Below are 144,179 nucleotides of genomic sequence, written 5' to 3'. Positions count from 1 at the left end.
CTCGATCTGGTCAAATATCGACTTCCGGGCGCCCCGGTACGGGCCGGGCGCCACGGGCGGGAAAGTCAACCTCGTTGACTTTTTTCAGCCCGGGTCTTTTGCTCCGGCTCCGTTCGCCTCAGGTCAAGTCTTCCGCTTGCTTGGGTGATCTCTGCCATCCGGAATAGGGCTCACCCAAACCCAACTTCCGGTCTTCTCGAGTAGGCTTCCTCTTCGGCTTCTCGTCCCTTGGAATCGCCGTGTGGTTCCTTCTCGTCCGCCAGCGTACTCATCCGCAGTCTTCGTCCCTCAGTCGCACCCCATGCCGACCTTCTCGCTAGCTGCGTCTCTTGCTCCTCGATCAGTCTTCCGCTCCGGCTTCTCGTCCCTCGGAACCACCGCACGCTTACTTCTCGTCCGCCGGTATACTCTTTCACAATGTACTCTTCTGCAGCGCCTCGTCCCTCGGACACACCGCGTGTCGTCCTTCTCGCTAGCTGCGTCTTCCGCTCGACTACCTGTGCTCCTAAGCTCCTGCACACTTAGACACAAGGTTAGAAATACACAGGACCTAGCTTAACTTGTTGATCACACCAAAATAACCTTAGGGTTCCAACATAAAGCTTGTCTTGTTGCCAAGGGATTCACTCGAAAAGAAGACATTGATTACTAGGAGACTTTTTCACCTGTGTCGAAGAAAGACTCCCTTAAGATAATCATGGCACTTGTTGCTCTTTATGATTTGGAGCTATATCAAATGAATGTAAAGACTGCATTCCTCAATAGAGACATAGAGAAGTCTATATATATGGTACAACCAGAGAACTTTGAGTCTAAGGACTCAAAGCACCTAGTATATAGATTAAAGAAGTCCATTTATTGTTTAAAACAGGTGTCCTGTCAATGGTATCAAAAATTTAATCAAGTGGTTATCTCATTTGGATTTAAGGAGAACCTCATTGATCAGTGCATATATGTTAAGTTCAGTGGGAGCAAGTTTGGTATACTTATTTTATATGTGGATGATATATTACTTGCAAGCAATAATAAGGGTCTGCTACATATGCTGCATGAAACTAAGTCATTTCTATCTAGTAGTTTTGAAATGAATGATCATAGTGAAGCATCATTTGTTTTAGGCATACAGATCTGTCATGATTGTTCAAGAGGGATTCTTGGACTTTCACAACAGACCTATATTAAAAAGATGCTTATAAGATATAGTATGCAGAACTACAGTTGGTGACACACCTGTGTTAAGAGGTGATAAGTTCAGTATGTAGCAGTGTCCACGACTTAAACTTGAAATAAATGAGATAGAACAATTCCCATATGCATCAGTAGTAGGAAGTATCATGTATGCACACGTTTTTACTCGACCAGATATAATATTTATAACCCAGGACCGTCACACTGAAAAGCAATTAAGATAGTGATGCGGTATTTACAAAGAATTAAAGGACATATCCTCACATATCGAAGATTAGATCATCTGAAAGTGATTGGATATTCAAACTCTAATTTTACTGGATTCTTGGATAGCAGGAGGTCCACTTCAGGCTATATTTTCATGTTGGCTAGAGTAATTATATCTTGGAACATCAAGTAGACGCTAATAGCTACTTCTATTATGGAGACAGAGTTGATAGCATGCTATGAAGCATCCAATCATGGAATTTATCTACGAAACTTCATCATAGCATTGCAGATCATTAATGACATTGGTTGGCTACTGAGAATCTACTATGATAATAAAGTCACAGAACTTTATGCCAAGAACAACAGTAGTCCATCGAAGTTCAAGCACATTGACATCAAACTTCTAGCAATTAATGAAAGAGTTCAAAGTTGTCATATCATAGTAGAGCACATCAGCACAGATTCCATGTTGGCTGATCCACTCAAGAAAAACTTGGTGCCTAAGGTGTTTCATGCGCATATTGTGGATATGAGAGTTCTTCTTATAGAAGAAGAACTTATCTAGTGACAGTATATATTTATTGCTCTATATTTGATAATAAAGACAGACATTTTGTTTTGATTATTATACGTACTTAAAATTTAAAATATTCATGGGATTTTATTTGTTTGTTGGACACTCTGGAATACAATATCATGATTTATTGCCACTTGATATTTATAAATATGATATAAATTCTATTTAGGAATCATAAGATTTAGATCATCATTTACTATTACAGTTTAGCATACAACATTTGCATATATGATCATATCATTTTGAGTCACTTAGGACCAATTAGAAATTGACATGTGTTATGACATTTCACGTAATTTTCATCTACACATCCACATCTTGATATATGTTATTAATAAAGTATTGTAATTATTGTTAGGGATTGTTATAATCATATACAGTAGTTATGATCTCTTAGTTCTATATCATATACTGTACCCATAAAGTTTGATATTAACTAAAGTTTACTCGTATATCTTATGTAAATCATAAATAGCCCAAGTGGGAGATTCTTGGATTTTATCTCTATTATGTGGGTTTAATTATAATTTGTGTATGCTAATACGAACTAAACCCATTTAAGTGATTTAACTTAAAATTATTGGGTTTCCAGGTTATTGGATGTGAATCTCATATGTGTAGAACTCATTATCTACATCCATTATCATCTATAATGAATGTGCACTATATAATGGGTTAGTCCCCAGATGATTAAGGCATCTTTTGAAACGTCTCTTTGTTTCCCATTGACGAAGAGGATTCCGCGTCGTCAACCCTAACTCCCCCGGAAGACCAACCTTCTTTTCCTTCTTCTTCTTTCGGAGGATTATCGGATCGACGAACTCTACACGAAGAACAATGACAATTCCGTTACATTAAGGTTATTCATAATTACAGTATTTCACATTTAATTATTATATCAAATTTACGGATGAAACTAGATCCTTATTCTAAATGTCTTCTCTGTTTGCCATTTTTGAAATTCATATGGTTAAGAGAAAATACTAATTTCTATCATACGATACATCCTTGGTATATGTTTGCCATGGCACAACCATTTTATCCGACGACCTCAACCCTACCCAATTGCCACCCTCTAGTAAAACTTCACCAGATCCTAGATACAGCAAACGATAAAAACAATCACATTACAGCATATGCTGCTTGTGTTCGTCCTGAAGGATAAAGATAAGCAACACAGGAAAGAACCAGGCATTGCGATTTTATTCCTCCACTACAATAAAACTAGAAGACTCAGAGGGTGGTTGGTGAAGTGGCAAGTGCATTACTCAACCTTGGCAACAGAAGAGCTGATGAATATGTACATTTGTAATAGGTTGAGATGGAAAAAGTCCAGAAGGTAATACACTTTTATAGTAAGCAGTCTGTCCTCCAATGAAAGAAGTAAATTAAATGGCTAAAGGATGAGTAAAGTTTAAGAATTATATCTAATCATATATAATGATTGATTCGATGCTATAAAATTTTTTATAATAAATAGTCTATTCTTTGAAATTTTTTATAATAAATAGTCTATTCTTTGAAAGAAGTAAATTAAATAGCTAAAGGATGAGTAGAGTTTGAGATCAGATATTTATAATAAATAGTCTATTCTTTGAAAGAAGTAAATTAAATAGCTAAAGGATGAGTAGAGTTTGACATCTATATCTGAGATAACCTTTGAAAGAAGTAAATTAAATAGCTAAAGGATGAATAGAGTTTGAGATCTATATTTGAGATAACCAATCCGACTTTATAAAAATTTTCTATCGATCATCGAGATAAATCAAAAAATACGCACAACGATCAACCTAAAAACTTAACATTCTTTAATTACACCCTCCCATTTGAAAAAAAAAATCTTATAAATACATCATAAGTGAAAAATCAAACCACGGATACTTAGATGATAATCTGAATGTCTTACTACACCATAACCCCGAGATCGAGTTTGAGAAGGTAATACACAATATGCAAGATGTATACCCGAGCAGCTATCATATAATAGCAATAACATTACATTCAACACCAAAGTTTAATAAGTAGGGGCATGCAAATTACAAATTGGTTCATTATTATTTCATACAAACAAGAGGGTCTTGGCATTCAGTTTTAGGGTGCCTTGGCATTCAGTTTTAGGGTGCAACTTCAATCGCGTGATCCTTCTTGGCTTGAGCTTGCGATTACTCTTTTGCATCAATTTTCTCTCCAAATCTTTCACTCTTTCATTGAGATTTGCAATGGCTCCCATCTGTATATTTCCGGCTTCAAGCAACCTCTCTAACATTTCTCGCAGCTTTTCATTCTCTTCTACTAGCCTTTTTTCTTCCATGCTTGAATTGATACCAGGAGCAAGAACAGCCAGTTTTCCATCTACGACAGAATAAAGAGGCTCAGTACATTCTTCTTCACCGCAGATTTCAAAGTTTGGTTTGCCAATTGATTCATCAACATTGATAATTGGGGGAATAGCTTCACCATTTATTGGTCCAACTTTCCCATATTCTGTGGAGGTACCATCTCCAACAGGTCCATCAAGACTGATTATTGGATGCACATGCTCACCAGCTACTAATCTATCATCGTTGTTAGTGACGTTAACCTCAGATGCTGCATCGGTGTCCATCGCGTCAAGAATTTCATTACCTTTGCTCATCAGCTCAAAGGCCTCCGACTGTGCTCCCTTCATTGGCAGACCCGAATGACCTATGGCTGCACCCAGAGGAGACATATATTCACTGACAACTAAACCATTTTCACCTTTTCCCAGGGGAATTCCTTCAGCTTTATCAACATTTGGCTCATTTGCTTGCTTCAAAGATTGAACTTCATCTTCCATAATATTTCTGTCACTATAGATCGGTAATGAACCCATTTCACTCTTTTTCCCATGACCATCACCGGAAGGGCATTCATCCATGTACACTGAATCTTCAAGGGTTGCTGTTGTGTTATCAGTAGCCATGTCCTTCTTGCATAGCTCCTCCACAGTGCATTGGATGTTGTCGTTGCCAATATCATGATAATCATGAATTGTATCTGATATCTTCTCGTAAATGTCAGGTGCTTGAGACTCCTCTCCCAAGGTATCTATTTCATCACCTGAGAATATAGTCTTGTTAGTATCAGAATCATTTGACGTGAATGTTGGAATTTCTGCCATTTCAGATTTTAGTATCTTAGTTGCAATTTCTGTTGTTTCTCCATCCACTTCAACTGGTTTTAGTATCTTAGTTGCAATATTAATCCATCCTTAGCATCATTTCCAAGCATAGGATGAGAAAACTCAATTCCCACTCCCACTTGTTCTTCAGATGTGTCAATTGCTTCGTCTACAATTCCCTTCTCGAGCTTATCTTCGTTTTCAGTGGTAAAGGATATCACAAAATCTTCTGGAGAAGCAGATGCTGAAGGCTTTATCACCTCTTGTGTCACTTGATCTTTCTCCACTGAGTGAGAAACCCCTGGACAATAAAGCTGCCCATTTGGAAGATCTATTTGGGTCTTGGTGGGAGGATTGAGATTTCTTTCAACATTCAAGGGATCCAAATTATCCAGACTAATTGCAGAAAATAGGGACTCAGATGGCAGTACCACTACGCCACTGTGTTGTGGAACAATGGAGGCTTTGTCATCCAAATAAGTAAACTCTGATGAATTAGTCACTTCATCTAGATTGGAAGACACAGGTTTTGGCTCCAAATTGATTCTTCCAGATGAGATATCGGAAGAGATGGATTCAGCACCAGTACCCATGTCAGAGGTACTACAACATCCAGTCATTTTACCATGCTCCGTGGTGGCTGTAGGGCCTAAAAAATCAAGTTTCTCTTGTAAATCAACGAGTTCTCTGGCAAGAGATTTCCTCATGTCTCTAGAACTTTGATGCAATCCCTATTGATTAATAACAAATCAAAACATGTTAGTGTATTTCAAAATTCAAATATGGAAAGATAGGCATTCCAACAGTTTCAACTTCCTAAGTAACATCAATAACTTAAAACATGATGTCTAGTCTAAACGATGAGAAATAGCTGCTGATTAAACTGATCAGCAATGTATAGCATCAATGTATAAAAATCTAATATTCTATTCTTCAACCAAAAAAAAGTCCAATAATTCATTAAGCAGAAAACGACAATGTGCAGGAGACAAGATTACCTGAATGGTATCCAGCTGCAATAAGAGATTCATTATGGTCTCACATAAAATAGCCTTCTGTTTTGAATCCTGATCTTCCGAGGAAGCTTCAAACTCCTGGATTTGATTCTTGACAACCTCAGCCTTTTGTCGAATTTGAACTATTCTCCTTAATTTCTCAAGTGGTTGCCATCTTCTCACCTCAAATCCTCTATAAGCTGATTGGATGAGAGTCGCTGCCTCTGACAATGACAAAATTTTCCTTTTCTTCTCTTGTTTACCTGTTATTCTTTCTGTATTATCTACATGCCTCTTATCAGAATCACATAGGGTTTTCTCAATTGCTTCTTTACTATATTCTTTCTCATGTTTCAATACCTCAGTTTTGACTTCCTCGGTATCAAGCCTTGTTCCTTTATCGGGAAGTTGATTGCCCACAACCATACTAGCTTCATCCTTTGAACTAGTTGATTGCATATCCTGGCTTTTCTCCTTGCATGCCTCTACCTTAACTATAAATTTATCATTAACATAGGGTACTTCGATCTGATTGGTAGGCATTTTGTCTGGATCTCTTTTTGTCAAGTGTTGTTTCTCTATTTTGTCCTCGTAAACTTTTCCCCCGTCATTGTGGCTGGGTGTACTGAGAGATCTTGAAGTACCATTTGGTTTCTTCTTTGGAAGTGGATCCACCCTCAGACATACAGGAGGTAACTTTGATATCTTAGCATGTGATGATTGCTTCAGATCTGATGCCTTCTTAGCGACATTGTCCTTTCCTTCAGATGCGTTGAGCAATTTCTCCTCTTTATCTCTAAGCTTTCCTTCAGTGTTCAGTTTCTTGTCATTGATTTCTTCTGCATGCCTCACAGGGATGATCTTCGTTCGGGTTTCCTTCTCAGCCACTGTTTCAGGATGTGAAAGTGTTTTATCTTTATCATGGGAATCACCTAGTTTCTCGCCGAGGTTCTCATCTTCAAGAAACTTCAGTGGAATAATCTTAAACTTTGAGGATTGTTTTTCCTCGGGTTTAGGATTAGAAGTAATCTCTTGCACATCTTTTTCAGCATCTAATTTTTTATTACGAGGCATCCAGACTATTGGCCATGGTAATTGATTTTTTTGACCATTAACTTGTAGGCTTTTTTGTTCATCTCCATCCAGCTTCATGCCAATATGGTTGATCGCATCTTGATCACTAGGCATCCAAACAATTGGCCATGGGAATTGATTCCTCCTCTCAGTCTGTAAGCTGTTTTGCCCATCTCCACCCTGATCCATAGGAATCCATCCATTCCGAACAGGCAGATATGACTCAAAGCCTTTGTTAGTGCCTTTGTCCTTTGAGTAGCCAGGAGGAATCCATAATACTGGATAAGGAGGACAGTTTGGAATATGTATCAGACTAGAAGACTCATTATCCATGTCATTTTCAGACTTCTGCTCCTCAATCTTTACACTGCCATCTCGCCTGTTGCATGAATGATTAGGACACTCGCAACAATGAGCTTTCCCACTGCTACTATGGCCATGCGGAGTTTGATCAGCTGGATAATATGGATGAGTGACCATGTAGGGATAAGAATTTAAGTAACAGGAAAATGGTCCGTGGCAATGTAATTGAGAATGATGGGATGGAGGTGGAGTATGAGGAAATTAAGGCCTAAAACCATAGTAGCCAGCGGGGTAGCTATGGCTGCACCAAGGATGGTAATCAGCTGGACTTGGAGAATTGGCACTACCATCAACACTCCATGGTACAAAGTGAAGAGGCCCCTGTGATTCTACTTTTGTTGGAGCAGAAACAGGTTCCCACCCTGGATTGTGTTGGTAGTGATAAGGAATGTAAGCTCTATGATGAGGTAAGGTGTGAGAGAATCCACATGGTGAAAACATACTCCAAGATATAGTCAATTGGTTAAAACCCCAGGTGGTAAGATCCTGCACAAAATGTATAACTTTGTAAGAAAAAAAAGCAAAAAAGATTTAGCTTTCATGCAAACAAATCGGAATGGTTTATTTATTTATTTTTTTGAATTAATAAAACTAAAACAAGAGGCTAAATGTTCAATACAAAATGTAACCACAGAAAACTTTAAATCAAAGGATAGAATAAATGCTCAAGTCAAATTACTGAACCAATGGCAAATGCCCGCCTTAGCAGTGTTTGTAATACGGGAAGGTAACATATAGACTTAATTTAATGATATAGATCATGGAATACCATCATCAAAGAGGTGGGAGGTAGAGAAGGTTGAATCAATCTTGCAAGTGCAATATCAGTTTATTTCTCACTAAACAATTAAATGAGAAGTTTCTAACAACTTCAATGCAAGAGTTGAAATAACTATGGTATAAGTTGTCAACAAGAGAATTGTAGACCATTTATTAATTATTAGTATTATAGATTTAGATCAACAATGCGAGGTCAAGTGGAAAACCATCATCAAAGTGGGGGTAGAGAAGGTTGAATCCAATCTTACTAGTGCAATATCGATTTCACTCCCACTAAACAAATTAAATGAGGTTTCTGCCACCATCAATGCAAGAGCCTAACAGAATATGGAATTGCCCGCAACAGATTTTTTGACTATTTATTGGTTATTCATATACATTTCTGTTTTTCTTGAAGAAAAGGAATATGCTTGGTTGTAAAGAAGCACATACATAGTTTCAAATACATTTTGTTGGCACTGTTCCTGTTCTTTCTTTTACTGAGAGCAGATTTGTTTCAAGAAAAAAAGGGTAAAGAATGACATACTAGCCGATGCCATACTGCCTGTGTTTCTCAGATAGGAGGATATCCTAATGCATGCAATCAAAGTTCTGAATGGATATATTGTGCCATCCATTTCCATGATTTGATTAATGATTAAACTCCAAAATTAATTTATTTGGTGATCTGGCAAGCCAATTATTCGTACAAATAAAAGCTCTTAATGAGTAATTTCTTACATACTGCCTAATCAAAGTATTGTGTACTCTCTGACCCCCCAAAAGTATTGTTCTCATAATCTCATTCAAGTTTAAGTAATGCATCATTGGCAATGGCCCATCGCATCTACCTATATTTCTACATAAATATCATCATAATGACTTAACATCAGGCACCTCAGCTACCAACTTAACCTACTTTAAAAAATAACCTACTGAAACTGAATCCCCTACTACATCTATACCGAGCTTGTCTAGAAATGACTATGCAGAAGAGAACCATAGATTTAAAGAGATGTGATTTCACTATGAAATCTCTAGAGCTTTTCCTTCCTCTCCATGGATACTTAAGTTTTCACGCCCTTCATGAATTGTTGTGACGATTTCAAATAGACCAATGAATCATTACTGTTTTCCACTATGCAACCAGATATGAATTAAATGGATGTGAGAAGTTATTAGCATCATGTTAACATAATCCATGCTTTATGATTGACTCATCTGTCCACATGTTGACCCATACATCTAACCCACTATTTATAGACCCTGAGGCTCCCAATTTATTAAGGCCCTCCTACAGAGATAACTCATGGTGGAACACTAGCTCAGGATAACTAAATCAAAAGCACCTTCGGTCAATAAGAAGGTGAAGCACAATTGATTATCCTTTAGCTTGGAATCTCAAAATGACCTTATAAAATTCTTAACCACAAGTTAATAAAACACCTTCAGTCAATAAGAACGTGAAACACAATTGATTATCCTTTGTAGCTTGGAATCTTCAAATGACCTTATAAAATTCTTAACCACAAGTTAATAAATATATTCAAGTTCATAATCCATTTACCCACTCATGACTACTACACCAAAACACGTATTCACACTTGATAAAACAATTTAACAATTAGAAACTTCATTGTAGAGACACATTTGGTTCATAAGGGAAAATCTTAATAACTAAAAAAACCAATGTTTAGGTTAAAGGTTACAATCTCAAAATTTACTACTAAATTTAATATACATAAGGGATGTAAAACTATCTTGAATAATTTTAATTGAATAATACTACGAAGCAATTAAAATGGACTACATTAAATAAACAAGAAAGGTGATAACAAAGAATCAATATCCCAATTTCAGCAATTATCTAGCTGATAAAAGGATCCATTCTCAACTTAAATTGGGAGAACAAAAACAGCCTTCCAAATTGATACCCAAGGCAATCACTATTAAGCATTCAAAATTTGAATAAGATTCACATACTAGTCTAAATTGAAAAGAGATGAGGAATCTTTCTAATAAAAACTATATAACTATACCAATTTTAAATGCATTGTGAACGATGGATCAATAAGCTTTATAAGTTTAGATGAGTAAACTACTATTAATTTGAATTTAAGCATTTTGGGTGGATAGAGGTTTTTGACAAATTAATAGGTCAATTCTCTAATTGAAGTGGTTGCAAGAATGGGCAGTCGAGCAGACTTAATCCTAGGCAGGATAAATTTTTAGAAAGGATTGCCTGAATAATCATGTCGCCACTACTTTTAGCCACCATCAAACCTCAAATCCACTGATAAAGGATGAGCTAGGCTAAAAGCTGGAGTTCGAGGTTTGGTAGAGACATCAAGAAATTGTGACTATCCAATTTCTCACAAAAGCTTTCTAAACTTAGAATGAATGAGCTATTATTACTTGACCTTAAAACATTTGGACCAATAGGGAGAGTCATGCTTCACCCTTTTAGATATCAGTAATTTCTCAAACTGATACAAAAACAAAGGATAACCCGGTGCACAAAGCTCCCCGGGGTCGGATCCAACCCTGTTTTTTTGACAAGAGGCTGTTTCAAAAAAATTTCCAACAGTGCTTGTTATGTGCGAGTAACAACTCTAATAATACATGGAGTAAACCAAATGGAATTAAATATATGAAATTACGAAGTCCCCTGGTAGCAGCAATTCTCTCTCTTTCTGTCATCTAAGGTCAAGTTGTATGAAATTTCACAGGCAGACTAAAAACAAATAAAAAAAATAAAAATCTGAAATTCACGTTCACTTATTAGAAAACACAAAGCCACTTCTTCCCCATTTCCTAATTCCAAATTCCAGATCCAAATAAACACACAAAATTTAATTCGTAAAACCTATTTATCACGTGACCACATGCCACTGGAGACGAAAAATCCAGGAAAGAAAGGATAATTCACAACAACGCAAAGTGAGAAGAGGATCGAACCTTCCGAGCTATGCCACGATCCAGATGACTTAGTTATCGACGCAAAGCGGTCCGCAAACCCTGGATTACTGCCAACCTGTCAAAGTTTTTGAACGCCCGTAGAAAGCTGCACGATTTTCCTCTGGAGATGGAAGCGAGGCGGCACTTTGCCTTTTATATGAGCAGCGCGAGAAGAACGTACGCTCGGGAGGGTTCTCGACGAGGACCACGTGGATATTCGTGTAGATTCTCGACACTTCTCGCACGACCGTTGGTCTTCGAGACGGGTTCGGAGCCTTAAAAATAAAATAATAAATATTAAAAAATAAAAATAATAACTTAGATCATTTGTAAAATAATTATAGACTTTAACTTTATCTTTTGTAATTTATTATTCAATAAAATTTTAGTTAAACAAAACAGAAGGAAAGGGAGAGAGATTATGGACGACTATTTTCTCTTAATCAAATTGATCCTGACCGAAAATTGAAAAGACGAAAAGTTAAAGATGTGATATTTACATTAACCTCCTGCGGACTCCATGTAAACTTGTGACACAGATTACATCAGTACCGAGTCAAGGAAGTGGTCCTCGGCGTTGACCCTCCGACGCTCAAGTCAATCACCGGCGATGAAATGGAAAGCGGAGCAATAAGAAGACTATTGTAACGTAAACAGTGAATATCGCATACCTCTGTCGATGCTTGGACAACCCAAGACAACCTACTTTGTTCTTGCCTGGCCAGAACCTCACTGCTCCCCCATGTGTGTCTGCTCGACCAAAAGTCTACTTTGTTCTTGCCGAAGTTGATACCGAGCCGAGCGGGGTACCCGCTCGGCCGAAGTTGAATTCTGTACATTAGACTTCTATTGTTTGGCCGAGTAGATAGCCGCTTGGCTCGACTTTCTGCATATTGTTTGAACGTCGGTTGTTTCCTGTTGTCAGGCCAAGCGAGGTAGTCGCTCAGCCGCAGTTAAACTCTGCACCTCAAGCTCTGCTGTCTGGCCGAGTGGGGTAGCCGCTTGGCTCGGCTTCTGCACATCGTCTCCCTTGAACTTCAGTTGTTTGATTGCTCCCTGTGTTGAAGGCGAGGCGGGTCGGAGCCTTCTCCTCGGTCGAGGCATACTTCGCCCGATCGGCCGATGTCATCTATGCATTGACCGCCTTGACTTTGACCTCCACCGTGGTAGCGGGGTGGGGCCCTTCATCATTACCGCATCACAAGCCTCCCCCTCAAGTCTAGTCGAAGGAGGCTGTAAGTCCGACTGACTGGATGATTGTCTGAGCAGATTTCCTCCCGATCGGCCTTCGATACTTTGTGGTTTCTAATCGGGATGCGACTATTCATTGCCGATCGACCTGTTGAAGCTTGTCGCTCGGCCGTAGGTATGCTCCCTCAATCCGATCGGCGCGACGAAGGTTTGCACTTGTGCAATCTTTTCTTGGATTGTCCTAGGCTTTTCTTTGGGAAATCGTGCAAATCCTTGCGCATTAAGGTTGAACACGCTCTCACGCCTTCATTAAATGTCGACCCGTGGTGATGCGCCACGTGTCACGCCCGCTGCTGTTACATGCCTAAAGTGATAGGGTATTGATGTGATGTTTGGCGGTTTGAATTCAACGGTTCAATCTTTGCCTAAGTTTCTGTGACCTAGATGGGATGGCTATGATCAATCGGACCCCAGGCTTATAAGCCCGTGCATGTCACCGCTTTTGCGCATTTCGCCTTTATGCTCCTTGGTGATGCCTGCTTCATGCTCTGGCGACATTCTCTTACTGCTCCTTCGGCAACCTCCCCCTAGCAACCTTTCTCCGTTGACCTTTTGCTCGTAAGCTTCCTCCCTATCACACTGACCTCTGAGCTTTTTCGTCTTCCCGCGTTGTTCTTCCCCCGTTCTCGAGTTTTTCGTTGTCTCAGTGTTCGGCGACCATTCTGCCACTTCATTCCTTCTCCTTTTTTTTTTGTTTTGCAATGGCAAGTTCATTGCAGCCTCTCGCCGTCATCCCGAGGCTCTGGTACACTTCTACCAAGTCCCGGTTCGACGCCGCCGATGCTGAGAGTCTGAAAGCCGCTTTTGAACTTCATTCCGAATATGAAGTCATCCTTCCTTCTCCTTCCGATCGGCCGAATTCTTCGCCGCCCGGTTGTATCACCTTCTTTCGAGATCATTTTACTGTCGGTCTGCGATTTCTCATCCACCCCTTCTTTTCTGATGTGTATAAATATTTCCGAATCTCCCTCCATCATTTAGTACCGAACTCCTTTCGGTTGTTGTAGGGGGTGGTTGTTCTTTTTCGTCTGCACGACATCCCACTCACTCCTCGGCTCTTCCATTACTTTTACTATCTCAAGTCATCCGAGCCGGGGGCTTTTCTCTTCCAAGCCCGAGTGGACTTGGTTTTCTTTGATAAAATGTCGACCTCTAACAAACACTGGAAAGAGTACTTCTTTTTCGTGCGTTTTCTCGAGCGGCCGGATTTTCCCACCTCTTGGCAGCTCGACATGGCGGTGTTAGAGTGTATACTAAAAGTCTAGCTTTTGTAAACATTTATTTTTCAAATAAAAGAATCACATTGGTCAATATCTATATTTATTTGTTAAATGTAATTGTTCAATTAATTTATATAGTAGACAACATGGTGTGTGGTGTCACACACAGAAGATCATGTTGTCGGTTCTTTATAAATTATAAACAGTTGCTCACGACTAAGATGGAAAGGAACAAATCATCGGAATAGTCGTTGTGTAATTAAGTATTAGTTTATCTTGATTAATAAATTACACTGGTACACTCTAAGTGTATTGAGTAGGACCATATTAGGTAAAGTTCTTTTTGTACTGACTTAGTAAAAGAACTAGACCTTAGTTATTATGGAAGTGTGTGCTCTTAATCCTAATATAATAACAAGCACATATATTTAATATTTATTTCTTTGACTTATCAAAGGGTGAGGTTTAGCTCGATAAATCAATATGCCCGATAAGTTGGGAAATGATATTACTTATAGTGTGTGTTGTTGATTATAGAAGGAATCTGTGTCCTAGTTATCTAGGTTGAGAATGTCCCCAAGATGAGCTCATAAGGATTGACATGTTAAACCCTACAGGTGGACTTAGTCCGACATGACAATGAGGTTGAGTGGTACTACTCTTGGAGCTAGATATTAATTAAGTGAGTTGTCAGTAACTTACTTAATTAATGGGCATTTGTTATCTTAAACACAGGGAGACTAACACACTCATGATAAGAAGGAGCCCATAATGTAATTTGGGATTGGTGCGGTAGTGCGGTAATAACTCTCTAGTGGAATGAGTTATTATCGATGAACTTGAGTTGTGTGTTCGGGGCGAACACGGGATACTTAAGCTCATCGGAAGGCCAAAATCAATTTCTCCTCTAAGTCTCTGTCGTAGCCTCATTATAGCCTAAAGTCCATCTAAATATAAGCTCATCTTGGTGTCCAAGAAGGGGGCCGGTCCAATGCTTGGTGACCAAGCAAGGGCCGACCACATCCTCTTCTATAGGGGCCGAACCTATTGCTTGGTGATCAAGCTAGTAGGGGTCGGCCACAATAATTCAAACAAGGAGGGTTGTTTTGAATTTTTAAAATCTTCTCTTTGTAAAAAACTATAAGTTTTAAAAGAGAGATTTTAATTTTTAAAACTTTCCTTATTTGAATTAGGCCACATATTTTAATAGAGAGTTTTAAAAGTTTTAAAATTTTCCTTTTTTAACCATCCTCATGGTTTAGAAAAAAAAGGTAGATAAGTTTTAAAATTTAAATTTTCTATCATCATGTTAAAAAAGGAAATTTTATAAGAAAAGTTTTAAATTTTAAAACATGGTTTTAATTTTTAGAACTTTTCTTTTTAAACTTCTACTTTAGGAAAGAGAGCTTGTAAAATTTTATAAGAGTTTTTCTTTTTGTAAAATTTTATAAAAAATAAAATTCCTTTCCTCTTATGGGGGTCGGCCACCCTTGCTTGGTGCCCAAGCAAGGTGGCCGGCCATATTATAAAAAAATAAAATCATCAAATTAACTTTTGGTGATTGATTCAATCAAGAGGAAAGAAAAGGAAAATAAAAAGGGAAAAGGAAAAACTAGAGGAAGATTTTAATTTTTGTAAAAAGTTTTTCCTTATTTACCTTGGGCAAGTATTATAAAAGAAGGGGTGAGGAGGCTTCATGAGACACAACTCTTATTCTCTTGCTTGGAGATCTCTTGGTGGCCGACCCTCTCTCTTCTCCCTTTCCCTTTGCTCTCTTCTCCTTGGTGGTGGTGGTGGCCGGATTTTAGAGGAAGAGGAAGGAAGCTTTTGGGTGGTGTTCATCTTGGAGGATCGTCGCCCACACGATGTCTAAGGCGAGACGAGGAATACGGCAGAAGATCTCAAGGTCATTAGTTTACAAAGAGAAGGTATAATTAGCAATTGTTTTCCGCATCATGCTAGTTATTTCTTTTTGTAAGAATTCCAAACACAAGAGGCATTAGATCTAGTTTTTCGAATTAGTTTTTCGAGTTTGTGTTTTCTTCTTTTTCGAATTTTGATTCGATTGTTCTTTTTGGTTAACCTAGAGTTATTTAAGGAAATTTAAATATTAGCTTTCCTTAAAAGGCTTTGTCTAGGCGGCGGTAGTTGCTCCTATATCCAAGAAGGCCATGTGCCTCGCCATGCAGTCCTGGAAGCTAATTTTGGAAATTAATATTTAATGGAATTAATAACATAGGTGGATTTGAATCAATAGTGTTAAGTTCCGCTTGTGATTCAAATCTAAACCATTAAGAACAGATAAGTTAAATTTGGAATCAATGATGTTAAGTTCCGTCTGTGATTCCTAATTTAACTTCTAAAGAACACAATAGGTTATTTAAGGAAAGGTTCGACACTTGTACAAAAAATTTTGTATAGTGGAATCGATACGTTTTCCTAGGACTAACCAACAATTGGTATCAGAGCTAGGGTTTGCCTCTGTGTGTTTTGGTTTTCAAATTAATTATGCACATGTCATACATAATTTAGGCAGGATAATAGTAGGATGTGCTAACTTTGTGGTTGCAAGATCAAACTATTATGACATTTAGATATTGTGTGTGATTGGACCCTTGGACATGTCAAGGACATTATTTTGTGTGCATAATTGTATGTATCAAATACAGCAAGAGCTGTATTATTTTTAGAATTTTATGTTTTGTTCGATCTAGAATACATATACATTCCTTTATGGAATATAGGATCGATATATGTAAAATTCTATATTATCGCAGATCGGATGCTTACAAGGCGTGGTACTATTGGAGGACCAGAGGCGCAGCGGAATAAGAGGCAAGATAGATGCGACAACTCGACCTGATAGCGATGGCTAAAGATGGCAGCAGCTAGGGTTAGAGCATACTGAAGACAGTGATGGAAAAAGGTCATAATAGTTGGAAAATAAATTTCCATATTTATTGCTTTTATTTACTGTGATGTGTGTGTATGCATGTGATGTATGCTAGGATAATTTAAAATTCCTCATTTTAAATAACTAAGTGGGAGAGGAATTTATTTTAATAAATTCCACGGTCTCCATTACTGGTTTGTAAGTGATGCAAACAAACTTACGCGTTGGCTCTGAGTGCCTTCCTCCATATCGGATGAGTTTGTTTGCGGATCACTAGATCAAACTTCCATTTTGGATGACTATAGGAAATTAATTAAGAGTGTGTGATCTTCCCCATCGGACGAGGCACAATCTTATTAATGGGCTTAGTGTCAAGTAATGGTATACACTTAGGCACGTCTAATAGTATCCTCCCCATCGGAGTCACTGCTATTATTTGTGTGACCGAAGTAAAATCAACTATTAATTTTATTTGTCATAAAGTTAGGTTGACAAGAATAAAATTAATGGTAAAACCTCCTCTTACAAATGTTTGATTTTATATACGTCCACACTATCGTGGCATGCAAAATTCACTGTGATTTGAGGTGTTGGTTAATTTAAAATAGTATTGTTTGAAGAATCAATATTATTCTAAATTTAAAGTCTTGACCCAAGTTTATTTTTGTGATTCTTAGGATGACTTTCAACCCACTAGCCATTATTCTGAAAGAAAATAAACTTACTGGTCCCAACTATATAGATTGGAAAAGGAACCTGGACATTGTTCTTACTACTGAAAGCTATAAGTTTGTACTGACTAAGGCTTGCCCTGATGCACCTGACGGTAACTCTACCCTAGAGGAGATTGCGTATCATAAGAAATGGGTAAAAGCTGATGAGATGGCGCGGTGTTACATTTTGGTATCAATGTCAAATGTATTGCAACATCAGCATCAAGATTTACCAACAGCTTATGATATAATGAACAATCTCAAAAAACTCTTTGGGCACCAGAGTCGGACTGCTAGGCAAGAGGCAATGAGAAAGCTAATGACAACCACCATGTCTGAGGGAACACCCGTAAGGGATCATATCCTCAAAATGATGGCCTATCTGAACGAAATACAAGTTCTTGGAGGAGAAATCGATGGGGAAACCCAGGTCGATATAATTCTCCAAACGCTACCTAGAAGTTTTGAGCAGTTCCGCCTGAACTATAACATGAAAAAAAAAGAGTATACGTTGGCAGAACTTCTGATAGAACTACAGGCAGCAGAAGGTATATTTCGTCAAAGTTCTCAGATTCACTATGCTGAAAATGGGTCTACTTCTAAGTCAAAAGGCAAGAAGAAAAAGAAACAGGTCTTTTCAGCAAAGAAGGTGAATAAACCTTAGGGGACAGGACAAAAAGCTGGAATGAAAAAGCCGAACGGCAAGTACTTCATCTGCAAGCAGTCTGGACATTGGAAGGCGGATTGTCCTCGTAGGAATCAGAATAATAAAGGTATATCTCATGCTCTAGTAGTCGAAACATGTTTAGTGGTGTTATCTACCAGCACCTGGTGTGTAGATACGAGAGTCACTGATCATGTCTGCAATTCTTTACAGGAGTTCCAAGAAACCCGACGACTATTTGAAGGAGAGATAACCGTCTACATGGGCAATGCTACTAAGGTGGTGGTTGTTGCAGTAGGAGACATCTACTTATCTTTTAATAGGAATAGAAATTTGATTTTAAGAAATTGTCTTTATGTACCCAGTTTTAGAAAGAATTTAATTTCAGTTTCTAAACTGTATTTGGATGGATATTCAGTTTCCTTTAATAACAATGTGGTTATAAAGAGAAATAAGGTGATTATCTGTTCTGGTGCATTGGTTGGCAATTTATATACTTTAAATCCAATTTCTCCCACAAAACAAAATATGGAAATTAATAATACATCTTCTAACTCTAATAAGAGAAAAGAACCTTCGGAAATGAACCAAACGTATCTTTGGCATCTAAGGCTTGGTCATATTAACTTAAGTAGGATTCAAAGGCTTGTAGCCGATGGACTCTTGGGTTCATTAGAGTTGGAAAACTTTCCAACATGTGAATCCTGCTTGGAAGGTAAAATGACCAAGAGACCTTTTAAGGCCAAGGGGTATAGAGCCAAAGATGCATTAGAACTGGTTCATTCTGATTTGTGTGGTCCTATGTCTATTCAGGTAAGAGGTGGTTTTGAATATTTTGTCTCTTTTATAGACGATTATTCAAGATACGGATACATTTACCTGATGCGCCACAAGTCTGAGTGCTTTGATAAATTCAAAGAGTACAAGGCTGATGTGGAGAAACGTCTTGGTAAAAGTATCAAGACACTACGGTCTGATCATGGTGGCGAATACCTCTTAGGAGAGTTTAGGAATTACTTATCGGTTGTTGTTCCACCGATGTCTATGAGGCTTTCACCTGTAATGGTGTGGCAGAACGAAGGAATATGACTCTTATGGAGATGGTTAGATCGATGATGAGTTATTCAGAATTACCAAATTCGTTTTGGGGATATGCTCTGGAAACGACAACACACATTCTGAACTTAGTACCTTCTAAATTAGTATCCTCTACTCTCACAGAATTGTGGAATGGGCGAAAGCCCAGTCTAAGACATATTCGGAGTTGGGGTAGTCCAGCACATGTGCTAAATCCAGATACTGATAAGTTAGAATCTCGTACAGAAGTGAGCGTGTTTGTGGGTTATCCCAGATGAACGAAAGGTGGTTTATTTTATAGTCCTAAAGATCAGAAGATCATTGTTAGCACCAATGCCCAGTTTTTAGAAGAAGACTATATAATGGATCGCAAGCCCAGTAGCAAAATTGTTCTAGAAGAACTTAGAGAGGACATGCCTACTTTAGTACCAACAGTACAAGATAAAGTACCACAAGAAACTATAACACGTGTCACATATGATACACAACCACCGACAGTGCCTCGTCGTAGTGGGAGGGTTGTTAGGCAACCTGAGAGATTCATGTTTTTGGGAGAGTCTTCAGCCTTGATCCCGGGCAAACATGAACCTGATCCCCAGACATATGATGAAACACTCCAAGATATAGATGCAGTATCTTGGCAAAAGGCAATGAATTCCGAAATAGAATCTATGTATTCTAATAAGGTCTGGGAGCTTGTAGAACCACCTGATAGTATAAAAGTCGTTGGATGTAAGTGGATCTACAAAAGCAAAAGAGGGGCAGACGGGAAGGTAGAAACCTTCAAAGCAAGACTTGTTGCGAAAGGGTACACTCAGAAAGAGGGAATCGATTATGAGGAGACCTTTTCGCCGGTAGCCATGCTTAAGTCTATCCGGATACTCTTATCCATTGTCGCTCATATGGATTATGAGATTTGGAAAATGGATGTCAAGACAACTTTCCTTAATGGAAGTCTTGAAGAAAACATCCATATGAAGCAACTAGAAGGGTTCATTGAAAAGGGCAAAGAGCATCTAGTGTGCAAGCTCAATCGGTCCATTTATGGACTGAAGCAAGCTTCAAGATCTTGGAACATCCGGTTTAACGAAGTAATCCAGTCATATGGATTTATTCAGTGTCCGGATAAGTCTTATGTATATAAGAAGTGTAACGGAAACGTGGTGGTATTTCTTGTACTATACGTAGATGATATTTTGTTAATTGACAACAATGTCAAGGTATTATCGGACGTAAGGGTATGGCTGTCCAAACAATTTGATATGAAGGACTTAGGAGAATGTGCATACATTCTTGGGATCAAAGTTATAAGGGATCGCAAGAAAAGAATGTTGTGCCTATCCCAAGCTTTATATATAGACACGATCCTTGCTCGTTTTAGCATGCAGAACTCCAAGAATGGTTTCTTACCTTTTAGGAATGGAGTAGCCTTATCTAAAGAGATGTCTCCAAAGACATCAAAGGAGATGGAGGATATGAAGGCAGTTCCTTATGCTTCGGCTGTAGGAAGCCTTATGTATGCAATGCTGTGTACGAGACCTAATATCTGTTTTGCCGTGGGCATGGTTAGCAGATATCAGAGTAACCCTGGACAAGGACATTGGATTGCTGTAAAGCATATATTAAAGTACCTGAGAAGGACTAGAGATTATATGCTAGTCTACCAAGCAGACGATTTGCTCCCTGTGGGTTACACGGATTCGGACTTCTAATCAGATAGGGACAATAGTTAGTCTACGTCAGGCTATGTGTTTACTCTAGGAGGTGGAGTCATTGCATGGAGGAGTGTTAAGAAGAAATGCGTCTCGGACTCAACCATGGAAGCTGAGTATGTGGCAGCCTCTGAGGCAGCCAAAGAAGCTGTATGGCTCAGGAACTTCCTAATGGACTTAGATGTGATTCTTGGTTTGCCCAAGATCATCACAATTTATTGTGATAATAGCGGTGTAGTTGCAAACTCGAAGGAACCGCGAGCCCATAAGGCAAGTAAACATATAGAGCGCAAGTACCACCTGATACGAGACATCGTCAAGCGAGGAAAAGTTATTGTCGCCAAGATTGCATCAGCAGATAACCTGGCAGATCCTTTCACTAAGGCCCTTCCGGCGAAAGCTTTTGATCGGCATATGGAGGGGATGGGAATCAGATGTATGACAACAAATATGGCAGCTTAGTCTTTTAGTATAAGTGAGAGATTGTTAGAGTGTATACTAAAAGCCTAGCTTTTGTAAACATTTATTTTTGAAATAAAATAATCACATTGGTCAATATCTACATTTATTTGTTAAATTTAATTGTTCAATTAATTTATATAGTAGACAACATGGTGTGTGGTGTCACACACAGAAGATCATGTTATCAGTTCTTTATAAATTATAAATAGTTACTCATGACTAAGATGGAAATGAATAAATCATCGGAATAGTCGTTGTGTAATTAAGTATTAGTTTATCTTGATTAATAAATTACACTGGTACACTCTAAGTGTATTGAGTAGGACCATTTTAGGTAAAGTTCTTTTTGTACTGACTTAGTAAAAGAACTAGACCTTAGTTATTATGGAAGTGTGTACTCTTAATCCTAATATAATAACAAGCACATATATTTAATATTTATTTCTTTGACTTATCAAAGGGTGAGGTTTAGCTCGATAAATCAATATGCCCGATAAGTTGGGAAATGATATTACTTATAGTGTGTGTTGTTGATTATAGAAGGAATCTGTGTCCTAGTTATCTAGGTTGAGAATGTCCCCAAGAGGAGCTCATAAGGATTGTCATGTTAAACCCTGCAGGTGGACTTAGTCCGACATGACAATGAGATTGAGTGGTACTACTCTTGGAGCTAGATATTAATTAAATGAGTTGTCAATAACTCACTTAATTAGTGGACATTTGTTATCTTAAACACAGGGAGACTAACACACTCATGATAAGAAGGAGCCCATAATGTAATTTGGGATTGGTGCGGTAGTGCGATAATAACTCTATAGTGGAATGAGTTATTATCGATGAACTTGAGTTGTGTATTCGGGGCGAACACGGGATACTTAAGCTCATCGGAAGGCCAAAACCCATTTCTCCTCTAGGTCCCTATTGTAGCCTCATTATAGCTTAAAGTTCATCCAAATATAAGCCCATCTTAGTGTCCAAGAAGGGGGTCGGTCCAATGCTTGGTGACCAAGCAAGGGCCGGCCACATCCTCTTCTATAGGGGCCGACGCTATTGCTTGGTGATCAAGCTAGTAGGGGCCGGCCACAATAATAAAATCTTCTCTTTGTAGAAAACTATAAGTTTTAAAAGAGAGATTTTAATTTTTAAAATTTTCCTTATTTGAATTAGGCCACATGTTTTAATAGAGAGTTTTAAAAGTTTTAAAACTTTCCTTTTTTAACCATCCTCATGGTTTAGAAAAAAAAGGTAGATAAGTTTTAAAATTTAAATTTTCTATCATCATGTTAAAAAAGGAAATTTTATAAGAAAAGTTTTAAATTTTAAATTTTCTATCATCATGTTAAAAAAGGAAATTTTATAAGAAAAGTTTTAAATTTTAAAACATGGTTTTAATTTTTAGAACTTTCCTTTTTTAACTTCTACTTTAGGAAATAGAGCTTGTAAAATTTTATAAGAGTTTTTTTTTTGTAAAATTTTATAAAAAATAAAATTCCTTTCCTCTTATGGGGGTCGGCCACCCTTGCTTGGTGCCCAAGCAAGGTGGCCGGCCATATTATAAAAAAATAAAATCATCAAATTAACTTTTGGTGATTGATTCAATCAAGAGGAAAGAAAAGGAAAATAAAAAGGGAAAAGGAAAAACTAGAGGAAGATTTTAATTTTTGTAAAAAGTCTTTCCTTATTTTTACCTTGGGCAAGTATTATAAAAGAAGGGGTGAGGAGGCTTCATGAGACACAACTCTTATTCTCTTTCTTGGAGATCTCTTGGTGGTCAGCCCTCTCTCTTCTCCCTTTCCCTTTGCTCTCTTCTCCTTGGTGGTGGTGGTCGCCGGAATTTAGAGGAAGAGGAAGGAAGCTTTTGGGTGGTGTTCATCTTGGAGGATCGTCGCCCACACGATGTCCAAGGCGAGATAAGGAATACGGCAGAAGATCTTGAGGTCATTAGTTTACAAAGAGAAGGTATAATTAGCAATTGTTTTCCGCATCATGCTAGTTATTTCTTTTTGTAAGAATTCCAAACACAAGAGGCATTAGATCTAGTTTTTCGAGTTTGTGTTTTCTTGTTTTTCGAATTTGTGATTCGATTGTTCTTTTTGATTAACCTAGAGTTATTTAAGGAAATTAAATATTAGCTTTCCTTAAAAGGCTTTGTCTAGGCGGTGGTGGTTGCTCCTATATCCAAGAAGGCCATGTGCCTCGCCATGCAGTTCTGGAAGCCAATTTTGGAAATTAATATTTAATGGAATTAATAACATAAGTGGATTTAAATCAATAGTGTTAAGTTCCGTTTGTGATTCAAATCTAAACCATTAAGAACAGATAAGTTAAATTTGGAATCAATGATGTTAAGTTCCGTCTGCGATTCCTAATTTAACTTCTAAAGAACACAATAGGTTATTTAAGGAAAGGTTTGACACTTGTACAAAAAATTTTGTATAGTGGAACCGGTACGTTTTCCTAGGACTAACCAACAGGCGGCTCAGCCTTTATTGAAGAAATACAAGAGCCGATCGGACTACCTCAACGTAGCTACGATGTTGTCTGGTCAGAAGTATGACATCCACAAGTTGCTACTGGAGAGTGTCCTATACATCTTTGGCTTGAGTCCGATCCGCACCCAACTCCCGTTCAGCCTAGGTATGCGATTACTCTACTTCTTTCTTTGATTCTAACTCATTTTTCTTCCTTTCGTGCAGCCGAAGTCATGTTGCGCGTACGTCTGGCCGGTAAGGCGAATCTCTCAGACGTCGTGATCAACACGGTCGCTGTCGAAGAACTGGGGAGTCGAGGCCTCCAGCCAATCGGCTCGCAAGAGGAGTCGCAAGACGAGAGCGAGGCGGCTCCCGCTCAGGCAAGTGGTGGAGCGATCGGTGGCTCCCAACCTTCTGAACGGTAGCTAGTCGTCGAAGTTGAGGGGGCTTCAAGCTCAACCTCCTCAGCTGAGCCACTGATCAGGCACAAGAGGCGCTGGGCAGAGCCTTCATCGCACTCCACCACTTCCGGGGTGCGGTCCGCCGTGTTTGTGCAATATCCCTAGGTCAAGGTTGACCTAGTTGACTAAGCTTGAGTTGGCTCAAGTTTGAATCTTGATGTTTGGGTTTCGATGTTTGGCAATACATGGAGATTACAGATGCAATCGCCCGTTTGGGGAAATTGTTGATACAATTCCCCTCTGGTCAAGGTTGACAAGTCATATGTGAAAAAGAGTCAAGTTGGTCAAAGGATTGATCGGATACTTGACTGGGAAAGTCCTAACTGGAGGTTAGGCAGTTGAAAGTCCTGGTGAGTGAAGTCGGACAGGTGAAAGTCCCAGTGAGTGAAACCGGGCAGTAGTGAAAATCCTAGTGAGTGAAGCCAGGTGGAAGCCCTAGTGAGTGAAGCTAGGTGAAAGTCCTGGTGAGTGAAGCCAGGCTGATGGGAAGTCCTAGTGAGTCAAGCTAGGCAGAGTGAAAGTCCTGGTGAGTGAAGTCAGGCAGGGGAAAGTCCCGGTGAATGAAGCCGGGCAATGGAAAGACCTGGTGAGTAAAGTCAGGCACGAGGAAATCCAGATGGATCAAAGGTGACCGGACATCTGGTGGAAGGAAATCCAAGTGGGTCATGGAGGACCGGACACTTGGCACGAGATAGTAAGTCCAAGTGGGTCAAGGTTGACCGGACACTTGGCGCGAGGAGAAAAAGTCTAGATGGGTTAAAAGTTGATCGAACACTTAGCGGTCGATAAGTCCAATAGGAAGTTCGGACGTAGTAAACTTCCGAAAGCCATAACTTTTGACTCGGATATCGAAATGAGGTGATATCAGATGTGAAACGAAGCTCATTTCAAGATCTACACATTTTTCTACTTTCCAATCGATTGTCCAATTGATTGGGGGGTTCAATCAATTGGTTGATGTGATTTTATGCAGAAATGATCTGGATCGATTGGGAAATGGTCTGGATCGATTGGGTAATCGATCAAAACTTTCCCAATCGATTGGTAGAGTTTCTGAGTGAACAGTGAGCTTCTGAATTAATCAGTTGATCGATTGAAACCTCCAATCGATCGACCGATCGATTGGGAGGCTGGAAATCGCACGAAAAAGGCTGAATCGATCTAGCAATCAATTCAGGCACTTTCCAGAGAGCACAAAGGCGCTCTGAATTGATCAGTCGATCGATTCAAAGCCTCCCCAATTTATTGAGAGTCATTCAATCGATTGGGATCCGACCGTTGCGCAAGTTATAGTCGTTGGCGAGCATCTTCTTCGTAGTATTCCTCTCCAACGACAAGCAGATGATCTCAACGATGATTCAGGAGCTCTCTCCACACTTTCACAGCCAGTTCTTGAAGGCTCTTGGAGACAAGTGCTGGTGCACTTCCAAGGTTCAAGAGACAACAGCAAGCAACAAATAAGGAATAAGAAAGAGTTCTTATTTGTATTCTTGTATTTTTCTTCTTATGTGTGTTGTATTTTGTTATGTGGGTTTGAACGAGGATTCTCCGCCTCCGGCTGCGACCGAGAAGGAGGGTTTTATTAGTGGAGAGCGTGTGGTGTGTGGATCCTTGGATTAATCACCTCTTCTTGAGGTGGATACCAAGTAAATCCTTAGCGTTAGCGTTGTGAGTGTGTTTCTTGTTGTTTATTCCGTTGCACATCATCGAAGAAGCACATCACCGAGCACAATGAGCTATTCACCCCCCCTCTATCTACAAATCGATCCTAACAAGTGGTATCAGAGCGAGGTCGCTCTTTACTGGAATCATCGTCGGAAGGGGCAAAAAGGCTAGAGAGTGAAGAAGTTGGAGCAAAATTCATCAAGTCAAAGAATTCATCAAGAGCTCAACTTCAAGATGGAATTCCAAGATGGACTTGGATTCGACACAAGGGTGCCTCCACCATTTGTATCCACAAGCTTCGATTCTTGGAAATCAAGGATCGAAAATTTCCTTATGATGGAGATAGAGCAATGGTTTGCTCTAATGGAAGGCTTTGAAGCTCCAACAAATTCAATGGGCAAAATTCTCAAGAGGAGCAAGTGGAGCCAAGAGCAAATCTAAACATGTGAGACCAATGATAAAGTGACCAAGCTGTTGGTCAATCTATTGTCGATCAACATCTTGGAGAAAATTGGAGAATTCAAGGATGTCAATGAGCTTTGGAACAAATTGTCCAAGCTTCATGAAGAACCCTCCACTACACCAAACCAAGAGAAATCTAAAAAGGGCAACTCATTGGAGCAAGACCAAAAGGAGGAGGACACCGAGGTTGAGAGATACTCAACATCAGAAGAAGAAGAGGAAGAAGCCTCCACCTCTAGGATTGAGGGGGAGCGTGGACCATCATTGTCGGATCAAGAGGAAGCCTCTACATCCGGATCAAAAGGAGAATATGTCACCCCTACAAGCAAAGGTATAACAATTTCAATTGTTAATAATAAAAATCATATTATATGCTTTGAGTGTAGGGAACATGGGCATTACAAGAGTAAATGCCCATAAGTTGACCAAGAAAAAGAGTCAACCGGCACTAAAGGGTGAGGAGAAGCCCAAGGAGACCGCCTCCACAACAAAGAAGAGCAAGAAACACATTGTGTGTTTCTTGTGTCATAAAAAGGACATTATCGAAGTCAATGTCCAAAGGGGAAGAAGTTGGTCAAAGTCAAAGGAGGAAACACAAGTAAAGGGGGAGCTTCCAAGTTATCATTTATTGAGTTTATCCCTTTAAATCATGGTAAAAAGTATGCTAGTTCAAATTTATATCATTTCAATACTATTTATCATAATAATAGGAGGCATGATAGAATTAAGGAAAATTATATTGTCTATCATGCTAAAACTACCTCACCTAAGGTTAGGAAGGTAGATAACTACTTGGGCAAGAACACTAAGGATAGTAGATACAAGCCCAAAAATAAAAATGCTCAAGGATTTAAAGAAAAATCTAAATCTAAGGACTTAAGGTTGGAAACCCAAGCTTTGAGGTCAAGGCTTGATAACATTGAAAAGACCCTAAAAAGAATGAAAAATACTCTTAAGGGGCAAAATGAGCATAACCTAGGTCTAGAAATACAAAAGTCATCCAATGACCATAGAGGTTTGGGATACAAACCTAAGGCTAAGAAGGATGTGACTTACCATAGGGTTCCATATAGCTATGGAACCAACTCTAGGTCTAGGTGTCAAGTCAAGGATACAAGGGAAGTTATCCCTAGGAGTATTTTTGCAACGACAAATGTAACTAAGACTTCTAAGAAGTCTAAAAAAGTCACTAAGAAGGTCACAAGGGAAGCAATCTCTAGAGTTGATTTAGAGGAGGTGACCAAGGCTTCTAAGAAGCTTAGGAAGGTCATTAGGAAGGTAACTAGGGAGGTTATCCCTAGTGAGTACCTAGAGCATCCAAGGAGCACCAATAGATTTTGGGTTCCTAGGAGCATTTTCTCTACCCCTTAAATGAGTTAGAGAGTGTCAATGCTAATTGGAAGGGTAGTTAATCCAATCTTGATGAAGTTGACACTCGAAGAGCATTTTCAAGGTTATTATTAACCTTTGTAAATGGAGTGGATTATTTATTTACTCTTTGTAAGAGTAAAATGTGCCATAATTTGAGAAAATTGATGTAATTTTAAATTGGCACATTTGAGAAAAGGATAAGAAATGTCAAGTTGAGACTTTGGTATTTTCTTAGGAAGTTAAAGATAATTTAAGACTTAATTTAAAATGATTACTCTTTGAAAGAATAAAGTGTGTCAAACCTTGAGGAATTATGCTTAATTTAAATTGGCACAAATTAAGAAAAGCAAAAGAAATGTCAAAATTGGGAGTTTGACATTTTCTTAAGAAAAAGATGGGCAATCTAGGATTTAATTTTAAGTTAGCTAAGGATTAAGGATATTTAGATAGATAATCTAGGTACTTTATTTAAGCTAAATTACCATGCTTTGTTTACCCATCATATGTCATGACATCATATTTTGCATTCATGCTTTATTATGAAAAATACAAAAATATCATGTCATATCATACATACATTATGTAGTTATAGCAAATTTTCTTTTGAAAATTATTCATTTTGATGTATGCCATATATCATTATGCATTATTTTAATTTCCTTGCAATTAAGGACAAATGATATTTAATAACAAGTGGCATCCTAGGTGGATGCCCAAAATTTTAAAAATGCCTAAATAGATATGCATGATCCCTAGTTTAGGGCAAAACCAAATCTTACATCTCACAAAGAATCATAAGGTGACTTGTTTGTGTTTTAGTATATATTAGATACAAGTGAGGTGTTAGGTGTTGGTGAAATTGACCTCTAGGCTTTCGATGTTTGACAATATGACCAAGGGTTGACCCAAACAGGACTTGATGTTTGGGAGAGAGAAGTCTATTCAGGACTAGATGACTAGCAAAGGTAAGTTCTAACCATAAGGTTAGGCAAAGTGGAAGTCCTGGTGAGTGAAGCCGAGCCCTAGTGAGTGAAGCTAGGTGGTAGAAGTCTCGATGAGTGAAGCCGGGCCCTAGTGAGTGAAGCTAGGTGGAAGGAGTCCTAGTGAGTGAAGCTAGGTGGAGGAAGTCCTTGTGAGTGAAACCAGGCAATGGAAGTCCTAGTGAGTGAAGCTAGGCAACCCTAGGAGGTAACCCTAGGTTATACTTGAATTATGTTAATACTGTGCTAACTCAGTGTTGCAGGAAGCTCAGCTAGGTCGACGGGCTGACCAGGTAGCTGACACGAAGTCCAGACGGGTCGAAGGGCTGACAGGACGTCTAGCAGGTAAGTGAAGGTAAGTCACTGGAGGAGAGTGACTATGAGGACGTGTTACCGGGAAGGGAACATTAGGCGTCGATCCGACTTAGATTCATTTCGGATATCTAAGTCGAGATTGTGACTTGATTCCGGTCTCGAGGAGACGGAATCTAATTAATATTCTGTTTGATTTTTAAATAGTGCTAATATTCTGTTTTACAGGATATATATCTTGTATTTACCTCCGGACTAACGTTTTCTTGCAGGAAGGAAGTTGTTGGAAAACAGGGTCTGGGCGCCCGGAATGGATCCGGGCGCCCGGAAATAAACTTTATCCATTTCGTGCGTCGACACGTGGAGCTTCGTGATTGACTCAGCTACGTCATATTCAGGGTGCCCGAAAGGATCCAGGCGCCCCAAACCTCCTATATAAGGAGGGTAAAGGCTAGAGTCAAGATACAACAACGAGAAGATCTTCCACTGCTTGCTCTGTCGTGTTACGCTCCTGCGACACTCCTCCGACAACGCGCTTTTCTTGTCATTCCTTAGTTTTTGTAGGTATTATTTTCCTTTAAAAACAATTGTAACTTCATCTGTAATATTTCAAATTGCTAGTGGATTGCCCATCAAAAGTACCCTTGCGTGCGGGCCTTGGAGTAAGAGTCGACGTAGGCTCCGAACCAAGTAAAAAATGACTTTTGTTAGCATTGTTTTTTCTTTTCGTTTATTCTTTCCGTTGCGTACTCTTTCTAAATTTTTAATCGCTATTCAACCCCCCTCCCCCCTCTAGCGAAATTCACAATCCAACATTAGGATGATAAACAAAACTCAAGATATTGATTTAGTGCATTCTTTTTGAGTTTTAGGTTCATCAAAATACATAGTTATGTGTACTCCAATCATTGGGAAAGCTAATGTACAAGTCATATGCATTGAGTCCAAAGAACACGGTTGGATATTGGTTTTGAAAATGATTTTAAATATACTTTGGAAAACCTTGATGAAGATTATCTTTTGATAGCAATCATCATTGAAAAGTTGGACACAAACTAAAAGAAAACATTGAAGTTTTTACAAGTTTTCAAGTTTGTGTCAATATTTGAAAATAGGAAGTATTTTCATAGAAAACTATTTTTCCATGATAGTCTATACCTTAAGTAATGTTTACATGAGTTTTAATGATTTTTTAAATTTTGTAAAATTTTTGGAGAGTTTCTGAATTTCGGTTGAAATTCATTTTCAGGAAATCAGACCTTCAATCGATCACCCGATCGATTGGAGTGTCTCAATCGATCGAATAATCGATTGAGAAGGGGTTCCCATGAGCAGAAGCTCACAAAATCGATCAGTTGATTGATTCACTTAAATCTGGATCGATCAGTGGATCGATCCAAGCACTTTCTCCGCGAACAGAAGCTCACGGAATTGATTAGGCGATCAATTGGGTTTCAATCGATTGAGTCCCAACTTCAATCGATTGAGAAATTTATTTTCGACTGTAAATGTATGATTTTAACATTCTAAACAATTTTTAGTGTAGGCAACCATTCTGAACCCTTTGACACACATTTGTATACATTTAGGGGGAGTTTTCATAATGAAAACATGAATAGATTGGTTAAGGGAGATTAAGTAGAAGTTTAGGTTGTGGTTTGGTTTTAATATTGAAGTTTTGAACCTCAAAACTTCTAAAATTGGGTTTCTTAAAGATTTAGAGATTCCAAGTCATTATTGGTGCAATGACAGAAGTTATGAGTATGTCTTTAGGGGGAGTCACTCGCTAAGGATATAAAAATTATTTTCCGAAACCATGGAAGGTGGTATATCCTTCTCTTAAAAAATGCTCAAGGATGAGCATTGGATACAATGAAGGGTATGAGACCTTCATTGTGGTGTTGTGAACAACCAGCGAAGTTGTAAACAACGGTGAGTAACTCTTCAGGAGGAGAGTTCTTTTTGATGTGTGCCAATAGGAGGAGAATGTAGGATTTTAGGCCTTCATTACTGAAAGAGGAAGTTTGTCCTCTAGGAAAGGGGGAAAATGAAGGAAACTCTCATTCATGCCTTAGCATGAAAGGAAGTTGAGGTTATGGAATTAGCCTAACTTAAAGGTATTGTCAAACATCAAAAAGGGAGAGATTGTTGGTGCAATATCCCTAGGTCAAGGCTGACCTGGTTGACTAGGCTTGAGTTGGCTCAAGTTTTAGTCTTGATATTTGGGTTTCGATGTTTGATAATACATGGAGATTGTAGATGCAATCGTCCGTTTAGGGAGATTGTTGATACACTTCCCCTCTGGTCAAGGTTGACCAGTCAGATGTGAAGAAGAGTTAAGTAGGTCAAAGGATTGACCGGATACTTGACTGGGAAAGTCCTAACTGGAGGTTAGGCAGTTGAAAGTCCTGGTGAGTAAAGCCATGCAGGTAAAAGTCCTGGTGAGTGAAGTCGAGAAGTGGTGAAAATCCTGGTAAGTGAAGTCAGGTGGAAGCCCTCGTAAGTGAAGCTAGGTGAAAGTCCTGGTGAGTGAAGCCAAGCAGATGGGAAGTCCTAGTGAGTCAAGCTAGGCAGAGTGAAAGTCCTGGTGAGTGAAGCCAGACAGGGGAAAGTCCCGGTGAGTGAAGTCAGACAGTGGAAAGACCTGATGAGTAAAGCCAGGCACGAGGAAATCCAGATGGGTCAAGGGTGACCGGACATTTGGTGGAAGGAAGTCCAAGTAGGTCATGGAGGACCGGAGACTTGGCACGAGATGGTAAGTCCAAGTGGGCCAAGGTTGACCGGACACTTGGCACAAGGAGAAAAAGTCCAGATGGATCAAAAGTTGATCGAACCCTTAGTGGTCATAAGTCCAATAGGAAGTTGGCATGGAACTAGGAAGTTCAGACGTAATAAACTTCCGAAGGCCATAACTTTTGACTCGGATATCGGAATGAGATGATCTCGGATGTGAAACAAAGCTCATTTCAAGATCTACACATTTTTCTACTTGCCAATCAATTAGACAATCGATTGGGGGGGGTTCAATCGATTGGTTGACGCGATTTTGTGTAGAAATGGTCTGGATCGATTGGGTAATCGATCAAAATTTTCCCAATCGATTAGTCAATCGATTGGGAGAGTTTCTGAGCGAACAATGAGCTTCTGAATCGATCAGTTGATCAATTGAAACCTCCAATCGATCGGTAGATCGATTGAGGGGTTGGAAATCGCACGATAAAGGCTGAATCGATCGGGCAATCGATTCAGGCGATTTCCAGAGAGTACAGAGGCACTCTAAATCGATCAGCCGATCGATTCAAAGCCTCCCCAATCGATTGAGAGCCATTTAATCGATTGGGATCCGACCGTTGCGCAGGTTATAGCCATTGGCGAGCGTCTTCTTCGCAGTATTCCTCTCCAGCGACAAGCAGATGATCTCAACGACGATTCACGAGCTCTCTCCACACTTTTATAGCTAGTTCTTGAAGGCTCTTGGAGACAAGTGCTGGTGCACTTCCAAGGTTCAAGAGGCAACAACAAGCAACAAGTAAGCAAGAAGAAAGAGTTCTCATTTGTATTCTTGTATTTTTCTTCTTGTGTGTGTTGTATTTTGTTGTATGGGTTTGTACGAGGCTTCTCCGCCTCCGACTACGATCGAGAAGGAGGGTTTTACTAGTGGAGAGCGTGTGGTGTGTGGATCCTTGGATTAGTCACCTCTTCTTGAGGTGGATACCAAGTAAATCCTTAGCGTTAGCGTTGTGAGTGTGTTTCTTGTTGTTTATTCCGCTGCACATCATCGAAGAAGCACATCACCAAGCGCGAAGAGCTATTCACCCCCCCCTCTAGCTACAAATCGACCCTAACACGTCGAGCGGGTGGAGACATCAACCCCTGCTCTCGTCCAAGAGTCCACTGCCTCTGAGTCGTCGATCGGATGCCCTCCCTGTCTGGTCTATCTCAAGGGACAGTCTGCGCGTCGCCGTTGGCCTTCCTACCATCAAGGGTGAAGACTAAGAAGTCGGGCATCCGACCGACTTCTTCATCATAGTCGTCCGGGCGGACGACTTCTGTACAGTCAGCCCCGAGCGACCAACGCCACATAACGACGCTCTTGGTCCATTCGACCTCGAGCAGTTTGTTGCTCTTCTCCAAAGCGGTCCGTAATTTGGCCACCTCGGCGTTTGTCTGTTCTTGAGCGACGGAGGATTGGCCACTCGACGCCTTCAATTGCTTCACTTCCTCCTCCAAAAAAGTGAGTCTCTGGTACATGGCCAGACTCTCCACTCAGTACTGCAAACAAAGCGAATATGAGCGCCGATCAGAAGTAAATTATGCAAATGTAAAACTTACCCCAGTGGACATCTGGGTGTGGTTATCCGCGAGTGCCCCCGGAGGCATCACCGCCACACGGGCCCAGGCATCCTCCCATATCTTGGCGAGCGCCCATTGGATGATGATCTGGTGCTCCGGAGCTCAGGAATTGGCGCTGGATTCGCGCCATTCCTTGGTTGGCAGGTGCAAAATTGTCATTATGTGGCGTTGGCCGCTTGGGGTTGATTGTGCAGAAGTCGCCCCGCCCGGACGACCGTGATGAAGAAGCCAGTCGGATGCCTGACTTCTTAGTCTTTGCCCTTGGTGGCAGGAAGGCTACCGACAGCGCGCAGGCTGTCCCCTGAGGTAGACCGGACAAGGATGACATCCGATCCGATGACTCAGGGGCAGTGGACTCTTGGATGGGAACAGGGGTCGATGTCTCCACCCGCTTGGCGGACCTCACCTCGGAAGTGGTGGAGCACGATGAAGGCTCCGCCCGGCACCTCTTGCGCCTGATCAGTGGCTCAACTGAGGAGGCTGAGCCTGAAGCCCCCTCAACTTCGACGACCGGCTATCGTTTAGAAGGTTGGGAGCCACCGATCGCTCCACCACTTGCCTGAGAGGGAGCCACCTCGCTCTTGTCTTACGGCTCCTCTTGCGAGCCGACCGGCTGGAGGTCTCGGCTCCCCAGTTCTTCGATAGCGGCCGCATTGATCGCGACATCTGCAAGCTTCGCCTTGTCGGCCAGACATTCGTGCAGCATGACTTCGACTGCACGAAAGGAAGAAAAATCAATTAGAATCAAAGAAAGGAGTTGAGTAATCGCATACCTAGGCTGAACAGGAGCCGGGTGCGGATCGAACTCAAGCCGAAGATATACAAGACACCCTCCAACAGCAGCTTGTGGATGTCATACTTCTGACTGGACAACATCGCAACTACATCGAGGTAGTCCGATCGACTCTTGTACTTCTTCAATAGAGGCTGAGCCGCCATGTCGAGCTGCCAAGAGGTGGAAAAATCTGGCCACTCGTGAAAACGCACGAAAAAGAAGTACTCTTTCCAGTGTTTGTCAGACGTCGGCATTTTATCAAAGAAAACCAAGCTCACTCAGGCTTGGAAGAGAAAACTCCTCGGCTCGGACGACTTGGGATAGTAAAAGTACTGGAAGAGCCAGGGAGTGAGTAGAATATCGTGCAGACGAAAAAGAACAACCACCCGTATAACAGCCGAAAGGAGTTCGGCACTAGCTGATGGAGGGAGACTCAGAAATATTTACACACGGCAAAAAAGAAGGGGTGGATGGGAAATCACAGACCGACCGTAAAATGATCTCGAAAGAAGGTGATACAGTCGGGCGGCAGAAGAATTCGATCGATTGGAAGGAGAAGGAAGGATGACTTCATATTCGGAAGGAAGTTCGAAAGCGGCTTTTAGACTCTCAGCGTCGCCGACGTCGAACTGGGACTCGGTAGAAGTGTACCAGAGCCTTGGGATGCCGGCGAGAGGCTGCGATGAACTTGCCATTACAAAACAAAAAAGAAAGGAGAAGGAATGAAGTGGCGGAATGGTCGCCGGAACACTGAGACGACGAAAAACTCGAGAACGGGGGAAGAATAATGCGGGAAGACAAAAAAGCTTGGAGGTCAGTGCGATAGGGAGGAAGCTTATGAGCAAAAGGTCGACGAAAAAAGGTTGCTGGGGGGAGGTCGCCGAAGGAGCAGTAAGAGAATGTCGCCGGAGCACGAAGCAGGCAGCACCAAGGAGCAAAAAGGTGAAATGCGCAAAAGCGGCGACACGGACGGGCTTATAAGCTCGGGGGTCGCCCGATCAGAGCCGTTCGATCTAGGTCGCAGAAACCAGGCAAAGATCGGACCGTTGAATTCAAACCGCCAAATGTCACATCAATACCCTATCACGTCAGGCGTGCGGCGGCGGCGGGCGTGACACGTGGCGCATCGCCACGGGTCGGCATTTAATGAAGGCATGGAAGCGTGTTCAGCCTTAATGTGCAAGAATTTGCATGATTTCCCAGATATCTGGGTGATGTTAGCTTGGCTCGCGCTCGCCCAGGACATCCCAAGAAAAGATTGCACAAGTGCAAACCTTCGTCGCGTCGATCGAATTGAGGGAGCATGCCTACGGCCGAGTGACAAACTTCAACAGGTTAATCGGCAATCAACGATTGCATCTCGATCAGAAACCACAAAGTATCGAAGGTCGATCGAGAGGAAATCTGCTCAGAGAATCGTCCAATCAATCGGACTTACAGCCTCCTTCGACTAGACTTGAGGGGGAGGTTTGTGATGTGGTAATGATGAAGGACCTCACCCCGCTGCCACGGTGAAGATCAAAGTCAAGGCGGTCAACGCATAGATGACATCGGTCGGTCGGGCGAAGTATGCTTCGATCGAGGAGAAGGCTCCAACCCGCCATTGCCTTCAACACGGGGAGCAATCAAACAACCGACGTTCAAGGGAGACGATGTGCAGAAGTCGAACCGAGCGACTACCCAGCTTGGCCAGACAGCAGAGCTTGAGGTGCAGAGTTCAACTACGGCCGAGCAGCTACCCCGCTCGGCCTGGTAACAGGAAACAACCAACGTTCAAACAATATGCAGAAGCCGAGCCAAGCGGCTACCCGCTCGGCAAAACAGAAGAAGTTTAATGTACATAATTCAACTTCGGCCGAGCGAGCACCCCGCTCAGCCCGATATCAGCTTCGGCAATAACATAGTAGACCTTCGATCGAGCAGACACACATGGGGGGAGCAACGAGGTTTTGGTTGGCCAGACGGGGCACTAGGGCGGCGGAGTTCCAACCGAGCAGCCAACCCGCTCGGGCTAGCAGTACACTTTTGATAATATCCAGTGATATCCTTTTGGGAGTTGGTGTCGCCAACACTGGGCATGGGTCGCTAGAAGATCGTACGGCGGAAGTTTTCATTGTTACTTCAGAAATATGCTTGGCCCGTTAAGGTACTGTGTCAGAGACACTTTACTGACACGTCTTTTCAAGGGAAGATTTGAGAAGCGTGCTCGCCTTGAGAAACGTGCACACGTGCTACCGGAGCTCTATATAAAGGGGAGGTCCAAACATCGACAGAGGTATGCGATATTCACTGTTTACGCTACAATAGTCTTCTTGTTGCTCCGCTTTCCACTTCATCGTTGGTGACTGACTTGAGCGTCGGAAGACCAATGTCGAGGATCCCTTCCCTGGCTCGGCACTGACATAGTCTGTGTTGCAGGTCCGCGCGGAGTCCACAGGAGGTCAGCGTGAGCGTCACATCCCCAACTTTCCGTCTCTTCGACTTTCGGACAGGATCATCTAATATTTATTCAAATTTATCATTATTTTTTTAAATAAACAACTTTACTCATCATATTTCTACTTACACGAGTTATCTAGCTCGGGCATAATACACTTCTAGTTAAAAATTATTTGATAAATTTAAAGGTCTTAAATTTATATCAAATATGCATCATGTCACCTTTAATGATTTCTTGAGTTCTTAATTTTTTTCCCTCCTAATTTTGTGGTACCCAAGATCATAAACATTTTTGATAATTTTTTTTAATAATATTAAAAAATTTAAATTCATGTCAAATGAGCATCATTATATTCTTATTCTCTTTTCTTGATTTTGAGACCCACCAAATTATCAAATATTGTATAAAACTCTAAGTCTATATTTATCTTTTGTCTCCTTAATTATATATATTTTTTTTACTAAAAGTGTTTCATATTTTCAAAGACCTTAAATGCATAACAAATAATTGTTTTCTTAATACTAAAGCATATATAATCATTATATACTTTTAAGTAAAAATACTCAATAGGTTTAAAGAACTCAAATTCATCTAAATCAGTTCATTGCACTATCAATATTTTCTTGAGTTTGTCTATAATTTTATTTATTTTAAGGTTTTTATTTTAATTTTTTTATATGACTCAGTTGATTAGAGGGTTGTGCTAATAATAGGTCATAAGTTTAAACTTATATAAACTAATTTATTTGATTTACAATAGTACCCTCAGGATGTACTAGTGACTAGCATATGAGATATTGCAATCATGAGGTCTGGAATATAAATCTCGACATAGCTGAGGTAATATCTCCTTTATGTGCTAGTCATTATTTTAAAGGCTAGTAGTCATCCTTGATTTATCTTTTTCGTGTTAACCCTATGATGAATTGACGAGACACTAGAGACAAATATATTCACTTTTTGTCATCTTAAGTTTGTCTATACTTTTATTTATTTTAAGGCCTATAAGGCATTTAAACATTTTTCATAAAACAATATTTTGAACCAAGGTACTTTTGCATAGGTACTTTTTGGTGGTCAGTAATAGGCTTAAAAAAACAGAGACAATAAAGGCTAAGAATTGTTTAATGATTTTCTCGTGGGTGAAGTCCCATGTAATGTATATCCTTTCGAGATCACATGGAACAATTCTGAGAGCGGGAGTTGTCATTTTTTTTTGTTGCACCACAATTATAGGCAAAAGTAACAAAAGGGGATGATTGTAACATCCTAAGAGCATCCACATTACCATGAACGCATTCATGTGTTAATGGCAACATGTTACTTTTTTTTTATTTTTTTTTAATTTGTACTCATTAACGGATTCAAAGAATTGAATGCATTAATGCTTGTAGCAAAAAAAAAAAAAAACATGTCCCGTTGACATTAATGGTTCAGAGATGAACGGCATTGTGGATGCTCTAAGAGCGGAGACGACAATGGCAATTCAAGCACTCCAAACAAGATGGGGAATTATGAGAGATCTAAGGGGGCAATTGTTCGCACGATGAGTTAGCAATGCTATTCAAATACCAAATTGGATCCAACTCTAACACCGACTAGCTCATGAAGAGTTCAAGTTGCTTCTAATTTATCCCAGAAATTAATTCAAATGAGTTCAACTCCAAAATATTCTAATGACAACAACTCAAATCATGATTAATCCATAAAATTTAAACCAGAACATAACAGAGATGTTTATTCAAACAATCGGCAAAGATGCACCATCTGATTGGTTATTCAAGTAACTGAAGTTCATACATATACCAACAAATATTCCAAAATAATATTATGCATATTGCTAGCTGTTCAGTTGAGCATCTGCTACACTCTTCCTTAGAATAGAAATGACTTCTCCTGGCTCTTTAGCTCCAAAAACTGAACTTCCTGCTACGATGCAGTTTGCTCCTGCTGAAGCTGCCAAGTCAATGGTTGAAGGGCCCAAGCCACCATCCACCTATAAATTGTTGATTCTGAAAAATGTTATCCGGTATCGAGAAGCAAGAAAATTGTAAAATAGTAGGCCGATCAAAATTGACAGGTGAACACTGTTGGATCCAGAAGTGCATGCCCCCAGCCAAAGGCAACGAACAAGTTTGATTACTCGGAGAAACACTGTTGCCTAAGATGTCACCTAACTGGAATCTGAATAAGCTTCTAATAAGTCCATGTTTATTTCCCTTTTGAACAAAAACAAGATGAAATGGCATTGATGAGGCAAAACAAAATATAGCCGATCCTCGCCAATGTATAAATTACAACAAAATTAACGCTGTCCAGATGCTTCATACTATGGTTGCAGTTGATCGCTGAATACTTGAATGTATCATCAAAGTTAGTTGGTTTCAAATATATTTTCTATTTTCTATCTCTCTCTCTCTTTTACAGACAGTGATGCAGCAAATATGTTTAGGACCATTGCCATTAAGAATAAAAAGCTTCTTTTTGTGTTTTTTCTGAGGCAGGGTGGCAAATAACGCACTCACAATGTAATAGGAAAATAAATATACATCAAAATACAATAAAGTTTGTACAAAAATTGTAGAAATTAATTCACAGGACTAAGTGGGTAACTGGAAAGGTGTTTGGAGGCATCAAACTGACTGATAGAACAAAATAAATGCCTTGACTGACTCAAGAGGCACAACAAAAAAGGAGGAATGCTGCACTACAAGTAGATCAAAGCCTGCAACTCGTACAGGCCTGCCCAAGAAGAGCAATGAGATTGGCGAATCAAAGTATCATGATGCCAAGAGAGTGGCTCTAGGCTAATGCTTTGCCATCCAATCAGGCGGGTGAATGAAGGGCACATGATGCAAGTTTCACACTCAGAGAATCAACAGACCCAAGCCAAGAGTCTTGAGCAACCATCAACCTAAAGCTTCAAGGGAAGATCTGGTGGGTCAAACTTTGCAATGGGAAGTGGGATCACCTAATTAGCAAGCACAAAAACCAAGCAACCGTTAGGACAAGATTGTAAAGTGTATAGACAACAGCAGGGCCTCCTCAAAAGCCACATAGATCCCATAGGAGTAAATCGGGATGCCAGCTTTGGAGAGGATAGAAACATCCTCGTCAGGGAAAAAAAAAAGACACAAAAAAGGGGCAGCTTACTGAAATGAGGTTCGAAAAGAGGAGTTCAGAAGGTGATTCTGCACCTTTGTTTGCATAGATAACCCAAAAATAAATCCACTTCATAAAGGTGCAAGGCATCATGAGAACAATCATCAAAGACTCAGAGCACAAGCCAATCCTGAGAATCCCCTAGATCGTTGGAGCTATTCGGCACCACATCGATGAAGGCGGCCCAAGAGATAACGATAGGAGAATCAATAAAGGTTACCTAATCTTTCAGAGACCTAGCCTATCAACAGGGAAGCTTGGTGCTAATTCAAGTTACTCGAACCTCAAACGACATCTTAATGGAGAACTAATTGCTCTTTGCCTCCTCATGGCTACGTCCTGTGCATATGAGATTACAAAGATCAAACTCCTGAATTTTAATATTGAAAAGACCTCAATGTGCAAAATACCTCTGAACTACAAAATGAAGATCAACCGTATTAGAGACACGTTAGGTACCAAATTTTTTGTCTTAGTTAAATTTGTGTCATAAAATATTTCTTTTTCAAATTTTAGACAACTAATTAAGCTGAACCAAAAAGTATTTTGGATTTTCGGGGATCGAATAGAAGTTGGTGTAGAGTTGGGTGTGGTATGTCAAGTAGACAAGTGGTTGGAGTTTTCCAATTGAGCTTGACTTGGACTCATTTTGACCTGTTTAGGGTTGAACGAAATTTGTATTTGGGATTAACTTTAATTGTATTTGATAGGATTAGTGAAATTTTCAGGAGATTAGAAGTTATTTGTATCTCCTCTCTCTCTCTCTCTCTCTCTCTCTCTCTCTCAGCGTATTTGTTCCCAAGTCTTCTTTTACTCTTTTCCTCTCTCAACATTGCAACCCTCTAGCCCTCATGGACAAGTTGCTTGCCCTCGACCACAATCATTGGTGAGCCACCGCCATTGCTTCCTTCCTCCTCTTCACGCCCTCCTCATGTCAAGGCGAAACCCCTCTCGACACTAAGACAAGCAACCACAATCTCTCTCTCCTTTTCTCCCTCTCTTCCTTTTCTTGTCCCTTTGCACCTCCCACCTTCGAGCCTTATGTGCTACAATTGCTCGGACCAAGCGTGGGCCGCACAATCAGAGGCACTTTCCCATGCGCTTTAGCCCACATTGTGCACAACCATAGTTCTCTCTCTTCTTTTCATATTCCTTTGTGCCTCACCCTACAAGACTTATGCACCGCAACAACTTGACCCAGATGTGAGCTTTGTTGGGTGTTTCTATGCGCATTTTAAAAATTTTGTTTCGAAAACAAACAACGGAAGCATAATAATTTCCTAAATTATTACAACACGCATCACACACATACAGGATTCACATGTCTAGACATAATCGTAGAAAATAAAACTCTTTGTTTAGATTATACATGCGGGATGACGTTTAGCGAAAACGGCAACCTTTTGAAAGATTGCCTCTATCGATATTGAATAAGCGTGAAGTATATAGGATTTTCATCGTGTTTTCATGCTACATTCGACATACTTTTGCATGCATGATTTGTGATATCTGGATTATATGCTTCATTTTCATGTTTTATTATTCCTAGATACTGCTCTCGTGTATTTTGGTTGATAGGAGCGAAGGTTGGAGCGAAACAGGGAGCGAAGGTGATCAAGGGGAGAAGCCCTGCTTTGCCATGGGCGCCCGTGCCTCACGGCACGGGTCGTGTCCCGTTCGGGAGCCATGCCACAGGCGACTGTGCCGCTCTCCATGGCCTATGCCCGGCTCTGCTTCCTTGCTACGATCCGCCGTGCCTGGCTTGGCTACCTCACCACAGGCGCCCATGCCCAGCGGCACGAGCCGTGGCCCACCAGATCTACGCCTCAACGCTGGACACAGGCGCCCATGCCCAACGGTATAGCCCACGTTGGGCTACCGTTTCCAGCACCTATATAAGGGGATTCATCCGATTGGATTGGAGAGCTCGAGCTAGGACCAGACGATTTTGTCCACCTCCTGGGGAGAGGGTTTTCCCCTCTAGGGGAAACCCTAGAGCCTCCTTCAAGCCGCCAACAATCCATCCACCTCTAGAACAAGGAGACACTCCAAAGACATCGACAACACACCACTAAGCATTTCTTCTCCTCATTTTTTGTATTTGGGTTGTAAGAGTGTTATTATTCGTATCTTTGGTTTGTTATTCCTTTCCATATAGTAGACCTTCGATTCTTAGGATGTAGGGAGCAATTTTGATGTGATGTTGGTATATGAACTATGTATTTGCTTATTTTCTTGTTTAATGATATGTTTATGACTTGTTCTTGTGTATTATGCCTTATACATGTTTGACGAAATGTGTGTGTGGTATATGCCTATGAATTGTGGTGGAATGATTACCTTGAAGAGGAAAAGCTCTAGATTGTATAACCGTGGGGCCCACATGAGATATTCTTTTAAGCGGACTTTCTAGAATGATCCTCTTGTAAGGCTACCAATTCTCTACAAAAGAATATCTAATTAGAGATTAGAGAGTTTTTCTCAAATTAATGTTAGGAAATGACATGTATAATCTAGAGATTGTAAGGTCGGGGGCCTGCGACATAGCGTATTTCTTTAACCAAACTTTCTATGTTACCTCTTCTACTTAATTGCATTAATCTACCGTTAGGTAGTAAATTAGATAACTCTAACGATTGTATGACTGGGGCCTCGGGTATCCCTTTAACCGGACTTTTTAGGGTTGCTTCTTTACTTAATAGCATTAGAACTTGGACAAACTCTCGCGTGCGATCTTCACGGGGTTGTACCGAACTTTACTTAGAAACCCTACAAGAATGTAGGCATCGAGGTAAGAAAATGAACAATACATATGGACATTAACTAACATCATAATGAAGCCGAACTTCTAAAATCTTCCCCCAAAACCAACTTCTCTCTTCAATCCCTCTCTCTTTCTCTCTCAGCTCTGTCTTCCTCTCTGCCTCAACCTTAGTTCTCAAGCTTGCAACCAACCTTTCGATTGTCTAGATAATTCGTTGTGCGAAATCAACATGTGTTTAATCAACAGTCCATGTGAATTGATATTTTTATTACTTAACAACAATTGTGTACTTGCGATACGACATCAATATCCACGCCGAGATATCTACAAGATGGCTTCGCAAAACCACAAGTTTTCATCTCCGATTTAGTACTAACCAAAGGGAGAAGACAATGGATTCAAGAGAGAATCCGGGCTCGGTTTGGCGCCCGACGGCGAGGGCAATCCGACAACACCAAACAGAGAGGTTTATCAGAGGCACAACAGCCATTGGTTGTTATTGTCCGACGACTGCACAACCACTGTCCAGCGACTGGGAGGCTGACGACAAGGAGAAGCGACCTGCGACAAGAGGACAACTCCTAGTTGCTATCTCGCGGTTTGTAGGTAGCATGGAGGTTGAGGCTCGGGACTCGGGGCTGGATGACTGGTCATGGTTGACGGCAGCAAAAAATAAAGGGGGGTACCCCTTTTGTCTCAACGACAGCAAGGAGAGAGTGAGGGAGAGAGAGAGAGAACCTAATAATATTAAGTTATCTCCTTAATTCCTTTCTCTTGTTCTATGAAGAGGTATTTATATATCTCTTCACAATGACTTAGGGAGCAAGTCATAATCCAAAACCACCCGAACCCAAAAACCCTTTAAGCCCACCCAATCCATTAGCATTAAGTTTGATTCAAAAACCAAACTATCTTAGTTTATAACCAAACCAATTTTGGTTCATAACTAAACTAAACTAATTTGGTTTATTATTAAACCATAATGAATCCAATCTTGCCTACAAGAGGCGTGACCCACTATCGCTTCCGGTCTAACAAATATCTTCCATATTTGGCCCTTGTCTAGTCCTACTAGACTTAGTCTCTCTCAATCTTAGAATCTAATTCTCAAACTTATTTTAAGTGCTTCGAATATTCTCGTAGTGTAAGTGACCCAATAAGTTCCGATTATGTTGGTTGTTCATAATTAACCATTAATTATGAATCGATCAAGAGTGACATCTAGTAGTACATTATGACCCTCAATTAATCGAAAAATAACAGTTGATCCAGAACAATTCTGAACCCTTCAACGACTACGGTCATCAATGCGTCTGTTCCTTTCACTCATCTTATATTCACTTGGCAGGACATAGTCTATGTACCAGTCCCTGTTAGGTTGACCCAAGTAATAGTTTCGTGTCTTGTAGATTCAAATTACTCAAACATGTGTCCAAGAAGACCATCCTCTTGACATATAATGTTTTGGCCAAAGATTTACAAGTAATAATCCTGACAAGAGGTCATAAGGTATACATTTTCTTATAAAAGGAGTGATGAATTCTCTATGGGCTATTCAAATATCTTCGGACATATTGACTTATACCCAATCATCCCAGACTTACATCTCCGGAGATGATTGACAATATGTCAAAATATAAGTCTCCATGACCAAGATGACTTGAAACCTTAAGTCTAAGAAAACTTACACTCGAGCTGCAATGAGATCTTCATTAACATATATAGAACCACGTGAAGTCTCATAGCAGGTCATATCCAATGAACTAGTTACTCTTAACCAGCATCCATATGTTAACTCTCAACATCCTAATGTTTCCAGCTAGTGAGGACCAATTGCTTGAATAAACCAAGGAGCATAGCATATAACAGCCTTACAGAATTGATGATATCCAATATCATCAATTTATCAACTAAGGAATATTTCAATACGTGCATAATTACACATAGAGAGACCCACTAATCGTAATCAAATCATAATTTCACTCATACTATGCATTGTAGATTTCATTAATTGAGTTTAATATCAATATCATATACATATAGAATGCACACTAAAATAAGGAATTCTATTTATTCAATAAATAATACAATATCTAACATGATTTCCTTAGGACACCTCTCAAATATAACATAGTCTCACTTGGCCTAATGTTAATCGCCTTGGTATCTAATACTAGAGACTCAACGTAATTCGGATACTTACTTTGTGACAGAGCCTTTGTTAAAGGGTCCGCTAGGTTCCTTCTTGTGAGGATTTTCACAATTTATATTTCTTTCCTACTTATGATCTCCCTAATCAATAATAATAGCAAAGCATATGTTTAGCTCGTTGAGACCTTGGTTCCTTGACCTCAGCAATAGTCTCATTATTGTCGTAGTAAACTGGTAATGCTTCGACAATGCTTAGAACAACACCAAGTTCAGTGATGACTTCTTGATCCAAACTGCTTCCTTTGCTACTTCAGAAGCTACAATGTATTTTGTCTTAGTGGTAGAATTAGCAACGGTTTCCTATTTGAAACTTTTCCAACTTATTGCATCTCCATTTAAGGTAAATATGCATCCAGACTACGACTTGAAGTCATCCTTGTCCGTCTGGAAGCTGACATCAGTATACCTACATATTACCATATCACCATCTCCATATACCAAGAACACAACCTTAGTTCTTCTCAAGTATGTAAGGATTGCCTTGACAGCCACCCAATGATCCATTCCTGGATCCGATTAATATCTGGTCATGACACTTAGAGCGTATGATACATCGGGCCTAGTAATAATATAGTATACATAATCGATGATCGCCGCATATGGGATTTGACTCATGCATATCCTCTCGTCTTGTGTGCTCAAACACATAGACTTTCGTGAATCCTATGTCTCATGGGACAAAAATCTTTCTTAGATTCTTCCATACTAAACTGTTTTAGCACTTTATCTATGTATGTAAATTGCGAAAAACCAAACAATTGTCTTAACCTATCTCTATAGATCTTTATTCCAAGGATATAGGTTCCTTCTCCTATGTCTTTCATGGAGAATGTTTTGGATAACCAAAATTAAATGACTGTAGAACAGATACATTGTTTTCTATGAACAATATGCCATCAATATATAACACTAGGAACACAATCGCACTCTCACTAACCTTCATGCACACAGGGTTCATCTGAATTTTGCAAGAATCAAACTTTTTGATTACTTCATTAAAACGGATGTTCCAACTCTTGAATGTTTGCTTCAATCCATAAATAGTTGAAGCTTGCATGCTTTATTTTTGTCAATAGATGTGAAACTCTCGAATTGTATCATGTACACATCCTCGAACACATTTCCGTTAAGGAAAACTATTTTCACATCCATTTGCTATATCTCATAATCATAATGAGCTGCAATGGTCAGGAGTATCCGAATGGATTTAAGCATAGCTACTGGTGAGAAGATTTCGTCATAGTCAATACCATGATAGTCTTTCGCCACTAATCTTGCTTTGTAGGTAATCAAATTACTATACATGTCAGTTTTCTTCTTGAAAATCTACTTTGCACCTAATAGGCATTATGCCTTTAGGTGGATCCATTAAGTTTCAAACTTGGTTTTCATACATAGAGTCTTTTTTTGATTTCATGGCTTTTAACTACGTGTCTCTTTCCAAACTTTTTAGAACTTTTTCATAGTTAGTAGGTTCCTCATCCTCAATAAGCATTACATCTTTCGATTCACTAGACCTCGAAAATTAAACGTGTCCTACTAGATCTACAAAGAGGTGGTGTAATAATAGGTTTAGTCGACCTCATCCTCATGAGTAATCCGCTGTGGTTCCTGATTAGGCGTCTCTTCGATGTCTACTGAGTCTCTTGAACTGCTCCAAGTTCAATCTTACTCCCACTGTTTTCCTGTAAGAGAAACCCTTTCTCTATGAATATAACATGCCTTGAAATAAACATCTATTGTTCAAAGGGATGATAGAATTGGTAACCCCTTGTTTCTTTAAGATAACCAATAAATAGACACTTATCAGACTTAACATCAAACTTATCTAATACAATACTCTTCACATAAGCAGGACAACCTCATGTCTTCAAATAAAACATATGAGGTTTTTTACCGGTCCAAATCTCATATGGAGTAGTAGAAACTGTCTTAGTCGAAACTCTACTTAACAAGTAAACAACCTATAGTATATGACTCCAAAAGGATTTTGGAAGACTTACATAATTCATCATCAAACTAATCATGTCCAACAAGGTTCGATTTCACCTCTCAAACACACCATTGTGTTGTGGTGTGTAAGGCGGAGTCCATTGAGATAATATGTCATTGTCCCTGAGTAAAACTCTTAGCTTAAGTATTCACCACCTTGATCCAAACGAAGTATTTTAATACCTCTTGTCTAGTTGTTTCTCTACTTCATGTATGTATTTTTTGAACTTTTCAAAGACCTCAGACTTGTATCTCAAAAGATACACGTACCCAATTCGTGAGTGATCATCGATGAAGATAATGAAGTAGTTGAGTTGACATAGGTCCACATACATCAGTATGTATGAGGGCCAATACATCGTTCTCTCGTTCACCTTTTTCCCTAAAAGGTAACTTAATCATCTTACCTTGTAAGCATAAAGCGCATGTATCAAATTAATCCAATTCAACTGATTCCAAAATTCCACACTTGTGTAATTCAGGCATGCGTTTCTTACTTATATGGCCAAGGCGATGATACTATGTGTAGGAGGTTAACTAATCGTCTCTTCAAGCTTGTTTGTTGCTCGTTTCAATATTGAATATGTCATTGAATATATCTAACATGTAAATACCATTGCATAATGTTCCAATTCCATAAAGAACATTATTCAAAGTTATATAACAATAATTGTTACTAAAATTTAAATGAAAACCTTTTCTATTTAAGCGAGAAATAGAAATAATGTTATTTATTAACGAAGACACATAATAGCAATTATCCAATTCTAAAACTAGTCCACTAGAGAGTTTTAACAAATAAGTTCCTATGGCTATAGCCGCAACTTTTGCTCCATTGCCAACTCGCAAATTTACTTCTCCCTTGACCGGTCTTCTATTATTCCTTAGTCACTATGTCATTACATATATGTGAGGTACACCCAGTATCCAATAACCAAGTGTCTCAGTAAATAGTATGACAATTAATAACGAAGATACCTACAGCAGATGAAGAATCGATTGTCATCTTTTTCCGTCTTATGTTTCTGTGACACAAGATAAATCTTACAGTTTCTTATCCGATATCCCGTCTTACCATAATGGTGACATGAACCCTTTGGTGTCGATTCTTGTTTCTTAGCCTTTTTCTTCCCTTTAGCTTGAGTTTTTGACTTCCTCTTAAAACCCTTCTTTGAGGAATCAAACAACATCACATCTTTGGTTCTTTCTTAATCGATGGCTCTATCGTCTTAAGCATGTTGATCAACTCAGAAATTGTAGATTCAAGTTAGTTCATCTAATAGTTCATCACAAACTGTGAATAGCTATTGGACAAATTATATAGAATCAAGTCAATACTTAACTCATGATCCATCGCAAATCCAAGTGATCCCAACTACTCAATGTAACCATTCATATTTAGTACAAATTGCACTGCAGATGAACCCTTCTGCATCTTTGAGCCAAAGAGGAGCTTGGAGATTTCGAACTATTCAGATTTCACTTGCTCATCAAACAACTTACGAAGATGATAAACAATCATATAAGCATTCATATGCTCATGTTGATTTTATAGTTTCAGAAACATCAAGGCTAGCATGATGTAGCTTGCAAGTTCAGAATCAGTTGTATGCTTATGATAAGCCAACAATTGGTCAGAAGTTGCATCATCAACCCGACTCGTGGGAAGAGTCTTTTCAAGGACATAGGCAATTTTCTCAACATTGAGAATAGTTCTCAGGTTTCGAAGCTTGTTCAAGAAATTCGGCCTAGTTAATTTATTTGTGTCCAAAATCTAGTGCAAATTAACATAAGTCATACTCATTTTATTAACCTAGAAATACAAAATTGAGCATATAAGAGAGATAAATTAATTATGTAATGTAAACAATTCACATACATAAAAGAGATCTCACTTGCTTATCAAATTCAAGAACTCTTATTTTAAATTTTTGAATTCGAGAGATAGTAAGTTTTTTCCAAGTGGGACGATATCTACTATAGACAGAAATAACCTTGGAGTGACATTCTTAGCTCTAGTTGTAGGTATCAAATATACCAATTACATATCATGTATATATAACTATCACATTATGCTATCAACTTTTGATATTTACATAAAAGTTGAGTTGTTAACTCATTAACATATATACATCATATGTATATCATCCAACTTCGCTTCTTTCCACATTAACCTTAGAGTGAGTCCAACAAATTAATGTTTTAAGTTAAAACCTTCTCATTAATTATGAGATCATATCTCAATAGTCTAAACATGTCTAATTTAAGTTAGACTTAAAATGAGTCCAATACCCCAAACTTGGAATTAAAGTCTAGTTCTTACTAGAGCCGTCAATTTTGATTGGGCTTGTCGGGTTGACCCGCCTCGCTAAACAATTTAAGTGGGTTCGGTTGAAATTTTATCAATCCATTTAAAGGTAGGTCCAGGTGGACCGACCCGCCTAAGCCCGCGACTGACACGGGTTGGCTCGCAGTGGGCTTGGGTTGACTGGCCGATTGAGGACAAAAAAAAAATTCCCCAAAACTTAAAATTAAAATGGAAAATTCAAGAACTTCAAATACGAGACTTTAATTTGAATCGGATCAGATTTCACCAACTTCTGTACTCAAATCAAATAAAGAACAATTGTCAAAAGAAAGAAAAGCAAACGCTTTGAAAAACATATTATCCGCACCCCCAACTGAAATTTAGATATGAAGATACTTAACACCATTATATATATATATATATATATATATAATTTTATTTTTTTATGGGCCAACCTGCAACCCGTCTTGAGTTGGATTGGATTGAGGATTTTTCCAACTAGCCAAAATAACAGGGTTGCCCCACCCCACCCCGCTAAGTGGTCGACCAGCCTTTCCATGGGTTGCTCTAATTCTTACCATATTAATGGAAAGTGTAAATAACTAATTCCATATTCTATTAGAAAATCAGAAAATTCCCAATTAAATTAGAAAATAATTTTCTAGATTTAGATTTTCCTAACAAATTAGGAAATAATTTCCAAATAAGAAAATTCCTAATTAAATTAGGAAACACATTTCCAAATTGATTTTTCCTAATCATATTAGAAAATAATTTCGAAAATTAGATTTTCTAATAAATTAGGAAACAATTTCCAAAATTAGATTTCTTAACAAATTAGGAAACATATCCAAAATTGAACTTCCTAACAAATTAAGAAATATTTCCAAAATTAAAACTTTTTAATATCGGAGGAAACAATTGCCTTATCTGAAATTCCCTAAATTTTCCAAATATAACTTTACGACAACCTACAATACGCTAAACAAAGATCTATGATTTATATCGAAACACATGGGGGCTTTAATACCACTGTTTGGTGTTTCTATATGCGTTTTAAAAATTTTATTTCGAAAACAAGCAACGGAAGCATAATAATTTCCTAAATTATTATAACACATGTCACACACATACAAGATTTACACGTGTGAACATAATCGTAGAAAATAAAAACTCTTTGTTTAGATTATGACGTTTAGTGGAAACGGCATCAACTAACAACCTTTTGAAAGATTGTCTCTTTTGATATCCACACCGAGATATCTTCGAGACGGCTTCGCTAAGCCACAAGTTTTTGTCTCTGATTTAGTACTAGCCAAAGGGAGGAGTCAATGGATCTGAGAGAGAATCCCGACTCAGTTTGGTGCCTAACAGCACAAAACGGAGAGGCTTACTAGCGGCCAATAGCCCTTAGCTGCTGTTCCATAACTGCACAACCGCTGTTCGGCAGTTGGGAGGCCGACAGTGGGGAGAAGCGACCGACAACAAGAGGATAGCCTAGTTGTTGTTCAGCTGAAAATCCCTACTGTTCGGCAGCTTGAAGGCCGGTGGGAAGCAGTAGGGAGGTCGGGGTCAGGACTAAATGGCAGGCCTATGATAGGCGGCTGCAAAAAGGGGGGCTCCCCCTTTTATCTCGTCAGTGGCAAGGAGAGAGGGAGAGGGAGAGAACCTAATCCTATTGAGTTATCTCCTTAATTCCTTTCTCTTGTTCTATGAAGGGGTATTTATATATATCTCTTCACAATGACTTAGGGAGCAAGTCATAACCCAAATCCAAAAACCCTTTAAGCCAACCCAATCCTTTAGGCTCTATTTCCCTCGAGGCATGGATTAAGAAGAAAAGGAATACTTGTGGAAAATAAATCATTCGAATGGAGGAAGAGAAAAGAAAAGAGATCCAAGAGTAGGGAAAAGAAAACCGTGGAAAGCATGAGGAAAAAATGACAAAAAAAAATAAAAGCGAAGTTGGTCTTGACCTTCTTCATCGCCATCTTCACGGAAGCCTCTATCCGGGTCTTTAACTATCACTCTTCGCTTTTGACGAGCACGGTTGAGGGAGACGGAGCTAGAGAGGTAAAATTAGAACTCCATAGCAGGGCAGAGCTCATCTACTGCGGTTGATGGAGAGGGAGCTAGAGGTAGAATTAGAATCACATATTTGGGCAGAGCTCATCCAATGCGTCTTCTCCTTGCAGTCTCCTTCAAGCTTCATCCCATCTGCACCCTCCTCTTCGCACTCACTCCTAATGGGTATGAATTCTTTGCTCTGTGCGAAGCATTCAAACTCCTTCAACATCTCAATCACTAATTCGAAGAATAAATCGACATAAGAAACCATTGAAAAATTCAAATTTTCAACTGAAAATTCTGCATAGGGATTAAAACTCAAAAAGGGGAAAACAAAACTAGGCACCTTTGGTTAGGAGGAACATGCAAATGGGGAGTTCGCACTTGAAAACCACGATCTTTTTCCTCTCATCCACCAAGCTCCGCACAGACTCCTCTAACTTGGCCACCCCGTTGTCGAAGGCCGTCGCGGCTTCCTTGAGGAAGCTACCGACAATCCTGGTAGCAAAGAACTTGAGGTCTAGTCTGATCTCTGTCGCAGTCGATCCCATCACCAGTTGCCGCCACCACTCTTCTTCCTCCCACTATTTCCTCACTGTCGGCGGCAATGGTGCCGGTGAAGTTGCCACCTAGGCGTTGCCACTTCTTGGGCAGCGACAAGGCTACGAAGGGGGAAGGCATGTAGAACGACGACAATGAAAAAGAAGAGTTACAGGTTGCAGGTGCGGTAGTAGGACTGTGGAAGCACCTTGGCGACCGCCTCACTTGGTCATGGCTAGGGGGCATGGTGGAGATATTACAGAGGAGGAGGAGAAATGCGTTCCGCCTGATTTGGGCAGATAAAAATTAACCCAAAAAATGATCCACGGACGAATTAAATTCATCTATTCATTATTTGATAACGAGTAAATAGATGAAAAGAAGTGTAATTCATCTTTCTTTGTGATGTAAACTATGGAAACTTTTCCTACAAAAACTTTTTCCACTTTTGTACATCCGTCCTCCCAAGTAAAAAGGGCATTAGTATTAAGTTTGATTCAAAAACCAAACCATCATGGCTTATAACTAAACCAATTTTGGTTCATAACTAAACCAAACTAATTTAGTTTATTACTAAATCATAATGAATCCAACCTTACCTACACGAGGCGCAACCCACCATCACTTCCGGTCCAACAAATATCTTCTATATTCTCTCCTCATCTGGTCTTACCAGACTTAGTTTCTCTCAATCTAAGAATTTAATTCTCAAACTTGTTTTAAGTCTTTCAGATATACTTGTAGTGCGTGTGACCCAATATATTCCCTGTTATGTTGGTTATTCATAATTAATCATTAATTATGAATCGATTATGAGTGACACCTAGTAATACATCATAACCCTCAATTGACTGAAAAATCACAGTTGATCTCAGAACAATTCTGAACCCTTCAACAGCTATGGTTATCAGTGTGTTTATTCCTTTCACTCATCTTATACCCACTTGGTTCATGATATGGCTTAAGAGTCAATTCCGTTGACTAAGTCACACCTAATTCAAGTAATAATTCCTTGTCTTGTAATTCAAATTATTCAAACACATATCCAAGAAAACCATCCTCTTATCGTGTAATAGTTTAGCCAAAAACTTACGAGTAATAATGCTGACAAGAGACGGGTATACGTCTCCTTATAAAAGGAGTGGTAAATCCTTTGTGAGTTATTCAAACACCTTCGAACATATTGACTTATATCCAATCATCCTAGACTTACACCTCCTAGAAGATGATTGTTAAGATGTCAAAGTATAAGATTCCATAACTAAGATAACTTGAATACCTCAAGTCTAAGGAAACTTACACTCGAACTGTAATGAGATCTTTATAAACATGTATAGAATCACATGAAGTTTCATAGCATGTCACATTCAATGAATTAGTTACCCTTAACCAATATCCATATGTTAACTCTCAACATCCCAATGTTACCAACAAGACCGACTGCTTGGATAAACCGAGGAGCATAACATATGTTAGTCTTACTGAATTAATGATGTTTAATCTCATTAATTCATGATAAAAAATATTTCAATACATACATAATTACACATGGAGAGATACAGACTAATTATTATCTAATCACAATTTCTCTCATGCTATGCATTTTATTGTGGATTTCATTAATTGAGTTTAAGATCAATATCATATACATATAGAATGCACACAAAAATAAGGAATTTTATTTATCCAATAAATAATCCAATATCTAAGGTGATTGATTTAGGACATCTCTCAAATATAACAAAATTTACAACCATTGGCCTTTTCTCATATGCTCTAGCACATAGTGTGCCCAAGGCCCAACACTAGCACTCGACCCTAGTGTATGGGGCACCCCCTATGCCCCGCTATTGCTCTCATGCATATTAAGATTTGGGCCCTCGTGTTGCTCGCCGCTACCCTAGCATAAATTGTCACTTCATTAGATTATACCACTACTGGTTGTACCAATCATAGTCACTTTGAAGGTAAGGATGCAATGAGTGATGTTCTTATTGATATTGTGAAACCATTACTATTTCGGACTAATAACTAGTTATTATTTAGGTTAGATTGGTTCTAGTGTCTCATATCATCAATGGAAAATTGGTAGATAAGAGCTTGTTTAGTCTAACTCCTATTTTTAGGATTTGATATATTAATACTAGTGAACAAGATTCGCTAAATTAGGATTTAAGGCGGGTTATCCAAATAGGTTGATTGTCCTTGAATTGAGGTAATGAAGATTAAGATAACTAATAAATAGACACTTACCAGACTTAACATCAAACTTATCTAATACAGTACATAAGTAGGACAACCTCATTTCTTCAAATAAAACATATGAGGTTTCTTACCAGTCCATATCTCATATGAAGTAGTAGAAACTGTCTTAGTCGAAACTCTGCTTAGCAAGTAAACAACCTCTAGTATACAACTCCAAAAGAATTTTGGAAGACTTACATAATTCATCATCGAACTAACCATGTCTAACAAGGTTCGATTTCACCTCTCAAACACACCATTATATTATGGTGTGTAAAGCGGAGTCCATTGAGATAATAAGTCATTGTCCCTGAAATAATCTTGAAACTCTTAGCTTAAGTATTCATCACCTTGATCCAAACGAAGTATTTTAATACTTTTGTCTAGTTGTTTCTCTACTTCATGTATGTATTCTTTGAACTTTTCAAAGACCTCATACTTGTATCTCAAAAGATACACATATCCAATTCGTGAGTGATCATCGATGAAGATAATGAAGTAGTTGAGTTCACATAGGTCCACATACATTAGTATATATGAGGGCCAATACATCGTTCTCTCGTTCACCTTTTTCCCTAAAAGGTAATTTAATCATCTTGCCTTGTAAGCATAAAGCGCATGTACCAAATTAATCCAATTCAACTGATTCCAAAATTCCACACTTGTGTTATTTGGGCATGCGTTTCTTACTTATATGACCAAGGCGACGATACCACGTGTAGGAGGTTAACTAATCGTCTCTTCAAGCGTGTTTGTTGCTCGTTTCAATATTGAATATGTCATTGGATATATCTAACATGTAGATACCATTGCATCATGTTCCAATTTCATAAAGAACATCATTCAAAATTATATAACAATAATTGTTACTAAAATTTAAATGAAAACCTTTTCTAGTTAAGCGAGAAATAGAAACAATGTTATTTATTAACGAAAACACATAATAGCAATTACCCAATTCTAAAACTAGTCCACTAGAGAGTTTTAACAAATAAGTTCCTATGGCTATAGCCGCAACTTTTGCTCCATTGCCAACTCGCAAATTTACTTCTCTCTTGACCAGTCTTCTATTATTTCTTAGTCACTATGTCATTACATATACGTGAGGCACACCCAGTATCCAATAATCAAGTGTCTCAGTAAATAGTATGACAATTAATAATGAAGATACCTAAAGCAGATGAGGAATCGATTGTCATCTTTTTACGTCTTATATTTCAGCGACACAAGATAAATCTTACGGTTTCTTATCCGGTATCTCGTCTTACCATAATGGTGGCATGAACCCTTTGGTGTCGATTCTTGTTTCTTAGCCTTTTTCTTCCATTTAGCTTGAGTTTTTGACTTCCTCTTAAAACCTTTCTTTGAGGAATCAAACAACATCACAGCTTTGCTTCTTTTTTAACCGATGGCTCTATTGTCTTAAGCATGTTGATCAACTCAAAAATTGTAGATTCAAGTTAGTTCATCTAATAGCTCATCACAAACTATGAATAGCTATTGGGCGAACTATGTAAAATCAAGCCAATACTTAACTCATGATCCATCGTAAATCAAGTGATCTCAACTGCTCAATGTAATCATTCATCTTTAGTACAAACTGCACTACAGATGAACCCTTCTGCATCTTTGAGCCAAAGAGGAGCTTGGAGATTTGGAACTATTCAGATTTCACTTGCTCATCAAACAACTCACGAAGATGATAAACAATCATATAAGCATTCATATGCTCATGTTGATTTTATAGTTTAAGAAACATCAAGGCTAGCATGATGTAACTTGCAAGTACAGAATCAATCATATGCTTATGATAAGCCAACAATTGGTCAGAAGTTGCATCATCAACCCGACTCATGGGAAGAGTCTTTTCAAGGACATAGGCAATTTTCTCAACATTGAGAATAATTCTCAGGTTTCGAAGTCCGTTCAAGAAATTCGGCCTAGTTAATTTATTTGTGTCCAAAATCTAGCGCAAATTAACAAAAGTCATGCTCATTTTATTAACCTAGAAATACAAAATTGAGCATATAAGAGAGATAAATTAATTATGAAATGTAAACAATTCACATACATAAAAGAGATCCCACTTGCTTATCAAATTCAAGAGTTCTTACTTTAAATTTTTGAATTCGGGAGATAGTAGATTTTCTTCAAGTGGGTTGATACTACTGTAGATAGAAATAACCTTGGAGTGTCATTCTTAGCTCTAGTTGTAGGTATCAAATATACCAACTATATATCATGTATATATAACTATCACATTATGCTATCAACTTTTGATATTTACATAAAAGTTGGGTTGTTAACTCATTAACCCAACTTCGCCTTTTTCCACATTAACCTTAGAGTGAGTCCAATAAATTAATGTTTCAAGTTAAAACCTTCTCATTAATTATGAGATCATATCTCAATAGTCTGAACATGTCTAATTTAAGTTAGGCTTAGAGTGAGTCCAACAATCCAAACATGGAATTATACTCTAGTTCTTACTAGAGCCGCCAATTTTGATTGGGTTTATCGGGTTGACCCACCCCGCTAAACAATTTAAGTGGGTTCGATTGAAAGTTTATCAATCCATTTAAAGGTAGGTTCAGGTGGACCGGCCACCTAAGCCCGCGACTGACACGGGTTGACCCGTAGTGGGCTTGGGTTGACTGGCGGGTTGAGGACAAAAAAAAATTTCCCAAAACTTAAACTTAAGATGGAAAATTCAAGAACTTTAAATATGGGACATTAACTTGATTCAGATCATATTTCACCAACTTCTGTACTCAAATCAAATAAAGAACAATTGTCAAAAGAAAGAAAAGCAAACGCTTTGAAAAACAGAATATCTGTACCCCCAACTGAAATTTAGATATGAAGATACTTAACACCATCACTAATTCATAACCAAATTTAATTTTTATATATATAATTTTATTAATTTATGGATCCGTGGGTTGACCTGCCTAACCTGCAACCTGTCTTGAGTTGGATTGGATTGAGCATTTTTCCAACTAGCTAAAATAACGGGGTTGCCCCACCCCACCCCGCTAAGTGGTCGACCAGCCTTTCCATGGGTTGCTCTAATTCTTACCATATTAATGGAAAGTATAAATTTTAATATTTGAATAAGAGCTTTAATTAATTTAGGTCTCATCAATCACATGCAAATAAGGTACACAAAAATTTGTAAACTATTTACATGAGATAACATGGCACAATCATGGCATCGTCATAGCATAAATCATGGCATCTAATATGGCATAAATCAAGATATATAACATGGCATATTTATCATAAATTAACTTAAAAATAAAATATGATAAAAGATTTGATTTTAATAAAACATAATCACTTAATTAGATTTGGAAATAACTAATTCCATATTCTATTACAAAATAATTTCCAAATCAGATAATTCCCAATTAAATTAGAAAATAATTTTCTAGATTTAGATTTTCCTAACAAATTAGGAAATAATTTCCAAATCAGAAAATTCCTAATTAAATTAGGAAACACTTTTCCAAATTGGGTTTTCCTAATCAAATTAATAAATATTTCCAAATTTACAAATTAATAAATATTTCCAAATTTTGATTTCCTAACAAATTAGGAAACATATACAAAATTGAATTTTCTAACAAATTAAGAAATATTTCCAAATTAAAACTTTTTAATATCGGAGGAAGCAATTGTCTTATCCGAAATTTCCTAAATTTTCCAAATATAACTTTAAGACAACTTACGATATGCTAAACAAAGATCTATGATTTATATTGAAACACATGGGGGCTTTAATACCACTGTTTGGTGTTTCTATACGCGTTTTAAAAATTTTATTTCGAAAACAAGCAACGGAAGCATAATAATTTTCTAAATTATTACAACACGCGTCACACAGGCGGGCCCCATCGTCACATTTGTTGATAAAAAGGAATTAACAGTACAGACTCCAGTTTACAGCTAGTGGAGCATCTACTTTAGAAAAGTAGTGCAGACTCAACTTTACAGCTAGTGGAGCATCTATTTTAGAAAAGTAGTGCATTATTTGATAGGACAACACTACTTTATATAGAGCAGCGCGAATTTTTGGGTCCACCATGCTTATACTTTAAAGTTGCCCATTCTGGTTACACAATCCCGAAGGAGATACGCAGCATGTGAGAGTTGTTTGTCGCATTGCTCTAATGCGGGGTACAAGTCGTTCCACCAATTATCTTTCCCTCGGCACTTATTGCATTCTTGCCTTTTGAGGGAATGGATAATTCTGAGCTGTTGCATCGCATTGACGGCTCGGATAGCAGCTCTTTGCTCAATAGTGTGTAGATCTTCTGTGATTTGGTTGAACTCTTCTTGTGGGATTGGTTTCCCATGTCTTGTGTTAAACTTTCTTTGGTATTGCTCAACGAAATCAAGAGGGTTTGGACCATCTTGTTCAGCAACTCCTGAGCTTGCGGATGTGGCTGGCTCTGGACTTCCTTTATAGCTGGTACTAGTAAAGTGAGTTGGTCTAGGTGCTGCTCCGGCCATTCTGAAAGTATTAATACATGAATTAGACGAGATAGAGAATCAGCTACCTGATTATTTTTTTCCGTCTATATGTTCGAATTGCACCATTGGTCCAGCTCTCGTAATGTAATCAGTAAAAGAAATCCATCGAACCCTAGAGGGTTTATGATTTGCCGTTTTCCCAAAAAAACTTATAATTGCCTGGCAGTTTGTTCTAATCAGAAGTTCAGCTTTATCCAGGAAATAGATCTTTAGTGCTTCCATAGTGTTCATAACAGCATATAACTCAGCATCTATTGTGGATTTCGATGAGTTAAACTTGCCGCTAGAATAAGCACAAATCTTTTCAAAGGAGACAGGGTCAAATTTTTTCTTTTTCCATTTACAAATACCGCTCCAACCATCCATGCACCCGTCTACTTCTAGAATCATATAGCATTCTGGTGGAGGTATTTCAAGGTCTGGTAACTGTCGTACCTTGGTCTTGAGTTGATGAATCAGATCCCAGTCCTGCTGATTTAGTTTTCTCTCTCCATTTGGGGATGTCTTAGCATATAAAGGCCCAAGTAGTTTACCTAAGTTAGGTATGTAATTCCTGGCATAATTCAGGAGTCCTAGCCATGATCTCATTCCTTTGGTTGTCTTGAGCTCATTATCATTGAAATCCGCAATCTTTGTAATTATATGAGGTTGAAGTTTAATTCTGCAATTTTCAATAATAGCCCCTAAGAACTCAATTTCAGGGACTGCAATTTTCATCTTCGTAGGGCTCAAGATTAATCCATTCTTTTGGCAAATGCTTAGCATCCTTTCAAGATAATGTTCATGACTTCTTTCATCCGGAGAAAATACTACGATGTCATCTATATAAACAGCAATGAAATCTTCTGTACCTTTAAAGCATGCGTCCATCTTTCTCTGAAAAACTGCTGGTGCATTTTTGAGTCCAAAGGGCATATCCAGCCATTCATATAAACCATCAGGAACCCAAAATGCAGTCCATTCAATTGAATCAGGATGCATGGCAACCTGGTAGAAACCGCTTTTTAAATCAAATTTTGAGAAAATACAACTATTACTGACCTTCCTTAGGATGGTTTTGATACCCGGTAGACTGTATTGGTCTTTGTGTGTGATATTATTAAGACGCTTGTAATTGAATACCAGTATTTCCTTTCTTTTCTTTTCTTCTTTTGTAACAGGGTCAATAGTTGTACCAAAATTCATGATTATGGCAGTCGTTCGATGTCGGCTCTTACTGGGTCGAATTATCCCCAAATCCAGTAGAGCTTTAACATGCTTCGTGAAAGCTTCCTTTTGTATAGGAGTTAAGTGTTTCAATGGTCGGTCTTCTATAATAAATTCTGAATTTTTAATATCCAGTTGACACACAATCTGATTCTTCTGCCAGTGTTGCAAGGGGTTTTCCCCAATTATCCCTTGATCCTTTAATTTTTGTAGAAGAGGACTAAATTTCTGCTCAAAGGATTGGTTTCTTGCCCCAACTGAGATGTGAACCATTTCCTTTATTTGGATATATTCTTCTTCATCCAGCTACAATTCTTCAATAGCTGTATTTACAGAGGGTAACGTGTTAATGGTTGTAAGATTTTTATAAAATGTTACCGTATTTCCTTCAATTCTGAGTCCTCCGTGCATGGCTCTTATGAAGTTGCATCCGATGATGAATTGTATATTATCTCCCAAAGTGAAAGCTATAGGTATAAGGGATTCTGAAAATATTATCACCGATAATCATTCGGCCATTTTTCATCTTCATTTTTCTCGTTTGTTGAGAATTAACTCCACTGAAGCTTACTATAAATGTATTCTGTCCCAGAGAATCCTTAGGTACTGATCGTTGATCTAAGCAACAAGTTGTAGCTCCAGTGTCCAATATTGCTTTCAATTTGAATTTTGAAATCCCTGGAATGTCCATTTCAACCATTAGGTTATATAACATATTTTTTACCAACCTGGGACTTGGATTAGAAGCTACTACTTCTTCTATTAACATGTTGGTTGTTTCTTCTTCTTCTTCTAGGTCATGGAAATCCTTCTGCAGTTTTTGTTCCAACTGTATTGCTTCCAGTTGAGACTTATAGTATTTGACCTCTTCCTGCAACCTTTTTATTTCTTCTTCACACCATATAATATAGTTTCGTTGCTCATATATAAGATTATTAGGATTGAATGGTGTAGCAGGAGCGGGAGTAATTGGTATCTCTTTATTGAAGTAGTATGGCCCGCAAAGGTTGCATACTGTAAGAAGACACTCAGGACAATGTATCCTTGCTCTTTGTAGAGTTGCTCGCTTGCAACATGTGCGCATATGGGATTGAGGGGCAAATATCCTTTCGTTGTGCTTCCATTGATGTAAGCAATTTGATTGTTCTTCTGATAACCGAATATGTTGTCGATAACCCCCATCCTCTAGGCCAAGCATATATATGGAGTTTATTTGAAGAGTTTGAAGGGATTGATGTACCTCATATATATGCTATCTTCTTCTTCAGATAGGCTAAAAATAGCATCACTCTGAGCTTCTCCTTCTTGTACTGAGAGTATATCACAATCTTCTGGAAGATCCAGCTGCTCAAATATTGCTACTCTTTTTACATTCCTTTTCTCATTAGGACAATCTCTTGCGAAGTGCCCTTCTTGTCCGCACAAGTAGCATTTACATTTTTTGTTTCCTAGTAAATGCTTTCTTTTTTCAATTCTTGCATGAGAGCTGTGGGGTTTACCTTTATAGGTTCTGGATTGTCGCACACCCATCTTCCTTGTTCCGGATTTCTGATAATAACCTGGAATAGGAATCTGGCTACAGAACGTAAGGTCTTTCAATGATCTTTTAAATGCTGCATCCTTACATTCCTGTTCTAGGAACTTGTGAGCAAAGATTACTCTGGGTAATACTCCTACCGTAAGGCCAGGGTGTTTTGTTTCAAAAGCGGCTTTAATCCTATTTCCAAGATCTCCAGGCATCTTAAGCCAGAATTTTTCTGATAATTCTGGTCCTGCATATAACCGTCCTGTTTTAGCAGCTAATCTCATGTAATCATTAATGTATTGAATTATATTCTTCACATTGTCACAAGAGAGTTTTTCAAGATCCCTATAGGCAGAATTTTGTATTTCAGTAGATCCTTGGGTTGGATCTTCTGCAGAAAATACCCCTCTCATCTGGGATAACACATTTTGAGTTCCTTCTCGGCCTTCACTAATTGTTATCAAGGAATCATATTATGTTGCATATGTCATTCGCCATTGGATCCACGTAATTTTTTCTACTTCACCCAAGAGGTTCTCGATAAATTCAACCTTCTCCTTTGTATCTGAAAATGATTGTGACGCCACAAAGTTTTTTGTTATAGACTCCCATCTTGAGAAAGCATCATCAAAAAGATTTAGCTGTTCCGGGATTACAAATAATGCACCATTTTGCTGCTGTGCAGAGGGGAGCGTCCATAACTTATTATTCATTCCTCCCTTAAATTTAGCTTTTGGTGGTTGTTGTTCATAGATAGGCTGAAAAGCTGGTGGATTTCTTGTTAAATCATCAGCTGGGGGTATCCTGGGGGACCCATAGCTGTATCTGTAGGAGGGTGATATGGGGATATCACAGTGCTAGTAGAATAAATTTGCTCTGTGGCTGGTGATATTTCTTCCACTAACCTTCTTAAACAAGGATACTCCATTTCTACATTGGCAGCGATTAGTTCGATGAATTTGTCGCATCCTTGAGGGTTTAATTGAATAAATGCCTCTTGCCTCCCACCACCTTCACTTGCAAATGGGTTGGTCTAGTTGTCTTCAGAATTAGGATAAGTAGCCCATTGTGGTGGTTGCTGCCCACTGAGAGTGGATAAATATTGTATATAATCCAGATAAGAATCATCAAGATTCCGATAATTAAGAGTAGGGTCCATGGACCGTGGTACAGCAGCCCCTGGGCTTGTATCCACTGCATGGTCTTGCTCGAAATTATTTAGGAATGAATCATCTTGAACAAGGACTGCTGTTGTTTCCTTGGGCATTAAGAAGGCAAATATATCTTGTGAAATAAAATACCGTGGGTCTTGTGAAGTAAAAGCTTGGTCTTTTTCTAGGGTCTGGTTTTGAGCTTCAGTTGATCCGAATCTTTGCATTGCATGTAGCACCCCCAGGTGAAGTAAAAGCTTGGAGCACCCCCAGGTGGATGTATTGCATGCGGCTTCTTTGATAGAAACTTCATTCAAGAAGAAAGCTTTGCTCATTTACAAAGAAGCCGCATGCAATACATCCACCTAGGGGTGCTCCAGGTACGTATTCAAATTCTACACAAGCAATATGAAGGAACCATGGCGTTGGTAGTCTTTAGAGATAACCGATGGCAAGGAGACCAAGCTATCCTAGCAACAATGGAAGTAGATCTGACACGAGGAAGTCAAATGATTTATGTGATCCCAGAAGTTATGATGACTATTGGGGATTTCTACAGAAACATTCAGATTTCTATCCTTACAAGAGGATATGAAGCTTGGCAAAATAGTGAAGCTAATTTGCTAATTACCAGAGGTATAGTAGGAAGGCTTTCTAACACACCTAATGTTGGATTTGCCTATGAAGTGCAGGGAGTTGTGGACTATTTGACCTCGCATGGTGTAAATGCTCTCCCTGGACGAAGATTGTCAACAAGAAGTTTACAAGGGTTAAATTGGGTAATAAACCCAACTCAAATTTCAATACCAATGCAACCCATGGAAGTAAATAGCCAAACCATGATGGACGGAAGAATTTCGCCGAGTTTCAATAACTATACTGCTGCCCCAACACTAGAACAACCAAAATACAATGACAAAGAAGAAGAGATACTAGCAGTTTTGATAGAAACAAAACCAGGAGTCTATTATGTAGACGAGAAGCTGATGATTACTACGAGGAGCAAAAATCAAAATATAAAATAGGAAGATGGGATACTCTAGGACAACCTAGTGGAAAATTTGACTACTATGTCAATTATGATATCCCAGAAATTCCTCCTTTCCCATAATTTCCTTCTACTGGATGGGATGACGAAAATGGTGAGACAAAAAACTCACAAAAGGAAGAATCCATAGCCGCAAGTGAAAGGTATTCCTCAACAACCGAACCACATATTCTCATAAATAAAATTACTCCAAATGCAGTTACACCTTCAAGGCAATCGGAGGGATCAGCAGGACTAGACATCTCAGCAAGTCATCAAGCAGTCATAGAACCTTATAGCCGAGATTTAATCCACACCGGCCTACGAATTGAAATCCCACACGGATATTATGGGCGATTGGCATCAAGATCAGGCCTGGCTTGGAAAACTGGAATTGAAGTTGGGGCTGGAGTCATTGACTCTGATTATAGAGGAGAAGTTCAGGTACTTCTATTCAATCGAACTAACCTCCCGATTTATATTTCTCAGCAGCAGAAGGTAGCACAGCTAATACTTGAAAAAATAGCTATCCCGGAGGTTTATGAAGTTACTCATCTTAGTCATAGAGAAAGAGGAAATAAAGGATTCGGATCAACTGAAGCCCAAAACCAGACCCCATAAAAAGACCAAGCTTTTACTTCACAAGACCCACGGTATTTTACTTCACAAGATATATTTGCCCTCTTAATGCCCAAGGAAACAACAGCAGTCCTTGTTCAAGATGATTCATTCCTAAATAATTTCGAGCAAGACCATGCAGTGGATACAAGCCCAGGGGCCGCTGTACCACGGTCCATGGACCCTACTCTTAATTATCGGAATCTTGATGATTCTTATCTGGATTATATACAATATTTATCCACTCTCAATGGGCAGCAACCACCACAATGGGCTACTTATCCTAATTTTGAAGACAACTAGACCAACCCATTTGCAAGTGAAGGTGGTGGGAGGCAAGAGGCATTTATTCAATTAAACCCTCAAGGATGCGACAAATTCATCGAACTAATCGCTGCCAATGTAGAAATGGAGTATCCTTGTTTAAGAAGGTTAGTGGAAGAAGTATCACCAGCCACAGAGCAAATTTATTCTACTAGCACTGTGATATCCCCATATCGCCCTCCTACAGATATAGCTATGGGTCCCCCAGGATACCCCCAGCTGATGATTTAACAAGAAATCCACCAGCTTTTCAGCCTATCTATGAACAACAACCACCAAAAGCTAAATTTAAGGGAGGAATGAATAATAAGTTATGGACGCTCCCCTCTGCACAGCAGCAAAATGGTGCATTATTTGTAATCCCGGAATAGCTAAATCTTTTTGATGATGCTTTCTCAAGATGGGAGTCTATAATAAAAAACTTTGTGGCGTCATAATCATTTTCAGATACAAAGAAGAAGGTTGAATTTATCGAGAACCTCTTGGGTGAAATAGAAAAATTTACGTGGATCCAATGGCGAATGACATATGCAACAGAATATGATTCCTTGATAACAATTAGTGAAGGCCGAGAAGGAACACAAAATGTGTTATCCCAGATGAGAAGGGTATTTTCAGCAGAAGACCCAACCCAAGGATCTACTGAAATACAAAATTCTGCCTATAGGGATCTTGAAAAACTCTCTTGTGACAATGTGAAGAATATAATTCAATACATTAATGATTACATGAGATTAACTGTTAAAACAGGACGGTTATATGCAGGACCAGAATTATCAGAAAAATTCTGACTTAAGATGCCTGAAGATCTTGGAAACAGGATTAAAGCAGCTTTTGAAACAAAACACCCTGGCCTTACGGTAGGAGTATTACCCAGAGTCATCTTTGCTCACAAGTTCCTAGGACAGGAATGTAAGGATGCAGCATTTAAAAGATCATTGAAAGACCTTACGTTCTGTAGCTAGATTCCTATTCCAGGTTATTATCAGAAATCCGGAACAAGGAAGATGGGTGTGCGACAATCCAGAACCTATAAAGGTAAACCCCACAGCTCTCATGCAAGAATTGAAAAAAGAAAGCATTTACTAAGAAACAAAAAATGTAAATGCTACTTGTGCGGACAAGAAGGGCACTTCGCAAGAGATTGCCCTAATGAGAAAAGGAATGTAAAAAGAGTAGCAATATTTGAGCAGCTGGATCTTCCAGAAGATTGTGATATACTCTCAGTACAAGAAGGAGAAGCTCAGAGTGATGCTATTTTTAGCCTATCTGAAGGAGAAGATAGCATATATGAGGTACATCAATCCCTTCAAACTCTTCAAATAAACTCCATATATATGCTTGGCCTAGAGGATGGGGGTTATCGACAACATATTCGGTTATCAGAAGAACAATCAAATTGCTTACATCAATGGAAGCACAACGAAAGGATATTTGCCCCTCAATCCCATATGTACACATGTTGCAAGCGAGCAACTCTACAAAGAGCAAGGATACATTGTCCTGAGTGTCTTCTTACAGTATGCAACCTTTGCGGGCCATACTACTTCAATAAAGAGGTACCAATTACTCCCGCTCCTGCTACACCATTCAATCCTAATAATCTTATATATGAGCAACGAAACTATATTATATGGTGTGAAGAAGAAATAAAAAGGTTGCAGGAAGAGGTCAAATACTATAAGTCTCAACTGGAAGCAATACAGTTGGAACAAAAATTGCAGAAGGATTTCCATGACCTAGAAGAAGAAGAAGAAGAAACAGCCAACATGTTAATAGAAGTAGTAGCTTCTAATCCAATTTGCAGGTTGGTAAAAAACATGTTATATAACCTAATGGTTGAAATGGACATTCCAGGGATTTCAAAATTCAAATTGAAAGCAATATTGGACACTGGAGCTACAACTTGTTGCGTAGATCAACGATCAGTACCTAAGGATTCTCTGGAACAGAATACATTTATAGTAAGCTTCAGTGGAGTTAATTCTCAACAAACGGCAAAAATGAAGATGAAAAATGGCCGAATGATTATCGGTGATAATATTTTCAGAATCCCTTATACCTATAGCTTTCCAATGACTTTGGGTGATAATATACAATTCATCATCGGATGCAACTTCATAAGAGCCATGCACGGAGGACTCAGAATTGAAGGAAATACGGTAACATTTTATAAAAATCTTACAACCATTAACACGTTACCCTCTGTAAATACAACTATTGAAGAATTAGAGCTGGATGAAGAAGAATATATATCCAAATAAAGGAAATGGTTCACATCTCAGTTGGGGGAAGAAACCAATCCTTTGAGCAGAAATTTAGTCCTCTTCTACAAAAATTAAAGGATCAAGGGATAATTGGGGAAACCCCCTTGCAACACTGGCAGAAGAATCAGATTGTGTGTCAACTGGATATTAAAAATCCAGAATTTATTATAGAAGACCGACCATTGAAACACTTAACTCCTATACAAAAGGAAGCTTTCACGAAGCATGTTAAAACCCTACTGGATTTGGGGATAATTCGACCCAGTAAGAGCCGACATCGAACGACTGCCATAATCATGAATTCTGGTACAACTATTGACCCTGTTACAAAAGAAGAAAAGAAAAGAAAGGAAAGACTGGTATTCAATTACAAGCGTCTTAATGATATTACACATAAAGACCAATACAGTCTACCGGGTATCAATACCATCCTAAAGAAGGTCAGTAATAGTTGTATTTTCTCAAAATTTGATTTAAAAAGCGGTTTCCACCAGGTTGCCATGCATCATGATTCAATTGAATGGACTGCAATTTGGGTCTCTGATGGTTTATATGAATGGCTGGTTATGCCCTTTGGACTCAAAAATGCACCAGCAGTTTTTCAGAGAAAGATGGACGCATGCTTTAAAGGTACAGAAGATTTCATTGCTGTTTATATAGATGACATCCTAGTATTTTCTCCGGATGAAAGGAATCATGAACATCATCTTGAAAGGATGCTAAGCATTTGCCAAAAGAATGGATTAATCTTGAGCCTTACGAAGATGAAAATTGCAGTCCCTGAAATTGAGTTCTTAGGGGCTATTATTGGAAATTGCAGAATTAAACTTCAACCCCATGTAATTACAAAGATTGCGGACTTCAATGATAATGAGCTCAAGACAACCAAAGGAATGAGATCATGGCTAGGACTCCTGAATTATGCCAGGAATTACATACCTAACTTAGGTAAACTACTTGGACCTTTATATGCTAAGACATCCCCAAATGGAGAGAGAAAACTAAATCAGCAGGACTGGATCTGATTCATCAACTCAAGACCAAGGTACGGTAGTTACCAGACCTTGAAATACCTCCACCAGAATGCTATATGATTCTAAAAATAGACGGGTGCATGGATGGTTGGGGCGGTATTTGTAAATGAAAAAAGAAAAAATTTGACCTTGTCTCCTTTGAAAAGATTTGTGCTTATTCTAGCGGCAAGTTTAACCTACCGAAATCCACAATAGATGCTGAGTTATATGCTGTTATGAACACTATGGAAGCACTAAAGATCTATTTCCTGGATAAAGCTAAACTTCTGATTAGAACAGACTGCCAGACAATTATAAGTTTTTTTGGGAAAACAGCAAATCATAAACCCTCTAGGGTTCGATGGATTTCTTTTACTGATTACATTACGGGAGCTCGACCAATGGTGCAATTCGAAAATATAGACGGAAAAAATAATCAGGTAGCTGATTCTCTATCTCGTCTAATTCATGTATTAATATTTTCAGAATGGCCGGAGCAGCACCTAGACCAACTCACTTTACTTGTACCAGCTATAAAGGAAGTCCAGAGCCAGCCACATCCGCAAGCTCAGGAGTTGCTGAACAAGATGGTCCAAACCCTCTTGATTTCGTTGAGCAATACCAAAGAAAGGTTAACACAAGACATGGAAAACCAATCCCACAAGAAGAGTTCAACCAAATCACAGAAGATCTACACACTATTGAGCAAAGAGCTGCTATCCGAGCCGTCAATGCGATGCAACAGCTCAGAATTATCCATTCCCTCAAAAGACAAGAATGCAATAAGTGCCGAGGGAAAGATAATTGGTGGAACGACTGATACCCCGCATTAGAGCAATGCGACAAACAACTCTCACATGCTGCGTATCTCCTTCAAGATTGTGTAACCAGAATGGGCAACTTTAAAGTATAAGCATGGTGGACCCAAAAATTCGCGCTGCTCTATATAAAGTAGTGTTGTCCTATCAAATAATGCACTACTTTTCTAAAGTAGATGCTCCACTAGCTGTAAAGTTGAGTCTGCACTACTTTTCTAAAGTAGATGCTCCACTAGCTGTAAAATGGAGTCTGTACTGTTAATTCCTTTTTATCAACAAACGTGACGATGGGGCCCAAGGCGCACCCGACGTTTGTTATAAGAATAGGAATTGAACCTCTTGCAAGAGATCGAGCATTCACTCAAATCTTACTTGAGGTAACTTGTAAGGTACAAACTTATCAATTTCCTTATTTCTTTCTAATTTCCGCATCCACTTCGCCACTCTCCCCTTTAAGGTGCAAACTTATCAATTTCCTAATTTCTTTCTAATTTCCGCATCCACTTCGCCACTCTCCCCTTTGGATACAAGATTTACACGTGTGGACATAATCATAGAAAATAAAAACTTTTTGTTTAGATTATGACGTTTAGTGGAAACGACATCAACTAACAACCTTTTGAAAGATTGTCTCTTTTGATATCCACATCGAGATATCTTCGACACGACTTCGCTAAGCCACAAGTTTTTGTCTCTGATTTAGTACTAGCCAAAGGGAGGAGACAATAGATCTGAGAGAGAATCCCGACTCAGTTTGGTGCCTAACAACACAAAACGAAGAGGCTTACTAGCGGCACAATAGCCCTTGGTTGTTGTTCCATGACTGCACAGCCGTTGTTCGGCAGTTGGGAGGCCGGCAGTGGGGAGAAGCGGCCGACAACAAGAGGATAGCCTAGTTGTTGTTCAGCTGAAAATCCCTACTGTCTGGTAGCTTGAAGGCCCGTGGGAAGCGGTAGGGAGGTCGGGGTCAGGACTAGATGACAGGCCTATGATAGGCGGCTGCAAAAAGGGGGGCTCCCCCTTTTATCTCGTCAGTGGCAAGGAGAGAGGGAGAGGGAGAGGGAGAGAACCTAATCCTATTGAGTTATCTCCTTAATTCCTTTCTCTTGTTCTACGAAGGGCATTTATATACCTCTTCACAATGACTTGGGGTGCAAGTCATAACCCAAATCCAAAAACCCTTTAAACCAACCCAATCCTTTAGGCTCTGTTTCCCTCGAGGCGTGGATTAAGAAGAGAAGGAATACTTGTGGAAAATAAATCATCCGAACGAAGGAAGAGAAAAGAAAAGAGATCCAAGAGGAGGGAAAAGAAAACCGTGGAAAGTATGAGGAAAAAATGACAAAAAAAATAAAAACGAAGTTGGTCTTGGCCTTCTTCACCGCCACCTTCACGGAAGCCTCTATCCAGGCCTTGAACTACCACTCGTCGCCTTTCCTGACGAGCACGGTTGAGGAAGAGGGAGTTACGGAGGTAAAATTAGAACTCCATAGCTGGGCAGAGCTCATCTAGTGCGGTTGATGGAGAGGGAGCTACAGAGGTAGAATTAGAACTCCATAGTTGGGCAGAGCTCATCCAATGCGTCTTCTCCTTGCAATCTGCTTTAAGCTTCATCCCATCTGCACCCTCCTCTTCGCACTCACTCCTAATGGGTATGAATTCTTTGCTCTCACAAGCAACATTCAAACTCCTTCAACATCTCAATCACTAATTCGAAGAACAAATCGACTTCAGAAGCCATTGAAAAATTCAAATTTTCAACTGAAAATTCTGCTTAGGGATTAAAACTCAAAAGAGGGAAAACAAAACTAGGCACCTTCGATTAGGAGGAACATGCAAATGGGGAGTTCGCGCTTGAAAACCACGATCTTTTTCCTCTCATCCACCAAGCCCCGCACAGACTCCTCTAACTTGGCCACCCCGTTGTCGAAGGTCGTCGCGGCTTCCTTGAGGAAGCTACCGACAGTCCTGGTAGCAAGGAGCTTGAGGTCTAGTCTAATCTCCGTCGCAGCCGATCCCATGTCCAGTGGCCGCCACCACTCTTCTTCCTCCCACTATTTCCTCACTGTCGGAGGCAATGGTGCCGGTGAAGTTGGGTGAAGTTGCGACCGAGGCGTTGCCACTTCTTGGGCGGCGACAAGGCCGTGGAGGGGGAAGGCGTGGAGAACGACGACAATGAAAAAGAAAAGTTACAGGTTGCAGGTACAGTAGTGGGACTGTGGAAGCACCTTGGCGACCGCCTCGCTTGGTTATGGCTCGGAGGCATGGTGGAGATGCTGCAGAGGAAGAGAAGAGAAATGCGTTCCGCCTGATTTGGACAGATAAAAATTAGCCCAAAAAATGATTCGCGGATGGATTAAATTCATTTGTTCATTATTTGATAACGAGTATATAGATGAAAGGAAGTGTAATCCATCTTTCTTTGTGAGTAAACTATGGAAACTTTTCTTACAGAAACTTTTCTCACTTTTGTGCATCCATCCTCCCAAATAAAAAGGGCATTAGCATTAAGTTTGATTCAAAATCCAAACCATCTTGGTTTATAACTAAACCAATTTTGGTTCATAACTAAACCAAACTAATTTAGTTTATTACTAAACCATAATGAATCCAACCTTACCTACAAGAGGCGTAGCCCACCATCACTTCCGGTCCAACAAATATCTTCTATATTTGCCTCTCGTCTGGTCTTACCAAACTTAGTCTCTCTCAATCTAAGAATTTAATTTTCAAACTTGTTTTAAGTCTTTCGGATATATGCGTAGTGCGTGTAACCCAATATATTCCTGGTTATGTTGGTTATTCATAATTAATCATTAATTATGAATCGATTATGAGTAACACCTAGTAATACATCATAACCCTCAATTGACTGAAAAATCACAGTTGATCTCTGAACAATTCTGAACCCTTCAACAACTACGGTTATCAGTGCGTCTGTTCCTTTCACTCTATTTTATACCCACTTGGTTCATGATATGGTTTATGTGTCAGTTCCGCTAACTACGTCACACCTAACTCAAGTAATAATTTCTTATCTTGTAATTCAAATTATTCAAACACATATCCAAGAAAATCATCCTCTTGTCGTGTAATAGTTTAGCCAAAGACTTACGAGTAATAATGCTGACAAGAGACCAAAGGGTATACATCTCCTTATAAAGGGAGTGGTAAATAACCTTCGAACATATTGACTTATATCCAATCATCCTAGACTTGTACCTCCTTGAAGATGATTGTCAAGATGTCAAAGTATAAGCCTCCATAACCAAGATAACTTGAATACCTCAAGTCTAAGGAAACTTACACTCGAACTGTAATGAGATCTTTATAAACATGTATAGAACCGCAAGAAGTTTCATAGCATGTCACATTCAATGAATTGGTTACCCTTAACCAACATCCATATGTTAACTTTCAACATCCCAATGTTACCAACCAGTGAAAACCAACTGCTTGGATAAACCAAGGAGCATAACATATGTCAGTCTTACCGAACTAATGATGTTTAATCTCATCAATTCATCATAGGAAATATTTCAATACATACATAATTACACATGGAGAGATACAGACTAATTATTATCTAATCACAATTTCTCTCATGCCATGTATTGTATTGTGGATTTCATTAATTGAGTTTAAGATCAATTCCATATACATATAGAATGCACACAAAAATAAGGAATTTTATTTATCCAATAAATAATCCAATATCTAAGGCGATTGTGTTAGGATATCTCTCAAATATAACAAACTTTACAACCATCGGCCTTTTCTCATATGCTCTAGCACATAGTGTGCCCAAGGCCCAGCACTAGCACTCGACCCTAGCGTATGGGGCACCCCATGTGCCCCGCTATTGCTCTCATGCATATTAAGCTTTGGGCCCTCGTGTTGATCGTCGCTACCCTAGCATAAATTGTCACTTCATTAGATTATACCACTGCTGGTTGTACCAATCATGGTCACTTTGAAGGTAAGGATGCACTGAGTGATGTTCTTATTGATATTGTGAAACCATTACCTATTTCGGACTAATAACTAGTTATTATTTAGGTTAGATTGGTTCTAGTGTCTCATTTCATCGATGGAAAATTGGTAGATAAGAGCTTGTTTAGTCTAACTCCTATTTTTAGGATTTGATATATTAATTCTAGTGAACTGGATTCGCTAAATTAGGATTTAAGGCGGATTATCCAAATAGGTTGACTGTCCTTGAATTGAGGTAATGAGGATTAATGTAACAAGATTTGATCCGTTAACATCAAAAATAGGTGGAATTTTGAATTTAATATTTCTATCACATAGTAGCTATATTTGGTATTTACTATGTTATACTTGTGTATTTGATTTGTACATACTCCTCCAGTGGGAACATTGACATTGTAAAGTGATAGATTTTTGCTTGTTATTGGAGATGGTAATGACTCACTTATATGTTTTTAGCGCATGAATTAAATATGTAAAATGATTAACACGTGCTACTATAATTATTTTAGAAAGATAAAGTTGATATTCTAGTCCTCCTTTGATATATGTCTGTTTTACCTTTCATATTCCTCCTCCTTTATATATTAGGTTTGTCAGAATTAATAGACACAAAATAGTTTCCACAATATATCTGCAATTTTTTTATACCTATTTAGCTCGATTTATCTACTCCACTCAATCCATTCAGTCACTTGGCTCTCTCAACCTATTTGGTTAGCCCAATCTATCCGGTTTGCTTGGTCCATTAAGCTTGCCTATTTCTTCTACAAACTCAGAATACCTTGCCCATTCATTTGACCAAACTCATTTAGCCCAACAATTCTTACTCTCTTAGTCTTCATGGTCCATCCCACCCGTTTAATTTTACTCAATCCAACTAGTTCATTTGACCACCTGAATACACCTTTCCACTCAACCTGCTCGGTTATCACATCTTGTTCAATCCATTCAACCTGCCACCTTCACAACTCACATGCCTTAGTTGATCTACTCGATTTACCAAGTTCGACCGACTTAATTTGACCACCACATCCACCCTATATAAAGGTGTAAACGAGCCAAGCTGCTCGCAAGCTATTTGGGTCTCATCTTAAAAAAGAGTTCGTTCAAGTTCGTTCGATTAAGTTAACGAACCGAGCTCGAGACTAATTTCGAACTCGAAAACATTATCGAATCTAGCTCGAGCTTAACAGTATTTGGTTCGTGAATTCGTGAACATGTTCGTTTAGAGGCTCACGAATGTGCTAGTTAAGAGGCTCGCGAACATGTTCATTAAGAGGTTTGTTTATATATATATATATATATAGCACATAAATAATAAATATAATAATATATTATTAATTATTATAGCTAATTATCTTAACAAGCTGAACTAAGCTCATTTAATTTTTAAACAAGCTTTTTTTGAGTTGAGCTCGAGCGGAACTCGAGTTATTTAATTTTATTAGGAGCTGAGCTTAAGCTTAAGAACTAAAGGTCGAATTGAACTCGCTTAGGGATAACGAACGAGCCCGAGCTCGAGCCTCTTACTGTTCGACTCAGCTCGACTCGTTTACAGCCCTAACCCTATATAAAGTAGGCTTAGTGATAAAATTGAAATAAGTATTCCTTAAAATGTTTAAAGGAGTACCTAAGAAGAATAATTAGTGACTAATAATTAGGGTTGTAAATGAACCAAACGTTCGTGAACAAGCTTGGTGTTCGACTTGATAAGAGTTTGTTTATGTTCGTTCATTATACATAAGATTAATTAAACAAACAAGCTTGAACAGCTCGTTAAGCTAAACAAACAAGCTTGAACACATATGTGTTCAGCTCGTTAACGTTCGTAAACAACGTTCGTGAACAATGTTCACGAACAATATTTATTAATAAAATTATTTTTCAATATGCTAAATAAATAATAAAATAAGATAAAATAAAATAAATAAATTTAAATTATCAATCTTAATAACCAATCAAACAATTAAAAGTTTCTAACAATCAAACAAGCTTGAATTGAGAACTTGATAACATCTAAACGAACCAAACTCAAACCAAGCTCAAGCCAAGCTTGAATTGAGAGCTTGATAACATCTAAACGAACCAAGCTCGAACCAAGCTCAAGCCAAGCTTGAAATGAGAGCTTGATAGCATCTAAACGAACCAAGCTCAAGCCAAGCTTCAAACAAGCTCAAGCTCATAAAAAATAAATCAAGTCAAGCTTGAACACTCATTTCAAAAGCTTGGTTCATTTTACGCTCGACTCGGCTCGATTATCTTATCAAACAAGCTTGAACACCCTAAAACTCAGCTCGGCTTGGCTTGTTTACAACCCTACTAATAATTTCATGGGAATAGTATTTCAACTTCATTTTTATTACAAAACCCAGGAATACTTTTCATGAGAATTTATATAAAACAAAATAAATATTTCTACAGACCAAAGACTGTAACATTAAATCTCCTTCCTAAATTCAGAAGTAGAACTCAATCTGTTAAAAAACAAGCAAAGATGAATTTACATTATTAAGGTCTGGTTTGTTATCTGAGTCAGCATCCTTTAGAAATCATATATGTAAAAAAATTATTAGTTTTTAAGATTATAACGATATTTTTCAAAAAAAAATTAGATCATCGTTATTAGTTTTCAAGATCGTAATATTTAATTGTTGGATCTTGGAAACTTATCACTCTGTCTAGTTAATTGTATTAAAATCCCTTCAACTCTCATAACAATAATAACCAAACATGGATGTTCTATATTTCCTATCCAATATCATGGTGGAAAAACTACCTATACCAAAAGAGTTTCAAGGTGCAAAAATTATATTGTCGATTGAGAAGCATGGAACCATAAACTGTCTGAAAACACCTTACCTCTATATCTAGGGTAGGGTACTTCTTTCTCAATGTACGTACCTGATAAAATGACGTCAAGCATCTTATTATTTATATTGATAGGAAACATTTGAAAGGTAAGCAAGAAATAAACACACTTTATCCATCGTTTCAGGCATGAACTTTTGACCACCAAATCCAGGTTCAACAGTCATGACTAGGACCATCTCTACAGGATTTTCACCCTCCACCTGAAAAACAATGTAGAGCCAATAAATAACAATGGACCAGATTTTGATATTGTCAAATATGTGGCATTCAATCATTACAATACGACATCTCAGATAAAAAACAGACCAACAAGCGATCATATAAATTTTAATGTAAAATCAATAGATAGAAAATAATGTCTTTGTTACTATCTGGCTCAGTGAACATTCTGGACATAGTATCCTGCACTTGAATTATTTAGCCACAAAAATAATTATCCACGAAAGTTATATTTATTGTACAATCTAGTGTATGATGTCGAGTATTTCTATGAATGTCAGATAACTGCATGTGGGTGAATCAATTAACTAAGGTTATAACCAAACCATAAAAGATTTCACTAAAACAACCAGGGACAGTAATGAAAAATGGAACGATAAGGAAGTCCAGTTTAACAGATGACTTACCAGTGGATATACTTCTTCAATAGGAGTTCCTGGCTTTAAAGCTACACCAGGTCGCATGCCTTTCGTCTTTATTTGGTTCACAAGTTGTTGCCAATACTCTGGAAATATAACGTGCAAAAAATTGAACTGAGAATTATCTGATAGTTTTACATCTAAAGAATTGAATTTACCTTTTGTCACTTCAACATGAAATGTAAAGCCTGAGGCACCAGCTTTTGCTAATGGTTCTACATAATCCAGTGGATTTGTAACCATAAGATGGCAGTCTAGATATGCCCTGACAGAAAAAATTGGCAAACACAAAATCAGAAGATCTATCTGATGTTAGCCAAAAGTCTGAAGAACACAAGCCATGTTTATATCAAGAAAGTAAGAATACTTTGTGTGCTTTCGCAAACTCTCAATCACTGGAGTTCCTATTGTTAAGTTGGGAACAAAATGCCTGTGAATATCAACAAAAAGATCAAAAAAAAAAAAAATGTTAATCATATGTTGTAGTGACACCATATAACATGGTACTAATCAATGGCATGAACACATCAGCTGGTTATAAAATATGGTCCTATAGTATCTTCACAAATTATACTTCAAGATGCATTATCAAAATAAGGATAAGAAAGAAAATTCATTCACTTGAATGTTGTCCAAATAATTAGAAGTTATATATTTGCTTCAAGGTTCCATAAAAATAAGCCCTTTACTTGAAGAGGAGCCTTGGCCCAACGGTAAAGTTGTTACTTTGTGACCAAAAAAATCACGGATTCGAATCCTAGAAACAGCCTCTTGTAAAAAGTAGAATAAGACTGCGTACAATGGATCCTTCCCGGGGACCCCGCATAGCGGGAGCTTCGTACACCGAGCTGCCTTTTTTTGTATTACTTCCTTCCTCCCTCTCATATCTTCCATTTCCATCCAAGTAAATGGACCCTTATTGAGGAAAACCTATTCATAATAAATGTCATCGGCAATGACATAGTTGGGTTGCTAGTTTGTGAGTAGTCAACTTATTGGCTCTTGCCATAACTGAAGAGCAAATCTTAATACTGCTCATATGATAAAAAAAAAATTACTTGAATTAACTAACAAGATATACCAACATCAACATTATCTAAATAATGTTTGGTTCATGGAATAAAATTAACAAGGAATAGAGCAATTATTTCTGGGAAATGGTTGAGAAGAATAAAATAGAAAGATGTAATCCTTAGTTTGTTGGAAAAGGATGTTTCATTTTCTCTGATGTTTGGTTTGCAAGAATTTTGCATGTAACAGAAGAAATAACCTCCACAAGGTCAAAAGAAGCCTGAAAATTGCTTTGATAGTAAGAAATAAGGTGATACATTTGGTTTGTCTCTCGAAATTGATTGAGAGTAGCAAAGCAAGATCAAGAGAGGATAACAATTCTATCAGAATTAAAGTGGCAATGCAAGCCAAATGAACATGAAGGGGTTTTTTTCTCACTTTGCTATCTTTGCTACACTAGCTTTTGTGTTTCTTGGAGTACCATACACTGACTGGTTTTGGAAAAATAAGAGTGAGAAAATAAAACATTAAAAAAAAAAAAAAAGATGGTTCAATGCAAGGTACTAAAAAGAAACAACACTAAGTAAGCAAAGTCTTGCACATATAGTTTTACATGGGTGGTTATTTGAAAAAACATATAGAAGTAAGAAAATAAACAAAGCCAACTGCTAGGGAGTATATATCGATATATCATTCTAAGTTCATTAACAACCACACATGAGCTTTCAAGCTCCCAAATTGAATTTCCATTTTCATCTCCATCAGTAGTAATTATTAACCAAAAACCACGTAATGGGTAAGTAATCACCTATTAATACTTGAGAAGTTGCATATCATAGAGTAACTATTGTTAGAAGCTGCAAGTGAATGACGGCATAAGCTAATTCAAATTGCTGATGACCAATGCTCCCTATATAATCACTACCATCATAGCTTAAACATGGTCATTTAAACTCCACTTATTTTTAAATAAGTCGAATCTTCAAAACTTGAAAGCGTGTTGAATCAATTTCATGTCTGCTATGTTTCTAAACAATCAAAAGCTTAGTTCTCCACTTGAAAATACCTTTGTGAATAACATTGCATACATCTAGCATAAGGAACTCTCACACATTAATGCCATTCTTGCATGCACTATTGCAGAACTCATCTTAAGAGATGAAAAGTAAGTGACTGCTGTTAAACAATTAGTTATGAATCACAATAATTTTTTATAATTACTAATCGAAAGCATCAGCAGCTTTTACAGTGTGCATAAGGCTCTTATCTCCCATGTCAAAATTTACAAAACCTCATATAGTTGGGGTATGATTACTCACCCATCCTGCAAAAGACATAAAGACAATATCAGTCTATCAAAATAAATATTAAGTAAAAAAAAAGTCCAAACAAACTACTAAATTGGAATATATCGAGAATGCCACCGGTAGACATAATATAAGAAACTCAATGTGCATGAATACAGCTGGTAATTAAGTACGTAAAAATGAAGTTCTGTATTCCTAACTATCAAGAAGATAGTTGCACTGGTCAGTAGAAACTAGATAGCGGAGATGACGAAGTACTTTACCACTATAAGTTCTGAATAATTTTGAAATTTTCACAGTAGACAGCAGCACAATACTCTTCATCCACATCAGAATCCTAATACAAAATCTAAAATTTAGGATAAAAGAACTACTTTATTAAATTTTGATATCCGCTTTTCACTATACAATGCATCAGCTTCCCTATAATTTGCCATAAATTTATTTACTTTTATTATTTTTTCCTTTTCCTTCATATTTTTTATTATTAGATGGAGGAGAGAGAAAGTTTTTTATTATTAGAGGGAGGAGAGAGAAATACTATTTTAATGTTTAGGGAATGGATTCCATTCCTCGAATTTAAAGAACTACTATTCATAAAATGCATATTTAGGGAATGAGTAGGGTAGTTGATACAGATGTTTTTTTTATACAAAATGTAAAATTTAAGGTAAAAGTTTAGTTTAGGGTAATTGATATGGATACTCACGTTGCATAAACACCTAGAAGCCACTAAAAATTAATCATATCCATCAAATTAGTTATGAACAAAAATTAAGGATGCATGTCTCTAAGTATTTTGGTTCTCATGTGGGAAAAAGATACTAGGATATAGATGGAAGATATTTAGCACTTCAATTTTGTTATGGGCCTAAATGTAAATACCATATTATGTGCCTACTTGTATTTTTGATGAATGACAAATATAAGTAGAGAGGACTACCTGGATAAGATACCCTAATAATTACCCTAACACTGTACCAAAGCCAGGATCTCATCTCTCTTCTTGAAGGAAAAACCATCCCAACCAGCAAGAGCACCAACTGGAGCCACAAGCTTCTTCAAAGAACCATTAATTTTAAGCAATCATTAAATTTTAGCAAAGGTATCACATTTCTAACCATGTCTAATCTCATCTTTGATGATCTATAAACATTACCCAGGTTACTATAGTCTTGGTTGCATTTAACACATGAGAAGAGTTAATCATGAAATCGTTTCCATGAGTTCCATGTGCAAATTTGAAGGCACAAATTGCATCCACAATAAGAAGTCCTTGCACAAATGTCATTTGTCCCCTTGTTTGCCTAACCTTTGGTAGAAAATAAGATGTTTCCTAACATCAAATGACTTATGTGCCTCAGTGGATGGTCTTGTGTAGTGTAAGAGGAGAGAAAAGAGAAGAAGGGGACTAAGAGAATGTTATTCAACAACCCCAATTTCTTTGCTTATGACCTACAAAATACCAGTTCTAGTTTTAAAAGTGAAATAATTTAATAGGACCATTACCTAATCTTCAAGTGGAGAAAAAAAAGCAAAAAAAAAAAAAAAAATTATGACAAGCTAGTACAATTGTAGGTCCTCATAGTTCACAGATTCAATTAGGCTTACCAGTTAAAACCTCTATTTATTATATTTATTTTCTTTTTTGTCAGTGAATAAATAGGAAAACCCAATGGCATGAACTTTATTTATCTTATAAGCACTGTGATTCTGATAGTTTTTCAAAGAGCTATAAGTTCCATCTAGAACTTCTTGTTCAGCTAAATGGCATGAACTTTGATCCAAAACATCAATACTTATACAGATTAGGATCACCTACTTTATAATATCAAATAAGGAACACTGGCATCAACCGATCCTCAAGTTCTGTATCATTAGAAACTATACCTTACATTTTTAATCACTCAAGGACTATCACTAACACTTCCTTCCCAACTAAAAGACAATTTTTTTTAAAAAAAAAAACTAAATATATATAATAGGCATATATTCTTCAACGTTCAAAACAAGAGGCTTTACAATTTCTATCTAAAATCAAATTGTTAAGGTGACGAGCATAAAAAATAATCCAATCGAAGAACATATGAAATAAGCGGACCAGCCCTCGATTCCCATATGCATAGGAGAAGGGGGAACGAATATCGATCAGTACCATAATGTCCATGTGGAGCCAATCGGCTCCCAACTGGATCATCCGCTCGGCCTCCGATGCCAGATTCGCGAAGTCCGACGACAGCATCGACGGGGCAATCTTCGGCTCCACCGCCATCGTGACCCAGATCCGGCGGAAAGGGAAGACTGAGTTGACGGTCGATTGAACTGGCAAACTGCGGACAGCTCCCGATTCGTTCGGAAATTATCTGGTAGGTGGCGACGGGACGGAAGGCACGGCGCTTGGACCGTCTTAAGATTTGGGCCGACGGCGGACAGCCGAAATTTGACCAGATCGATAATAGTTTGGACCGGGGATTTTGATTTTGATTTTTATAAAAAAAAAACCTCCGTGTAAAAAAAAAATTAATCAGGTCAGAATCTGAGCGAGATAAAATTTTCATCAATAGGATAAATCATAAATACGTCATAGTTAGTTAGAACTTGATTAACTGCATCATAATCCCGGGATAAAAAAAACGTCTCCTTGTAATACAGTAATTAAGTCTTCCAATTCATTGAGCTGGAAAATTATCGATGATTCGATTTTATGGGAATTTTTCATCGCCATCAAAATAAATTTAAAAAGAAAACAGATGAATTCAACGTTACGATCGTATGAAATGTCCTGAAAAAAATTAAAATCCTTATTACATAAAAATCCATCTTATTATTCTTCTATTTTTATCATCGTATCGTGCCGTCGGACTCGGACGTGTCCCTCTTTCCGAAATAGCCAAAGAGGTGTACTGTGCTCATCATACTTTTTATGCTATTCTGTCAACTTTATTAAATGCCCTCTGTCAGACTTATCGATTTAAATTATCCGTTCAAATTAATCTATCTCATAAAATAATTTAAATAAATTGAATTAAAATTTTATTAATTTATTTAAAAAATGATTGAGCCGATCCATCTGGACCTGTGACTCATACGGATACGGATCGATGTTTGAATGGATCCGTGGATTAAGAAAAAATAATTTTTTCTCGTGAATTTAAAATAATATAGAAAATTCAATCAACTTAAAATTTTAACTCGTTTAATATGTAATTTAAATTTAGAATTTTTAATATTTTCTATATATATTTTAATTTTTTTAATTTTTTGATCAATTCGTAGATTGGCCGTCCAAATCTTTCTTAAGTTATGTTGAGTAGGAGATTTTTCAACCGTCAAGATGATAATTGACTGGTTCCGTCACATCGTCAAATGGTCACCCGCCAATGGCACCAAATGGCCGTCCCCCCAAGTTGACTCATATAAAATGCTAAAATATTTGTCTCAGGAAATTTAATTGATAATTAAACCGAATAAATTTTGCCCTAAAATTAAAAAAAAAATTGCCTCGAAAACTTCACCTTGTATTCAATCTTTTCAAGCATTAACCACCCTCTTGTTAAGTTATTATTATTAACCATTAAATTTGAAAATAATGATGATAACTTATAACCTACGTATAGAGTACATAGGTTAAGATCTTAAAATAGAGAACTCAATAAGTTAAAAAGTAAAAAAAAAAAAAAACTTGAAAAAGTAGGGAGCTCAGAAAAGTCAATTTAGAAGTTTTAAGTAGGAGCCGATTTGATGATCATTCCTGAGTGACCCTTAAGCTAGGTATTCGGATACATGAAGTAAGATCATCCAAAAATATGCATCGAATGAAGTACAAAATAAAAAAAAAAACTTAATTTATATATATATTCTTTCCTCCCCTCTCTCAAGTTTTGCTATAATTTCTCTTTTTTATTTTTTTTATATTGCAACACATCAATTCATGTGTTTCAACTTTTCTACGTATCAATACAATCATATTAATCTATCTATATCTCATCAATTCTTGAATAAAAAATATAATCATATCTATTATTTTTATATTTTATCGATTATCTCATTGATTCTTAAGGTGATGTAAGATATTTTCACTATATAATTTGAGGTAAGATTAATAATTTAATTTTTATTTTTTTATATTAAAATTTTTATAGGATAAATTATATTGTATTAAATAATATTATTTAATTATTTGACAATTAAAATTTATGTTATATAATTTATATTATATATTATATTACACACATAATACAGGTATGCGATGACTAATCTCAGTAATTCAGCTTGCTTCACCTCTCCTCGATTTTTCAATTTAAGTTGAACAAAAAATCAGTTTAACCGTAGCGTGGCCCACAGCACGTTGACTGCGGGGCAGTCGGACTCGCTGAGATGGAAGTACGGTTCGCGCTTCAAGATGGACGCTTCAGATCGTCTGCCTTGGTAGGCCCCACGGTCGCCCTGGCGGTCTTATCTTCTATGCAACGCGAAGCAGCTTAATTCGCCCCTCGAACTTGGAGTGTCCACGTAAGCATTGCACAGCGGCAAAGGAATTCATGTCGCCACCATGCGGTGGCAGGTGGGGCCTCGCGAGTGAGTTTTTTTTAGTCGGTAACTAGCCACCCGGCCCCACCACCTCCTTGTCTTTTTGCGATTTTTTAATTTCCTGTCTATTTACTCGTCCGCCACGCGATTCCCTACGCATCCACAGTCGTCCACAAACGCCAACGCACTATCGAGAATCGCTGGCGTAGGTTGCTATTGGAGTTCCCTCGGCGGTGAGGCGAGGCGATGGGGCGGCGGGGGAAGGTGGAGCTGCGGCGGATCGAGGACCGGACCAGCCGCCAGATCCGCTTCTCCAAGCGACGTAGCGGCCTGTTCAAGAAGGCGTACGAGCTCGCGGTGCTCTGCGACGCTGAGGTCGCGCTCGTCGTGTTCTCCCCGGCCGGGAAGCTCTACGAATTCTCCAGCATATCCAGGTGCGCTGCTCCTCCCTCTTGCCGCTTGAACCGCCTCCTATCGCTTTGATTAGTTGCTTCTTCTTTTCGTTTCCTCTTTCCATGACGCCGTCGCCGTCGCCGTCGTCTTAGTCAACTTCTGGAACCCTAGGAATATGGTCTGTCTTCTGATTTCATAGTTTCGCAGAGGGGTAAGGAGATTTAGGCACGTTAGTGAGTGTAATATTCGGGAATCGGGCGATCGGCTCCCGATCGGGCTCGAGGAAGTTTTATGTGCTGCCCGCATAAGAAAGTAGTCGGCTTGGAGTTTGTCTTCTCGTACATAATGACACGTCCTGTCATTACGATTGCATGCTTATAATTTACGTGAATTTTGATTATTCTCAAAGTATCACACAGAGCGTCATACTTGGGCGTAGCGTATTTTTAAAGTTCCAGTTTCCTGTTTTATTTATTTGCCAACCTATTCAATTTATGTTTTAGAACAAACTGTTTTTTATTTATATCCGAGCGGCTGTGCTTTCTGCCACGTTAATCGTTGCGTACCTTCCAACGCTCAGAAGAACAGGCAGGATCGAATTAACCCTCTTGTATCTATTACACGTTTGCATTTAAAACTCTCGTTTATTCATGAGTTACCTAGTGCATTTAACACTGTCGTTTTGTTCATGAGACGCCTAGTGGATTAACACGTGCACAGGATTTTAGTTTCTGTGGCATTTAAGTTTGTAATTTTTATTAGGCGGTTACATATTTACGTTTTTCTTGTTAGCTCGTTCTTTATTTACAACATCATCGTCGAATCCATGAATATGTACGATTCATTAGTTTTGGAAGTTGAAAAAAAACTTTTGTTCTTTCAAAAATCATAGGCGGTGACTTGTTAAGCACAACATATTTCTATTTAGTGAAGCAACATTCTTGTATGTTCTCATATTTCTGTCAATATATGAGAGTATAATTAGAGTAGGTTATTGATTTAGGTCGTCTTTCATTTGATTTATCATGACCTGAGTGCTACATTTGATGAAGTTGGTCAAATCAATAATCTTAACAAGCCATGAGCTTTAGGAGGTTGACTATGCTCAAACTACTTAGGTGGGTTTGTATTGTGGTGCACCACCCAATTGACGAACGTTCAACTCAATCAGCGCACATACACATGGATAACGATATCATCATCAACAAGTTGTGTGAGTTTTATCTACTCCGGTTTGTATCACGGATCTGGCATTTATGTCATTAGTAATACTTCTATTTATTAAATCACTTAAGATTACATTAATTAAAGATTTTATTGATCCTTATGTCTACAACTCTAATCAATTTATCTTGTCAAACTACTTTATTTATTAATCACCTTTATACATTTCTATACTGTTTATGCTTTCTCTTCATATCACGTATACTCCTAATCACTCTCAAGTTTTCTTATGTTCATATTAATGCCACATATCCATCTTCAATTTTTTTGGTATATTAAGTTTTATTGTTATTTAGTACTTGGCAATAATTTTTATCCATAAAGCACGTGATAGTGCAGCAGCGGACAAGATCGCCATACCTACAACAACAAAATATTCTTTCTTTCTTTTGTTAATTGCTTAGCAAGGACACATATTAGAAATGATATAGAATATGCACACCGAAAGGATACAATAGTTTAGTTGGCTCACAACCCCCGGGGTTGTTACAAGGCCTATGCACAATGTCGTCCATTAACTTTCTCCTTTTTGGTAAAATGTTGGAGGTGGAAAAATCTCTTATACACAAGATGAGTACAAGTCCATTAACTTTCTCCTTTTTGGTAAAATGTTGGAGGTGGAAAAATCTCTTATACACAAGATGAGTACAAGTCCATTAACTTTCTCCTTTTTGGTAAAATGTTGGAGGTGGAAAAATCTCTTATACACAAGATGAGTACAAGTATAAAGAACTAAGGTTTAACTGTAGGAAATAGAATAAATCTTGAGTGTGGTGTGTGTTGTTATGTCTTCGAGCCACAAGCCTCCTTTAATAGCCTTTGGTCTCCAACTATCAACTTGTCGATGAGGCACTGCTCTCGTCACCTGAAGCCCTTTCGGTCCCTCGGATCGTGCTTAATCAACGCCTCAGCCTCATCTAGGAATAGGCGACCTTTATCCGATCAGGCTAACTTGGCACCCTTCTGGTCACTAGACTGGTCAATCATGTCTCTGACCATTTGATTCTGTTGTGCTCCATGTATGCTTTCGATCGTTTGGAGGTTCTTCTAGTCGCCCTGACTACCCAAATTACTTGGATCTTAGATATGTTCAAAGATAAGTGTATAGTGCATGGGGTTGTCCTGATCAAATCCAATCGCTCGGGTTTTAGGTCACTAGGAATTCAATTTCGGTCTTTCGGAACCCTAACTCAACTCAACTACGACTGAGTTCGCTTAAGTTGAGTCTACCCTTATCTTGAGTACAATTCACTCAACTCAACTCACTAACTTACCTTTCACAGCCTTTCTTCCATCTTCTTTCTCTCGAATGCATGGAGCTCTTCAGGCTCACTCCCCATGCGACTTTCTCGCTCTATCGGTATACTCTTTCATCAATTTTCTCGTACCTCGGATGCACCAAGCCTGTCAGCTCCTTTTCTATGCCATCTTTTTTTTTTTTTTTTTCATCTTCGACTCCACTTCTAGCTGTCTCCGATACTGTCTTTTTCAATTTGTCAGGTGTCCCATACTCACCATACTTCACCAGATTCATAATCATTAGGTACCTATGTGCTTCATGAGTCCTTGCACACTCAGACATACATATCAGAAACATAGTAAAACATAACTTAACTTATTTGACCAAATATCAAAATTATAGTATACACCACTTAGGGTTCCAGCAATCTCTCCCTTAACCATTCGTGCTACTAAGAGAATGTAGGTTGTATTACAATCTTATACTCTAGAAGATTGTGATGATCACAAATAGCTAGAAACTTTTATCTTTTACAATTGTTCTTCCTTGCTTGTTACAATTGTTCTTCCTTTCTCATTATTGAATGATCAGCGATCCAAAATATAGAATTTGCCTTTTTTTTTTTTAAATAATTGAAACTATATTTGAAACTCTTACTTCCATATAAGCATAATGAAGTTGAACTTAATTAGCAAACCATGCTTGTGGCTTGCTCGAGTCTATAAGCTGTTTAATACATACAATAAACTCTTTTTGAAGGATGTGAAAAGTCAGGGATTTCATATAAACTTATCTTATTGCATTCTTTATATCTATTTTGAGAAAGGACCATTTTCAAGTTGCAATTATAACAATGAGAGTTTAAATAATGGTTAGCTGGATGATTGAAGGAAATGATGATTTTATATTTTTGTTCGAGACCTTTGGTCATAAGAGAAGCTTTGTAACATTCTACACCTTCATTGGTGTGAGTTTTTTTTTTCTCGGATCCATTTTCATCACATTGTTAGTTTTTTTTCAAAGGAAACTTAACCAAATCTTGCGTCTTGATTTTGTCTTTTAGAGTGTTTGCACTTCTTTGTTTGATCGTACACTTACGTAGAGTTAAAGGAGGTTTCATTAATGAAGTACATTCATATAATATTGTAAGAATATAATAAAACTATAATCTTGGAGTTATTTCCCAAATAACACTTAACATATTCTAACACTCCCCTCAAGTTGGAGCATTCATATTTGAAATGCCCAACTTGCGCAAATGAGATTGAAAGAATGACTTTCTAAGTGGTTTAGTAAGGATATTCGCAATTTGAGTGTGCGGCAGTGTAAAGGTCATGATAGTGCATTTCAATATATTTTGTCTGCTCATGAAAAAAAGGATTCGCCACAATATATAATGTCACTTTGTTATCATAGTGCAATATGACAGGATCCAAATTATTGATTTGTAAGTCTTGTAAGAGGTATTTTAACCAAGTTAACTTACATGCAAATCATTGCTCTATACTCTGCCTCTTTCGAGAAACGCGAAAAAATTTATTTCTTTATCTTCCAAACATTAAGAGGGGAGCACAAGAAAACACAATATCCAAAAATTAATCTTCTTTTAGTGCGATAGGCTCCCCAATCTACATCACAATAATCAATCAAATTAAGATCATTTTTGCTAGAAAGAAAAATACTTTGTCCAGATGTTCCCTTCAAATATCGCTACGTCAAGATGTGAGTTGCGTGGATGGGGCATAAACTGACTAAGAAGATGCGCTGAATAAGTGATATGTGGACGAGTAATTGTTAGATAAATAAGTTTTTCAACAAGCCTTCTATATCGTGAAGGATGTTTAAGGATTTCTCCATTTGTTATTGTGAGTTTAAGTTTTATTCCATGGGAAAAGTGACTAAGCAACTTTAAGGAGACTCATCCTATTTTGTAAATCCAACATGTGTTTTTGATGTGATATAGAAATTCCTTGTTTCGATGTAACTAACTTTACTTTTCGAAGTCTTTTATTTGAAACTGCTCATGGAAAAAGCTTTTGAGAGTGACATGATGATCATTTCCCGTGACTATCTTGTCACCAATATAGATTAATGTATCTGTGAATGAGTTCCCACGTGCTCGTGTAAAGTGTGAATAATCTCCCATAGATTGTTTATAGTCGGCCTTTCGAATAGCTATAGAAAATTTAGAATACCAATTATGAGAAGCTTGCTTTATCCGAAGAGTGACTTGTTTAGTCGACAACATCCCCTATTGGCTATAATCGAGTGGCGAAAGCATGTAAACTTCTTCATCTAGGTCGCTATAGAGTTGATGGAGAGATCAATCACTAACAACTATAACTGGAGTTCGAATCTCAGCATAGCCGAGATAAATATCTCCTCCATGTGTCAGTCAATATTTCAAGGATTAGTAGTCATCCATGATTTATCTCTTCTGTGTTGACTCTGAGACGGATTGGCAGAGGTGTTGGGCAAGCGCAATCGCTTTTTTGCCAACTTGCCAATTATAACAAGTAGACAACGGAGCATAACTAACTTGACAACATGTGCAAAAGTTTCATTGTAATACAACCCTTAACTTGTGTATAACCTCTAGCGACGAGTTTTGCCTTGTAATATTCAATATTTGTAGTTGATTTTATACAACCACTCACAACCAATTTGCTTCTTTCCTCTTAGTAAAGAAAGGCCCATGTCCCATATTCTTCAAATTCTTGAATTCCAAACTCATGGTCTCTCGCCACTTAGGATCTTTCTCAACTTGGGGCAAATGTGTTGGGTTCTATAAGACTAAAGATATGTGAGAAGAAGATAAGTTTTATAACATATAAAATTTGCTAAAGGATAACGGGTGCTCTTACATGACTTTGCCATTGAAGATGATGATGGGCTTGGGGAAAACAACTTGGTTTGCGAGCAATGGAAATCACGTAGCCCAATTGATGGGTGGCGAATACGCTATTGTTTCCATAATATAGATTTATTGGATTGAACTATTGGAGGTGATATATTAGATGTGAGTCTTTCATCAATAATATGGTCTTTAGATTTTCTAAGTATTCAAGAATATGAAATGTTTCTTTTTAAAATGAAGTAGCATGATCATATATTGGTAAAAGATAGCACCAAAGAGTTATTTTCTTTCATAGATCAAAAAGGAAATATGTGATCATAAAAAATAACATCTCAATTTTAAAAAAATTTATTTAGCCTCTATGTCATAGACTTTATAAGCCTTGACCAATAGAATATCCCACAAAAATATATTCTTGAGTCTATTGATCAAATATATGTTTGGCTTGATATTGATGGCAAAACACAATTATCCAAACACTGGTAAATGATGATAAATGGGTGGTTTATTGTAGAGAAGGTTTGTTGACAAGGTTTGTAAAAAACAAAAATTAGGAAAGAAAGTGACGATCAATTTAAGGATTTAGTCATCTTATTAATAGATAATAAGTTGACAAAAAGGAAGGCACACAAAGGACATCTTTGATGATAAGATCTCAACTAAATTTTACAAATCTAATTGAAATAATTTGTGTTTTATGTCCGTCCATTGGGTAATAAATATGAAAGAGTTTTTATGTTAGTAATAATTTAGGTGATGAAATCATGTGGTTAGTGGCCCCACTATCAATGATTCATTTTCAAGAAGTTTTAGAATCAATATAGCATGAAAAGCAAGAGAGAGTGATTAGACCTATAACATTAAAGGGAGTGATTAGACCTATAACATTTGCCTTAGGTTGAGAATATTTATTGTTTAAGAGATGTAAGAGTTGTTGATATTGTTCATCTATAAAACTTGGAGTCTCTGACTAAGAATTATTTGCAAAGGATTTTCTCTTTCTATTTTATTTTTGGTGTAGAGAGTTATATTCATTGAACAACAAGTGTCGTAGTTGCCACCATTAAGGTTTTGGCGACCGAAATAATCCTTGAATGATTTTATTGAAAGCAAAATCTAAAATCTTGTATCTTGGGAACCACGAATTAGGCTTTTATATAGGAAAGAAGATATATACCAAAAGATAAAAATACCCCTATAATTATTCTAACACTCCCCCTCAAGCTTGTGAATATAGATTATATGCATCAAGCTTGTTATATATGTAGTCAATTCGGGGACCTCTAAGTGACTTAGTGAATATATCTACTAGTTGATCATGTGAGTTGACAAAATTAGTAGATATTTCTCCAAATATGACTTTCTCTCTGACAAAGTGACAGTCAACTTCAATATGCTTTGTCCTCTCATGGAAGACTGGATTTGAGGCAATATGCATAGCGGCTTGGTTGTCACATATGAGTGACATTTGTGTAACCTCTCCAAACCTTAGTTCCTGAAGCAACTGTTTTAACCGTATAAGTTCTTGACTGGCAATAGTCATAGCTCGATATTCTGCTTCTGCACTGGATCTTGCCACAACATTCTGTTTTTTACTTTTCCAAGAAACAAGGTTATCTCCGATAAATATGCAAAATCCAGAAGTAGATCTTCTATCAGAGGGAGATCTTGTCCAATCTGCATCAGAATACCCCACGACTTGAGTATGCCCTTTGTCTTCATATAGAAGGCCCTTTCCCGGTGCACCCCTGATATATCGAATAATGCGAGTCACGGCATCCCAATGTTCTTTGCACGGAGAGTTAAGAAACTGACTTACTACACTTACTGCAAATGAGATATCCGAACGAGTGATAATACGGTAGCTTAGTTTCCCTACCAATCACCTGTACTGTTCAGGATCTGAAAGAGGCTCCCCTGATTTGGCAGGAGCTTGACATTATGATCCATGGGATTGTCGACTATCTTTGAGTTTAATATTCATGTTTCTTCTAGAATATCCATTACATACTTCCTTTGGGATATAATGATCCCATCTTTAGACTGTGCTACTTTTATCTCGAGGAAATATTTGAGTTTGCCGAGATCTTTTGTCTGGAAATGTTTGAAAAGATGTTTTACTTGTGAAATCTCAAGATGATCATTATCTGTGATGGCAATATCATCAACATAAACCACTACATAGATGCAACCAGTAGATGAGTGGCGATAAAAGACAGAATGATCAACCTCGCTTCGAGTCATGCAAAACTGTTGAATTATGGTACTAAATCTACTGAACCATGCAAAACCAGAAGACTCCCTGAGCAACAAAACATGAAGGTTGCTCCATGTAGACTTCCTCGAGCAGGTCACCATGTAAGAATGTATTTTTGATGTCCAATTGATGAAGGGGTCAATGGCGAATTGCAACAATAGACAGGAAAAGACGCACAGAAGACATCTTGGCAACAGGAGAAAAGATGTCTCCATAATCTAATCCAAATACCTGAGTATAGTCTTTAGCGACAAGACGAGCCTTAAGTCGATCAATCGTGCCGTCTACACCAACTTTCACCGTAAACACCTATCGACAACCTACCACTGACTTCTCAGGAGGTAGAGGAACGAGGTCCCAAGTCCCACTGCTTTGTAAGACACTCATTTCATCAAGCATAGCCTGTTTCCATTCTGGATGAGCAAAGACATCACTTGCAATCTTTGGAAGAGAAACAGATGACAAGGAAGACAGACAATAATAATAGGATGGAGAAAGACGATGATAGCTCAAAGAAATATAGTGAGGAGAAGGATTACGAGTGGAACGCATACCCTTCCGAAGTGCAATAGGAACATAAGAGTCAGGAGATGAGACCGGAGGAAATGACGAAGGACTTGACTCCAAAGATGTGTCCACGGCAGTGTCAGTGTTGGCCGACGGCAAAGCAGAACGAGGACGACGCTGATAAACCTGCAAAGGAGAAGACAAGACTGGAGATGATAGAGACGTCTCCGGAGGACAAAAGATAGTTACTGGAACAGGTAGAGAGTGAGAAACCTCGACCTATGAAGCAGAAGGACAAAAAAAAAGAAACTGACTCAAAAAATGGGACATCAGTAGAAATGAAGTGTCGACGAAGAGTAGGGGAATAACACTTGTACCCTTTCTGAGACCGTGGGTACCCAAGGAAGACACACTTATGAGACCAGTGAGAAAGTTTGTCAATGCCGGGATTGAGAGCATGAGCAAAACATATAGAACCAAAGACCCGAAGTGGTAGAGGATGAAGAGGCTGATGCGGATAAAGTACCTGATGAGGTATTTTACCTTAGAGAGTGGATGAAGGCATGCGATTGATGAGATAACATGCAGTAAGTACGGCATCACCCCAAAACTGATGAGGGACATGAGAATGGAGAAGAAGAGTTCGAGTGATCTCGAGGAGATGACGATTCTTGCGTTCTGCAATCCCATTCTGTTGAGGGGTATAAGGGCAAGACATGTGATGCAACACACCATGAGATGTCAAGAAGGTACGGAATTGAGTAGATAAATACTCGCGTGCATTATCACTTTGCAAAGTTTGAAGGGAAGTACCAAATTGAGTTTTTATTTCTAGAAAAAAAGATTCAAAAATAGAAAATAATTTTGAACGATCCTTCATTAGATATAACCATGTACAACGGGAAAAATCATTTATGAAAGTAATAAAATACCTTGACCCCATTGTAGAAGAAACACGATTCGGACCCCAAACATCAGAATGAACCAAAGCAAAAGAAGACATAGCCCGACTCTCAATACGAGGAGAAAAAGAACTACGAACATGCTTACCTAATTGACAGGACTCACAAGATAAAGATTATAAGTGAGAAAGACTATGATGTAACTGTTTTAACTTATTAAGACCTGGATGACCCAACTGAGCATGATTAAATAGTGGAGATGTCGTCGCCGAACCAACAAAAGAGGGTTGGTGAAGCGAGGCCATGAGATTCACATCCGAAGCCAATCATCCTCCCCGTACTCCGGTCATGTAAGGAAACAGATGTATTAGTAAAAGAAATGATACAATCAAGAGATCGAGTAAGTTGACTTATTGATAATAAATTAAAGGGAGCGTCGGGAATATAAAGAACATTATGAATGGAAAGAGATGAAGAAGGATAAACAATGCCAATACCCTGAGATTGAGTTTGGGAACCATTGGCCATGGTGATCATTAGCAAATTACCAGAAGTAGTGAGGGAGGAAAATAGGGATTTATTACCAGTGATATGATCGGTGGCCCTAGAATCAAGAACTCAAGGACTCGAAGAATGAGATATGCCAGCAAAGGAAGTACCAGCGTGTGCAATGGTAGCAGTGGAACCAGAAGCCTGACGATCCTCAAACCATTTCAGAAAGTCAATATAGGAAGGTGTTGGAGTCGAATCCAGTGTTAATTGTGAAGTGGAAGCTGAAGAAGCAACAGAACTCTGAACGATCTGAGTAGCACGAGGAGGACGACCATATAGACTCCAACACTTATCAATCGTGTGTCCCGGTCGGTGGCAATGATCACACCAAGGATGTCCTTTTACGAGGTGGAGGTCCTTTGTGTTGAGAGACAAAAGTTGACGAGTCGACACGAACAGAAGAAGGCATCGTCAAGACTTTGGCCGGGACACGGAGAAGAGTCGTCCAGGTGTTGTCCATGGTAACTTCTGTGGGGTTGCCTAGGATCTGGTCACGGACATAAGAATAATCTGTGGGCAGATCATATAAAGTCAGAGATATAAAAAATTTCTTCCGATTTTTAAGCTCTTCAATAGAATTTGCCGCAGGTGGGAGCAGTTCATTGAAATCACAAAGAAGGCTAGAGACTGAACCCAGATAAGTTGACATTGAATCCTTAATTTGATGGGCGCTGAGGATGGTCATGAGATCTTCACAAACTTGATAGAGTCGCCAAGAGGTGTTTGTAAAGAGTTGTTGAGCTTGTATTCAAACAACTTTGCAGGTTTTATGAGCACGGAAGACATTCCTAAGAGATGGATGGATGGTGGCTCGGATAATACAACACAACTAAGCGCCAACCTTCTTCCATAGAGGACAATCAACGACTTGAATATCTTCTTCAGTTTGAGTGAGATGTGTCTCATAACCCTGTCTAACAAGTCAAAGCTCAATGTGAGATGCCCAAGAGATATAATTTTTACCATCCAACTACTCGGAAGAAAGAAGTGTAGTGATATGGTTGGTAAAGATTGAGGTATCTAGTTTTGGGGCGCCAGATGTAGCCATAAATAGAACTGTGAATCGAACTTCTGGAATAGATGAAGTGAGCTTACTTATGCTGGAAGAGATTTCCTAGCAACCAACCACATAAGAAGAAAAAGGGAGGGGTTGCAGTTGTCGGACTACAGGCGAGGATGGAGACGCGGGTGCCCTGGACAGCGGCCTGGCGGGCTAGGGCAAGGCCGATCCCGCTGGAGCCTCCGGTGATGAAGACGTGGCAGCCTTTATAGGGCAGAGGAAGAAAAGAAATGAGTGGAGAAGCCCTTTGCCGCTGGAGAACTCGCGGAAGAGAGACGCGGCGCAAACCCTCCTGGATGGGGAAGAGGCGGACGGCGCGGAAGACAAGGAAGATCTGCTCGAGCGAGGCCAAGGAAGAAGAGCGCGGCGGAGACGGCGAGCTTGAGGCGTTCGCGACGGGGAGCAGGAGGATGACGACATAGCAGACAGAGGGGAAAGAAATTAGGGTTTTAGTTTTGCTTTGATACCATGTTGAAAGCAAAATCTAAAATCTCGTATCTTGGGAACCACGAGTTAGACTTTTATATATGAAAGAAGATATACACCAAAAGATAAAAATATCCCTATAATTATTCTAACAGATTTGAATAGTGAAGAAGAAACGGATCAGTAGTGTCAACAAAGACACTTCCTTTAACTTTGTTGTTGATGGTGAAGAAGTTGAATTTAGATAAATAATTTTCTCAGAAATAAATCTCTATATATACCATATAAAGAAATTAAAAAAAATAAGTGAAGGTAAAGAAATAAAAAGATAAATGAATTTTGAAAAAATATTTTCATATGCTATTATGTTGAAAACCTCTTACATATATACAAGAAGGCTTAAAAGAAAAAATAATAATAAATATTTGACACTTATTAAATCAAGAAATAATAAAGACAAAGTTGGTAAATGCTTTAGCATATTCCAGTTCTCAAAATAACATTCAGCATATTCCAACAATATTACAAGAATATAATAAAATTATAATATGAGAGTTTTGTATTAGCATCTCACAATTGTGAATTTAAAAGGTAACTAAGTCTCTATTTCTATTCTTCTAGATTGTTTGCAAATTTTCTATTATATTTTATTTTCACAAGGTGTAACTAAGAGCTTTAATATTTAGAATTATTTTTATAAATTGATGAAAGTCATAAAAAAATGTTATATATAATATAAGTAGGATGGTTAAAATGAACAGAATATTAATGTACTTTGTGATAGTAAAATAGGATAGAAATAAATAAAAATTTCTAAAAATATTTTCTATCTCATTTTAGAAGATTACAATATAAAGACATCAAAAATGATGAAATCCTTTAATCCTAGGGTACAATATAGGAAGAGATATATCCATAATTATAGTTTATCAAATCCCTTGTTCATACGGTCATTATAAGAAGAAATACAATAAAAATTATAGATTTACAGCTATCTGAATAATACTAGTATTATCACCATGAAATAGAAAAGGATTAGGTGGAGGAAATCAAAGTTCAAAAAGAAGATCACATAACTATACAATTTCAGAACAAGACACAATCCTACTTCTTGCACTTCTAAGAAATTAACGCATCTCAAAGAAAAATACACTAGTCTATTGTAGACTTTATAGTATTTGGGCAATTAGTCTAAATCTATATCACTATATGTAGTCAAATGAACAGATTTTATGGGAAAAAATAATCCATGAGTAGATGACCCAATTAAGTATCGAATAATATGATGAACTACAGCAAGATGAAGATGTCGAGGTGATTGCATAAATTTGCTGACTATATAGATAACATGTGAGATATCAGACCTTATGATTGTTAGATAGCTAAGACTACCAACAAGTTGCCTATATTAAAAATGATCAAGCAAAAGCTCGCCTTCATCTTTTCGGTATTTCACATTCACCTTCATTGACGTATCAACAATAGTAGCATCCTAAAAATTAGGCAGCTCAATGAGATCTTAGATATAATTATGTTGATTCAAGAATAAATCATGATATTGAAGGTGTAAACCATGATATTGAGGGTGAACTTTCGATCCAAAAAATACGTGAGATGCCCAAGATCATTCATTTTAAATGTACTATGCAACATATTTTGAAGCTTAATGATTAGTTTATAGAAAGATCATACCAATGGAGTGGTTGTCTTGTGAAAGAAAAGTGATGAATCATATTAACTTTGTGTAAAAGAGAATGTGAGAAGAGTGCTACGAAACTTCGCATACCAAGCTATTGGTGTTTGCTTCAACTCATACAGAGAGCATCTTAACTTGCAAACTTCATGAGAAGTTGTCATTGACATACAGTGGAAGTTTCATGTAAACCTTTGTCTTAATATCCCCATTCAAGAAGATATTTTTTTACATTCATCTAATGTAAAAGCTAAGATTTAGAGGATGCAATAACAAAAATGATTCTCACCGTGGTATCTTAGCAACTGGTGCAAATATTTTTTCACAGTTGAGGTTATATTCTTGTTTATTGCTAAGAGCAACTAATCGAGTTTTGTATTTATCTAAAGACCCATCAGACTTGAGTTTTACAATATAGACTCATTTATTATCAATATGCTTAACATTTGGAGGACAAGAAACAATGTCTTAAATATGATTTTCCTCAAGTACTTGAAGTTCTGCTTCCACTGCTTTGGGAATGGAAATAGAAGACATAATAGACAAACATATGATTAAAAAATCATATCTTTTAGGGGGTTTGTGAGGTCTAGAGCTTCTTTGGAGAGGAGGCGGATCATTAGAAACAAAATCCAATGTCACAATAAGATGTGAAGGAACCTCAATGAGACCTATAAGATGATCAAATGCAGGAGGAGTGCGTCTATAATAAACATAATTAAGTTTAAATCTTAAAACTGGTGTTGATATCTTAAGAAAATATGATAAAGCAAATAGAAAAGGGAATTCTTAAGTCTATTGTGTGCTAAAGGAGGATTAATTTTTTTTTTAAAAAAATAACATTCCTAGAAACACGAGTTCAACGAACATGAGGATCATAGCTAAGAAATCATTTTTGGATTTTAACATATCCTTAGAAAGCACACTTGACTGAGCTCTTTCAAGTGTAAGAAAGTGAACAAAATAAATACATCTAAAAATATAAAGACTGGAGTAATTTGGTGCATGCCCAAGCAAATGAAAATAGGGAGAATCATTTTTCACACAAAAAATGAGAAGGAACACAAGACTCAATTAGAAGAGTGTAAATAATATCAAAAAGATGATGATTCTTTCAACCATACCGCTTTGTTGTGGAGTGAAAGAACAAAAACGTTATGATATGATCTCATGACTTCAAAGAAAAAAAATTAAAATTCATTCGACATATATTTCCCACTTGAATATGATTATTGTTGGGACCTTTGACATTGGCTAAAAGGGGGTGAATAGTTAATTACCCACGACATTCGCTTCCTATACTTGTTAGCGCACAATAGAAATACAAATACAAAAATTAAACTAAAATAAAAAAGCAAATCTAAAACGTTGATTTAACATGGTTCAGATATTAGGACTCCTATTCCATGATTGTTTGTAAGGTGGACGGTCCCTATTCGTCGGTGGATTAATTCCCGACAAATTTTGGCTAGCTCAAACCTCTTTGTCAGTGAAGAAAGCTCACCACAACTTGATCAAGAGCACGAGGTTCATACGAGAGCTTAGTGACTCTAATTAGGGGTTAACCATCTCTAATTTCGTCACCCAAGCCAGCCATCCCAAGCTTCATTATATACAGTTTGGGGGAAAAACAACCAAGCTATTTTTTCATTACCAGTCAACTGACCTTTGTAGAAAATTGATCATTACACCTCAACAACTCGATATCAGTTGATTGATGTCATGACTAGTCGACCGCTCCATATGTGTTGAGCGAACAGAATGCTTCTGTTCGCTTTTAGTTGGTTGTACCCTATCAATCGACTAAGACATACCCCAGTCATGCACTCGTCCTCACCCGCACAACTCTTGACCTTGCCTTCTAGCCTCTTCTATCAGTCTTGCGTCCCTCAGATGCCTCCCCATCTCTTACGCCTTACCTTCAAGAACTTTCATCGACCTTGTCCTTGTTGTCGGGTCTTTCATTACCAAGAGGCTCCTCACCTCTAAGACTTCACTTGAACATACACCGCTAAGCCTCCACACTTGGACTTGCCTTCGCTAAGATTACACTTGGACTTTACCTTGTTGTACTTGCATCCTGCACACTCATAAGCGTGTATATCAAATACAATAATAATCTAACTTAAACCTTTATCCAAATATCAAAATCTAGGATCACATCGATTACTCCAACAATTATAAGATTTTGATTTTGATAGAAAATTATGTTTCTACTAAAGCAGACTAAAGCATGAAAGACTTTAAATACAGAGAAAATATCACTTTTAGATAGAAAAAAATATATCTATGTAAAGTGAGTGAAATCATCGATAAATGTAACAAAGTATTTGTAATGTTCATGAAAGATTACATGACAGTACCTCATACATCAGTATGTACGAATTCGAAAAATTTGGTGGGGTGATATTTATGTAATAGTAAAGGAAGTGTTTTGCTTTTATCAAATTTGCAAGATGCACCACCAACAAAATCAATATTAGAATAAGTCAATTTTTTTTATTTTCATGTAAAATAGATTTAAACAAGACTTGAAGTACATGAGAGTTAAGGTGTCCTAAACATTTATGCAACACTTGATTATCCTATTGAACAACATTACAAGTAATATAGTTTGACATCAAAGAGGGAGATAGAAACAAAGGCAAGAGGTGTCTCACTTTAGATCCTTTCACGATCATTTTCTTGGACACTGGATCTTACACAAGACAATTTGACAATTGAACAATCTAGTTGTCGTCAACTAAATGACCAATATATATAAAATTAATAGAGAACTTAGGAAACAAAAATAATATTTAAAGGCTAAAATATCACCAGTGATAAGCAAGGAATTACCTTCGATGTATACGAAGCCCTCCTTTCTATTTTTTAAAGATAAGATAATATTGATCATGTGATTGGAAGCACTAGAATTAGATACTAAAGCTTAGGATTAAAATTTTTGTTATTTGAAAGGCCTAAAAATTATCATTTATTGGATCATTTTAGGAGGATTAACCAAGACTAGGGGCATTTGAGGAACCAATTATATGTAGTTTCAGATTTTTTTTTTTTTTGGAGATTGAGTAGAATAATTTTTGATGATATGTGCTGATTTCGTATGATAATTGTAGATTTTTTTAGTACAATTAGTGGCATTATGCTCGAATCCTTTACAATTATAGCATTGCACATTAGTCATATCTCTACCTTCTTTAAACCTCTCTTGAGTTAATATAGGCAACAGGAATTCACGTAAATATTGAACTTTTTGCTCTAAGACCGCTTATGTAATGAGTCATTGACTCTTTCCTGAGAAGCTCTCTTACACAAATATCCAATAAAGGAATTGATTCTTTGTTCATCAGGTTGGCGTTGATTGTTTCAAATTCCCTCTTAACTTCTTTAAAAACTAGTCACGTTTGCTAGTCTCATGCACACTTTGGATAACAATAAGTCTTTTAAAAGGCACACTTGTATATACAATATCGGTGTACTCAGCCCAAAGATTTTCAATAAAGAATCAAACACTCCCTTGATTGAGCTGACCCAATTTGAGTTCTCATTTAAACCTTCATGCCTTTATTATCTTATAAGGCTTGAGATTGAGAAGTACGAAGGTTTCCATACTTCTAAAGATTCAAGATATAATCTGAGCATCGTTCATCTCCCATTTCATATATTTTTCCTCGTTGTTAGATGGATGATTCGCTTCTCACTGTTAGGTGTATGATTTGTCCCATCAATTTGATCCCATAATTCTTTTCTCTTGACAAAGATCTAAAACTGGAATACCCACGCAAAATAGTTTTTGTCATTACATGGAACAAGAAAATGTTCAGATCGTTCTAAAGACATGATTCAAAGTGACAAGTACTTTTTAAAATAAAAAAAAAAAAAAAAAAATGAGAGAGACCCTACTATATTATATAGAGCTTAATGTTAGACCATAACTTTAGTACACAAATTAAAAATGAGAGTAGTAGAGATGAGGATATTAAGATGAATGTGCGGATATACTAGGATGAATAAACAAGAAATGAGAATATTAGAAAGAAAGTGAACAGGAAAAATTTCAAGAGGTGTGCTTATGATGGTCATTATTTAGATGACCGACAAAATTTTCAGTTAAGTAATATCAAACTATGACAAATAAACACATTAAACGAAGAAAAGGAAGATAAAATGAAACGAGATCGATTAAGAAAAAATAGGATAAAATTTATTTAAATATAGATATAGTAGAAGATAAAGTTTAATAACGCATGAGAATCATCTCACCTAATAGGATAAGACGGGCTTCTTATTATAGCTTATTGTCACAAGGAGTTGGAAGTAACTTCATCTAGTTGAGTAGATTCACCACAATTATTACAAGAATATAATAATGATTGTGGAGTTCATGTAGAACTATATAGATTGGCTGGTGGACTGTCTTTTGAGTTTCATTCCATGACTTAATTATGAAGATCTATTTATAATAGTCGAAAAAAATGGAAACTTGAGTGCTGGAGTTGTATACAATAAAAATATCCTCAAAAGGATATAGCTTTTTTAAAGTCATCAAATAAGCACTTCTTTATATTTTTAGTATTGAAAGAGCGCCTCAAGATTCTCTATTTTGGTGTTTTCTTTTAAATTTGTTCAACTAAATTTGGTGCACTTTTATTGCTAGCTTAAAAAAGTTAAATTAGGTGTCTAACCCCTTCGAAGTGTGCCTCTAAGCAAATTCATATAATAATTTTGATCAAAATTGTTAATCAAATTAAATTTTTTTATAAAAGTTTAGAGTCACATAGGGTTATTAAAAAAAAGTCAAAAATATTTTCCTTTTTAATTTTAAATTAATTTAGAGGCATATAGCAATTTTTAATTTTGACAAGTTTAGATTAATAATATATATATATATATATATATATATATAGTCCTAAATTCATGAATAGATATTTTTTTTATAAGGTTCCTTATACCCTCAAGTGTTGCTATTTACCTTCCTTTTCCAATTTAAGGCAATTTAATTTAGCAGAGTTGCCCAAAACTCTCACATGAGTCATCAAATAAGCACTTCTTTATATTTTTAGCATTGAAAGAGCGCCTCAAGATTCTCTATTTTGGTGTTTTCTTTTAAATTCGTTCAACTAAATTTGGTGCACTTTTATTGCTAGCCTAAAAAAGTTAAATTAGGTGTCTAACCCCTTTGAAGTGTGCCTCTAAGTAAATTCATATAATAATTTTGATCAAAATTGTTAACTAAATTAAATTTTTTTATAAAAATTTAAGTACTCAAAGAAATCTTAAAAAGATAAAAAAAGAAAAAATATATAAATTTTTAAAATTTGTTATGTGGTCTATAAATTTCTAAAAAATTTTAAAAAACTCTCTCTTTCAATTTTAAATAAGTTTAGAGTCACATATGGTTATTAAAAAAAAGTCAAAAATATTTTCCTTTTTAATTTTAAATTAATTTAGAGGCATATAGCAATTTTTAATTTTGACAAGTTTAGATTATATATATATATATATATATATATATATATATAGTCCTAAATTCATGAATAGGTATTTTTTTTTATAAGGTTCCTTATACCCTCAAGTGTTGCTATTTACCTTCCTTTTCCAATTTAAGGCAATTTAATTTAGCAGAGTTGCCCAAAACTCTCACATGATTCTAACTATTCTAACTACTCCAAATTGAAAAAAAAAAACACTCGCGTGTTCCTTAAACAATGTGATTATATACTTTTTATTTTGATCGATTTTGGATTATATAGTAGTTTTAACTCTAAATTCATAAAGGCACTACTATACATTTCCTATTTCCCAGAGCTTCTAGAGTTGCGATGCACCTTGTCTATTTTTTTTCTAAATATAGATTAGTTTAAAACTATGTAGTAGCTAACTATTATATATGCCTAAACTGTTCTAAATTCACAAACAAACACTTCTCTTTTCATATTATATGTTAAACCTTTTTATATAAATCTATATAAATGAAAGTTATAGTATAGAAAACCTTGCACATATTAAATTTACATAAGTTATAACGTTTTCGAATACATCATTATTATTCTTTATCTTGGAATTTTACAAAATTTTGGTTAATGGTAGTCTTGTAGTGGTGCAACTAAATGTGCATAGCATGAGGGGGAATTCTAAAAGTAAGAGCAAAATAAATGATAATTCATGTAGTAGTGCAACGTAAAACGTTGAGACATTGTTACATTTTGAAAAACGAACCAAACACTTGACTTAATGCCAACGAATAAAATGATTTTATTTGGGGCTAAAATTGTGGTTAGTCAATTGGTTGGGCTAAGTGAACCAGACAATTGACTCGAGCTGATCACTTAGAAGTGGAATATTTTTATTCCTCATTAATTCAAGTGGGGAGTCGACTTAAGCTGCATCTGAAAAGCAGGAGAGAGTTGTTGACACAACGGCCTAAATCAATGGAAAAATTGCATGGAAGATTCAAGAAGTTTTGATAAGAACTTGGGAAAACTAATCAAATTGAGATGTTGTAGAGCGCCATTGCTGCCATCCCAAGAAGCTTAATGGGTATCTATGATGGACTCATTTTATATGTCTAGGAACCTCGAAGTATGTAGTTTAGAATATTTATTTTTTTACTATGGAATTGCAAGAATAATAGGGAAGCTCCTAGGACAAGTCGAGTAACTCTTGTCAAATGTAAGAATGGTGAAGCAGTATCCTACACCAAAATCTTCTTCTAAATAAGGCCTACATTGTAAGACAAGTAGGTAAAACCTTTAGAAAACTAAACTTTGGCAAGTGATATTAAAAAGATACTAAGGAAGACGAAACAAAAAGGATGAGATGCTACAATTGTCCAGAAGTTATAAGAGATCAATGCCCAAAGTCAAAAAAAGAGAAAGGAGATGACAACAATAATCCAGTATTATTTCACTAGGTTGAGTTGGTTTTATGGATCCTTCTACATCATTAAACTTTATCCCCTACTATATCATCATTTATATTTAAATAAATTATATCTTATCTTATCGTTATTAACCAAGTCTTTTTTGATCTTCCTCATTTAATATGCACATTTGTCATGATTTCATATCGTCTAATTAGAATATTTATGGGTTGTGTAAGTACATATCTATATCATTTTAAACATGTTTTCTAAAAATTTTTATTAATAGATGCAACCCTAATTTTGTATCTAAGATTTTATTTCTTATCTTATTCATCCTTGTATGTTCATACATCCATCTTAACACTCTCATATATGTAACTCTCATTTTCTTTCCATATGCTCGAGTTATAGTCCAACATTTAGCTCCACATAACATAGCAGGTTTAATCGTCATTTTATTTTTTATTTTTTATTTTTAAATTTTAGAAGAACTTTACGATCACAAATAACACCTAACACTCTCTTCCATTTCAATCATCCCATTTGTATTCCTCCATTTCAACCTGAACCATATCGGGCTTTAGGTTCCACGGTTAGCGTACCTAACTCATATTAGCACACCTGGTAAATATAGATAATTTATTATTATTATTTTTTTTGCATGGGAGATATGACTTGGTTAGTATACTATCTTCCTATTTACATGAGTTTGGGATGATAGCGATATTTCAAGTGAATAATTGAAGTTGAACATTTATTTGGCAGGAGTTAATGCACAACACGCAGGAGGCTACTTTCCATCACCGATTTTTAGGAGGGCATAATGCCTTTCAAATTTTTGGAGATCTACCTGGCAAGACATAACTCATCACTTTTATGCTTCAGGGAGTGGGATGTTATTGATTATCCATTTTGCCACTATCATATGTACCATTGACCGCATCTACAACATTTACATGTCTTTTATGTGGGCCTATAAACATCCCTAGTGTCATGGGAAGATATTTACATACCTAAAAAAGAAAGTGACTTGGTTTTAGGATTTGCGGTCTTAGAACCTAGTCCTCCTATCTAAGGTTGTGTGGCGGATACAGACGAAGAGCACCATTTGGATCAAATGGATCCATCATACTTGAGGTATGCTGATGTAGGGACATGAGAGGCAGCTCATTCAGATTCCTCTTTGATCAAGTGATTGCTATAGGATCTTATATTATCGACCATTGTCCCCAGAGACTGCTGGAGAGAGACTGGTTCAATTAGGATGGAGGGGTAGCTCGGGCATATGATTTTTTTAGACATTCTAGTCTTAAGAAGTCACGACCCAGATAGTGTGGAAGACTAACTTATAATCAAGTCATGTAATCACCTTTTAGATGTTGGCACAGATACGTCTCCCCATTAGAGATAGAAATGATTACTTAGAAAATCAATAGTGCCCTTTTGTAGCTAGGTATCGTAGATACAAGAGTACTTATTCTTTGGGTGCCCCCCATTGCAGAATTATAGTGGAGGATCATAAACTAACTCCATATGCAACTAGAGTTATCCACCTATCGACGGAAAATATTACCGTGGGAGCCGGATGTTGACAAAGGCTCGTCATCTTACCTTATCTATAATAAATTTTGTATGAAAGGATCGAAATAAAAATTTCTTTGGTGAGGGACAATTAAGCATCGAAAGGATCTTCAAGTGTGTAAATTCATGTATACTGTACCTGCATGCTTTATTTGATTTGGTACTTTGTCAGATATGAGAAACTCCTAAAGATCATTTTTTGTATAAAACATATTGTAAGACATCTCTCTTAATTATAAACATTTCGTCATCTCTAGAATAACATTTGTCACATTAGATTTAAATTTCATATATTATATCTTTACTCTAGTAAACTTAAAATCTGTCACTTCTAGTGTTTTCCATCAAAATTCATATTTAACATTTATTCTTTCACGGATCATCTGCAAATAATATACATCACGGTCCCGTATCTTTAATGTGTCTAGTGAGTTTGTCCATAATTAGTGTAAAAAGATAGGAATTTAGAGTTGATCATTGATATAACCTTATTTTTATGGGAAATACTTCAGTTAATCAATCTGACGTCTTCATTTTTGTCATTATATTTTCATGCATATCTTTAATTAGTTCAATATATGTTATTACAACATCTTTTCTAGAATTCTCCATATAATTTTTCTTATGATTCTATTTTTTCTATGTCGACGAATATTATTTGTAAGTCTTGCTTTTGTCTAAATATTTTTAGATTAGTTGTTTGAGAATATATATAACTTTTATTGTCGACCTTTCAGACATAAGTCTAAATTAATTTTTGATTACCTTGGTATTGTTAATTTTTTTTTCGATTATTCTTTTTTTGAAGTTTTATAGTATAACGTATTAGTTTAATACCCCTATAATTTGTATAATTTTATATTTATTCTTTATTCTTATATAAGAAAATTAGAGTACTTATCCTCCACTAATTAGATATTTTCTATTTTTTTAATATAAGTTGAATAACTTTGTAAGTCATTCATTCACATCTTATTCCCCTAGGTACTTTCATATCTCTATCGGAATAAGTTCAACTACTCAACTATGTTGTATCCTATTTAAAGCTTATTTTACTTCTAAAGTTTTAAGTTTAAATTTTATGATAAAAATTTAAATTTTATACTTATTCGACATACTTAAATTACCTAAGTTAAGTTGATTACTTAAATTTTTATTTAAAATTTAATACATTACTCTTTTATTTTATCATCATTTTCTAGTATCATATTACATTCATATTTAATAGATCTTATTTGATAAGATCAAATAAGATCTCATCTTTTTTCTCTCGTTTTAACTATTTTATAAATGTCATTTTTTTAATACAATTTTCGATATAAGCATTTAAAAATTTTATGGATAGGTTCATTCTTATAGGCTATTCTATATATTTTTTTAAAATTTTTCTCATTTTTATAAGTATATAATAACTTATGGGTTGTTCATTTTTTCTTTACTTTCTCTCATACTTTCTCATTTCAATTTCACCACCAACATTCTTATTTTGGTGGTGCACGTCCCTTGACTTATTGAGTGTTCTCTTAGCTACTGTTTGTAACTTTGATATCATCTTATTTCATATCATATTTGAATCGTATATTTCTTATAATACTTGTACTCTCATCTTCTCATTGTTTTACTTTTCATCTTTTAACTTCCACCACTTAATTTGTTGAGCGGTGTATATTCAACCCTACTAACTTATACTGGTAGTTAAGTTTTCTCTAGGGATGATATTGTAATCTTTACAAATCTTTCTATCATTCTTCAAAACTATAAGAAAGTCAAATTTTGATTATTATTCCCACTTTTGAACGTACCTAGTATTGTTTCTTTTCTTACAAATTATATTAGCTAGTATAAGGTTACATCCTATTATAAAATTTAATATAATTTTTTCTTCTTCATTTTTTATTTCAAACTAATAACTTTTATATGTCCTATCATATTTCTCATTTTTTACTCCTACATGTTCATTTAGATCTATTAAAGTCACTTTGATTGGTAGAATATTTTATAATATTTTATTTATCTTCCTAAAATTTAAATTTGATATGGTCATCTATTCCTACTCGAGGTGCATGTATGCTAATTATATTAATAATTATTTCCCACCATTATCTTGAGAGATATAATCTTGTGCTCCTTCTAATTACTCATGCTATTTCATCCTTTATGAATCGACAAGAATTACTACTTCTGTATTTCATAACTTAAAAATCCAAATTTTCCTACACATTGTCTTTTGTATATTAATTCTTCTCCCCATTGCTTACTAGTGAGCCTTCCTAGATTTTATATTTCAAATTTTAGACAATTATTTTTTTTTATAATATTTGTTCTATTGCTTACTTGACGTGAGAACTCTTGTATATTTAATATTACACTCAAATTCTCTTTAAGATGTAATGATTCTTGTTGAGATATTATAGTCGGACATTGCAATATGTTCCTTCCTGGAAACATCCTAACATCATATGGCAAAAGACAATTCGCTCATCTCCAGCGCCCTAGTCAACTCGTCCGTAGGCCAACACGGAAAAGGTAAATTACGGGTGACTACTAGTCATTATTACAGGTGACCAAGCTATAAGGAAAAACATTCTTACATTAGTACAATAGTTTGATGGATTCATTCATTAAATATTTGTTTGAAAGTCCAAGATACCTGGCAATCTGACATGCAACCCTTGTCCTTTTTCATCCGGGTTTGGGATCAATGTTGGCAGGTTTAAAAAAATAGAAGGAAAAATAAAAATGAAAATTCAAAGGTTGAGGGAAAGAGAAAAAGTTTAAAGAGCATTGGGATGATGAGATGTTTTCCTCATGATTGAAAGAAGTAGGACTAACATTATTTTCATGTAAATTGATATGAAGTCTCAATTGTTATGGCTAAAGGAATTTAGATATCTTTGTAATATATAATATTACTCATTTTGGTTTAAGCCCTCATAGTTTTTATTTGTAAGTTTGTAATCAAAAGATTTAATACTAATAAAGATATCTTTCCCTTATAATTTCATGATCTTGTTATTTTTAATGTAGGATTTTGTTTGCAACTTTGCAGCCTCAGCAATTTCTAAGCGAAAAGCCTATCCGTTTTATAAGTATCTCGGGATAGTTTGATGTGATTAGCCGTGTTAAGTTAGGTCATGTAGTTTTGATATCTTATGTCAAAGTGTGCAGGAGCTTAGGAACACAAAAAGTCGAGCAAAAGACACAGCAAGCAAAAAAAATGGCACGAGAAAAGTCCATGGGCTTGGTGCATCCGAGAGACAAAAAGAGCTACGGAAGAGTACACTGGTGGACGAGAAGAATACACGCAGTGCATCCGAGGGACGAGAAGCCAGGAGAAAACCAGAGTTAGATTCGGATAAGCTTAACTCCGGACAACTGAATAATCACCCATGCGAATGGAGGTTAAAGAATGGTAAACCTAGAAGTTTACCATTCCAAGCACTGGACTGGGTGGCCACGTCAAAAGCACGTTGTCGAAAGACTCTAGGCGCCTAAATTGCTTCCAAGCGACTGGATTGGGAAAAGTCATCCAGAGCCGTTGGGCGAACCGTTGCCAAGTGGATCGACCTTGATCAAGTATAGGCACCCGGATTGTTTCTAGGCGTCCGGAGTCGCCACATCAGCAAACGATCACTTCGAGCATAGTGCCTATAAATAGGACATGATGCTCGAGATTTCAAGACAACACACTTGTACTCTCAATTCTTAATTTTATTTTAAGTATGTACTCTTAATTATTGTAAGAGACTACTCCGTCTGCAACATAGGAGATCTTTAGTGTGCTTACACTGCCTTAGATTAACAACCTCCCCTGTTGGTCTCTTCCTTTTTATGTTATTTATTTTGATTAATTAATGTACGTTCCTTCCTGAGTTCAAAAGCAAGAGAAGTGTTAACATAAAGTGTTAACATTACTTGCAGGGTTATTCATCCCCTCTAGCCGACAACTCGAACTAATAATTAGTATTAGAGTCCAACCGCTTTAGATGGACTAACTGCCAACTAAAGTAACAAGAAGATGATCACCACCCACCAGAGTTCGCATTTTTGAAATGACAAATGAAGGTATATTGTCAAATTGATTTTGATATAATGCTCTTAATTAAATTGGATTTTAAAGTGCCGAAAAGCAAAGATGGAAAACAATTCAAGGAGTATCATTGGACTAAAATCCAGTGAAACAAATTTATGGCAAATGGAAAAGTCGAATTCCACGTTTTGAGAATGCTACTTAAGAACTTTAAAAAAAGTTCTTGAAATTCTATGAAAAATAAAAAGAAGAAAAATTTGATTCTTCTATGAATCGTTATAAGAGGAATTCGAGTATGAGGAAATCATCGGAGTAGCGCTAACAACCATCCATGTACTTGAAGACGACAAAATCTTTTCAAGATTGAAGCTACCAACCACTCATTGATGAAGGGGAAGCATCTACCTACGAGTTTGACACGGTAAATGAGGTACGATTTCTATCCTTCGATTAGTTATATGAAGCTATTAAAATACTAAGTAAATCACTTTGTAAAATTAGGAATTCAAGAAAAATTATGCATGTCTGCTAGAAGATTTTGATACAATAAATGTCAAAAATTTAAAATTAAATGAAGAAATATAAACATTGATATTAGGAAAAGATTCTATATATTCAAATTTCTTACCAAGTTCAAAAATTAGATATTATGAAGGACTAAATTGATATTTTAAAAAATCATATAGGTCAAATTATAAAAGTTATAAAAATAAAATACCTAAAAATTTTTTGATAAATTCAGTAGGTAAAAATCTATATTTGGTTTCAAACTCCTGAAATCCTGTTTAGCCTTTTCAAGTTGCACGTTAGAAATTAATTTATTTTAGTTATTATTAAAAATTATTTTTCATATAGTTTTTTACAAATTTTCTTAAGGTTAAATTTTTCTGTGATGCATAAATAGATTATCTTATAACATAATTTTTTTTTTATTGTTATATAATTTTTTACCAAAAAAATAAATTTTTAAGCTAAAAATTTTCGGACATTGATGTTTGAATTACTTGATTTTTCTATAGATAAGTATTATCTTTTCTATGCTCATAAAAATTATAAATTATTTTGATGAATCAAATTATTTTCAAATATTTAATTTATAAAATAACTCATGAAAATTTTATTTATGATCATATTAACTTGAATATTGATAATTTTTTAAGGATTTTTTAAAAATTTAAATTATTTTGGTATATCTTAGATTAAATTCTTAAAAATTATTCTCGTTTATAAAATAAGTTTGATAAAAACTTTAAATCTTAGATCCAATGTAAACAACCCTAGAAATTTTTTTAGATTTTCTATATATATATATATATATTTTATCCTTACTCTATTGTTTGATGTGATCAAAGGGAGAGATTTTATGAGGATTAAATTTAGGAAGAGAATTATATAATATTTTTTTAATTAATTGTTCTTTCATTATCCTAATCTTAACTCGGGTTGATGCACATTAAAAAGGGAGAAATTATAAATATTCCAGGATAGTTTTGATGTGATCAACCCGATTAAGTTAGATCCTATGTAGTTATGATGTCTGGTATCTAAGAGCTTAGGAACATAAGATGTTGAGCTGAAGACTCAGCGAGCGAAAAAAATGACACGGGAAGAGAATCGACGAGCTCGGTGCATCCGAGGAACGAGAAGCCGGGAAGAAGTCTGCTCAAGGAGAAGGTCGGAGTTGAGTTCGGGTAAGCTCAACTTCGGACGATCGAACAATCACCTAAGCGAATGGAGGTCAAAGAATGGTTAATCTGGAAGTTAACCATTCCGGGCGCTGGACTGGATGGGCGCATCAGAATCCTGTTATCGAAACGGATGAGGACGACGACCACATCAACAGACTCTAGACACTTGGATTGCTTCCAAGCACCTGAATCTGGAAAAGTCATCCAGAGCCATTGGGTGGACCATTGCCAAGTGAATTGATCTCGACCACGTGCTCGAATTACTTCCAGGCATCCGGAAGTTGCCACGCCAACAAATGGTCACTTCGAGCATAGTGGCTATAAATAGGCCCTGATACTCAAGATTCAAGACAGCATACTTGTACTTTCAATTCTTAATTATGTTTTAAGTCTATATTCTTAATTTCTGTAAGAGGCTATCCACCTTCAATGATAAAGATCTTTAGTGCGCTTTCACTCTTTGCTTATATACCAAGTAAATTTCTGGTCGCTTATTCCTTTTTTATGTTATTTATTTTAATTAATTAATATGTGTTTCTTATTAGTTCGAAAGCAAGAGAAGTGGTAACTTTACTCATTGGGCTATTCACCTCCTCTAGTCGACCAACTTGAACCAACACATTTGACGTTCGATCCTCGACTCACCAGGTCTTCCTGTCCCTCGGTCTAATCGACCTACTAGGTCTTTTCGCCTTCTGATCCAATCGATCTATTAGGACTTTCTTGTCCTTCAGTCCAACTAACTTACTACGTCTTTCTTGTATAGCTACTACTAGAGCTTCTCTGCCTGGCTATCCACTAGGGTTTTCTGTCTGGTGTCCGGTCCTTTTAATTCAGACACGGGAGCCCCCACTTCCTTTGTTTGAGATTAATATTCTACTCATATAGTTCGATTAGAGCATAATTCTTGTGTATAGTTGGCGATTAGATCTTCTGGCAGTCCGGACTCTGATACCAATTTTAGGACTAAAGAAATTTAGATATTAATACAATGGTATGATATTGTCCACTTTGATCTTAAGCCATCTTAGTTTTTATTTTTGGATTTTACTCAAAGCCTCGTACCAATGAATATGTCGTTTCATTATAAACTCATAATCTTTCCCATATATTTTTAATGCGAAACTTTATTTGTAATCTTACAACTCCAACATCAATCTCCTCCAAGGAAGAAGTAAAAGAGAATTGAAATGAAAGGGGAGTTGAATTAGAAAACATGGTAAGTTAGGTAAAGAACTTTCCTATCTGAATTTATTAGATGTAATTTCTTGTTTAATCATATATTTGGAAAAAACTAATAAGAAAAAAAAAATGCATCCAAAGATACTAGTAATTTTGGGGGATAAACTAGAAAATATTTCCCTAGTGACAAATTACATAAGTTAGAATAAGAAAATAAAGGGATAAGAGAATAATACTTTTGAAATACCCTTTATTGGGATAGCCATAGAGAGATTTGCCATTGACTCTAAATTTTAACAAAAATGAGTAGGATATAGAAGATCTAAGAATGAAAAGACATATTACACCTAATTGTTATAGGGCAATGTAAGACAAAGGGCATGTCGAAATTGCATTCTAAAGGAGTAGTTCGTAAATCTAATTGAGCATAACCTCTTTTGGGTGTCCAAATTCATATTTGCTTCTTAGAATAGCCTATAGTAGTCAATGATAATGGTTTCTATCAATATCTATAATGCATAGTTAACTTAATACTTAGATTGTGTAGAATTGAATGCTCACCTATCTAAGTTAGAAACACTTTGATCTACATCTCACATATAAACATAGGAAAAAGTTCATTGTTGTATTTAGGAACCTAAATATAATGTGAGATGCTAGGTAATACTATTGATGCACAATGCTCTAGGCATTTAGATGAATTATAAATGTAATAATTATTGACTAATTGTAGAGAAAATCAATGTATTTATAGTATATAGTTCATTCTAAGATCTTCCTTGAAAATTTATTTTGAAAAATATAATCTAATGTTTTAAAAACTTAAGGTAACTCTTACCAAACATAAGATTTCAAAACAAAACATTACATGGTTAATACATAGCTGAAAGTTTATGTAAATTTTTAAAATTTGAGCAAGTTAATTTAAATTTAAAAGGTAGACAATTTGATGTACGAAACTCCTGTCAATATGAGATTTCGAGGAAGAGTCAATTCATATTGAGTCTATTATACGTAGTCTTATCCTACATTGCATAAGATTATTTCTGTGACTCAAACTCGTGACCTATAGATCACATGACAACTTTACCCCCTTCGACAAGTTAATTTAAATTATCATGGAAAAAATATTTTTCCATGATAAATTGCCTTAAAACTAATGTTCTTGCAAACTTGTCTAGAAATTTGTATAATTTTATGTATTTTGAAATTGGCGCATGAGTATAGTTCAGGAGCAATTAACCTAGCAACGGGGTGAAATTGACTTAATTAAAATATGAAAGTTCAACATTGAAACTTTTAACTTGATTTTGTCCAAATAAGCTTGAGGATTTCATTTAAGATGTTTTTGATGGATGTAAGAGGAAAAGAGATGAGATCTACTTTAGAAAACTTAATTTCTCCTCTTTTGACTAAAATGAAAATTTAAACCTTAAAATTTATATATTTAGGCAAACTTAAATGTAGAGGGAGTCTATTTTAGATTCCAATTTTATTTCATTGTTTACCTAGTTTAAACATAAAAAGGTAGTTCGGTGCACAAAATTCTCGTCAATATGGAGTTCCAGTAAGGATCTATTATATGCAATCTATCGTGTTTTGCAAGAGATTATTTTAGAAACTCAAACTCATGACCTTCTAGGTCATACGACAACAACTTTACTATTACACCAAGGTTCCCCTTCCAATTTATCTAGCTTAAACATATTAATAAAATTTAAAAAATGATAGTGCAATTATGCTTTAAGTGATCAAGAAATTGTTCATCATAGGTTGCATATTTCTAAACACAAAAAAAGAAAAAAATGTTAATGCAATTAGGCCTTAAGTGATGAGGATCAATCAAGGCTTTTAATGTTTGGATTCGTGTTTTCAAGGTTGACGCTTGTTGTTCGATAAAGGAGATTTACTCATCTAATACAAGGTCAACACTAAAACTCTATTGACACACTTGTGTTGATCGTATTGCACGAGACTTTCATAGTTGATCATACAACTCACATGCTCATGGTAGACACAAAATCATAGAAGAAACATTGATGGTGACACTCATGAGAAGCTATAAAAGCTCAAGAGGAATGAGAGGTCATAAAAGCTAAAAACTAAGGATCTTAGTAGCGAGCGTCAATGAGAAGTTACTAGAGACGAGCCATAAGGAACAAACACTACAACAACAAGTGTCGACTCTTTTTCGGAGTAATGACAACCCAACTAATAAATTATAGTTAGAGTAAAAGGGCGTAACTGCAAATGACCATTGGCTAATCATCAATGATCATCATCAAAATTATAATGGGGAGGAAGTGAGAGCAGCGACAAAAATTTAAATTTAAAATCATAAAAAAAACTCATGTTTCAATTAAAACATATCAATTTAATTAAAATTGATGTGAATTTTAATTAATTAATCAAATATTAATAATATATTATATATCAATTTTATTGTCATTTTAATTAAATAGATTAAAAATTAATATTTAATTAATCATTTTTTAAAATATCAACAATATATTTATTAACCATTTAATATTTATCAATTTAAATAGAAAATATTAAAGTATTAATTAAAATTATTATAATTAATACAATAAATTAAGTGAGGTTGATTGTATAAATCCTTCTATGTTAATGAGTTATATCCCATATTAGATTATCATTTATATTTAAATAAATTTTATTTTATTTTATTGTTACTAATCAAGTTTATTTTTATCTTTATTTTCCTTATTTGATGGATATATTTGTCATAGTTTTATTCGTCTAATTAGAGTATTTATTGGTTGTATGCATATGTTCATACCATCTTAAATGCATCTCTAGGAATTTTTCTTCAGGTACAATTACAATTTTCTATCTAATATTTTTATTTATTGCTTATATGCCCGTGTATCCACCTTAACACCCTCATCTCTTTTATATGCTTGAGTTATAGCCCAACATTCGATTCCATATAATATAGCAGGTTTGATTGTTCTGTTGTAATTTTTTTTAAATCTTAAAGATACTTTACTATCACAAAGAACATTTAACGTTCTCCTCTATTTCAACCATCCTGTTTGTATTTTATGTAACACATCGCTCTCAATCTTTCTATCTTTTATAAAAAATGATTTTAAATACTTAAAATTCTTAATTACAATAATTATCTTATTACATCTAATATTGTTGAATTTAAATTTAACATATTTTATCTAGACTCTATTAAGCCTAAAATCTTTCACTTCTAGCATTTTCTTCCAAGATTCAAATTTAACATTTACTTCTTCACTCTCATCTATCAAAACAATATCATTTATAATTAACAAATATCATGGTACTGTATTTTAAAGTTCGTCTATGATTAATGTAAAAAGATAGGGATCTAGCGTTAATCTTTAATATAACCTTATTTTTATGGGAAACATTTCTATCAATGAGCCTAAAATTTTATCTTGTTGTTATATTTTCATACATATCTTTAATTAATTCAATATATGCAATGCTATCCATTCTTTTTTTTAAAAAAAAAAAATTCATGTAATTACTATATAATTTTTTTAAATTTGACAAATACCATATGTAAGTCTTGTTTTTGTTCCTAATACTTTTCAATTAATTTCCTAAGAAGATATATAACTTTTTGTTGACCTTGTAGATATAAATTTAAATTATTTTTTAATCATTGTGGTCTCCTTTAAGATTTTTTCTATTCTTCTTTCTTAAAATTTCATGGTATTGATTCATTATTTAAACCCCTATAGTTTACACAATTTTATACGTCTCTTTTGTTCTTATATAATGGAACTAAAGTGCTTACTCTCCATTAATTAGATTTTATTTTAATATCAGGTTGAATAACTTTATAAATTATTTGATATCTTATTTCCCTAGGCACTTCTATACTTCTATTTATCAGATTATCATATGGTCTGACTACTTTTTCATTTTATAGTTTAACTATTTTTTTCATTTTACATTCCATTTAAAATTTATTTTATTTTTAAATTTAAATTTTTATATTTATTTGATCTACTTAAATTATCTAAATTAAATTGATCATCTAAATTTTCATTAAAATTATCTCTATCATCGTTCCTTTATTTCCTCATTATTTAATAATAGCATATTATATTTTTTTTAATACACTTTATTTAGATAAAATCTATTGTCTATCTCTTTCTTAATTTAACTATTTTATAAATGTCCATTCCCTTTCTTTGGTATATAATTTTCTTTCATTCTTGACTTTTTGCTTGGATATTGTATACTCTTCTTAAGTTTTTTTTGTTTTGTGTATAACACCTAAATTGTTCATTTTTTTATTTCTCTTGTACTTTTTTATTTCACTACTAAGATTTTTACTTGGTAATGCATGTTTCTTGGATTTATCGAGTACACTTTTGATGATTATTTTCAACTTTTATACAATTTTATCCCATATTATCTTCAAGTCGTTATGTATTTCTCCTAATACTTGTACTTCTTATCTCTCCTAAAATATATTTTCCTTTCCACTTGCACCACATATTCTAGGAACTTTGCACGTTTTCCTTCTACTTGAAGCGCATGTCCAACATTATTAATTATTAATATATGTTGTGTATTAAAGTTTTCTTCAAATATAACTTTACAATTTTTACAGATCTTTTTATACTTCTTCCTAACCACAAAGAAATCAATTTAACAACTTATTATTCCCACTTTTGAACATAACATAGTATTCTTGTTTTGCTTTTTTAAAAAAACATATTAACTAGTATAAGGCCAATCTAATATAGTTCTCCCTTCTTCAATTTTTTCAAATCTATAATTTTATGCACCCTATTATATTCCTTATTTTTTACTCCTACATGCCCATTTAGTTTTTCTATTAAAATCATTTTGATTCGAAATTGACATAATATAATATAATACATCATCTAAGTCGACCCAAAATCTAGATTTGATATATTCCTCTAATCCTATTTAAGGTGCATATAAACTAATTACATTAATAGTTTATTTCGTCATCTCTATCTTATGAATTATAATCCCATTCCCCTTTCTAACTACCCATACTACTTCATCATTTAACAAACTATTTACCATAATATCTAATATATTTTTGGTTTTGTTTTTTTTTATCATAATTTAAAACTCTAATTCTTTATTATTTTTATCTTCTCCCTTACCCATTTTCTCTTATATACATAAAATATTAATTGTTCTTCTAATTATCATATCTACTATCTCTATTGATCGTTCCTAAATTTCATATTTCAAATCTTAGATAATTAATTTTTTTATAATATTTATTCTTATAGTATGAGAACTCCTACATAATTAATAATTAAAATAAATATAATCAAATAAAATTGTTAAAAATTTAAAATATTTTAAAAAATATATAAAATGTATTCTATATTTTTGATAATTATTTTTTAAAAATAGGAATTTTTAAATTAATAATAATTTGAAAGCTTATATATTAAAAAAATAATAAATTTTTTAAAATTATTCTTAAACACTTGAAAAGTATAAAAACTTCTATTTTTTTTAAAATAAATTAGTTTAAGAATTCATTTACTTTTTAAATATTTTATGTTTTAATTATATATTTTGATTGATTAAAATAATTTAAATTTTCAAATAGATATGTATAATAAGTTTAAATATTTTTATAAATTATCACATATATTTAGATATGGTATGAAAACTTTATCAATATAGTGTATTTTTCTGATCCCGTTTGAAATTTTGACATAGCTTAAAATTTTAAACCTTAACTTGGACAAAGGATTAAAGATAGGATACATATTGTATTTGAGTCTTGTAGGATTTATCGGATGTCTCATGTCACCCTTGTTTAATCTCTTTGAATCTCGAGCCATTACATATCCATGTACTCACTAATGTTGCCCGTGTTAAGTCATCTCAATGTGTATATTTAGTGAGTCTTGTGTGACTCAAATACATATATCAAGCACAACATATGCCCTAAAGCTCTTTACTTAAACATCAAAACCTAAAACCTTCCATCAATCATGTTCGGCCGGATTGCACCAATAGTCATGATTTATTTGCCTTCTCCTTTTGATTTTAAAGATCTTTTGCTTTCCATCTTTACATGATCTCACAAGACTGATCAATTTGTTTCCATCACTCACCCCTTTCACTACCCCTATCTATGTGAGCTGTTCTCTTTCCATGTTGCACTTTGTGTCCCTTCTATATTTAATGTCCCTAAAGCAACTCTTTTTTCTTCAATGATCTCATAAGGTCCCTACTCTCATCTACCACATGTAACACCTCTTTTAACATCCTTTTTCCTTTTATGATCCTATGGGATTATTACATGCATTTGTAGATTCTTTTGGCATTCTTATAACACTTCCATTTAAGATAGTTAGGACCTTTGGTAAATAACTCATAATGGTCATTGCCCATTGTTGGTACTTTCATTATGATCCTATGTGATTAAATTTAGTAAGAGTTATCGATCAATTAATTTTTCCATTAATGGCAATAGTTTGCAATTGAAAAATGGGCAACAAATGTTGTGCTATTTATTTTTTTTAATCCACAATTCATAATTCTAATCAGGATAGTTAAGATTGTGATCCACACCTTTGGATCTTATGATCTAAATTTACCTAAACAATCCAGATCCAAGCTAACCCAACTCGTGCCTAGCACAATTAGTGAGTTTATTAATGTTGCTACAACATTGTCCATATTTCTCTATAGGTAAGTAGCTTGTAATAAAACTACTTAAATATACTTTTTTTTCTACCACATCAATCATCCTAACAGCACTCCGCTTTTATCTATGATTAATCCTAATAGCACTCCTCTGAAACAAATGGCTGAGATATTATTTATCTAAATCATATATATATATATATATATATATATATATATATATATATATTATGAAAAGATAAATATGTACCATAAAAATGTACACAATCATACAAAATAATCACGAAGCCTCTTATGTCATATCTGACGAATTGTCAGATCTTGAAGGAGAATCACGGTCGCGTACATATGCTAACTCATGTACCATCTCTCACTCTCTCTACGACGCATGTTGATTGCCTACTCATCCCCCATATGAGGTATCGAAGTTGAGGTATCAATCAACACTGTCCATGATCTCTGTCCATACTGCTCATGTCTTTGCATCATCACTATCCATGCTCTGTACTACATCCTCTATCAGTGGATGCCTCCACACCCTCCATGTCGTGTATCTCTATCATATGTCCGTGAGCCACCAATGACTCCAAATATCTCTGTCAACCTCCTCCTGTGTCATGAGTCTAGGATCGCCTGATGTCATATCCAAGTCTCATGAAGTCACTTTTAGCAAGTGATTAGCTGTCAACAAATTTGATGTATCTTTACTGCGAACAGTTTGCTGGGGACTAAATAGGCTTTTGTGGTTGGCCTATGCATCCTCCTAGGCTTTTTGGCAAAGCCCTAACCATAAACAATTTTGATGTTGTCCTTATCACGAGTTGTTTATTGCGAACTAGATAGACTTTTATGGTAGGTCTATTCACCCTCATGGGCTTTTTGGCAAAGCTCCAACCATAAACGGATTTGATGTGTCTTTACTGTTAGTTGTTTGCTGCGGACTAGATAGATTATCTAAATCATATTTTGATTACGGGTGTAATTGAATCAAGCCGAACAATAAGAGGTTCGAGTTCGACTTAGTTGATTTTTCCTTAAGCTCGGTTCGAGTTCGAGTTCGATTTCGATTCGAGCTTTAATTCTTAAACTCGATCTTGATTCGTAATGAAATTAAATAGTTTGCAAACGGCTAGAGCTTGTTAAAAGTTAAATGAGTTTAGTTAGAGCTTAGTCGTTAGCATATCATTTTCATATCGTTAAACCAAGCTCGAGTTAACGATGTTGTTTTGTTTTTAAGTTATATATATATATATATATATAATACTATTAAGTTTGAGCTTGGCTCAATAATATTTTCGAGCTTGAAATCAGGCTTGAGCTCGACTCATTATCTTAATTGAACGAACTTCAATGAAATTTTTCGAAACAAGACTCAAATAGTTCGTGAGCAACTTAGCTTGTTTACCCCCTAATTTAGATAGGACCAAGTTCACACATTATATTCATTTTTTTGCATCTATATCAACTTTCAAAATTTTATCTTTTAAGTAATTAGTCAGCTTTAGTAACTTTGTTAATATCATCTATCAAAAATTTCCTGTCATAGTTAATATAAAAAGTTAGTCGCTCCACCTTTGGCACCTTTTATTATTATTATTATTATTATTATTATTATTATTATTAAAATTGCTTTTCAAAGTTTAATATCTTCAATTAAAAAACTCTATAAATTTATTCATCAAAAAACATTTCTTTTTTTCCACAATACCTTCTATTGTAATCTTCCTTTAAAAACATAATATAAGTTAAATTGCAAATCAACTTGCATTGTAAAAATCAATATTATAAATTAATATTTGATTGACTTGATTACTTTGCTTGCTTACAAGCCTAACTTGCTATATTAGCATGCTTGGCGTATGAAGCCCGCTCAACCAACTTGATATGACTTAGCTATTCAACATGATTGATTCACTCAACTTAGAACTCCCAATTAATATGTGGCCTATCTATTCTGCCCAATCTCCTAACTAACTAGTTTGCTCAATTTGACTTGTCTGATTGATTCCCCTTGATAGACTATTCCATCCATATCCCAATGCAAGGTCTGTCTTCATCAATTAAATTAGGTCAACTGCTCTGTCTATTTGACTTATTCATTTTAGATCTTTATTTTAGTTTCGAGATAATAACTTACTCTAAGTTTAATTTTTGGTATGGTGGAATAAAGATTTTCACTTCTAAATTAAATCTTAGGATTAGAACATTTTGTCTTAAATTATTCACTATTAAAAAGAAAGGATTATTATGTGGGGAAGCAATAGGTCACTATTAAAAAGAAAGCATAGTTTGATATCAGTCAACTCATATTACCATCTCAGTCAAGTGTTGATGCACCAATCGACTTGTTAGTTGATTGGTCGCAAAATAAATTAAATCAAAGAGAAACATTGTATTTGCTTTCATTGATACCTAACGTGACTGCTTAGTCGAGTGTTCCACTAGTCAATCGCTAATAGTGTTAGTCGATTAATTGATGCCACAAATCTGACCAAATCTAAACTTCATAGTTTCTAGTTATTTAGTTGATTACACCATTCCATCAGTTAACTATGCCATCAATCAACTGCAGATCCATATCGGTCGGTGCTCTAAACTCTAAATTTAATCAAACCATAACTTTGTAGTTTTAGTTTCATTAATCGGCTATTTCTCTTCACCAGACTAACTCTGATTTTAATCATATCAAGGCTGAATTCATATTGTGCTAAGAAATCCCATGTCTCAGGACTTCTTTTTTTTTTTTTCCATTATAAGTTGACTTTGATTTACCAAGATTTCATCCGAACCTAGTATTCGATTGACCTCAACTTAAAAGACTCCTCAAGTCTCCAGAACTTCATCATGTTAAGAAGCCATCTCGTGCCTCCAAGACTTCATTTTACCAAGAAACCTCTAGGATTCAGGGACTTCACTATGCCAAGAAGCCTATATGCTTCCGTGACTTCACCATCCCAAGAAGCCTCCATCCTTTTGTGACTTTATCATGCCAAGAAGCTTCTATACTTCTAAGACTTTTTCTCTTGCCTAGAGTTCATTCCACTAAGATTCATCACTTGTAACAATCCTAATCAATTAACATTACGAACAATGAATGATATATATTTTGTGTTTATCTAATTGTAGAGTACTACAGAGTGCATTAAGGTGTTTAGAAAGGTTCAAAGGCGATTTAATAGCCTTTCTCTTATTCATTGACCATTATCTTCATAGGGTTTGAGATTTCCCAATAGAAAATGACTCCAGTAGGCTAAGGCAGATCGCATGTAGACATTCATATTATATAAGCAAGCGTGGTGTATATGCAAGTAACCATGGCATATAAGAATGGTATACCACTCATGAATCACCCGCATTAGCATGAATAACATATAAATCATTCTCCCCAATAGTTGGCATCTAGATGATTTGGGCAACTAATAAAGTTCAGATCCAACTGAATTTACAAAATATCTCATATAAATCCATTTTCTATAAATGTTCTTTGCCTTTAATGTTCATTCCAAATAGGTTCATTTGTTATGTTTTTCCATGATTGGTCATTTGCATAATTATTTACAATTTTGATACTTCTAGTCCAAATAAATGCATCATAACATGATGGACCAAAATATCATCCTAACATTTAACTTGTTGTGTGCATTTTTCAATTCATGAACAATAGTATGTCTTAAGCTTAATGTGAGATGTCAATGGTGTTATCCCAAATTTTGCTATGTGAACATGCTAATTACATTTATACAAAAGTTATCATGGATCATTTATCTGTCGACCATAAACTCCATCATGATTCCATACAGATAGAAATTCATATTATATAAGCAATCATGGCATATAAACATAGTATACCACTCATGAATCACTCTCATTAGCATGAATAGCATATAAATTTATTATTGTCTATTTAATACAAATTGCAAATGTATATAAAGCATATTATTTAGCATGAAGGTTACAAAATACCTCTTAGAGATCCATTTTCTAGAGATGTTCTTTTCCTTTTTACCTACCCAAGTTGGTCCATTTGTTATGTTTTTTCACTTTAAGTTGACCTGTGATGCTAATCAATGAATAGATCTTTTCCTTAAATTTTACATTGTAACCTAATCCAGAATTGAGTGGCTATAGCTTTTTAAGGTAATGGTAAACTTCTCTTGGGGCTTACTTAAGTTCACTAGTTGTGACTTGAGATCTTCAATTTAAACTTCGAGATCCTCAATTCGAAGTTGTTCATTTTCATGTGATTCATCACATGGTGGTGGTAATGCCCTAATCTTATCCTATGAAGTTAAAACTAATTTCTCTAAGTGTTTGGTCTTGCTTTTGCCCTTCCTGAATGATTTTGATAAGCTAGTAATTGTATCAAGCAATTCATCAACTAGGGGAGAATTTATCATTAGTGTTGTGCAAAACTCCCCTTGGCTAGTGCTAGAGTCTCTTCTCATCACTTGAAGCTACTCTGTCATGAACTGCCATTAGTGCTTGATGGTACATGCTTTTAGGGCTTTGTGCTTCTTCTTCTTTCTTGGACAACACCCCATCATGATCATTAGTGCTAGGTTTTGTGTAACATTGTACTTGTTTCTTGGCTTTTCTTTTTTTGTTTTTCTTTGTTGGACGTTGACGTATCATCCCAAGTTGCTCGCAAAGACGCATGTTTCTCCTGCTTTTATTCTTCCATATTTCCCCACTTTTTTCTTCACTTTTCATTTGGGGCAACTATCCTTTTGTGTGTCATTCATGGTTGCAATTGAAGCGTTGTACTACCCTCTTCTTTTCCCTATTACACTTTTTCCTTTTGAGTGTCTTTTTAATTTTACTTTTGCTCAAATTTCAAGTCTGCTTGAATGCCGTCTTCACTGCCACTGCAATCCTTCATCACTCTAATGAGGATGAAGATGATGGTGATGAATACAAAGAGGGTGAAGACATTATCTCACCTACTAATCATAAAGTTGTAGATCTCCCTTTGAGGATATGAAAGCAATGATAAAAGCACTCATGAAGTTCAACCTCTGCTCACTACTAAGACATCAGATAACTCAAGTATTATCACGAAGATCCATTTCTCACAATTTGATAGCTTGGTAATATTCTACCCACCAAGCATGTCCAACAGACCTCGGGGATCAGAAAACACTAACTCTCCCTTTAAAGATTTAAAAGTAATGACGAAACCAATCAATGGGGAGAACTGACAATACTAGCCACAATTCACATCCTAATTGCCTGCCTTCATTACTAGGACATTCAATAATGCAAGATTATCTCTGTCACCCACTATTTGAATCCAATAGCCCCTAGCAATATTCATACCTTGCGCCAATGTGGACATTGTTGATTCATCTGCTCATGACCCAACAATTTGTGTGTTTCATCAGCTATTTCTAGATCTTTACAGACCAAATGAAGCATTAATTGTTTCCGGTCATCACGTCTAATATATGTTTTTGCTCATTAGTTTTGTTTATGTAACAAGTTGAACAAACATTTCTGCTTTGTCTTATCAGAGGTATTGGATTTATAGGTATAGTTGGCTTAGTCCTACGTTAGTACAAGGTTTAAGGTTTTATTATAAATTGTATATACATCCATGTTATAGAGTAAGATTAAAATGTCTTATCTTGTTAGTGCCTGGCATGACCCAACCTAGGTCATGCTGGCCACAACATGAAAAAGAAAAAGACAAAGCGAGCCCATGTGATCAGCACGGCTATTATCTATTCATCTCCATTGACACCACTAAATATGGTACATCCCCTTGAAAACTTTAAGCTTTGATGCTTGCTTGGCTTTCAAATTTGTCACATATAAGTTGCTTAGATAACCATCTAATGAGTTTTGAAACTCTTGCATTTATTGGAGTTGGCGAGTTATCATCCCTTCTAATGCTTCATTGTGCAATGATCATGCATGTTGCCGTGCCAGATCATTTCTACCTTGCATTGAGCTATTTAAGATCGTTATTCCATATATAAGCACAATCATCTAGGAACACAAGAAACCAATATAAAAAGAGAGGTGATAAATGTAACAACATTGCTACTGCAGGGTGCACGAGTGGTATAATGGCACGTTGCTCGTCGAAGTATATGATGAATCATAGGCTTTGGTCAACCTATTGAAGGGATGTCACCACAAACAATAACAACCTATTGTTTCCAACTAAATGCTATTGCTTTACATGTATCTTATCCCGCCACTTGAGATGTATCAATTTGACTTGAATATGTCAAAATATGATTACTGAGTTAGTTTGTTAAGCAAAACACAGAGAAAAGTTTGCCTCTAATAAAATGTAAATGACAGAAAAGTAAAACAAAAAAGGCATATATTTAACAAAAAGGAAAAAAGAAAGGAAAGATAATTACACTTCACTGTACAGATACACCATGAGTCTATCAACGCTTGCAGAGTAGTAGTAAAACTACAATGAGGTGACTATAGAACAGGTGTCTTGTTACATATGTTCTACTACAAGTAGACTTTGAATGTAATTTTAGCACATGAAATCTTTGGATATTAAGCTAATTTGAGTTTTTATTAGATGATGAATCAATAAGACGCCTACTGAGAGTATAGGTTGCTGTTTATGATACAATGGTTAGACTGTTCAAATTATGCTGTATTATATTGGCAAACTGGATACTGACCTCAAAGAGAGAATTTAAAGGTTTGATTTTTTTAAGGCATGGCAACATAACATGGGATGCGTCCTCAGAAGGATTTGAAAAAAATAAATTTTAGAACTTTAAGGAAAAAAACCTCAATGCACAATAAATAATTTCAAGCTAACGATATTATGGCATCCAAAAGGGCATTTAGTGTTTAGTACCTCTTGGCATTGCTTAGAGCCATGTGAACAATTGATGTTTCTAATGTCTTCTTGCTGCCAAACTTATGTAGTTCTGACTGGAGAAACATAGTTCAGTAGGCATGTAATATAAAGTTATTCAAACCCACTATACTCATGGAAAAATTATAATAATAAATAGCATATGTTAAAGAGCGTACTTAGGTGCGGATATTGTTTTAGAAATCATAAAAGTTGAGACCAATTACCTTTATAACTGCCAAAATAAATGACCATTGGAACCTTGACATACTTCTACAATCCCTAAAAGATTGTGATATGAATAATATTCAATACTTGACAGAGTTATTGATTTTCCAAGTTATACATAACAAGACTTTACTAAAAGGAGAAATCTAGTCATATTATGATAAATTGTTGTAGTACCCTCTTCTCTATTTACATTGTACAGCGACTGATAGACTATATTGTTTGGTTCAGTCTGGAGAGCACAATGGAACGGAGCAAGAAATATGTGAATTCAGAGAAAACAGTTGACAAACTTGATGTTAACGCTCAGGTAACTTCCCAATGTTCATCATATTCCTTTCCATTCCGTGGTTTAATAATAAATTTGAGGAGCTTAGCAGCAACTCAACACTACCATGAGAAGCCATTTGACCATTGTTCGACAGGGAGAAAATGGATATTTGAAAATTCTATTGGCATGGACTGAATTAGGCAGTCCATCAATTCTAGTCCATCATTCTCTATGCCTATCCACTCTTGATCTCATATTCTTTGGAACAAAATGGTTTTAGAGGGACAAATTGGTCCCTATCTAAATCTGAGCTAGATTTAAACTCATTGGACAAAGTCTAGCGACAATGGAGCACACAATTGAGGCTGACCCTTTTGATATTCGTCTTATTCTCTTTCAAACTCTTTTGGTTAGATAATAAAATAACTCTAGACTCTAGAGGAATGATATCTTTTCTTGTATTTCTGTGGCTGCTAACCTTGAAAGGCAGCATAATGTTGTCGTACAGAACAATGGAGATCCATAATGCCATTGTAGAACACAATTGAGACAGACTGTAGACTAGACATCAGATGTAGAAGAATCTTTTCAATTTATTTCCAAGTATTTTAGCAAGAAGAGATAACTACTTGCTAGAGGAATCAAGATTACAAAACAGAACAAAAAAAAAAGAATCTTATGCATGACGTGCAAGAAGTAGATAGATACTAAAAAAACTGACATGAATCAAAAAGGTATTTAGTTGCTGCTGGTCCAACTAGGAACATGGGCCAAAAAGAAACAATGGCCTGAAAATCCAAATTATTTGATCTCAAACATTGGATATAAAATTTTAAGTCCGTCATTGTTGACAATGGAAAAGTAAATATCATATCCATAGAATAAGATGTGCTGTTCCCCATATATATCAACTTAAAATATATGGCTTATACCCTAAACATCATGAGCATGAATGACAGTTGACTTATACCATAGACAAACTTATCTTCATTGAGGCCATGCTTATTGTGCTTTTATATGATTGAATGTTTCCTGTCATTTTGAAGAAAGCACCGATATCTAACCAAGGTGATCTGTTTTGATTGGTCCCATTAGGATAGTGGTAGTTTGACTGATGTACTCAACATTTCTAATTTTCAACCTGATTCAAATTCTTCAATTTTTTTAAAAGTATAAAATGTCTCTTTATTAGTAGATCCCGAAGTGGGAAATGTCCTGACCAAACAAACAAAAGCAACCAAACTGTGGAACTCGCACTGATAAATTAATCCTAAATTATCTCAATGTTGTTTCACCAGTTTCTAAATAAGAAAAATTTTTATAGATAGATTTTAGCTTCTAAAACGTGTCAACTAACAATCTTACTCTTTTGGAATCTTATATAGATTTGAAAATTTTGAACTCATAATACTAGATAAACATGCATATCAAACGAGGAAGAGGACGACCAAAAAAGACTTGGTTAGCAACAATAAAACAAGATAAAATTTATTTAAATATAGATGATGATATAATAGGAGATAGGGCTCAATGGCGTAAAAGGATTCATACAGCCGACCCCACCTAGTGGGAAAAGGCTTGATTGTTGTTGTTGTTGTATAATACTAGAATACTGTTGTGTCATAACTAATATATATCTGCTAACTTATATATATGTATATAAATATCAGATCATTGGTCTTATATTTTCAGTTTCTACTGAAATTTTTTTCAGTTGTCTTCAGCATCACAAAAGTGGCGAACTAATGCAGGGTATGTTATACTCACCTTACTTTCTTATTGCGATATTAATTGCTTTCATTATAACAACAGAGTCATGAAGAAATTGCTTGTCTAGGAGATGATCCCAAATTGCTGGAGATTGGTAAAAGGTTGGCGTATTTCCTACCATGTTGATACCAAGATTCAATGAATGTCATCTAAAATTATCCTAGTTTCTTGGCAGATTACAAGAGAGAAAATTTTCAAAGCTAAACGCAGATGAGCTTGAAGCACTGGAGAAAGACCTAAGCTATGCATTAAATCGCACAAGTAAAAGAAAGGTGAGATACAATCACCAATCATACTTCACTGATTTTCCATGCATATCATAAACAAAAATATAGGATGTACTTTAGAATATTCAACATGATATCATACTTGATTAAAAAATAGATGAATGGAGAAGGCAATTAGATTGAATCTTATATCATCACTAAGCTTATCAATCAAATCCGAAAGCATATTAATATAGGATTAGACTCAACAAATGAAAAGAAAAACTGAAAAAATAAAAGTAAAACAAAATGTGGATTGTTGGACAAGCAGTAAGAAAAGCTTGTGTACCTCTCTACATGAACATGCATGGATGATCAAGTGGATTGTTTGTCAAGGTCCAGGAGATGCCATGAGGAGTGGAGGTACCTGGAAGATGCGAGAAACACATCGGCTATACATTTTTTTCCATTCATTTCCTGTATATTTATCAGAGATCACGAATAAGTTCTGACTCTGTTTTCCTGCAAGACAGGCGGCAGTTGGCGTGCGCATACAGGGTAACGGTGTCCACGTCGACGCCGGCAATAAAGGTGCCAGCATCGGGAATGAGATCGTGGAGGTAAGGGATCACGAAGGCGCATGAAGGACCACCGTCGCTGGTGGTCAGCCGGACGTAGACACGTACAACGCCGTGGTTTGCTGACTGCTCCATCACTGTTGAACCTCCACCGCTTTCACTATCTTTACAAGTGTTCAATCCGTACAATGACTTCCAATTATTTAATGGCATTTTTCTTCTTCCACATGGCACCTTCTAAAGGTTCTCACGTAGTCATCCTCCCTTTCTTAAGAAACATTATAATGAATACTGTATTAATCATTATTATAAAGATTTGTAATTGTCCATAATTTATTTTTTTTATGTTAACTCTGAAACGATTTAACAGGGACACTAAGGATGAATAATATATTCATCTTTTTATCATCATTTTAAAGAATGCTGTGACGTCTGCCGTTCTTTCTTTCTGATTGTGCAGCCTGGGAAAGAAGGCAACTTTAGGGCATCAATCAACTTAATACACGACAAACAGATTTAAGATCAATGATCCTTTGGACAGTTTGGATAAATATGGTCACATGAATGTAAATAGTGTAATCTTTCTGCTTGTTTACTTTTAAGTTTCAGCTTGCTTGATCAACACGATCAGTTTACCATTAGATGAAATAAGTTGACTTGATGAGATAGACTTGGGCCACTTGGGTCAATTAACTTGACCAAATTGAGCAACTTATCATGGTCCTCTTGGCTTGATTGGCATGTTAGAGCTTGAGCGAACATTAGTGTGCCTAGCAAGGATACTTGGTTTGTTAGGCATACTCGGCATGTTTTATCTAGCTCAACTAACTTGAGCAGCTTAACTTATCCAAATGGCTCGATCAGTTTCATCCAACACCCGATTCATCCTTATTTACAGCCCTTCTTTTCTACAATCCAACCTACCCCTTTTGAATTTCTAATCTCACAAAATTACAATTCGAGTACTTCTTTAAAAAATTTATAACTTCTTTAATTGTATTATGAAAGAAGTATAATTGAGCATCTTAAACACGGCAGTCATTATTATGGCAAGATTGTTACTTGCATCTTCTCCCAACTCCATCATCCTTCCGACTTCCCTTATTAAAAATTCCATTTAGAATGACAATTCCCTTATCAATACTTTTATTTAGAATGACTAAGATCCTCGTTAATCCATATTTCAATTTCCTTCAAAATCAACTTGCAATATCATTTCTATAAAGAACTACATATACATTAGAAATAAACTAAAGATCTCATTCCTATCATGATTTTTAAATAGACCAAGGATACCTATGAAGAAATATAGAAACGCATGTTTAGGGCATAATTTAAGTAACAAAAAATAAAATAACAAATCCATTTAAAATAATCGGTGATTTCCCAAACCGCGTAGGTCGTTATGCATTTTACCCAAATCACGTTGGTGGTTTTGGGATTGTCCAAATCGCATAGCCTCATGTGGGTTCATTTCCCATTTTACCTTTCCTAAAAATCATGTGCATGGTCGCGTGATCATCCAAAGCAGAGATGGTTTAAATGGCCGTATGAGGTATCTCACCGAACCACTCACATTTTCTTGCAAAAAAAAAAAATTCTGACACTGCCTCGCTTTCACTTCATTGGACAAATCGAAAACCCTAGTTCCCACAGACGAAAATGACCTAAAAGCCTACTTTTACTTCACCATCCTACCTCCATTTAATGTTTACCAGCACTTTCACTAGTCTCGCTCATGCCTCATCAATGAAATCAAGAACCATAGCTCTCAGCTCTTCACCGACGACTACGTGATCTCCCTCTAGTGTAAGGCTTCCATTCTTCAACTAGTGTTTGTTCCCCGAAAGAATTATGTCCGAGTGAGGGTTGATCCCAAGGTTACATAATCATTAATATTTGAAATGTTAAAGAATCCATTATCTTCTCAAGTGAAATTATTTTGATTATATGTTTTCAAAAGTTTTAAGCAAAATATGTATGTTTAGTTTAACTTAGTTTTATAAAAGTTATATGATTAAATTGTCTTAAGCAGTATCATATAGGTAGATCCTCAAGCTTAGTTAAAAAATGTATTATATTAGTACCTTGGGTGTTTGGCTAAGCTTATAAGCTCTCTAAAACAGCTTATAAGTTGTTTTGGAGTTTATAAGCTTTTTAAATTTGTTTGATAAATTTTTTTTCAAACAGCTTATAAGATGTCAAAATAAGTTGTTTTGGAGCTCATAAGCTGTTTTTAAAAAAGTATGGAAGACCCTACTTTTTAAAAAAAGATCTTATTTTAATAATTTTCTTCTCTAAAATATCCTTATATAATTTCATAAATCCTCATCTTATCCTCCATAAATTTTTATAAATCTAATATCTTTCTATCTCCGTTGACTTCTTTTCCAGCGCCGTGTCATCTTCTCTGCCAACAGCTCTTTCCAATTTTCTCTCCCCCGGTGCAGAAATTCGCCCAAAATCATCTATTAATAAAAAGCTCAAAATCCTCTATTAATAGTATTATACCCTTTTTGGTAATTTTATTAATAAAAAGATTTTATAATACCAAACACATCAATACCTTTAAGTTGATTGTAATAAGTTCACCCAATCACTTTAACAACTTATTTTTAAAATAAGACCTAACAACTTATAAGCTCCTAAAACAACTTATAAGTTGTATGAGCTTATAAGCTGTTTTTAATAAATTTAACCAAACACCTTCTAAGAATAATATTTACAAATGTTTATTAAATTATATCCATATGAATTAATTTATTTTAACTTTTGTATCATATATACTTCTTATCATTGAAAAATTGTCTAACAAAGTGGTGCTGGTCTTCTAATTAGCTTAACTTTATTGGATGAAAATCATGTTATTTAATTGGTTATTTACAAAGCTGGAATGTTTTATTTGTGTACGGTAGAAAATGCAAACATATACATCAACATCCATAAAAAAAAAAATCACATATTGAGCATAAGTTACATTGTATGAGTAAATTAAGTCATCTTATAGAATTATGTTGTCAAACATCCCCAAAGGGTAAGGGCAAGGGAAAATGATATTTAGGAGTGAATCTCTATGAAAACACATTAGCATTATAAGTAGTAGTTCCTTTATGTCTTTCCTTAGCATATTAGAAATTTCACTTAGCGGTTATTAGTTTACATATTTGAGAATTGGGGATTCAAAAGATAAATTTTTTAAATTTTGCAATATAAGTGTAGCCTTCACAACCAAAGATATTGCTCAGAATCCCAGATAGAAGCATGCATGTAAAGATGAATTCCAATATTTCTTCTAGAGAATTGTATAAAAGATATATTATAAGGAAAGAGCTAAATTGATCTAGATTGGAATACCTAATGAAGAAATATTACCTTTGCATGAAATCAAATGAGGATGTTAGGTCGTTTTGTAAATTTTATATTTTATATTTTTTTCTATTTTATTTGCTTCTTTTACTTATAAGATACGTATAGGAATTATAGATATTGTTGATAATATCAACAATCTAGGAAATTTTAATTGGATTGAGGCAATATATAATTATATGGTGCCTCAACTCTCAATATTTGGAGAAGTGTTTAGCCATATCATCGCGTTGCTTCATATGAAGGGATTTGCTGGTCTAATTGCTATAAGTCTTGAGTATGTAGTTATTTGTTTGCATAAATATCTAATAGCATCCAATGATTTATTTATGACATAGGTTTGGTTTCTTGAGCATGCCCCTATTCAATGGTCAACCAACATCGTAGGATCGAGATTAGGCAAGTGAAGGTTTACTTATTCTCATATTAGTAAAGTAAGGACTAAGTTAGGAGGAGTCTCACCTCTCCAAGTAAGCATAAGATGTATTTGAAATAAAGCTACAATCCTATTTTCTATGTAAAGGTTTGTTGATTGAGTATTTATTATTACTGATTATTCATTATTGTTGATATTCTTCCTACTTCTGAGGAAGTTCATTTACTGTCGCAATTCAATTTGAGTCAACACCACAACTAGGCGACACATCCACTGCACAAATCGATATAGACTCATCAATGGTAGATGGATGTTCATTTTTTATGGTAAGGAAAAAACTATTGAATTCCTTACTCCTAGAATGAAGAATTTGGTGCCATTTTTGAAAGGGAAGGATTATCTTATCCAACTAGGCACCCTTAGGTAATCCTCCTCCTGAAGATTCTAAGACCAATCTGATGAGAAGATGACGTGACAGAAGTCGCTATAACCTCAAGGACACTCCTAAAGATAATGGTCCCAAGTATGAAGAGGTCCAGGAGACAAATGAAAGAGGCTGAGAGGGGGGGGGGGGGAGTGTAACGCCCGAAAATTCTCAAACTTGCATTAGAATTATTCTGTGATTTTCTGGAATTTTTAGATATTTTTCCGGAATTTTCCGAGTAGCGGAAGTAGCAAAAATAATTAGAAGAATAAAAAGGCTTAAGCGGGAATCGAACCCGGAACCTCTCGGGTCCGCTAAACCTTTAGTTAGCCTTAGTAACCGGTGAACCCAGCAGGGCCGTGCTGAAAGAAAGAGGAACCAATTATATTTATATTGGAGTTGGGTTCAATAATCCAATTAATATAAATTAAGAACTTAAGATGGGTTTGGTTTAATTTGGTTCGGCAGCCCTCTCCTCACAAAACCTCACGCCACTTTCTTTCTCCAAACCCTCACGCCGAACACCTCTTCCCTTCCTCCTTCTCTCGGCGCCACACCAAGGAAGATCTAGGGTTCTTTCTCTAGGGCCCCAAGGACACTTTCCGGAGACGATTTCAGCACAAGGACGTTCCCCTCCGCGAGTAGAGCACGTGGACGCGAGCGAATCGTCGAGAAATCATCTCCACCGGGAATTTCTAGCGATTAGATTTGTAAGAAATCTACCACACAAGGTAAGAAACCCCTCACCTGCAGTATAATAGCTACCGTTTGATTTTCTGTGCATTAGTTTAGTTATATGCGTATGTTTTCGACACATAGGGTGTACTTAACCCTCCTCGCAGGTTTAGGGATTTAGTGAGTACCTTTAGATGGGTCGGACACGTCTTTTCTCCTTCAGTTGGAGGTTTATATGCTGTCGGGTGCCTAAAGGAAGTCTCCCTAATAGAGAAGGGAGTTAAAGCACACTAGGTGTTCGATTAAATAACTAGCTTAGAGAAAGAATGCAACTTAGGCATTGTTATTAGCACAGTTGAATGCATTAGAAGCATCTAAATTAGTCAATCGGTTTATTCTAGCTTATATGGGACTACGGTCCAATGGGTGGGCTCCCACAGTCGCCTCTAGGTTCAGACAACCTAGCTCTAGGTTTAGATAACCTAGAAACAACAATTTAGAATAGTTTAGCTATACTCAGTATTTTACTTTTCAGTTGGCACTGTACTGGATTAGATATCCATTGGGCTGGGCTCCCATAGTCGGTCCCTAGGTTTAGATAACCTAGTAGCTCTACTAAATTCGGGACTTGCAACCCCGGGTCTAGTTAGAGATGCGCGCATAGCACGTACAGTTGCCGGGCCCATCAGCAGCATGTTTAGTATTTTCACTTATTATAAGTATATGGTTTTCAACCTTTCATAAAGTGGTTCGTGAATTCAGTACAGTTCTAGCAGTAGCTCAGTATTAGCGTAGCTCAGTTCTTAGTATCAGCTTAGTTTTTCCCTGTGAATATGCATGATGACTTTATGCTCAGCTTTAGATATGCCATGATTGTATGCTTCTATGCCATGCCATGCTTAGTTTATTCAGTATATCCAGCATATGTTTTAAACAGCATGATTTGAAATCATATTTGCATCGTTGCATATTTTTGTGAGGTAGATGGTTTCTTACTAAGTTTTTTAGCTTATAGATACTACTTTTCTTATACTGCAGATAAAGGTAAAGGAAAAGTGGACCAGTAGCGGAGGCTGGAGGTCAATGCAGATCGAGATGTGTGTGGCAGGAACTGGAATAAAAGATTCTAAGGGATTTTAGCAAGTTTTACTTAAGCATCAGAACTCTACAGTATTTTGTTATTTGCACTCTAGTTGTTAATCACTATGAATTAGTTCGCTATGCACTCTATTATGCTTAGAACCCTTCTCTTATGTTGTGAGGATGTTAGTTTCCATTATTAGAGTGTTTCCTAGCCTTATTAGTATTGTTGCGTGAGGTTTTGGCACGCCAAAGTGTTGAAATCAGAGTCCCCGGACGAAATCAGAACTCTGGTCGGTCTCCAGACTGATCAGAGCCTGGGCAGTGCCACTGGATCGGTCAGCCGACCGATCCAGATAGATACAATATGCTACTGTATCCTCCTGGATCGGTCCAGCACGATACAGTAGCGTTCCAGGAGAGCTTCAGGTGCCTGGATCGGTCAGTCGACCGATCCAGACATACCTGGATCGGTCTGACCGACCGATCCAGCCACACCTGGATCGATCAGCCGACCGATCCAGTTGGGAACAGAACGACCGCAGCTCCGATCGATCTGTGGATCGATCGGCAGGTCTGTGGGTAGTTTGGAAGTTTAGTCCTATTCCCTAGTTCAGTTGGGATGTCCAGTTTCCCTCCTTAGCATGTGTACACCAGCAAAGAAGGTCTTTAGCCCTTTCTTACCAGTGGTATCCGTCATTAGATTAGCAAAATTTTAATTAGCCCAGCTTTCCGCACAGTATAGTTTAGCATTATTGTGACGATCGGCCTTACAGCCAGTACCTAGAAGGTGGGTCGTTACAGAGTGGTATCAGAGCAGTGTTCCATACTTCCTACACACACATCAGCATTGTACCTGCAGCTTCCAAGTAAGAATACCTCTACTTAATTTATGCTCCTTGTTTTGTTATTACAGTTCATGTTTATATGTCTACTGCTTGTTAGTATGTGATAGTTTTTGAACATGATATCAGTAGTTATATAACTGTGATTACATTAGTTATGTTATGTTCTCTATGTCCTTAGAAATGGCACGAGGACGCCCAGCTAGAAGGGCACTAGCTACTGAGCCCCAGCAAGAGGCAGGCAATTCAGTGCCTCCTCCAGACCTTACAGCATTAGTGGCTCAGTTACAGCAGCAGCTAGCTGAACAACAACAGGAAATAGCCACCTTAAAGGCTAATCAGCAGAGTACCCCCACAGTCACCCCGGAACCGAATCTGACGACTCCAGAAGTCTTAGAGGTTCCACCAACTCAGCCTATAGCGCCAACGCCAGCACCAGTACCAGCACCAGCAGTTCCAACAGCTGAGCCAAGAAAGGAAGCCTATCTGATCCAGTGGCAGCGAGTCAAGTCAGAGAACTTCTCAGGCACTAGTGAACCATGGGATGCACAAGCCTGGTTCAAAACACTGGAGAGCACGATGGAGCTTCTGGACTGGCCAGAACACGAGAAGGTGAAGTGTGCCTCCTTCTGTCTGACAGGAGACACACGCATGTGGTGGGAAAGAATCAGAACGAAGCGCCCAGTAAACCAGATGTCATGGGCCGACTTCGAGAAGGAGTTCTTCGAGGAGTTCTTTCATATACGGGTTACAAATCGCCACTACGACGAGTTCACTGAGTTTCGTCAGGGCAACCTTTCAGTTGAGGAAGCCGTGAAGAAATTCAACAGGTTGGCTCGTCTATGCCCAGAGCTAGTCAGCACAGAGAAGGAACGAATCCGGTTGATGCTCAAGATGCTGAGGTCAGAGATAGCAGTGAACGTGACTGGTGGCATACATAGGCCACAAACCACAGAGGAGTTAGTGAGCAGTGCCTTGACCACAGAGCATTACCAGAACAGCATAAAGCAGCAGAAGCAAGTCCCCTCAGAGTCCAAAGGCCAAGACAGCAAGGCCACAGCTCTAACTGGAAAGGGAACTCCAACAGCAAGCGCAAATCAGGGAGTGACCCAAAAGGAGTACCATCTAGCAAGCGACCCAGTTATCTAAAGTGTGCTACTTGTGGGAAATTCCACCCAGGGGTTTGTCGCAAGGGCACACGAGGATGCTTTGAATGTGGACAAGAAGGGCACATGGCCAAGCAGTGCCCGAACAAGACCGGTCTTCCTCAGCCACAGCAGATTCAGTATGCAGGCCAGCCAGCTCAGTTATATCAGATGCAGGCCGCTCTAGAAGGTCCACTTATCAGCCAGAGCAGATTAGAAGCCCCTCCAGCTACGGCGAATGCGAGGATCTACTCACTCACCAGAGAGGACGTAGCCAATGCCTCGACAGTTGTCACAGGTCAGATTAGCATTTTTCAGTATAGTACTACTGTTCTATTTGATACTGAGGCAACCCATTCATATATAGCCAGGGTGTTCTCCGAAAAATTAGAAATACCCTCAGAGGTACTAAGTGGTCAGTTTTTGACGGCACTACCTTCAGGAGAGATCATGGCATCCACGCACTGGCTCAGAGCAGTGCCGGTCATTATAGCAGACAGGGAACTCTTTTGTGATCTGATCCTGGTGGAAATGACTGACTACGACGTCATCCTTGGAATGGACTTCCTGATCAGGTACGGTGCTTCCATAGAGTGCCGTAAACAGAAAGTCGTATTCCAACCCGAAGCAGAAGCACAGTTCGAGTACATCGGAGAACCAAAGAGAAAAGCCAGAAAATTTCTCTCAGCTATGAAGGCACAGAAGTTGATGGATTCGGGATGTACGGGGTACTTAGCACATGTAGTCAATACCAGCCAGGACAAGGACCAACAGCTAGCAGGGGTCCGAGTTGTATGTGACTACCCAGCAGTCTTCCCTGAGGAGTTACCAGGCCTAGCACCAGTCAGGGAGATTGAATTTGAGATAGAGCTCTTCCCCGGCACCAATCATATTTCCAAAGCGCCATATCGCATGGCTCCAGCAGAACTGAAGGAACTTCAGGAGCAACTACAGGAGCTGCTTGACAAGGGCTTCATACGCCCTAGTCACTCACCATGGGGAGCGCCTGTACTGTTCGTGAAGAAGAAGGATGGAAGCATGCGGCTATGCATAGACTACAGGGCACTGAATCAGGTCACGATCAAGAACAGGTATCCTCTTCCCAGAATAGATGACCTGTTCGACCAGTTAAAGGGAGCAGCAGTGTTCTCTAAGATTGACCTCAGATCAGGATATCACCAAGTCAGAGTCAAGGAGGGTGATATACCGAAGACAGCATTTAGGACCAGATACGGACATTACGAGTTCGTAGTCATGCCCTTTGGCGCGACCAATGCTCCAGCTACATTCATGGACCTCATGAACAGGGTATTCAGGGAGTATTTAGATAAGTTTGTTATTGTGTTTATCGATGACATTCTTATCTACTCAGGAACTCAGGAAGAACACTCAGAGCACCTGAAACTAGTATTGCAGACTCTTCAGCAGAACCAGCTATACGGCAAGTTCACGAAATGTGAATTTTGGCTAGATCAGGTGTCCTTCCTGGGTCACATCATCTCAGAGGATGGCATTATGGTAGATCCCAGCAAGATAGAAGCAGTAAGTAACTGGAAGAGACCAAAGAACGCCAGCGAAATCAGAAGCTTTTTGGGATTAGCAGAATATTACAGGAAGTTTGTAGAGGACTTCTCCAGAATAGCCTCCCCACTGACAACTCTTACCAGAAAGAACAGGAAATTTCAGTGGACGGAGGACTGTGAGAACAGCTTCAGCGAGCTAAAAAGGAGATTGACCAGTGCTCCCATTTTGGCTCTACCAGACAACACCAGCAGTTTTGACATCTATAGTGATGCCTCCAAGTTGGGACTAGGAGCAGTACTGATGCAAAACGGCAAGGTGATCGCCTATGCCTCCAGACAACTCAAGGATTATGAGAAGAACTACCCTACTCATGACCTTGAGCTTGCAACAGTAGTGTTCGCTCTCAAAATTTGGAGACATTACTTATATGGAGCTCAGTGCAGAGTGTATACAGATCATCAGAGTCTGAAGTACTTCTTCACTCAGAAGGATCTGAACATGCGACAGCGCAGATGGCTTGAGCTGGTCAAAGACTACGATATAGACGTCCTCTACCATCCAGGGAAAGTCAATAAGGTAGCCGACGCACTCAGCAGAAAATCCAGTGCTACCTTGTTATCTCTTACAGCCATGTCACCGCCCCTACAGAAGGAGATCGTAGATTTCGGTCTAGAACTCATCGTTAGACAGCTCTCCACTATGACCTTAGAGTCTACCTTGCTTGGTGATATTCAGTCAGCTCAGGAGTAGGACCCTGGAATTCAGAAAATCAAGCAAGGGCTAGCAGAATCAGAAAGTAGAGAATTCAGAGTGTCCGATAGCGGGGTGTTGCACTTTGGTGACAAACTCTGTGTTCCAGATCAGGAGGAGCTACGGAGACAGATTTTAGATGAGGCTCACAAGACCCCCTATGCGATGCATCCAGGTTCCACCAAAATGTACCAAGACCTGAAGAACCATTTTTGGTGGCCCGGGATGAAGCGGGACATCGCCAGATATGTTAGCATTTGCCTCACCTGCCAGCGGGTCAAGGCAGAACATCAGCGACCAGGAGGAGTTCTGCAGCCTATACAGATTCCAGAATGGAAGTGGGAGGATATCTCTATGAATTTCATAGTGGGACTGCCCAGAACCACGAATGGTTTTGACGACATCTGGGTAATAATCGACAGGTTGACTAAATCAGCCCACTTCTTAGCTATCAAGATATCCTACTCCATGGAGAAGCTAGCTCAGTTGTATCTCCAGGAGATCGTCAGACTACATGGAGTCCCACGAACCATCATTTCAGACAGAGACAGCAGATTCACATCACACTTCTGGGAGTGTGTACAGTCAGCGTTGGGCACTAAGTTAAAGTTCAGCACAGCATTCCATCCTCAGACAGATGGTCAGACAGAGCGAGTGAATCAAGTACTCGAAGATATGCTCCGAGCGTGTGCCCTAGACTTCAAGGGAAGTTGGTGCAAATATCTGAGTTTAGCAGAATTTGCATACAACAACAGCTATCAGACCACTATCGGCATGGCACCTTACGAGGCTCTCTACGGGCGGAGGTGTAGATCTCCAATCTGCTGGTATGAGAGTGGTGAATAGAAAGAACTAGAGCTTCAGACAGATCTAGTAGCAGATACCACAGCAGCCATACAGCAGATCCGCCAGAGGATAGAGACAGCTCAGAGCCCATGGCGCAGAGCCTTAGAGTTTTCAGTTGGGGATGCAGTGTTCCTCAGAGTGGCTCCCATGAAGGGAGTAATGCGTTTTGGGAAAAAGGGCAAACTAAGTCCCAGATATGTGGGACCATACCTTATCAGCAGAAGAGTGGGCAAGGTAGCATATGGGCTAGAGCTACCCCAGGAAATGTCAGCTGTCCACAACGTATTTCATGTCTCTATGCTGAAAAAGCATACCCCAGATGCCACCCAGGTGATTGAGCCCCAGTCGGTACAGATCCGCGAGGACCTCAGCTATGATAGTCGGCCTATTCAGATAATAGACCGAGCAGTTAAGAAATTGTGGAACAAGGAAGTACCATTAGTCAAAGTCATTTGGCACAGTCACACAGCAGAAGAGGCAACTTGGGAGACAGAAGCCAGCATGAGATAGAAGTACCCAGGATTGTTCTAAGTTCGAGGACGAACTTTTTATAAGGTATGGGGGATTGTAACGCCCGAAAATTCTCAAACTTGCATTAGAATTATTCTGTGATTTTCTGGAATTTTTAGATATTTTTCCGGAATTTTTCGAGTAGCGGAAGTAGCAAAAATAATTAGAAGAATAAAAAGGCTTAAGCGGGAATCGAACCCGGAACCTCTCGGGTCCGCTAAACCTTTAGTTAGCCTTAGTAACCGGTGAACCCAGCAGGGCCGTGCTGAAAGAAAGAGGAACCAATTATATTTATATTGGAGTTGGGTTCAATAATCCAATTAATATAAATTAAGAACTTAAGATGAGTTTGGTTTAATTTGGTTCGGCAGCCCTCTCCTCACAAAACCTCACGCCACTTTCTTTCTCCAAACCCTCACGCCGAACACCTCTTCCCTTCCTCCTTCTCTCGGCGCCACACCAAGGAAGATCTAGGGTTCTTTCTCTAGGGCCCCAAGGACACTTTCCGGAGACGATTTCAGCACAAGGACGTTCCCCTCCGCGAGTAGAGCACGTGGACGCGAGCGAATCGTCGAGAAATCATCTCCACCGGGAATTTCTAGCGATTAGATTTGTAAGAAATCTACCACACAAGGTAAGAAACCCCTCACCTGCAGTATAATAGCTACCGTTTGATTTTCTGTGCATTAGTTTAGTTATATGCGTATGTTTTCGACACATAGGGTGTACTTAACCCTCCTCGCAGGTTTAGGGATTTAGTGAGTACCTTTAGATGGGTCGGACACGTCTTTTCTCCTTCAGTTGGAGGTTTAGATGCTGTCGGGTGCCTAAAGGTAGTCTCCCTAATAGAGAAGGGAGTTAAAGCATACTAGGTGTTCGATTAAATAACTAGCTTAGAGAAAAAATGCAACTTAGGCATTGTTATTAGTACAGTTGAATGCATTAGAAGCATCTAAATTAGTCAATCGGTTTATTCTAGCTTATATGGGACTACGGTCCAATGGGTGGGCTCCCACAGTCGCCTCTAGGTTCAGACAACCTAGCTCTAGGTTTAGATAACCTAGAAACAGCAATTTAGAACAGTTTAGCTATACTCAGTATTTTACTTTTCAGTTGGCACTGTACTGGATTAGATATCCATTGGGCTGGGCTCCCATAGTCGGTCCCTAGGTTTAGATAACCTAGTAGCTCTACTAAATTCGGGACTTGCAACCCCGGGTCTAGTTAGAGATGCGCGCATAGCACGTACAGTTGCCGGGCCCATCAGCAGCATGTTTAGTATTTTCACTTATTATATGTATATGGTTTTCAACCTTTCATAAAGTGGTTCGTGAATTCAGTACAGTTCTAGCAGTAGCTCAGTATTAGCGTAGCTCAGTTCTTAGTATCAGCTTAGTTTTTCCCTGTGAATATGCATGATGACTTTATGCTCAGCTTTAGATATGCCATGATTGTATGCTTCTATGCCATGTCATGCTTAGTTTATTCAGTATATCCAGCATATGTTTTAAACAGCATGATTTGAAATCATATTTGCATCGTTGCATATTTTTGTGAGGTAGATGGTTTCTTACTAAGTTTTTTAGCTTATAGATACTACTTTTCTTATACTGCAGATAAAGGTAAAGGAAAAGTGGACCAGTAGCGGAGGCTGGAGGTCAATGCAGATCGAGATGTGTGTGGCAGGAACTGGAATAAAAGATTCTAAGGGATTTTAGCAAGTTTTACTTAAGCATCAGAACTCTACAGTATTTTGTTATTTGCACTCTAGTTGTTAATCACTATGAATTAGTTCGCTATGCACTCTATTATGTTTAGAACCCTTCTCTTATGTTGTGAGGATGTTAGTTTCTATTATTAGAGTGTTTCCTAGCCTTATTAGAATTGTTGTGTGAGGTTTTGGTACGCCAAAGTGCTGAAATCAGAGTCCCCGGACGAAATCAGAACTCTGATCGGTCTCCAGACCGATCAGAGCCTGGGCAGTGCCACTGGATCGGTCAGCCGACCGATCCAGATAGATACAGTATGCTACTGTATCCTCCTGGATCGGTCAGCCGACCGATCCAGCACTATACAGTAGCTGTCCAGGAGAGCTTCAGGTGCCTGGATCGGTCAGTCGACCGATCCAGACATACCTGGATCGGTCTGACCGACCGATCCAGACATACCTGGATCGGTCTGACCGACCGATCCAGCCACACCTGGATCGATCAGCCGATCGATCCAGTTGGGAACAGACGACCGCAGCTCCGATCGATCTGTGGATCGATCGGCAGGTCTGTGGGTAGTTTGGAAGTTTAGTCCTAGTCCCTAGTTCAGTTGGGATGTCCAGTTTCCCTCCTTAGCATGTGTACACCAGCAAAGAACCAGCAAAGAAGGTCTTTAGCCCTTTCTTACCAGTGGTATCCGTCATTAGATTAGCAAAATTTTAATTAGCCCAGCTTTCCGCACAGTATAGTTTAGCATTATTGTGACGATCGGCCTTACAGCCAGTACCCAGAAGGTGGGTCGTTACAGGGAGGGTAAAAATAATCAAAATCAAGGGGAAAATTTTAAAATGAAATAACAGAAGACTATATTAGTCACTAACGAGATTGATGAAGAAGAGAAGGCCGAAAAAATACAATGAAAGGACAAGGCACTCAACATAATAACATTGGATGCTATTGAAGTAAGTAGAGAATTATGTAGTAATTCTTAAATATTAATTGCAATCATATTGATATGAGTTTTTTTTGTGTTAAATACATTGAGTTGTTCTTATTTATAGTATCTTAAAGGTAAATTTAAAGAAAGGAAAAAAAATGAGAAACAAATGTGGCCTACCTCATATCAATACTTCATAAGTTGAGATGACCTATTTCTAACTTTATATGGGATGAAGGCAACGATGTATTGACAAGAAAGGTCTTCCTTACATATTGTCTTAGGCATTAATTTTACGGATAGGAACGTGATCGATGCATACATTTCAATATTCTTTAGAGAAGCATCCTCATCTAGTAGGGCATATAAGCAATCCATTTATTGTTTAACCAAATTTGAGGTACAAATTCTATTTCATATGATAACCTATTAATTTGTTTATGATATTATTACACTACGTATGAATATATCTTGAATTTTGTAGTCATCACATGAACATTTATGTAAAACTACTTTTTACACATTATCAAAACAAATCCGGTTGATTGTGAAGTTAAGTATATTTTTGTGCTAATGAATGTTGATCGTACTCATTATTATTTATTGGCCATAGACACTGACACGAAAATATTCTACCATTATAATTCGATGTCTTACAGTAAAAAAATGATGACCATTTTGCAAAGTTGTTTAGTAATCAGTTTTAAAATAATCTTTATTGCACTATGCCATATAATTATATTTTAATAATTTATGGTCATCCAATTGTGTATGACAGGTATCTAGTTTGAAATTTTTTTCCAACGATAAACTAAGACAAATGCAAGATGACCTATAAGATTATCAACCTTTTGATGATTGAGCTTCTACTAAAATTGATTGCCCCCAATAAATATTATGGTAAGTAAATTTACTATATTATTAATGGTCTAATTTATATTACCATTTAACTAAGTTGTTGAAAATTTTGAAACTACAACAATGACTATGACTTCTTTGTAATGTAATATTGTCGACATTTGTGGTACGATATAAAGATGGATTTCATGCAAAAGAACATTCATACATTATGAGTAGATGTTGTAGTCTCAATCTTAAAGGACAAGTTTAGTAGATTTAAACTAGAATGAGTGAATCATCAACCGCGTAGGTGATAATGTTTAGTATGTTTGTATCTCTTGCATATCAAATGATGTAGTATGTTTATGTTGTAACAAGATACTTCTTATATGTAACACCCGTAAATTTCCTTTTCTCCAAAAGAGCAAAAAGAAATAGAAGAAGAGAAAAGAAATAAAAATATATACATAAATGACCCGAGATGGGATTTGAACCCTAGACCCTTGATTTAAGTAGTCATTAGGGTGGTGGTAAAGCATCACATTGGAAATACGAAACTATTCATTATATGTTGATTATGGGTGAAGAGATGCTTCAACTTCCACTTAGTATAAAAGGGGAAGGGAAGAGAAGAAAACCTAACTTTTCATTTCCTCTTTTCCTCCCTAATCGAAATCTCCTCTTCCCTCTTCTTAGTTTTCGGCCAAGAACCCTAGGGTTCTGAGGTTCTAAGTTCTTCAAGAGGAGAATCTAAGAGGAGAGTTTTCACAAGGATTAGTACGCACAGGAAGGGTGACTTGGAGACTTCCCTACACCCTATAATAGTAAGATCTAGCGAAAAGATTTAAGTACTACTCACCTGCAGTATGAGTTGCTTCGCTGATACATGTTGTGAAATGTTTTTATACATATTAAAGAATGTTGGACCCCGTGGATGTTTTTGATGTGATCAACCAAGTTGGTTAGGTCTTGCTTTGTGTTTGATCCCTGTATCTGAGTGTGCAGGAGCTTAGGAGCACAGGCAGTCGAGCGGAAGACGTAGCTAGCGAGAAGAACGGCACGGGAAGGGAGCCGACGGGCTCGGTGCGTCCGAAGAACGAGAGAGCTGCGTAAGAGTACTCCTGTGGACGAGAAGAACGTGTGCGGCGTTCGAGGGACGAGAAGCCGGACGGAAGCCTGCTCGAGGAGAAGGCTGGAAATTGGGTTCGGGTGAGCCCTATTTCGGTTGGCCGAATCACCCAAACTATCGGAGCATCGGAAGCCAACGTAATGGAGCTGGAAAAGAAGCACAAGCTGGAAAACCAGCTTGAAGGCGCCTTCATGAAGCATGAAGGCGCCTTCATGAAGCATGAAGGCACCCTTAACATGAAGGCGCCTTAAAGCTTGATGAAGGCGCCTTCAACAAGTCAGTTTTGACTGTTTACACTGCGGATAAAATTTTATCCGCTGACCGAGCTGGAGGCGCCTTGAACCTTG

The 144,179-nt window shown here is 37.0% G+C and overlaps 2 protein-coding genes and 1 pseudogene across 4 annotated transcripts; 1 reads left to right on the top strand and 2 right to left on the bottom strand.

Annotated features, from left to right (window-relative positions):
- Positions 1 to 3,926: 3,926 nt before the first annotated feature.
- On the bottom strand, positions 3,927 to 11,393 carry LOC122022601 (annotated as a pseudogene).
- Positions 11,394 to 38,222: 26,829 nt separating this feature from the next.
- Positions 38,223 to 80,603, bottom strand: LOC122023898 (ribulose-phosphate 3-epimerase, cytoplasmic isoform). 2 transcript variants are annotated; one of them, XM_042582317.1, is made up of 8 exons: positions 80,297 to 80,603; positions 78,154 to 78,158; positions 76,191 to 76,253; positions 75,982 to 76,088; positions 75,812 to 75,909; positions 75,293 to 75,385; positions 75,174 to 75,215; positions 38,223 to 38,544 (listed from the first exon to the last, which is right to left on the bottom strand). In XM_042582317.1, the coding sequence occupies exons 1-8, from the start codon at positions 80,411 to 80,413 to the stop codon at positions 38,389 to 38,391; spliced, it is 681 nt and encodes a 226-aa protein (XP_042438251.1). In that variant the 5' UTR covers positions 80,414 to 80,603; the 3' UTR covers positions 38,223 to 38,388. The 2 variants fall into 2 exon arrangements, with proteins under 2 accessions (XP_042438251.1, XP_042438252.1); XM_042582318.1 differs by lacking the exon at positions 38,223 to 38,544 and adding an exon at positions 39,170 to 39,519.
- A 2,209-nt stretch (positions 80,604 to 82,812) lies between these two features.
- Positions 82,813 to 128,008, top strand: LOC122023600 (MADS-box transcription factor 51-like). 2 transcript variants are annotated; one of them, XM_042581800.1, is made up of 6 exons: positions 82,813 to 83,105; positions 84,183 to 84,272; positions 125,083 to 125,161; positions 126,935 to 126,993; positions 127,068 to 127,164; positions 127,632 to 128,008. In XM_042581800.1, the coding sequence occupies exons 1-6, from the start codon at positions 82,918 to 82,920 to the stop codon at positions 127,740 to 127,742; spliced, it is 624 nt and encodes a 207-aa protein (XP_042437734.1). In that variant the 5' UTR covers positions 82,813 to 82,917; the 3' UTR covers positions 127,743 to 128,008. The 2 variants fall into 2 exon arrangements, with proteins under 2 accessions (XP_042437734.1, XP_042437736.1); XM_042581802.1 differs by lacking the exon at positions 84,183 to 84,272.
- The last annotated feature ends 16,171 nt before the right edge of the window (positions 128,009 to 144,179 follow it).

This window comes from Zingiber officinale, chromosome 9B (assembly GCF_018446385.1).
Source record: "Zingiber officinale cultivar Zhangliang chromosome 9B, Zo_v1.1, whole genome shotgun sequence".
NCBI lineage: Eukaryota > Viridiplantae > Streptophyta > Magnoliopsida > Zingiberales > Zingiberaceae > Zingiber > Zingiber officinale.
This window is presented reverse-complemented; position numbering and strand designations above follow the sequence as displayed.

What these genes read in the sequence shown, in the direction of transcription:
- LOC122023898 (XM_042582317.1), bottom strand. Translation starts at nt 80,413, where the DNA reads ATGGCGGTGGAGCCGAAGATTGCCCCGTCGATGCTGTCGTCGGACTTC. An exon ending in TCATGTTGAAGTGACAAAAG is followed by an intron (nt 75,910 to 75,981) that starts GTAAATTCAATT and finishes TTATATTTCCAG; the next exon opens with AGTATTGGCAACAACTTGTG. An exon ending in ACCCTACCCTAGATATAGAG is followed by an intron (nt 38,545 to 75,173) that starts GTAAGGTGTTTT and finishes AACAATTTATAG; the next exon opens with GTGGATGGTGGCTTGGGCCC.
- LOC122023600 (XM_042581800.1), top strand. Translation starts at nt 82,918, where the DNA reads ATGGGGCGGCGGGGGAAGGTGGAGCTGCGGCGGATCGAGGACCGGACC. An exon ending in GAATTCTCCAGCATATCCAG is followed by an intron (nt 83,106 to 84,182) that starts GTGCGCTGCTCC and finishes CAAACTACTTAG; the next exon opens with GTGGGTTTGTATTGTGGTGC. An exon ending in ATCGCACAAGTAAAAGAAAG is followed by an intron (nt 127,165 to 127,631) that starts GTGAGATACAAT and finishes CCTGCAAGACAG; the next exon opens with GCGGCAGTTGGCGTGCGCAT.